Source organism: Lytechinus variegatus, chromosome 5 (assembly GCF_018143015.1).
Source record: "Lytechinus variegatus isolate NC3 chromosome 5, Lvar_3.0, whole genome shotgun sequence".
Classification (NCBI taxonomy): Eukaryota; Metazoa; Echinodermata; class Echinoidea; order Temnopleuroida; family Toxopneustidae; genus Lytechinus; species Lytechinus variegatus.
In genome coordinates, this window is record NC_054744.1 from 41,493,633 (window position 1) to 41,637,811 (window position 144,179).

General features: G+C 36.2%; 7 protein-coding genes across 7 annotated transcripts; 5 read left to right on the top strand and 2 right to left on the bottom strand.

Moving 5' to 3' along the window:
- The first annotated feature begins 13,265 nt into the window (after window positions 1-13,265).
- Window positions 13,266-20,884, top strand: LOC121416178 (cytochrome P450 2U1-like). Its single transcript, XM_041609663.1, has 3 exons — window positions 13,266-13,692; window positions 19,040-20,059; window positions 20,606-20,884. Exons 1-3 carry the CDS (start codon window positions 13,323-13,325, stop codon window positions 20,788-20,790), a joined length of 1,575 nt encoding a protein of 524 aa, XP_041465597.1. The 5' UTR covers window positions 13,266-13,322; the 3' UTR covers window positions 20,791-20,884.
- Window positions 20,885-34,830: 13,946 nt separating this feature from the next.
- Window positions 34,831-46,815, top strand: LOC121416179. The gene is made up of 4 exons (XM_041609664.1): window positions 34,831-35,094; window positions 37,266-37,481; window positions 43,478-43,639; window positions 44,946-46,815. Exons 1-4 carry the CDS (start codon window positions 34,855-34,857, stop codon window positions 45,243-45,245), a joined length of 918 nt encoding a protein of 305 aa, XP_041465598.1. The 5' UTR covers window positions 34,831-34,854; the 3' UTR covers window positions 45,246-46,815.
- Window positions 46,816-54,810: 7,995 nt separating this feature from the next.
- LOC121416180 (arrestin domain-containing protein 3-like) lies at window positions 54,811-84,516 on the top strand. The gene is made up of 8 exons (XM_041609665.1): window positions 54,811-54,985; window positions 58,157-58,898; window positions 76,227-76,361; window positions 76,647-76,885; window positions 78,756-78,938; window positions 79,868-80,068; window positions 81,041-81,206; window positions 81,823-84,516. The coding sequence occupies exons 2-8, from the start codon at window positions 58,781-58,783 to the stop codon at window positions 82,014-82,016; spliced, it is 1,236 nt and encodes a 411-aa protein (XP_041465599.1). The 5' UTR covers window positions 54,811-54,985; window positions 58,157-58,780; the 3' UTR covers window positions 82,017-84,516.
- Window positions 84,517-86,614: 2,098 nt separating this feature from the next.
- LOC121416181 (neuronal acetylcholine receptor subunit alpha-10-like) lies at window positions 86,615-92,387 on the top strand. Its single transcript, XM_041609666.1, has 8 exons — window positions 86,615-86,784; window positions 87,622-87,809; window positions 88,280-88,324; window positions 88,867-88,976; window positions 89,228-89,439; window positions 89,800-90,132; window positions 90,404-90,792; window positions 91,467-92,387. Exons 1-8 carry the CDS (start codon window positions 86,712-86,714, stop codon window positions 91,704-91,706), a joined length of 1,590 nt encoding a protein of 529 aa, XP_041465600.1. The 5' UTR covers window positions 86,615-86,711; the 3' UTR covers window positions 91,707-92,387.
- Window positions 92,388-96,232: 3,845 nt separating this feature from the next.
- On the bottom strand, window positions 96,233-111,678 carry LOC121416182 (neuronal acetylcholine receptor subunit alpha-10-like). Its single transcript, XM_041609667.1, has 6 exons — window positions 111,367-111,678; window positions 102,580-102,719; window positions 101,489-101,533; window positions 100,855-100,964; window positions 98,869-99,404; window positions 96,233-98,475 (listed from the first exon to the last, which is right to left on the bottom strand). Exons 1-6 carry the CDS (start codon window positions 111,410-111,412, stop codon window positions 97,934-97,936), a joined length of 1,419 nt encoding a protein of 472 aa, XP_041465601.1. The 5' UTR covers window positions 111,413-111,678; the 3' UTR covers window positions 96,233-97,933.
- Window positions 111,679-120,154: 8,476 nt separating this feature from the next.
- On the top strand, window positions 120,155-130,453 carry LOC121416184 (neuronal acetylcholine receptor subunit alpha-10-like). The gene is made up of 8 exons (XM_041609668.1): window positions 120,155-120,401; window positions 121,679-121,827; window positions 123,031-123,075; window positions 123,730-123,839; window positions 124,319-124,660; window positions 125,610-125,803; window positions 126,571-126,761; window positions 127,886-130,453. Exons 1-8 carry the CDS (start codon window positions 120,353-120,355, stop codon window positions 128,240-128,242), a joined length of 1,437 nt encoding a protein of 478 aa, XP_041465602.1. The 5' UTR covers window positions 120,155-120,352; the 3' UTR covers window positions 128,243-130,453.
- A 78-nt stretch (window positions 130,454-130,531) lies between these two features.
- On the bottom strand, window positions 130,532-142,214 carry LOC121415460. Its single transcript, XM_041608663.1, has 7 exons — window positions 142,052-142,214; window positions 138,667-140,841; window positions 136,967-137,272; window positions 134,501-136,056; window positions 133,510-134,015; window positions 132,123-132,219; window positions 130,532-131,038 (listed from the first exon to the last, which is right to left on the bottom strand). Exons 1-7 carry the CDS (start codon window positions 142,200-142,202, stop codon window positions 130,994-130,996), a joined length of 4,836 nt encoding a protein of 1,611 aa, XP_041464597.1. The 5' UTR covers window positions 142,203-142,214; the 3' UTR covers window positions 130,532-130,993.
- Between the last annotated feature and the right edge of the window lie 1,965 nt (window positions 142,215-144,179).

Below are 144,179 nucleotides of genomic sequence, written 5' to 3' on the forward strand. Positions count from 1 at the left end.
GGAATGGGGAATACAAATCATTGACGCAAAACCAACAAATCACACATAAACAAGCGTTTAATATTCGTCTGCGGTATACGCACTTTTAAATGTCAACACTTTGGTACTGACCGGGGGATGGGCACTTTCATCCTTGAAATAGAAAAAAATATATATATCATTTATTTCCTAATGTTGATGTTTTTACATGATTTTTTTCTAATTCATTCAGCCAAAGCTAACACGATTAACCTAATTTGTAGACTAATATCCTAAAAATTATTAATCTCAGCTTTTCACTTTCTTATCAAATTTCAATCATACCAACCAGTGTCATGGGGGCATGTGCCCCCCCCCCTTAATCGGCTGGCCAAAAAAAATGGGGAAAGGGAGAAAAAGCGGGAGAAAGGAAGAGAAACGTAGTGGGGAAAGAAGAAATTATGATCATTATAGATGTTGTATTATATTATAATTATGTTATATTACATAAGAAGCATTTTTCATAACTTTATGAAACATTATTTGCTCACAGGGCCTATGACTTTTTTGTTCCCGGTGCTCGCATAGACCGTTTAAAGAGATAAATAAATCCTGATGTACTAAAACCTCCCGTTTTCAAATCAATATACTGTACACCAAATACATTACCTCGCAATTCGAGTCATAATATTTTCATGTAGTGATATTTCCTTTTTTTCATGACTACTTAAACTGATTGCCCTATTTACACGATTTAAGGTCTAATATAAAACATTTCCTGTCCGTGCTAACGTTCGCATTAGTTGATTGGTGAGATGTCTACTCTTCAATGAATTCCTAAAATCAGTCCTTAAAATGTCAAGTTTTCTGATCTTGATATCAAAAATTTTCAGCTCGCGCTTCGGGCTCGCATCATTTGTTTAATGAAATACGTATACGGTCTTAGTGAATTCCTGCAAACAAACAAGTCTTGGAATGCCCCTCTTTAAATCTGAATTTCCTAAATTTTCAGCTCGCGCTTCTCGCTAGCAGTATTTGATTAGTGAGATGCGTATGATAATCATGACTACCATGTCTACAAAAATGCTAAATTTGTTTATATGTAATTCTAACAAAATCAGCAAAGGATGGTACTAGCATTAGATGACATGTATACTCTTAATGGATTCCTAAAATATATTCCCCGTTTTGGGTCAATATATACAACAAATTTAGCTCGCGCTTCGCATCATTTGTTTAGCGAGGCAGGTACATATCATGATTACAAAAACAATTGCTTATAATGTCCCTTTTTAGGTCTGAATATAAAAAATTTTCAGCTCGCGCTTCGCGCTCGCATTATTTAATCAGTGACATACATATCCGTTTAATAGCACTGCATGTCCTTAAAATGTTTCTATAAGTTCAGTACACCTAAAAACTGAGCGCGCTTCGCGCGCTCCCTAAATGACTCTAATTTTTTGCTGGCGCCCCCCCCAATACCGTGGCCCAAGGTACGCTACTGATACCAACACCTCGATGACAGTGGTTTCATGCTGTCGATTTCCTCCTGAACTCAACATTCTCAAATTGTTAGCACAAAATAATGACCAAAAAACTTTAAAGTTCCCCGGCCGCGGCACCTATGTCCGTAAGCAAGGCATTTAATTTACAATGCTCTTTTATCCTGCTTTCAAATAAATGGAAATGTTCTATGCATTATTGGTTACTAGGTGTGATCTTTTATTTTTTTAAATAATACTAATAATGATGATAATATGGACATCATGGAGCACATTCTAATTTCATGTAAATGATGAACATTGTAATTTTTCGTTTTGCTGTCTTGGTTTAAATGCATGTCAGATTACAAATTCATTCATTTACTCTAAAAGAAAAATACAGTGGATGTTGTAACATATTTTTTTTGTTTGACATACTATCATATTTGAATGCTATATTATGCATACCAATGATATTGTTTTTAACAAGTGCACCTCAAGTTACCGATAATGCATATAGCATTTCCATTTATTTGAAAGAAGGATAGAAGAGTATTGTACATTAAATTCCTTGCTCACGATTCAGGGGCGGATCCAGGAGGGGGCCGAGCCGGCCCCGGCCCCCCCTATTTTTTGACAACCTGCAGAAAAAGTGTACTCTTTACCTTGATAGAAACTACGAAAAACAGAAAGAAAAGTAAGAAAGAGGTATTTTACCCATGATCTGATGATGTGTAATTTACAGCCTCGTAAGGGCCGGCCCGACCCCGAAAGGAAACCAAAAAAAAAAGGTGAGGGGAAGAATTGGAAAATAGACTTTATATAAAATTTTTCGCTCGCGCTTCGCGCTCGCATTGCCTGTGTAATGAATCCCATTCAAGAGGGTTAAATGACACTAATATATAACCAATATATATATACATGTACAATATACAATATATCCAGTTCTGATATCAATTTGCACACATTTTTTTTTAGCTTGCACATCAAGCTTTCATTATTTTGTTTGATTTACACAAATTGTTGATGTGTATCAAAATGTTCAGCTCGCGCTGCGCGCTCGTATTGTTTGATTTGTGAAAAACCTATGCTCTTTGGAAATTCTTACCAAAATTTGTCAAAATGCTCCTTTATCTCGCATTTAATTGTTTGAGACACACAGCTTGTTTATTTAAATAAAAACGCGCTTAGACTGTTCATTTTTTTTCAGGTCGGAATATCAGAAATTTTGAACTCGCGCTTCGCACTCTCATTATTTAATTGGTGATACTTGTATCCTCTTCATTAATCACTAAAAACAGTCCTAATTGAGTCACTTTTCACGTTATACCATGATCACATTTGTTCTACGGCGGCCGTACGGCGACTCGAAAACGGCCGTTTTATCAATTTTGATTCAAACCACCTATTATGTAGTTGGACAAAAAATGTTAAAACGGCTGTTTTCGACTCGCCGTACGGCCGCCGTAGAACAAATGTGACCATGGCATTACTATATGATAAAATTTCGGCTCGCGCTTCGCGCTCGCATTGTTTAGTTGGATACTTATCTTTGTTCATGATTATAAAAACTGCTCTGAATATTCAGTTCTAAGGACATAAAATATCAAAGATTTTTTAGCTCGCGCTTCGCGCTCGCATTATATATTAAGACCACATGAAATACCGTATATTGTTTATAGCAATAAAAATTAACATATAATTAAAACTTCAGTCTTTAGTTAGGGCTACCCCCTGAAAAACCAACAAAAAAAGCCAGATTGTTGCGGCCAATCGAGAAATATGTTGATCAAAATATTTTTCGGCCCCCCCTATTGGCGAAAGCTGGATCCGCCCCTGCGGTTATTGGTGCCGCGGCCGGGGATCGAACCCCTGACTTTTAGCCAGGCGCCTTAGACCACTCGGCCACGGCACCTCCATTTATTAGGTGAAACATCGATTGAAAAACGTGGAACGTTTCTATGATTTAGAAACATTTCGTATCATGACCATTGTTATCTATTTATTAAGAGCATCCATGTTCATAAAGGCTTTATATTTAAATTATCAATGATGAATCGTTCTGACTGATATGGACGAAATAACAAGAATTCCTGGAAATTCATTAGTAATCACAAATTATACACGTTGTATGCAAAACATATCATCACCCACCTTTGTAGCAATGCCATCATCACATCGTCTGCTTGGTACAGGTAGGATAAGCTGTCACGCGATCGCCGATTGATTTCATAATCGCCATGGCTTTTAGATCTATTAGGACGTGTCGAGATGAGAGATTAAGAGAAGATGTGATCAGCATGTTCTACAAAGATGCATGCTGAGGACTAGAATACAAATGTAGAGATGCCACCGCTATATACATTGTCTAGTATTGTTGTTTTATCGAAGATAGTTCTTTGATGTACATTCATCATATTCGAAAGAAGATACTTTCGAAAATACAGTGCCTGACAATGTTATTATTTTTTGTTTATTAATGATATCAATGGCATAAAGGTGACCGGTAACATTGTCAAAAGCCTAAAATCTTTCTGAGCAGAGTTGGATGGAAAATAACAATATATCGAGCTAAAATTTCTAAATTTGCGGGGAACTCTTACACCATGTCGGTGATGATTTTTAATGGGATATCAAAAACGTGGAGATGTTAATTCTAATATCCTTTCTATTTATTTTTGTGAGGATATTTTAGATCTGAAACGTCTTTCGTGATAGATAATTTGATGTGGCATAGACTAATGAATAGAAGCACACTTTACAGTTGGGTCTCTTGTTCACATTTAAATTTAAGCGAGCGAAACAAGCAGGTAAATTTTTACCTTGGATATAAAGAATCGTCATTATTTAATATAATCAATATGATTCAATCAAGAGCATCATGGAAAAGCTTGTGTGTTTCATATAAATAAGATAGCATGGGACAGTAAGGGCTCTCCATTTACATACCATTAGCGTAGTCATCATGACTGCCATTTGATATGTATACCTCACTTCACAAAAATAATAATATTACTACTTAACATCTAATTTTAAAGTTAATATATACTTTAATTCTCGTTTTGCTTTATCTATTTAGATCGACTTTAATCCACCTGTAAATGAGCTATCTCATGTGTGGTTACGTCGTTGTAGTGATACCAAGTATGTACGTTTCAAACAATTATAAACGAATCTAATTATCTAAATACACTATCATTTTAATGGGTGAGTGGGGCTTGAGAATTCATTTTTTTTTCCTATCCAGAGACTATATTTCTGATTTTGACTTTTTTTTAGCTACAAATACATTTTGAGTGTGTTTTTCGTTTGTCGTCACCGCAGCAAACTGTGAATTTACAAACACAAATAAAACTAATCTTCTTAGTTCTCTCGTTAATTGTATTTTTTTCTACAAAACTGCTTTTTCGGTTTCTGTATTTTTACAATCTTAATATGATGATGACAATAGAAACAGTTTCATTTATTTGCGGAACCATGACTGCAACCTTGGGTATTGTATTCTGTTGATGCGCGCCCTCAAAAATAACCCCCCGAATCATATAGCCTTTCAACACGTGAAACATAAACCCCGCATATCTGGTTTCTAATTGAATGGAATTACCTAAATTGCTTTTGGAAAAGTGTTTGTAAAAGTATGATTTCAGGTTTGCAATGTGATATGAGAGTAATCATCTAAAGTTGAGTTTATTTTGTATTATATTTCTTTCTTTGAGCCATTCATATCTAAATGGTTGAAATCAGAGATCCTGAGGCATTATTGACAAACAAAAGTCGTTGTTTTCAGGAACAGTAGCTGTTATATTGAGCACTGTCCAACATGAAGGAAAATTGTGGAGAGGATATGGATCTCATATGAACCGAGCACGAAGCGCGAACTGATTTTTTTTTAATGTTTTGACCGTAAAGGTCATGTCCACCCCAGAAAAATGTTGATTTGAATAAATAGAGGAAAATCAAACTAGCTTAACAATGAAAATATCATCAAAATCAGATGTAAAATAAGAAAGTTATGATATTTTAAAGTTTTGTTTATTTTTCCAAAAAAAATTGATATGCACAACTCGGTGACATACAAATGATACAGTGATGATGTCCCTCACTCATATTTCTTTTTTTTATTGTGTGAATAATATAATATTTCATTTTTTACAGATTTGACCATAAGGACCGACTTGACGGAACCATATAGTATTAAACAATGTTTATTCCACATGTTCAGGGGGAATGCTTCACTTGACAATCTGGAAAAAAATAGAATATTTCAAGGGTGAAACAGTCTGTACGACTATAGCTTAGTTAAGCAATCCAACCAATATATATATAGAGAGAGTTGAAGCCAAAAGTTTACATACACCCATGGAATTCAGTGAAATTTGTTCGCGTGCCAAACATCATCGCACAACAATTTACTATATCTTCTGAAATAAAAATAACATTAGGATGAATTTGGAATCAAATGAAAGAGAATATTTAAGCTCTTTCACATGATTGGAATGCCGTTGGGATTAAAGTATATTTCAGGAGAAATTTTCTTTGAAGGAAAAAATAATATTCATGCCAAATGTATTCTATTGTTTTTTATTACATTTTCAAACATCGTTTCATAGAAATATATAAATTCAAATCTATGATTCATATTACATCTTCTATCATGATACGTCACCACTGGACAAAAAATATAATCTGAAATGTCTGTGTTGAGAAGTAACTAACACAATTATGTGAAAAGTTTTTGTCAAGTTTTTATTTTTTAATTTGTCTATTATAAGATTCTTGGGGAAAAAATGACACCTAAATATATTTCAGCTCCTGACAAGGAAATGTGATGAAGGAGCATAACATACTCTGTTTGGTATCAAATTTGTCATGATAGAACAAATATTTCACAAGATATAGTAAATTTTATGATGTTTGGCAATTGTCAACTTTGTTTGAATTTCCTCGGTGTATGTAAAATTATGTTTATGATCCTGAACAAGATGCATAACCAAATATATGCTTCGAGCGCGAAGTGCGAGCAAGAAGTTTTTGATTTTTTATTAATATACATTACGTTAATACGTCCTGGTCTGGAAAGGGATCTTTTAAGGACTGTTTAAAGTTGCCTATGAAGTCAATTCATATTTCAACAATCAAATGAGCCGATTTTTTTTTTGTCATTCCGACCTCTAAAAAAAATGAATATCGCGCTCTTATTTGGTTTATTTATCGGCATTTTTTGTAATTATGAACAGGATAGATATTTAACTATATAATTGATGCGAGCTCGAAAATGAATTTATATTTAGAGCTAAAAATGGTACACTCTATTCATGTTTTGTATAATTATCATGATTAGAATGGGTATAATTGAGTATCTTCCTACATTAATAATGGGAGCTACGCATCTCAATTTACACCTGGAATCTGGGTATTATAAATACTTTTATTTTATCATGAAAATCAATAATGGGAGCGCGAAGCGCGAGATGAAAAAATATATATTCCGATCTGAAAAGGGGTCAATTTAAGCACCATTTAAAACACTGTGTACATGGTGTAGGGATATTGTGAAGTGGATTTGGATTGCACTTAATAAATGGTGTGAGCGCGAAGCATGAGTTGATTTTTTAATCATTATTTTGACCCTATACCGGGTCATTTTAAAGATATTTTGTCATATGGAAATAATGACTCTCTTTCCCTTGGCGCGAGATAAAACTTGTAGATATTTTCCATTCTGGAAAGAGGACAATTTAATTATTTGGAGTCAATCGATATGTCATTATCTTATTAATCAATAAACCTAATAAGAGCGCGATATATGTTGATATTAAGGCCTAAAAGTGGACACTGTGAGTACTTGTGTAATCACGAATAGGATGCGAGGGTTAATATGTTTTTTTTTAACAATTTATTAATGCGAGCGCAAATCGCAAGTCGAAATATTTGATATAAAAGGCGATTTCTAAGTATGTAGTTTGTTAAAATCCATCTAGAGGTATACATAACTCACCTGGATCCGCTAATGAAAAAAGATTTGCCATTTTTTGTGCTTACTCATTGGCAGAACATTTTTGTGTGCATATATATTGAGACTCCTGCATAAATGTACCTTTACCAAAAAATGGAATCATTTGAACTTTTGATCAATTTTTTTTTTACTGTACTATAGATGTAAAAACCAACATTTTTATTGTGTGTGGTTCAATTGCCGTTTTCTGTGTAACAATACAATTATTTTTTGGTTTACACATTCTTGCCCCACCAATATTTGATTAGTGGGGCGATAGCCCCCTGCCCCCTGGATCGACACCTCTGTAGAGAAGCTGACAAAGTTTGATACAAACAAAATACAATTTAGCAATAACTACGTAATTTTACATTTATCGACAAAGACAAATAAAGAAATAAAATGGGGAAAAGAAGAGGAAAGGCAAAAAGGGGGAAAATAGGAGGAAGCAAATAAATAACATAAAAGGTGAGGGGGGAGACTTGGAAAATGAAAAAAAAATATTTCATGTCACTCGACAAAAATTTCGCTCGCGCTCGCAATGCCTGCTCGATCTTGCTTAATATGGAGCTCGCATTCTTCAATTGTCAAAATATGTATCGTCATCATGGCTAAATGTAAACAGTCCTTAACAGATCCCTTTTCGATCAGGCCATGACGTACATCAATAATTTCTGTTCACGCGCAATAATTACCTGTAGTTACAAACGCATCAGGTTCAAGTTCACAAACAGTCAAACATTGCCCAGAATGTTTATATTTCAGGACAAAATACATGAAATCCCCCCCCCCCCCAAAAAAAAAGATAGCTTGAGCTTTACGCTCGCACTATATAAATAATGTGTTTGACATTTTTACACATTCATGTTACTTACTCATAAGAATATATGAAAAAAATATGGGTGAAAAATAACCCCCCTCTTCCCATTAGCGAAAGCTGGATCGGCCCTGTGTCGACTTTACTTTTACTAACATTGGGTTTAAAGGATGCTTCGAGCTGAGAATATCATATCTGAATAAATAGAGAAAAATTCACAGAGCAAAATGCTGGAAATTTCATCAAAATCGGATGACAAATAACGAAGTTATTGAATTTTAAAGTTTTGCAATATTTTGTAAAAACAGTTATATGCGCGACGTCATGTATATCCTTAAGGTGGGCTGATGATGACACATCCCCATATTCGGTTACACTTCGTAATTCCGAAGGTTCTTTATTCCGAAGGTTCGTAATTCCGAAACACGTAAATTGCCTATACCTCGATGTTCGTTAATCCGAAAACGAAAAAGGGTTCGTTAATCCGAACATTTGTGGCGTAATTCCGACGATTCGTTATTCCGAAGGTTCGATAATCCGAAAACGAAATAAGGTTTGTTGTTCCGAAGGTTCGTTTATCCGAAAACGAAATGAGGTTCGTTGTTCCGAAGGTTCGTTAATCCGAAAACGAAAAAAGGTTCGTTATTCCGAAGGTTCGTTGATCCGAAAACGAAATAAGGTTCGTTTTTCCGAAGGTTCGTTAATCCGAAAACGAAATAAGGTTCGTTTTTCCGAAGGTTCGTTAATCCGAAAACGAAATAAGGTTCGTTAATCCGAAAACAACATAAGGTTCGTTAATCCGAAAACAAAATAAGGTTCGTTAATCCGAAAACAACATAAGGTTCGTTAATCCGAAAACAAAATAAGGTTCGTTAATCCGAAAAAATGAAAACCGGGAAAGCAGAGGCAGAGGCAAGGGGAGGGGGGCGGGGGACACTGTTGCCGTTTAATTATCATATGAGGATGGGAAGGCAAGGGCGGCCGAACGAATTTTCGTTAGGGGTAAAGCCACTGAACAAATGAAACTCATACGTCAAAATGGGCACTTTGGTCATATTTTCACCTTAAGACTATCATCTGCTTGAAGTCATTGTGTGTTTGATAGTGATTAAGTAGAGAAAAACTTTTTCGAAGTGACTTCTTATTATGGCAAAATGTATATTTAGGCTTTATTTTTCGGGAGAGATTATAATGAGCGAGCGGCTTGGTAAAACAAATTCAAAGGTGAAGTTGTATAACGTTTTTTGTGGTCAATTATTCTTTAAATGGCATTATTGCGAGGTGTTGCTAGCGTGAATCACAAGCTAAAACTTTAGGTTATTTCAATAAAAAATGAAAATTAGTTTTTTAAAATCCGAGCAGATTTCTGCTGTCATTAAAAAGATGTGCATCTAACTAAAGAATTAACACGAGCGCAAAACGCGAGCTTAAACATACTGACCAGAAAAGGAACCTGTTAAAGAAAGCATTTAGTGACCTCTTTAGGAAGCATATTTCACCAATCGAATGAGAGTGCGAAGCGCAAGCTGAAATTTTTCAAAATTCCAGCCTGAAAACTTAACTTAACTTGTATACTTTAAAAAGAGTATTTTATTTCGAAAAAAACATGAAAAACGGCATATTTATTTTTGAAAAAGGTACTTTCCCATTTTGGAAAATATTAATTCCCCAGTTTTTTTTTTATTTCATTTTGATGCCCCCTGCCTCCCTCCCGGCGGATCCAACTTTCGTCAAATAGAGGGGGGGGGGGCAATTTTTTTAGCCATATTTTCCTTGATCGGCAGTTTAAAGTTGATTTTTTTTGTTTCTTTGAAAGGGTAGTCCTACACTCTAAAAAATGAAGTGCTAATTTAGCTCTTAAAGAGCGTGTATAGTGACCGCACTTCGAAGTGCTGATTTGTCTAGTTCAAATTGAACTAGACAAATCAGCACTCCGAAGTGCAGTCACTATACATTTGTGATCTTCAAAGCGAGATGCCTATGTAACTAAATTTAGATAATAACTGCTAGCAAGAAGCGCGAACAGAATTTTTAAATATATAAGCTCTGACCTGATCTAAAGGGGACATTTTAAGAACTTTTTGCAGTTAGCCATGAAGACGATGCGTGTTTTAACCAATGGCGGCGGAACGTATTATTTTTTTTTTTTGGGGGGGGGCAAAGCAAAAAAAAGGGGGCCAATAGGGGCAATTTGGTGCAAACGGATATTTTCACCATTAGATTATCATCTGTGTAAAGAGGTTGTGTGTTTTGTAGTAACTAAATTGAGCACAATTTTTTAAGTGATCACTAAAGTTATATATTTACGTTTCATTTCTGCGAGCGTAGAGAGCAAGCGGTTTGGGGGAAAAGTCAAATCTGAAGATGTAAAATTCGCCTTTTGGTCAATTACTGTTAAAAGGGCATCCTTGTGAGATGTTGCGAGCGAATCACGTGCTCAAACTTTTGGAAATTTCATGTGGGCCTAGAATGATAATATTGATATAGATATCATTTGCCCAGGGAAGCCACTTCAGTTCTGAAAACTATTCTCCCAGCTATTATTATTTTTTTACAAGAATTCTTAGAACACGTAGAATGTCCAGTTTTCAGGTTTGAAAATCGGAAAAATTTGGCTCACGTTTCTCGCTCGCATCAAGTATTGTTTATTGAGGAACTCATTCTATTCCTGGTTACAAACAAAAAGAAGTACGAAATGTCCAGTTTTCAGGTTGGAATATCACAAATTTTAAGCTTGCGGTTCGCGCTCTCATTATTTAGTTCGTGAGATATCTATATTCTATTCATGAGTCACTAAATGCAGTCCTTAAAAGATTACTTTCTGAAGCCTGTTGCATAAAACTTTTTACCTGAGAAAACTCTGGTAAAAACTAAAAACTATAAGGTTAGTCTGATTTCCGCCATTGACTTTAGCACAGGGCAAAAACTTCTGTAAAAACAACCTGAGTTTTCTCAGGGAAAAGTTTCATGCAACGGGCCCCAGGTCAGTATTTCAACAAATTACAGCTCGCCCTCGCATTAATTCTTTAGAAAGATACACATCTTTCTCACGATTACAAAAAAAAATGCTCCGAATGCTCACTTCACGTCTTGTTACATGAAATGTCTACTAGTTTCAGCTTGCGATTCGCGCTTTCAACATCTCACAAGGATCATTATTAGCATTATTTTTATTACCAGCAGAAGCTGTTATTAAAAATGACATCCCCTCCAATACAAATCCTATTATCTAGAGGTTGCTCGCGCGCTTCCAACACACTTGATCCCCTGCATCTTTAATTAAACCATTTGCTTATAGGCAGCAATTGCTCAGATAAAATCGAAATTAGCCTATGCTTGATCAGGGCGCCATTCTTAATGAAATACATGCTTTGGCCCAAACACACGCATGTATCATCGATCATTATTACTATCATTGCATAATATCGTGTAATCTTGTAATGACAACATCGTTTGTGTTACCAAAATGAATTATTTTCATTTTCGGAAATACGAACCTTATTTAATTTTCGGATTAACGAACCTTATTTCGTTTTCGGATTAACGAACCTTATTCCGTTTTCGGATTAACGAACCTTCGGAATTACGAACCTTATTTCGTTTTCGGATTAACGAACCTTCGGAATTACGAACCTTATTTTGTTTTCGGATTAACGAACCTTCGGAATTACGAACCTTATTTCGTTTTCGGATTAACGAACCTTCGGAATTACGAACCTTATTTCGTTTTCGGATTGACGAACCTTCGGAATTACGAACCTTATTTCGTTTTCGGATTGACGAACCTTCGGAATTACGAACCTTCGGAATTACGAACCTTCGGAATTACGAACCTTCGGAAATACGAACCTTCGGAATAACCGAACCTTCGGAATTACGAAGCTTCGGAATTACGAATGTATGCGCCCCATATTCCCTTTTCATATGTTATTACATGAAATTATAATTGTTTCATGATGTGTGTCCATTATGATGAAGAAGTTGCACAATAAATAACTATTGCACTTAATAGTTATCAATCCAATCATTTAAGTTCTTGGGATAAATTTTTTGAATAAAAATTATTTTACTAAATAGGTTCATTATTGCGGATTGAAATAATCGCTAGAGGGTATTCATTTGTCTCGCAATCTACTATGGTCAACAAGGAAATTCGTCATCACTCTCGCAAAAAGTGTTCACTGGCTTTCTAGGAAATTCGTGATCACTCTCGCAAAAAGTGTTCACTAGCTTAATAAAATACAAAAGAACAAGTAGCGATATGACATTATCAGCCCCCATAATGAATATTCATAAAAACATGCCGATAATTGTTTCACCGGAATAATGCAAATAAAAAATGCAGTTTGTTATTTGTTATTAAATTTTGATCAAATTATCAGCAATTTGCTCTGTAAATTTTATTTTATTTATTGAAGCATAAATATCTTCAGCCTGGAGCATCCCTTAGTACCGCCTCATCTCCCACATTTCGCTCAAATCGGACCCTATTAAACAGTGTTGGGGCAAAACTAAAGTATATCCTCTAAAAAGTATTTTAGTCTTTTTTTCAAACCTTGGCCATTTTGACCGTAAACACGTAGCTAATTTCTTAGCGAAATTACCCTATTCAGTATTTTAGAGTTTTGACACCCTAATTATCTTGAAGAGATCCTTTTTATTTCACGCGTTTCTGTGGACGCGCGCCTGGTATTATTACATCGACTCGTCAATCAAGTACCGAGTTCAAATCATGGATCAAGGTTTAGAACATCTTGACCCGGCTGATTGGCAGGTCGAAAAAAAATGCACATTCATTAGGGGGTCACTACGCGTAACATGTATGTACAGGCCTATGCGAAATGCGCACAATTGGCACTGATACAGTCTGGATCTTGAGACTAGTTTATATCATGTCAGAATTGATTACGAAACCTGTGTGGTGATATGGGTCCTTACATAATAGCATTGTAGTGCATTATGTATAGTCCATGGTATAGCCATACATGTATGTGATGTAGTTCCATGGTACAGCTCAGGGTCCACACGAAGTTCGTAGACTCCCGGGTCTGACTACTTTGACCAGTAAAAAATGGAGACTCTTCTTAGCTTTATGGATACAACAACTTCCTTAGTAGCTCTTCTTGTTTTTCTGCTCAGTCTCTTCTTCACCCATCGTTTCTACCAAGGCAGAGATGAAAAAATAAAATCGCTTCTTCCGCGGGGCCCGCGAGAGTGGCCGATCATTGGAATCATCCCCAGTCTCGTCGGCGACGAACCCTACAAGCTTCTCGCTGGTCTGTCCTCCAAGTACGGCCCGGTGTTCTTGAGTCGAATCGGAATGATTCCCACACTCGTAATCAACGATTTCAACGCAATGAAAGAGGCTTTCGCAAAGTCTGGGGACGATTTCGCAGATCGACCTAGATTTGGGATGATGGAGTACATTACGAAAGGGAAGGGTAAGTAAATGAAATTGGAATAATTGACATGATCAATAGTAGTGTTATAAACACCACCGTCTTTCTTCCCGTGAGGTATTACGTAACACGTAGATATTGTCTGTTATTGTCTCTTTTCGTTTCCCTTAGTGGCCACATGAATAATTTTACGAAGATAACGTTTCGTTAACATGTTATTTAGATATTATGCTTACATCAAGACGAAACCTTGTTTTCGATATATCACACCATTAAAACATTTTCATTTATTAATGGATTAAAAATATTCAATGTTGTTATGGTTTTAATTCAAAATAAAAAAGATCTCCACTTTCCGTTTTCTTATGTTATTACATAAAATCATATTTTTTTCATTATTTCATACTTGTGTGAATAATATGTCTCCCTTATAATGAAATGAGTTGCAACAATAAATATCTAATCAATGCACTAAATCAGTTGTCAATCCAATTTTTCGAGTTCTTGGAGGAAAAAAATTGAATAAACCTAATTTCATATAATAAAATACGAAAGAACAAGTGGAGACGTGACATCATTGGCCCACCTAATGAATATTCATGACGACTGTTTTTACAAAATATTACTAAACTTTAAAATTCAATAACTTTGTTATTTGTTGTCCGATTTTGACAAAATTTTCGGCACCTTGCTCAGTGAGTTCTACTCTATGATATATTTTTTGTATACTATTGGTAGAAAATTGACACTGATGTCTATTTATTTTTGTGTCTTCTATATTATATCTGATAAATCATAATTAAGCCAAATTACCAAAATTTGCAGACTACCAAAAGTATTGTTTGAAAACAATATCATTGAAATTTGAAATTCTCAATCTTATCAGAAGAAGGGGGATGTTACGATATCAGTACACCTCCCGCAACATGGATACCATGCCTGTTGATTGACCTGCCTAGCTGGCCTGTATAATAGACCTGTATATAAGTTCACTACTAAAGTCTCCACCAGAGTCCTTTGTGTTGGATCATCCTACGTCTAGTTATTACTGTGAAGTTGTATTTTGATGATGTTTTATATTGTTTTGCCTAAGTGAGCAGAACTTAACTGAATTTTAAAAACTTTTTTGGGGGGTTAGAACATCATTGTCCCTCAAGATATTGCTATAATTAGGGCTAAAAGATAATGCTGATGTAAAATGTGAAAGAAATAACGCCTGAAATTCATCCTGCTACCCTCCCCAGCTAATTTCAAGAGCCGCGCCAGAACATTTTTAAAAGGGATGTGAGCTCTATAATGATAATATTCTGGTGCGGCACTTGAGACATGGGTCGCTGGGACATTGACTCACCATTATCAGAGAGATTCAAACATTGCTCTTGCAATAGTTTACAAAGTGAGATAATGAATGTCAACGCACTTCCGCATTGTCCCATTTTATTCGACATTGAATCAATGTCAAATTCATATTCACAATATAACGACACTGTTGTCTAGGAATATTTGAACATTGTGAAGGGTGCAACAAGCCGTGAATCAATGTGGGTACACTCTAAAAGATGAAAGGATGGAAAGGGGTAAATCAACCTTTTAAACCGAGAGCCGATGAGTGACCTGATACTATAGGGATGGAAAACGCTGTCACTCCTCGACCTTTTGCCACCCTTTCACCTTTTGTGTTTTTAGATTGAAATTATTCTTCTTTTGGTCCAACTTGTAGGCCTAATCATGTCCCCACTTTGCCCCTCCTTTGAATAAATAGGCTTATCGATTACGGGGATGGATGAGTTGTTAGTTTAAATGAAAATGTCTCAAATATATAAATATTGATGTCCCTCTCGTTCATAAATCCTGCACCCACCCCTCATATTTTTTTGCGGCCATTACGCGACTGACGTAGAGAGACATGGCAGGAAATTCCGATCTGGTAGTTCAGCCTCACTTCAGGTTCATATTGTTTCCTCATTGTGATAAAAACTTACAGGAAAACGATCTGACTGAAAACCAAAGAGGTAAACCAAAAAAGACAGTGGATGGACATGGTTAGTTATATTGATTATATAAGCCATACCGACATGACCGAATACCTCTTTTTCCAAGATACTTCAATGCATAAGATATTTGTAATATATAAATATGATGTGCGCTTTATAGCGGTAAAATGCTTCCCTGATTCTTCTTTGGCTATGACTATTTCATCATGTTTATTACAATGTTTTGTCGCGGGGGGGGCCTCCCATTCGAATTTTGAATCTTGTACATTAGCCAATGGGTTCGCCATCCTAGAGGGGACCCCCCCCCGAAAAAAAGTCACCGCGCATGTGTATCGAATGGCGCAATATGAATTCATAATTAAGCATGATTATTGCCATCACACGTAGGCTTACAAAATTCAAGATTGTGTGCATTCCGTGAATGTAGACATACAAAGATTTTTAGCTTTCAATTGCTTACAGTATCAAATTCCTTCTCAAGAATAGAATATACAATATGTCAAATTAGAAATCCATTGGTAGAAAAGTATACAAATAACATCAATTAAAAAATTGATAACTTCCTGCAATAACTTAATACACATTTCAAACTAATTAGACGTCTACATGCTATACACGCCCTTCTGCTTTGTGACTGTACATATTGTATGAGGTTCTTTTTTTGCTCATATTAAGCGTGACGGTTGCCTAAATGTAATACGTCACGGTCTTCTCAACATGAAAGGGAATATATACAGTGCGTATCAAAAAAAAGTTTACACTTAGAAAAAATCCTGTAAAATTATACATTTGCAATATCCTGATAATTTTTCAACATTTTAACATTGGTACAGATCCATTTAAGCAAATGACGATATAACTGTCGAAAAATATTTCCGCTTGAGTGAGCACCACTTACTTTTGAAAAGTTAGTGAAAAATGATTTGCGCAGAACTTTGAAATAGTTATGCGAATAAAATTAGACCTAAATCATGAAGAACGTGTGCAATTGAGCTAGTAAAATTGATTTGAATATATCTTTTACCTTTTTAACTTGTTTCCTTGCCCAAAACACTTCGAAGAGTGCATTGCGCCCCACCCCACTCCCCACACACCGAGGCCATCGTGACGATATTTGCTTTACACTGAGCTGCGATTTACATGAAATGGCTTAGGCTTGATTTTCATTTTGTTAATCATTGTCAAGCTTGGGAAAAGTGTGGAGAAACAAATATTAAATGAAAAATGACATGTAAACCCACTTTAAATGATAAAAACTTAATGAAAAAAGGTGAAAATGTTTGAGATAAACTTTTATTCAGAGTTAGTTATGTCCTCAGATCCAGCTGGCACAAAAGGGGTAAAGGAGGCAAAATTATTACAAAATGCTTGAATGTATCCCTTTTATTTCAATTGACCAAAAATCCGAGGGAAATTTATGAGTAATGTTTCGCAGGGTAAGTCTAATTACGCCCTTTCCCCTTGACACAGCGTGAAAACGAGCATTTCTGCGCAAACAGATTTCTGCGAGCTTACCAAAAATGGACAATGCTCATTCAAGTGTAACATTCTGTCAAAACTCCTACTGTAGAACGACCTTTTGTTATTCAAAATGTTGCTTTCAGGGTTCAACAAAGTTTGAGATGTTCAAGGTTTGAGTTAACGATGTGACGTTGGTCTATTGAGTTCATATCTGTAATTGTTTGCACAAAGATGACATTAATAATTGAACGTTGAACGTGGCAGGTGTATATGAACACCCATTAGTATTATCCTAAATTCTGCATTATCGGTTGATAAGGTTTGGGAGGTTCAAAGGTCGAGCTCAAGATGTTCAAAGTGACTGCCGATGATTTTCATGTATTCAATTCAATTTTTTTCAATTCAAATTTATTTTCATTCTTCAAAATGATACAAATAAGAACATGATAGATTGATTCAATTTAAATAAACAATAGCATGAACGAAATTCAATATTGGAAAAAAATGACATATTTTAAATTAATTTAAATTGTTTACATAAACAAAGATAACAATATTTCAAGAAATACGCGAACATATTATCATTGCTTTTTATTTCACACCATGAACACTGATATATGTATATATTGTTATTATACCTGTACATTTCTTGCATGTATGCCTATCTATTTTTCCCTGTGTACTATTTATGTATTTTATTTCATTCTGTTCATACACATTAAAAAAAAATAGCACGTTGTTTAAGCCTGTCACTCTAATAACAAGTTTTTGAAAAAACTTTTTGGAGCTGTTGTGCTATTCCCCAGACATGCTAGGTGCCGAGCAGTAATTTATTTATCATGGAAGCCTTGAGCCCCTGCGATATAGAGCTGGGGACGGGGCTGTCAACCCCCCGCCCCCTCACCCAGCTCTAGATCGCATCCTCGTGATAAGAAAAAAAGGCAAGAATTAAAAGCGAAGGAATTTTGTATAGAGACAGGATAAACGTGATGAGCTATACGTATTATTTTCGGTTTTCCATCTTTTACGAGTACGGTCTGGACGTTACTCTGGTTCTGGATCGAGTTGCGCTTAGAGAATCAAGAGCGCTTTTTAAAGAATATTTCTCAGCATTCATTCAAAAAATTCCGTAGACTGTGTCATTATTTATCAATCAATTTTGTTTAGTGGAGGTATATTCCCGTGACATGGGGGCATTTCGTTCATCCTGGCTGACGTGACGCACGAGACTATTTACCAATATAATTCATATGAACATGGACCTATCAATAGGTCCATGATAAGAAAAGAGCGCTCAGAAAAAAGAAACAACTTGTTACATGTCATCATGGACCTATTACGTCCATGATGTCATCAATCAATATATAAGAGTGAACTCGGCAAAATCTGATGAAGCAAAGTTGTAAAATCCAATGTTTTCATGATAAAATTACATAGGCCCATCTCAGCCCTATTGGCATATTACTTCACCATGATGGGAAAAGTTCTGGAGAACGCTAAGTAGTGCAATATCATGTAGGCAATAGAAAACACAATGCCCCCTTACCTTGGAGTTCAGGGACTGGTTACTTTTTCTTATGCTTTTTTTATACTGAACAGCGACATGAAAATGGAGAAGAAATGGAAGGAAGTCGATTCGGTTGATCTTATTTTTTCATTCAATTCTATTGTAGGTTTTAGCATTCTCTGGAACTTTTTGAATAACATATCTTGTCTATGAAATTGTATCAGGTATAGATCTACTAACAAAATATCTTCCCATGCGTGGTTCTTAGAAAGTTAAGGACGTAGGAGGTGCCTGTCGATTTTTTATGGCAACTTTTGCTTCTCCCGTTTTCGAAACATCTGATCCCGAAAATACGAATGCCTCTTTATTCAATTATTACGTCTTCTTTTACGTTTCATTAGCCATTTCTTCTTCTTTTTCTATGCAGGCATTATTTCAGCTCACGTAGGTGACAGTCAGCGAGAGAAACGTCGTTTTGGCCTTGCCGCCCTTCGAGAACTCGGCATGGGTAAATCTCGTCTCGTCGAGAACATAACGGACGAAATTGAAACATTGTCCGAAGTCTTTGTTGGCTACGAAGGCAAACCTTTTAATCCTGCCCACGATATTACTGTGTCCGTTTCCAACATCGTATCGTGGATTGTCTTTGGGAAGCGATTCAAGCACGATGATACTGCCTTCAAGCGTTTCCTGGAAATAATTCACGAAGGAATCGAGATTTGTGAGTCGACAGGCGCTACAGGATTTATCCCCATGCTGCAGTACTTACCATTGCCTGTCTGGAAGAAACTGGCTGACAACGAGGCAGAATGGAGGAAATTCGACAGTGCCATGATCAAAGATGCCCTGCAGAGGCCTTCCTCTGAAGAGCCATGTTTCGTTCAGATGTACCATGAGGAAATGAAGCGTATGCAACAACGAGTCAGCGCAGGCGGAGTAGGTTCAGACGTGCTCAGTGGTACGAATGGCACCAGCGACTCTGACGGTGGTGTGATTTTTAATGAAGAAGATATGCGTCAGACTCTTGGGGATTTGTTTGCAGCCGGAACGGATACAACTGCCACAACACTGAAATGGGCCATTCTCTTTCTCATACTGCATCCAGACGTTCAAAGTAAACTCCATGAAGAATTGGACAGTGTGTTTGGACGCACTCGAAAGCCAAGCTTGGAGGATCGTAAGCAAATCCCTTACACTGAAGCGGTGCTTCTGGAAGTCCAAAGGACGGCATCGGTTGTTCCCCTTGGTGTGCCACATTCAGCGAGTTGGGACACCACGCTTAATGGACACCATGTCCCAGCAAATACCCTGATCTTACCCAACATCTGGGCTGTCCACCATGATCCAAAGGTCTGGAAGAACCCTGATGAGTTTCGGCCGGAAAGGTTTTTAGATGACACGGGAACGACTGTTCTTCAGCGAGAAGAGCTCCTCCCATTTTGCATAGGTAAATACAATTTGAAAGCTTAAAAGATTCGACCCTATCTTTATACAAAGAAGGGTTATTGAATCTCTGAGGCCTGTTCTTAATTTAAAAAATTTATTTGACAATTTTGACTTGAAAGCAATTACCGCTTTTAATATACTCTTTAATCAAGCAATCCAGACGAAATCTAAACATGATAAAGAATAAGAACAGTTTGTTTTCCTTTCAGAATATTTTGCTGGTAAGCAATAATGTAGGTCCATAAGTCTCTCTTTTCATTCGTTTTTGCAACTTACTTTCTTGAGTATACTTGGATGTATAGACTGGTAGCACAACTTTGTCGTTCTTTACTGGTCTATCCCATCTGAAGTATAGGTCAAACTTTTTTTTTCAATACCTTTCTAGGGATGACTTAAATTGGTAAATGGTGGCAACATTGTCTATTGAGTATTTTATTTGGCAGAGAATTACAATCTGTAGACCTTACTGAAAGGTACATGTATACTGCCAGAGTCTAGTGTTGAAGCGTTATGATCACTATCGTTTATTCCTTCATTCTTTTTGAAGGCAGGAGAAAGTGTCTCGGAGAGCAACTCGCCAAGATGGAATTGTACTTCTTCTTCACCCATCTTCTCCACCGCTTCGAATTCCGTATCCCTGAGGGCGCCCTTCCACCCAGTACTGCAGGAAAAGTTGGTGCCACACGCAACCCAATGCCGTTCAGTGTGTGTGCAATACCGCGTTACTCATAGCAAGAGTCTAGGGAGAGGTTGGCTCGCAACAAGTCAGGGATCGCGGAACGGTTTTGAAAGTGGGGGGGGGGGGCTGACCATGCTAAGAATCACAATCAGATGGTCACTTTTACGTTTTTGTTCACGGTTTTGTAAAAAAAAAGTGGGGGCTGAAGCCCACACAGCCCCCCCCCCCCCGCCATTTTCGCGACCCCTGCAACTGTCTGACGTTGGTGGTAATTGGTCATTACTAATGGACAATGAAAAATTATTCTCTCGCAATCATAAAGAAACTATTGCGAATGTAAAACCTGATCGCCATTACTGATAATTATGCGTTATGAATTACGAGTTCTGGGGCCTGTTGTATAGTTACGATTATTAAAACGCAACTTTTAAAAAGTCATACACGTATTTTGGATCTTGTGGATTATTTGGTTGTTTGTTGCATTTAACTGCAACTTTTATTACAACGGGCCACATTTGATGAGGGAAGTTATTCTGTTACTTGCAATTGGACAGTTGGTTCCATAATATATGATCCGGCGACAATTGCTCCGATTAAAAATCTGCACATTGTGCCAACTGCCAAGCATAAAACCTAACCTCCAAAACTAAATAAACCTTCATTATAATCATAACATTCTAAACCAATACTCTATTACAATCCTAACCCTATCCCTTTACCCTCTGATATATTAACCCTAACTTAACTGGGCTATTTTGTGAGGTTAAAGTCCGGAGGGGGCCATTTAGATCTCGGCCGCAGATTTCTTGCAGTCGCGAAAATGTTGGTAAGCTAGGGTTAAGACTGGAGCAAATGTCACAGGATCGTTATGTCGTGTTCCCGGATAGTTGTCCGTTATGGCAGTCACTTTTATATCGAGCTTTTGTATTCGACTCCCTCGCCTTACAGTTCCTTTGATGTTTCTCATTCACTGTTAATTGTATTATTTAATGTAGGTCTACCTTTTGTGACGGAGAACCGTTACTGCATGTTTCATCAGGTTTCCTTTAACGGGGTCGCCTCTTCAGTTGGCGAGCTGATATCACTGAGTATTTACGATAATACCTTTCGTAGGAAGGTTAACAACTTCTTAACCTACACACAAATGCCACAAGCAGTATTGTTATTCCAACTTGAAATATTTGGCCTGAAATATTATATTATTTCCAACGAATTTCTCGAAGACGAGATTGGAGAGAGAGTTTGGTTCGTTTCATTTCACGTTTTCATGTACATTGATCTCGTTTCTTCTAACTTAAGCATGTTAAGAAATTATTTGTCAAAAGAACCGAAGCTAATTAAAAAGTTGAAGCTGGAAAACTAAGTTAGGATTTAGTGAGACACGACACTCAATGATAATATATGCATTATAAAAATCATGTATTTATTTATTACTTCGTTATTTTCTTTCAGATATATTAATGTGCATGGTTAGGTCCATGATCTTATATAGTATATATCCAATGTTGATACACGTAATGCAAACTTGTTCTGACATTGTAGGTCGAATGAGTTTAGATGCTGAAAACGTCATGAAATCAAGGCAGATAATGATTGTTCACTACTAGTATCTTTGAGTACAAATTGAGTGAAATTTCAATTAAAATGAGAAACATCAACATATTTGTAATCACACAAAACCCATAGCGTTCCCATTCCAAATATATCGAAAGCAAATGAAAAAAATATCACTTCCAATTGGTCGTATTTTCATCTATTCCTCCATTACATAAGTTTAATGATTGAAGAATGGAACGGGAAGGCACTACTACTTGTGAACAAAATGATTTGGTTTGGGTTGGAGTGGAGTGGATGACTTGTCCCTTCGGTCTTTCTCTGTCTCCTGAATCAGTGCCTTTATCAAGAAGGTTGAAATAATGTGTGAGATTTTTTTCGTTCTTAAAACACATCTCGTAGAGATATATTATCAGATAATAATTCCATGCATAAGTACATAAATTCACTATATACAATTCATTCGAAGTTCCTAAGTGTTTTCCATTGTGTTGTGTATACCTTGTATGATAAATTAAGTAAAATAGCAATCCTTGCGTAAAGTGCGCGAAACGTTACTTGCGTTTTGCATTCATTGCTGGAGTGAAAGAGTTATTTATCACTCTTAGGTTATGATTCTTGTAATCCTTGCAAGTGGTCTTCAAAAATACAGTATTTACGATTTTTTTCAAATTCACTCCAAATTTATTATCAAAATCCATTCATCATTGTGATACCTCTGGATGGTATATGTCCGGTTTTATCTTTGCATATGGGAACGCTATTGCTTGTCTGACATAGCAATATTCCAGGTAGGTCGGAAATGAGAGTTCATATGTGAAAAAAATAATTTATTTACATGCAATAAAAAGTTTCATCGCAAATCATTTGTGATTGTCTTTTTTTGTGGTTCGTGCTTGCATGATTAAAGGACAACATTTTTAAATGGAAATCTAGAAATATCAACTTAAAGGAAAAATACATGCATGTCACAATAAAGATTGTCGTTAAAGCTGCCAGTTAATAAGGAGTCAGAACCACTAGACCAAGACTCGAATAAATGTAATACATGTAATGTGGAACACATCGGCAGAATTCACAAAAAGACCTCGCTTCTGGTTTTTGGTGGTTTAAATTCCCTCCTGGTTTAAACCGTGGCGAGGGGGTTTAAATCGTGAATTAAAAACCCAGGAGGGGGTTTAAACCCAAAGAGGATTATATTCCTTTGTGAATTCGGGCCTTAACTTTGTGTGTGTTTACTCTATTCCCTTCATGTTATTGTATTTCATTTATTTTCTATATAATTCTGTGTGTATACAGGGCACTCCTGTAAAGTAGGACTTATGGCACTGGAAAGACTATAATGATAGAGTCAAACAAATGATATTGATTTTTGTAATAATGAAATTGTCAAGAATATAATAATGATGATGAATCATTCGATGCTTATGGTAATTTCAACATTAAAGGCCTAATAACATATTGAAATTATGATATTTAGTGCTTATCGCAAAAATCATTTTATCTTACTTCTCAGCGCTTAATATTAAAGCGTAAACCGTATACTATACTGTTCCTTTGCCACCTCCTTAATAGTTGACTGATGATGAGGTCTAAATCTCATTTTAAGCGGTATAGCTCAGCAAGTTGATCATTTTTTTTCCAAAGATTATCGAAAAATCTATAAAATATAGTTTGATATTTTAAATCGCGACTTTAGCACCGTGCATCGATGGGAAGCAACTTGAATGTGGGTTGTAGGGACCCTGGAAGTGTTGCACTATTTCACCTCGTTTCAATTTCATCTAATCGAAACCGGCTTAACATTGGCACCTTATATCATGTGTTTATAATATCTCTTTATCCTTCTCTCTTCCCTTTCCCCTCTCTCTCCATCTCCCCTTTACTTCAGTATCCATTTCTTTTCTGGTACCTTAGGGCTGAGCTTTCAGCCCTTTTCTCTTTTTGCTTGCACCATTCGGTAATTTTTCACATTCTTGGAAGCGCATTACCCGCATCCCGCTCTCTTTTCGGCTCCAAGAAGATCGGAGCATACTAGATTACATTATATTCTAATGTTAATCTCTTCATTTTCTTGCGTCTTGTTCTAAAATTTGACAACGTGGCGCCAGGATCTAGAAAAAAATACCCCAATTTTCAAATTTATAACCTTCATTTGGAAAATTCGTTATCGATGAACACTTCCTTGGAATCAAATTTGTAAATTTTGTTTTAAATTTAATTTAATTCGGAGAACTCAACATTCTAACAGAGCAAGATCGAAAATATATGCGAAGCTGACTGTCAATGGCAAAAACATTGAACACTGAATACTTGACTTAAAAAAGAGAATGGAATGGGTGGATGAATGAAAATGAGAACAAAATGGAACATGGTTTCATTCCCTATATGTATGCAATTTTGAAGGGAAGAAAATAAATAACACAAAACCTATTTTCACAGCCAGAAAATTACAAGTATTGTTTTTCTAGCATGTGTTGTGTTCAAAGAGTTGAGTTACCCATGCTATCCCAACGCATTAATAAAGTTAATCTCATTTAAAGAGCAATTTTGTCCAGTGCAATGCACCTCGAATTTCATAGCCCTTTTTCATTCATGTTTTGTCTTTGCTAACCTGTTTACCGAAATGCCGGTGAAATGTGAAATACAAGCTGAGCCCACCCCGGGGAAGGCGCGGAAGAACCCTATACCATTCCCTAAAATTAAATGTCGACCAATCTCGTCTGGGGGAATTACACCGAATGGGGCTTGGAGAATAGTCATAAAGCCAATTCCTCTCGACTAATCTGAACTAAAATGCACTTTCTATTTTCATCATGCTCGTCCTGCACGTCCGAAAGTCGAGAACACAGTAAACAATAGGGAAATAAGTCGAGTACGCAATCGGCCAAATTGCGTTGGTGAAATCGAATGACAATAATTATCTGAACATTTTGGGACAAGTTGTTTTGCATTATGCTGGTTGGGTTAAACTAGATGATGGCATCATGTTACGAACAACCACCTCATGATTTCATACTAAGCCCTAGCATGCACAATGTTTTAACACAACTATGAAAGCCCGTATAGACTTTGAAAAAGTTGATTAATTCCATACTTACAGAATACAGAATACAAAACACGTTTGCACCATCAAAAGTACATTCAGATCACAACAGCTTAGCCTAGGAAACGTAATACGGTTTAGTATAATGCGAAATGTTTCACCGGCGTCGATCTGTAATGCATGTGAATATGGATTAAAGAGAGAATTATGTATTCGTCATAATCGTCATTATATCGACAGGCTTTGTCACCACCATATTGTTTTACACCAGAGTAAACTTGATATTTTTCGATTGATACTGCTGATGTAATAGTTTGTTTAGGGCCTTTTCACACGTGAATCTTGAATCATCATTGTAATGATGATTGTAATTCGTTTTTAGATTCATCGGAAATTTCACACGGAAAATTTGTTCGGTAATTTGAGTGAACCTTAACTATAATACACATCCTTGGAAGAATTTGAATTCGTGATTGTGATTAGCGTTCGTGAGTCTTGTTTAAGGGGGTATCTCACTGGGCTTGAAACTAGTTCGCGACTACAAATTTTGCTAGTTGCAGAGACGTCTCCGCGACATCTCTGAGACGTCTCATGAAAATTACAGAGTCTCCGAGGAGTCGCAAGAAGATTAAACATGTTTAATATTTTTGGAGACTGTTTCTAGTCTCCGCGACGTCTCCGAGAAGTCTCCATCAGTTGCTGCGACGTCTCGGAGACTAATGATATCCGCGACTGCTGAGACGTCGCCGCGATGTCTCAGAGACATCGCGAAGACCTGCTGGAGACCAAAAAAAAAATTATAATACATTGCGGAGACGTCTCCGCGACACTTCTTCACACTGTTTGACCCACTTCAGAAACCACGTGACTGAACGCGTGCTGATATCCCTCCTCCTGCTCCAAGTCAGGTGTATGATCTTTCAAACGTTCCATCGAGACGTCTCCTTGGTGAGAGCGCAAGCCATTTTTGTCTCCGAGACGTCTCCGCGACTGCAGCGACTGATAAGTTGGAGACTGTCGCGGCGACGTCTCCGTTGGTGAGATAGGGCCTTTAACATGTTTAAGGGGGTATCTCACTGGGCTTGAAACTAGTTCGCGACTAGTTCGCGACTACAAATTTTGCTAGTTGCAGAGACGTCTCCGCGACATCTCTGAGACGTCTCATGAAAATTACAGAGTCTCCGAGGAGTCGCAAGAAGATTAAACATGTTTAATATTTTGGAGACTGTTTCTAGTCTCCGCGACGTCTCCGAGAAGTCTCCATCAGTTGCTGCGACGTCTCGGAGACTAATGATATCCGCGACTGCTGAGACGTCGCCGCGATGTCTCGACGTCTCAGAGACATCGCGAAGACCTGCTGGAGACCAAAAAAACTTCTTCACACTGTTTGACCCACTTCAGAAACCACGTGACTGAACGCGTGCTGATATCCCTCCTCCTGCTCCAAGTCAGGTGTATGATCTTTCAAACGTTCCATCGAGACGTCTCCTTGGTGAGAGCGCAAGCCATTTTTGTCTCCGAGACGTCTCCGCGACTGCAGCGACTGATAAGTTGGAGACTGTCGCGGCGACGTCTCCGTTGGTGAGATAGGGCCTTTAGTTCACACGTGCTAAAACTTCGTCATGAGCCTTATTGTTCACTGCAGTCATCATTCATATTACGTTTTTTTACCGTGTGAAAGGGCGGAAAGTCTTGATGCTTCCATAAATCGATTTTGTTGAAATGTTTCTTTTGCAGGCTCATTTAAGTCTGGATTTTCTTCGTATCAAAATTCATTACACTTTCACAGTTAAAGCATTTGCCATATTTTTCAAAGGGAGTCGATTAGTCCAACACGACCTTATCTGGTGCTCTCAAAGTATGTTGCCTTTAAAGACAATGCCATGATTGCTGTTTCATTATCTGTTACTGCCCCTGAGGCACCTATCAAAGCCACATGGCCGCCCCGAGTCTGAATTAGACCTATAAATATGGCAAAGGTATAAAATCTAAAGAAATGATGACATCAAAACTATGATTACCAATATCCATAAATTTTAGCACATTCAAAACAGAATGAAGATTTAAAAAAAATGATATGTTGACTATGGAAGAAGTGCATTTGAGAGTGCATTTGTATGTAATAGTACGGTTTTGAAGTGATGCTACTTAGTGGGATTTAAATTGATATTTTCTGGTGGGGAATTAATATGGATAAACCCAATTACTGGTGAGTAAAAAGAATACAACTTAGACACGTATGTGAGTTAATGGAAAGGCGATGACTAAAAAGTATACATACCTGCTAGTTCGTGTCACTTCTAATTTTCGCTTTGAATACGTTGTACTAATTTGTATCCATTGATGTGTCTGGTTCTGACTATCGTCTCTCCATCTCACGAGACTTGTATTGGTCAGTTTTCATTTTTGTTACAGAAATATAACGTTATGGAAGTATGTTTGAAACCATTTACGTCTTCTCCATGTTCTTGGTACCCTCTCTCAGTGTTTTTTTTAAATCGACAATTGTTTTTATAGACAAAACTTTTTGCATAAAGAATTCCGAGCTTTCTCCATTATCCTATCCTTACATGCAACATGTCCTATTCTTAGCTTCCTTTCCTCCTCCCCTTCTCCTCCTCCTCTCCCTAATGCTCTCTCCTCTTCATCATTATCATCATCATATTCTTCTACTTTCTCTTCCTCTTCTTCTCCTTCTTCTTCGCCTCCTCCTCCTCCTTCTTCTTCTTCTCCTCCTCCTCCTTCTTCTCCTTCTTCTTCTCCTTCTTCCTTTTCTTTCTTCTACTTCTTCTTGACTTTCTTCTCCACCTTTTTTCGATCTCTTTCCTTATTCTTCATGGAAAACACAAATCACGTGATCCAGCCAACGATGTTCTAATCGATGATAGTAGCTTCGGGAAACACCATACCACTGACGTAAATGCAAAATAAAGCTGATCGCCGCGATAATACAGTAACTTAAAGGACAAGTCCACCCCAACAAAGACTTGATTTGAATAAAAAGAGAAAAATACAACACGCATAACACTGAAAATTTCATCAAAATCGGATGTAAAATAAGAAAGTTATGGCATTTTAAAGTTTCGCTCAATTTCACAAAACAGTTATATGTACATCCAGGTCGGTATGCAAATGAGGAACTGATTACATCACTCACTCACTATTTCTTTTTTATTTTATTATATGAAATATTTCTATTTTCTCGTCATTGTCATGTGAAATGAAGTTTCATTCCTCCCTGAACACGTGGAATTCCATTATTTTAACGTTTTGTGCTTCAGGGAAGGAGGTCCTAATCGTCAAATTCGTAAAAAATGAAATATTGTATAATTCAAACAATAAAAAACAAAAGAAATAGTGAGTGAGTGACATCATCGACTCTCTCATTTGTACGTAACTGGCTCGTTCATATTCCTATTTTGTTAAAAATAAGCGAAACTTTGAAATGTCCTAACTTTCTTATTTTAAATCCGATTTTGATGAAATTTGCAGCATTGTGCTTGTCTGATTTTTCTCTATTGATTCAAATCAACATTTTCTGAGGTGGACTTGACCTTTAAGAAATGCGCGTTTTACTTCCATCAGGGCTATGTAGCTAGGCTGAGAAAACAAATACTATAGTCTGATATAATGATTCACGAAATACAATTCTTTATGATACGAGAAAATAATGTTGCTTTCACATCAAAGTATGGTCGCTGGGTAGGGTCGCAGCGACAGAGCCAGCGACCGATGAAATCAATATGTGAAAGCATTTCATCGTACTCAGCGACCGATCGTTTTTGTCAAAAACGATCGGTCACTGAGTAGGGGAAGGCGGGGTAAGTTGAGCATAAGGGAAAGTTGAGCCCCCACCCCAGGCCAATAATGATTGAGTCAGACATTGTGGTGGTGTCATGTATTGACGACCCATTGCATAACCCTTAACCCCACCACATTGTTTTCAACTTTGAAACAAAAATTATTTTTTACAGGGAAAAAAACAAATTTCAGGCTAAAAAGTAAAGAAAGGGAGTGAAAAAGATGAGTGCTTTTTACACACACACGCGTCTTTAAATATAATAAAGACATAAGAACAATATTGTTAGTCCAGGTATGGATTCTCATTCTTGTCATAGTCTTTTACATGATGGATGCATAAGAAATGCGTGGATTCGAAATGATCGCATGAAGTTCGGACTGGGGTAAGTTGAGCAGGCCAGCATGGGGCAAGTTGAGCCATGGTAATTCTTATGGTAATGTATATTAAAAAAAAAAAAAAATCTTTAAAAAGCCATCAATATGCAGGTAGAAAGCAGCAGATTTACATGACTTTTTTTTCTTTAAAAGGATGTTAGTATTTATAGAGAATTAGCAAGTGAAAAGACTTTAAATAAAAAATTGACATGCTGGTTCTTCCCCCATACATTTTGTACATAGTTTTTGTGGCTCAACTTGCCCCATCTGTGGGTTAAGTTGAGCCATTTGACATCTCTTTTTTCAAAGGTGACGATGACTTTCATGTGGGGGTAGAAAGTTATGTATAGGTGAAAAACATTCCAGAAGAATTAAATTTTAAGGCAAGGGACTTATTTCTACAAGATTATTAATCATACCAATTACAACATACAAAAAGCAAAAACTGTCACAACTTACCCCGCCTTCCCCTACGGTCGGAGAGGTACTTCAGCGACCGATGCAAGCTTGATGAGATGGTACCTTGATGTGAAATTCGAATCGCAAGGGATATTTTTGACGGAAACGCATTCTTGCACAATGCTTGCTTTTCTTTCAAAGAACCCTTAAACATTCCCCCAGCGGTGTAAGCTAACGCTATCTTGAATACGCGCAAAACGAACGTTTGTAGCACTGCGTACTATCTTTGGTAAAAGTTCATTCACTGTGGACTATCCTACTCAAAACCGACCTTAGATAAGTTTAAATATTCACATGTTAACTTGAAATTTAGATCGCGATCCAAATTTCGAAAGAAAAAAAATTATATCTTAGGAATGTAGGCCTTCATAATAATTCAATGCCGACATTTTGTTTGTTGTGGGATAGACCAACCCGATTTTCGATTCGCGAAAGGATTCACATCGCTTGAGAAATTCTGACAAAAAATCGCAAGTAATGCAAATAGGGTCGCGATCATTTTGTTTTTTTACCTGCATCGCGATGAAAAAAAAAATCAAAATTCAACCCTTTCCTTGTGTGTGAACGCCAGACTCCAAGCAAACACTTGGACGCACGAAAAACAAACATGGGTGCGCACGCGTAGTAGAAGAAATTATATTTGCTTGAAAATGCCTTATTTCTTCATTTAAGGTGTTATTAAACAACTTTATATGTGCTCCCAAAACTTTCTTTACATACATCGATTAGTTCGATGTGAAATTTGATACTGAACTGGAATGTGTAGCCCCCAAATTGCCGTTGACATCCAAATCGGTGTGATTGTTTTGTCCTACCATATAGTGATAATTATTCGCTTAGTGTTACTATTGTAATGTTGACATTAACACTAAACCGTTTATATTCCGCTTCATTTGACCTTAACTAACCTGTTGATATCGAATTAGTTTCCTTTTTTTAAATAACGGAAATGTTGATTTCGGATTAAAGGTCAGACTGAAGACTGATTAGAGATTGGTATTTTCATTCATTTTAGGAGCGTTTTGATTATTGATTTAGGCCTTGGGAGGGTCATGAAACTTAAAATACTCATCATTTTTGTTTGAGCTTCCCGTCCTTTCCTTGGCACATTTGTGCGGTCGTCGAATGTTTTCTTGCATATATAAGATGAAATACATGTATTAGCCCAGTGGTCTTCATCATGGTAGTTCCTGACACTCCTGACTCAAAACGATTCATTGCAATTTGATGCCCCCAATTGCGAAAAAAGAAAACTCTCAAACTTCTACAATTTTTTTTTTGCCTAGATTCGATTTTCTTAATATCACCTAAGTATCACCAAACCTACATGTAGGATGTACATTTAAGCTGAAAGGAAATACTTCGGCATGTCTCAATGCCACGAGGCTCTCTTGGCTTCCCCTTACATGCCTTCCCATAGAAATGATAGAACAAGTACCTAGCCTAGATAGAGTGCGTCCATACTGAGCTTCTTTAATTCTAATCTACGCTAATATTTTGTTCGTATCTTTATACCCCTTTCATAAACCCAATTATGCGGCTAATAGCAGCATAATTTGGTCGTAAAATTGGAGGAGGACCAGAGTTATCCGCATAATTTTGATGCTGCTATTATACGCATAATAGCAGCATCGGGACAAGATTTTGAGTTTATGAACGCATTTCCAAATAATGCGGATAATTGCCATGGTGCGGTCACAAGGTCACCCTTTTCCAACACAACCGCATCGGAGGGGGCGTGTCCAGTTGTCATGACGATTATCCGCCTTTTTCAGGACGGGCGCTCGTAAAAATAATGCGGCTTATTTTCGGAGTTTGTGAACGCAATTTTTATTGAATTATCCGCATTACTCTTAGGCGGCTAACTGGAGGATAAGTTTATGAAAAGGGAGTCGGTCCGTGTTAGAGCCTTGGCGTCAGGAAGAACGGAGTGGGATGGGTTTGAGGATGTTTTGGAGTAGATAATATACACCCGACATTATCAGATGGAGCGTTGTGGCCCAGTGGATTAGTCTCCGGATTTTGAAACAGAGGGTCGTGGGTTCGAATCCCAGCCATGGCGTAATTTCCTTCATCAAGAAACTGATCCACAATGTGCTGCACTCAACCCAGGTGAGGTAAATGGGTCCCGGTAGGAAGAAATTCCTCAAGAAGCTGTGTGCGCTGTGAACGCCTAACTTAGCTGGGTAATATAGGAGCACCTTGAGCACCTAACAAGGTGGATATGTGCGCAATATAAATACCCTATATTATTACTATATACACCTCGTCCCTGCGTGGGTCCTTCTAGTTGGGAAATTAAAAAATGCGATGGGTCATAATACATATTTCTTCGTTTTTTTATGTTTGAAAGTAAAGACCGTTGTCATTTTTCTCTGAGATTTGTCCTCACTGAAGTAGGAAATACATCATATTCGTCAATTTTCCATGGTTAATTTGAGTGAAACATACGGTTAAGAAAACCACCCTATTTCAGCTTGTCATTACACTCTAAAAACTCTGAGTAAGATTATACCCAATATTTGGTAGAAAAGAAACATGCATGCTTGCTAGGTATTTTTTCTTTACCCTATATTGGTCAAAATGAATGTTTAAAGGGTAAATTTCAACGCAACATTGCGTACAATTTAGCAAATATTTGGTATCTTTTACCCAACCAACATGCATGTTCTAATTTTACCCAATATTGGGTAAACCCTTTTTAGAGTGTACGTATTCCAACCATTAACCAAGTAAAGCTGCCCTGCAAGCCCTGTGACCAATCCAAGTTCAATTAATAAATTTAACAATGTCGATAGACATTAACAACCATCAATGACGAGAAATGGTATGGACATCTCTGTTATAAACTAGTGAACCCGAACTTGGCTCATTTTCAAACGGACTGTCATTATCATTACCCAAAATCACTCAGACCCGGTTAAATTACAAAGCGATCGTTGTGATGGGGGAGATAACATTACCGTAGATGCACCGACTTTCAGTTCGTTCCCAAACTTTCGACGAGTTCATTTTCAAGGCTTCTCCACTCGACAAGATCCTGTCAGATTGGCCACTCAAAGAAGCATGTTGTCCTTTAAGACTTTCCTTTAAATGAGATCCTCTACTTTATTGGCAGCTCGTTTAAACAATGGATCTGGCGTGAGTGTTATATTGAGGTTATGTGTTTGTTCAATATTATATCCAAGGATTTGGGAGGCCTCACATCTGAGTCCGGCGTTTAGGGAATCCAAACACAATTTACATGCGTCGTTTTTTTTTTGGAACATAATCGCATGTGCTCAATTGATACAATCAATAGGAAATTACTCACTCTCTGGCAAACTTCACCTCAGAAGAATGACCTGATTACGGGGAGCGGTTAATTGTCATTTTCCATGGTATTCTTTAACTATCTTGAGGCGTTTGTTCATGCCATCGCAACCTATATGGAAACACACAACGATTTACGACGGTTAAGTGTTTACCCTAGTTTCTCATTACGATAAGTTCTTCGTTCGACAGTTATTCAACCTCGAGATCATGAATGAAAAATACAGTTTCGAGTATGAATAAATTCATCTCTTCGGTCACTTGTTGGTGCCGGTGTCTGTAGATATAGGTTGGTATCGTTGATTACATTAAAAGAAGGATTTTGTCTGTGCATTGAATGAAATTAAGCAAGGAGGCTTCTTTATTTCCTGCTCCTGTTTTGGATACGACCTTACATTACCAGGTCAGAGCAAATTGAATCTGCCCACGCGTAATACATCGGAGCTAGAGATGTAAGGGGGATAGCAAAGACCTTCATGTGCGTCCATGTTTCTAATGAAATCGGTCATCACATTTCCGCATCGCATCAGCTATAGCATCCAGTTTGCTGCTGGATACTTATTAGAGGTAATTAAAGAACTGAAAAATACATCGAACAGGGATCGTGTAAATTCATGTGATGGAAATTTAGTTTTCTTTGCAAAAGTTATGTAAACTATACATGTATAAAGACAATTCGTGATCATTCAAGAGTTTACTCACTAAACCCTATATGAGAGATTCTAAATGTTTCGGTTGAATTGAGTGCCAAGACATGCAGACAGATATGGGTTTTATGGGACTGCGCAGCAGGCACGCATGTCGTATATTCATTCCTTTTTTTGTATTTTATCCATACATGTAGCCTGTCACAGTTACTTATTTTGAACCGAGAGTGATACCTTCATTGAAACATCGATTTTGCATTATTTTGCATTATACATAGTCGTTGATAAGGATGGGGAATTATGATGTTTTTTAACATTTACTTGCTTACACGCTGCATGCAACAGGAAAGTAAACTTTTAGTATAATTATTTCATATCAATTTTTGGCAATTAAAAACCATCAAAGTACATTTTCAATTTATTTTAATTTCTGCTTATTACATTGTATGGTTAATAACGTACAGGTAAATGGGTTATACAATTCAAATTGTTTCAAACGATACAGGCCTAAGTACTACAGTTTGCATAGTTTTATTGTATAAGTGCGATCATTGTAATTACTTATGTCATTGATCTCCGTTTAAAAAGTTTCTGTGAGGAAGAAAACTAGAAAGAATTCTAGAAATCTCGATTATGGATTAATTCCTGTATAAAGAATAAGATTGAAATGAACCTTTCTTTAAAGTTGAAAGTTGTAGTTCAAATGTTCGTCATGTTCTGTTTTCTATTCGTACTTGTTACACAGTAAAAAAAACTTTTTGAACAACTTGTTTAAAAAGTTTAAACAATTGTTTTAAAAATTTAAACAGTAGTTTTTAGAGTGACTGGCTTAAACAACGTGCTTGAAATTTTAAACAGCGTTTTTACAGTGTATACATTATACCCCATTATCAAGGTGGACTGTCTCTTTAAAATACGTTATAATGACGCGTCGTGGAGGACCGATTTCCGATTTAATATGGGATTCGTACTCGATGAGGGGACCTGAGGTTAAGTCGATCACCGGGGCATTAACCAAACTCCAGTATAACAGCGTGGTCGTCGTCCTCTTCACGATCATCGCTATCCTGGGGTTGTTTCTTATTCTCCTCATGATGTCGAATTCTGGATGGACAGCAGCAGACTTCCAGGTGCAGAGTTCATATGAGCATCGCATGTTGAAGGTAAATTAATATGGCAATCTTAATTATACGAAAATGAGAAGATTATAATCTCTCCCACAGCCATCGGCATTGAGAATGTCGTATACATTTGTTTTCGGGGTGCACAGCAATTTTCTGAAAACTGCCCTTGACTTCGTTCATTTGTTATTATTATTATCAAAGGTCTAAATCGTTCAATATCTATCATTTTCATATTAATCACTTGTTGTTATCGGGATGTGCTGATTCCTCTCGCATGATCATCATGTACATGGTATTTTCTATTAGTAACTTGGAACACAATTTCCATTCACTGTTTGTATTTTTCAGGGAATTGGAACATTCGTTGCGTGTTGCCGAATGAGCTGAGCTGATTTTTCTTGATGAAAACTAAATGAGATAGGGTTCTTCAAAATATGAACAAATCATATAGACATGTCTTTAGAAAGAGAGAATTGTAGTTTTCATTTTTATTATTATTTTTTAAAATATGCATGTTCAGTCGTTAATCTGTAATAATGGTGTGTCTTAGATTGCTCCAACGTGGTTAAAGTGTTTGACTACCAATTCACTGTAAACTAAAATCATTGTAATTTTAACTCTCTTTCCAGGGAGTGGAAGCTAACTCTTGGGGAGAGATGAAATGATCGTTTAAAATATCACCAGCTCATGGATCATTTTATAAGATAATAATAATGATAATAAGAACAGTTTTTGTATAGCACATTTCACCTTACAAAAGTCTCAATGCGCGTTCGGAAAAATAATGACAAATGAAGGAAAGCTGCTGGTAATGCTATTATGATATCATTATAAGAAACATAAATAAGGTGTTAAATGCAGATTTGAATTGCCCAATTATTGTATAGACTTGACTTCAATTGTGCATGTTGTGTGGGGTACTATTCCAGTATTCTGGCGCTGCGTGCGCAAACGCCCGTTAAAGGTATTGTTTAACTTTGTGAGCAGCCGATTTAAAAAAAATCTCAAACCAAGATGAAACATGTGTACAAATGCATGTATTAGAACTAATAAACCCTGAAAACAACCATTATTGAGAATGAAAAGCTAAAACTACAAGGCAAACCCCGATTTTGTAAATAGGCGTCTTATAGACGCCTAAATAGTACACATAACTGTATGGGATGAAATTAAGATGGTGTTTCCGGTCACTTTATATTTCAATTTTTGAAGCACTAAATAATGATTTTCGAACGCAATTTTTTCAGGGCTTCATTTTTGTAACATATCACAGACACAGGTGACAAGTGTGACCTTCTAGCTCAGATTTTTTAAAAGTCAAACCAATGTTAACCAATCACTTTAACCATAAAACAGTACCTTAACAACAGGTACAATATATAAATCCTTATGAAGATTCCAAACAGGTTCATATTTACAAGTAGCTCAGACAGATAAGACGGAGCCATTTTTCGAAAACACTGAAATGAGAACATTAAGATCTTGAACTTAACACTTACGATCTCTGGGGTAACTCAGAAATGTTGTTCACTCTAAATCCACCTTAAATTTTAATCATTCTTGTCATAATTATAGTAATGGACCTGAACAAGTACATGATTTGCCGTCAACATGCCTCATAGCAGACGACAAAATCATCATTCCTAGTACTAGTCGGTACTTTTTCACACGTGTTTCCTATAAGGTCAGGTCCCCAGTTTATCGTGAATGTTCACGCGGGTGGGTTGCCCGCTCAGGAAATGAGGGCGTGAGTCAGCATAGCAAGTCAACAAAAAGCACCTGTGTCACCTTAACTTTGACCGACATTTCAGAGTTTGACACACTATTAAATCACTTCGAGCCTAATAGTTCACGTGCTTAGGAGATTCGCTTAATGATTGATAATGTATAGGCATACTCAATATTTAATTTTGGATTACGATGAAAACGTAATGAACAGTGATGAACTGCTAACCCGAGTCCTCATAATGACACCGAATGCAAAAGCGTGGGCTGAGCCGAAGTATTTTTTATAGGGAGGAGGGGATACGACCTATTTTTTTTCTTCCTTGTTGAATAATGGTCTACTACAAATTCCCTCAACCAATAACTCTATTAGTATTCTTCTTCATTTCTCTCTTCACTTTTCTCCTAGTATGAAGGGTCTAAGCTTTATTTCATGCTTAATTGCTTAATACTGTGTGGTATTTGTACAAACTTGTGACTTTCAGATCGAGAATTTACGTCTTTCACTTGAAGCTAGTGAGAAAAAGGTAAAGAAGTTAGAAGATGAAAAGAAGAGTCTCTCGAACAAGCTTGAGCTAGTCTCCAAGAAGTTCCTTGACACGAGGATCGAGTTTGATAAAGCGAACAAGAATGCAAAACGTACCAAGACAGAGATGGACGATCGACTGCATCAAGCCCTGACAGAAGGATCCAAAGCGCTCGTAAGTACATTGGTCATAAAAAAATGCAATTTTAGAAGCAAGTACAGTATTTTGACAAATTTTCGAGAGACTCACCGTCATTATTTCTGTCATCATCACTACTATTTCCATCACCATCATCATGTTCATTCTGTGATAATAACGTTGAAAACTAAACATGTTGCTCCTGAGCAATGAAGATAATGGAAATACAAATCTTAGCTTTTCTTGGAGTTTGTTGATAGCTTGAAAATAAAAGCGAATTCCCTTTTTAATCGTTTCATTCATAATAGGCAAATAAGTACCTGTGAAATAATTTCCCCAACCCGAAAACAAATGATATGCAATCGATTTATTATATTCGCAAGGTTGGATTAGACAGGGTCATGTTGTGGGTGTTGTGGTAGTCATTAAGACTTAACTTGCATATCTTGCCATGCTTGCTTGCGGTGAATTGGAAATTTGAAGCAAACGCCCCCTAATCAAGTTGTGGTACGAGTGGTTTTTTATTCGTTTATGTTAGGCACAGGTATGTATACGCCTGAAAAGACATTGAAGAAGTTTGATCTTTATTCATACGCCTAATGTAAGTTTGGTTACGTATAATTAAATGATAGGTATAAAACTTGCTTTTTGTACATTTTCTGTTCAATCGGGAAATTTTTGAAGTGGAAAATCTCTTAAATATATATTTTTTTCTGAGAGTGCTAGGAATTTGTTATTTTCATGATAAACCATTCGCAAAAGTCTTTTGGATATTATGAAAGTTAAATGTTTATATCTCAACACTTTTCTATTATTTAGAAAAAAAAAGTGATTCAATTTACCATCAGCTTACAGTTCATAGAAATTGTGTTATAAGGGACTAAAATTCATAGAGAACAGTCATGTTGGCAGATATATGAGTGATGATGAAACATACGTCGGCATAGCAACCATAAAAAAGGAATATGCGTACATGTGGGTGCTATTATAGCCCTATAATTTCAAAACTATAGCACTTGGCATACCTGAAAACCTGAGAATGGTTCGTATACTTGTAGATAAAAGGTACAAAGGGTTATGAACTTCGCCTCAAGAATGGCGCTACGTTATTTTCTTCATCGTTCCATCGACTTTTTTATATTTTGTTTATATTCAATGAGACCAAACACATAGGTAAGTCGATCACCTAAGTCAATAACTTTGAGTGTGTCGATTCACAACTCGTTCAGGTTCATACAGTGCATTGAAGGGACCAGGGGGCATCACACCAGATATAACTATTTTTATAAGCTACAGAAATCTTGCTTCTGATTGGGACAGAGCAACGTGTCTATGAAAATTACAGCTTAATTTTTCCATAAAATACTCCCACGGGTAAGCCTTTACTAACATTTTTCGTCCGACAAGTTGTCCGAGCTTACATTTTCCCTTGATATTGATGGGATGTTGCTATGGTAACTGTCGAATGAAACAAAAAAGTCCTTTCATGAAACGTTCCAAAGAATTCATTTCATCCCCAGTCCAACCATATTTTTTTTCTATTCCAAGAAGCCTCAGTGATTATTTTTTTAATGTAACAGGCTCTATTACATTTTCTCCGGCGACATTTGCTCCGATGGAAAATCTGCACACTTAGCCAAACATAAATATCTAACCCCCAGCAGTAAATAAACTCAAATCCTTATATTTGAATTATTCTAAACCAACACTGGGCGTTGTGGCGTGTGCCTATAATCCAAGCTAAGTGGGGAAGTTACAAATTGATGCAGAGGTTCGAACCCTGGTCACATCTTTTGGATGGTGACGTTAAAGGTCGGTCCCAGATGGAAATAACCATATCTGATTGACACATGTCTGACAAAACTCAAATACACACACCAAAAATTAATTTACAATCTTTACCTCAACTCTATGTCGTGTTACTTCTCCGGTAACTACCATTGTCGTTCTTTTCGACTCGTCTCGTCGTCTATTCTACAGACTTTACATTATACCCGTCACAAGCTCATCAAAGGAAGACACCAAGCAGTAAGAAGCCTAAACCTTTACCAAGCGGAAATCAGATATGTTACATACATGGACCCCGCGGCGTAAGGCTCCCTTTTCTTCTAATCCCTTGCTTTCTATCGTTTTTAATGTCTGTTGCTCTTAATTAGCGATGTTCTAGCTTTGCCATTTGCATGTTTGTGGCGCATCCTCTTTTCCATAGCTTCGGGTTAGCCGATATCCAAATGTCACCGATATCCTCTTCAAATTGCAATGTTTCTGGAATTGACGGTGGGGAATCTTGTAAGAAGCTGTACATAACACGAAAAGACAGCAGGGTCTCCGAAAGAAAAGTATTTCAATCTTTTATATCTTAGCTATTTCAAAAATGGTTGTCTCCATTTTTGTAAAATGTCGAATTGGATACTTGATATACGTAATCATTGGAAATGTAAGGGCAATGCGTCAGCACTGACTTTTCAAGAAACAAACAGAGATGTTGATATTTAGAAAGGACAGGTATATCATGAGCATGATGAGAAAGAAAAGAACTTGAAACCAAAAGCATCATAATGTGCAATCGAGATCATAAAAACTTTCACTATTGTTAGAGGATTGGATGTTCACGCGTGGCTCAAAGCGTGATTTTAAGGAGACAACCTACATGCCATAGAGTAATCAAATTTAATCCATGTTCCTACGTTATTGCTTTGCATCAATAACATCCACATGATTTTGCACGATTCGCGAAGGTATGCTAAAATTATAAAGTTGAGATTTTAAACATAATGAGGTTTGACGTGAGTGCGGCCGATCAATGCAGTAACCATTCCCACCATTAGTTCCTCAAGAAAGTGCAAATCTTTTGGTTAATTATCGAACATTTCACTGAAGAATATATTTGGTCATATAAAACAATTAATCATAATTATAACTCTTCAAAAAGCACACACACACTCCGCATACTTTAATATGACCCATACACTCTTAAAAAAAATTAAGTGCAAATTTAGCAATATCCTTGTATAATGTCTGCTCTTTGAGGGCTGATTTAGTCATTCAAATTTGAACTAGAAAATCAGCACTCAAAGTGCAGTCACTATACAAGGACAATAAGTGCAAAATTAGCACTTCAGTTTTTAGAGTCATATCCCTACGCATACGTACACTAGCACCTCGATCCTGACTACCAGAGTTTCTGGACCCCCTTCAGAGGACCTGAACAACACTACTTACTTAACAACATCACTCAAAACCAAGGCTGTTTTTCAATAATACAAAACTTTAGCGGATGATACGATGTAGATGATTACATTGAATCAAGGGGGGGGGGGGGTATGGTTAAAGAATAGGAGCATTAAGCCTCCCACGAATCAGAGATCTTGGTATTAACATTTCATACTCGTTTCACCTTTTTTATTTTCTCGTTCATGTCCAACGTCCCGAATGCATTTCTGTGTGTATCCGATTGTATCTTTGAAAGTATCTTTTTGGCCTTGAAATGGGATGCCTTAAATAAAAATGATAACTGAAATTCGACGGAATCCTTCGCCGCAAGGTGTAATACAGCCATGGCATAAACGGAAATCTGACTTTTCGAATCAGAGGCGTAGTCTTATTTTTTAGAAGGAAATGAGCCAAAAAGACCGGTCGAATACAGTGGTCAGGTTCAAGTATGGACCTGTTAATGGATATTTCCTGAAAAATTAATTATGATTACACCTGAACCCGTATTCATGAGAACTTACTATTTATGGGAATAGCAAAGAAGAAACTACAAGGGGAACACGGATCAACAGCCAATCTTAAGGTTCCCATTATAATTACCAATAACTCCAGAGATCCCAGATCAAGCTGACCTACACATAATTGCATAAAATGCATGCACCGGGGCAGTTTGTTGGATATTGCCCCCATTTTTACGCATCAAAAATGAAAGTTGCTTGACGTTTGAGTATGTAAGTCAATCTATTCCAAGCGTTATGAATATTATCGATAATGAAATGAAATTATATAGGAAAATCTGCCCGATATCTAAAGGTTTGCAGTTGTTTGACATATAAAATGCTCCTACTGCACAACTTCCTGCATTTGAAATATTTGGTCAATATATACATGACAAAGCAACATTAAAATACAAAGATGTTGATGTAAAATCATCCTACAGCATCAAAAAGTAGAAAATACAGAATGTGTAAGCCACATCTTTATGTTTTATATTGTCCATCGAGGGGCTATCTAGATCTCTTTCCTCTGATCTCCACCTCATTCCTCAAATCCAACATGACATTACCACAAGCGAATGTCAGTGTAATATAGACAAGTTATACTAGCAACAAGGGGCGCGTGGTTTGGCATTATAGATTTCTGTGAGAGATAAATGGATTTATTGGGCATATCCCGTGTCATTTTCAACCTATCATATTTGGTATAGATGGGGGTTTGGGGGAAGGAAAAGTGATAGGACACTTCCGCTTGAGTGAAGTATTCCAAAAAATACGATCTGCGTATGGGATTAAACCGTATTCGAGGGGATTATTCGTTCGCTTTGATTTGGGAATTGCTATTGCTAATTGTAGAGTAATTGACTCATGCAAATATTGTATTGGTTTGATTAGAGGCCCTTGTATATCTATAACCGAATTACATTATTAATAGAGGGTGATGTAATAAGTATTAGATTAATTACCTCACCATCTATTAATAATGTCACTTGCCTGTTTTTCTATCGCGCTCTCACTTCCATTCCTCTTTTTTTTTTTTTCACACTACTTTCCGAAATACGTTGAAAGGGTTCGATTTTACAAGAATCAGAGACTGTAACTGCGTTACAATATGAAACACGTATGCAAGGAGTTCACAACGGATATATAACGTTTTCCAACGGATGGCAAGATTCTTTTCCGTTCTGCATCCTCTCTGCACCCGTAAGTGCTGTGGGACCGAACCTTTTATAGGAAACGCCAGTACTTACAAGATCTAGATTTTCGATGATATGGTAACAGATAGCGATGATTGTTTTTTTTCTTACAGTGACTACTATGGTTTTTACGATTTTATTTTTGCTTTTTGGAAACCATCGCTCGTTTTCATTTATCCCGCTCTTTCGCTCTCTCATCCATGTTTATACTCCCATCTCTCTATAAGCAAATCTCCTTTTTCTTTCCTTCTTTTTTGTGCTCTAGTGATCTCTCTTTCTCTCTCTCTCTTTCTTTCCTTTTATCCCCCTTCCTGCTTTTACTATATGCTTTTGGCACATAGCCCTTCGTACTAGCCCGTATGTTGCATAGGAAATGGAGTCCACCACTGGTCGATATAAATGAGTCCTTAGAATTAAATTACATGCAGGGAATGTGATTATGTGAAAATGCATCTAACTCGGCGACACAAACATGGCTATAACTTAACGATCCTACTCATGTCTTCTACTTCTTTCTCTCTCGTCGGGGAGAAATCCGAGAGAGCATACTGATCCGAGGGATTTCTGACACGACTTCGTAATTCAACACAACATTCTCAAGTGCCCCTGGACAGCTTTCGACGAGAAATTGATGGGCCGAAATCAGTCGTTTGCCTGTTCATAATAACCCACAACGGCTCTGTAAAACGTATCCAAGTACAGAAATAGGTTAAGCAGTATAATGTTGCCTCCTTTGACGCACTTGCTGTTCAAATAACACCTTTTACGGGATTATCCAGGGTTGAAGGAAATATACTGATTCCAAAATGATTATTACCCATTATTTTCTTGAAATGTCTAAAAGGAAACATTTTTTTTCGCTTTCTCTCATTATCTATCCATGTTCATCAACATTGGACGTTCCGAAGGGTCTGTACGATATCGGTACCACCCTTTCCGCGGCCCGTTATAATCAGAGCATTCGAGCAATTTCAACAATTATTGTTAAAATATTAGATTCAGTCATTTTATCAATGCGAATCACTAAAGCGACGCTGCATTATTTTTTTTACCAGGGCCAGGAACGTATATTCATTTTCATAATTTCATCGTGTCATTCTTTTATTTCCTTTAATGCCAAAACAAGACAAGCTACCAAAACACCAAGGCGAGGGCAGATGAATTAGAAGAGATTCTACGAGAGGTAAGAGCGGAGAGAAGACTCGTTCAAACGGAGAACGAAGCTCTGGCAGTTAAGCTTGGAAGAGCGATTGAAAAGGGCGAGGCTGCTGAAGATGAGATTAACAAGGTAAATTTTCTGGAAGAATTGGGACCCATTTCCCTAAGATTCAGAATAGTAGGCAGGAGTGAAGAATAATTCTTTCATTTTTTTCGGGGAGGGAAGGAGGGGGGGGGGGAAGATCTCGAGACAGACGTAGATTTCAACCTGTAAGTTTATCACCCGTGATCACCTCATCTCAAAGATTCACTTATTGATTTTCTCTGTTCTTTGTCCGTTATTCCTGTTACACTTATACTAAGTCACACCAATAGTTATTTCCATCATCACCTGCATTTGCTTTTCTTTATGTTTAACATGCATTTTCTTGCACCTTCTTCTCTACCGCCGGGCAGATCAATGTCCCATTTTCATACATCCGTTTATCATATCCGGGTGACGCACCTACATAGCAGCCTATAGCTAATCCTTCCAGTGCATAAATATGATACTGGAACGCGTAAACATGCCATTCTTGTTTGATATGAAATTGAGAACCTGAAAGAAATAAATCAATGTTCTTATCATAAAAAATATCCTTATCTCGTTTAAATAGGCTCACATTCTTAAATTACATAAAACTTTAAACATGCCGTTGTTTAATCCGACGGGTCACATGATGCGACATATCCTACTCGGGTTTTTTAATTCATAATGTACAGCAAGTGTATGTTTCTTTTATACTTATAATGAATAATTACCCTTTTCAAAGTAAATACAATGGTGTATGTGCTGCAGGTAATATGGCGGGACCTCCTCGAGCACGGTCGCGGATAGCCATTAAACAAGGCCCTGTGTCTGTTGTGATATTTATATCACATATTATATCACCGAATGGAAAAAAGACTCTCAACAAAAAGCCGAGTGAGCATGGTGAGTGCGAGGATTTCGAGTCGCTCCCTCTCGCGCTCACTCTTTTGTCGCCAGTTCTCTTCGTCGGCTGCTAGTCTCGTCTCAGTCACCGTTTGACGAGGAATAGAGCCAAGTCGCGAGGCCTTGTCATAAGGCTTGATCGTGGATGATTTAAGATACTTTCGTTTTATATTCTTATTTTAATCAACGCAAAACCTTTTAAGGTAAGATTTGAGATGAAATGACCTCGAAATCTTCCCCACGTTTATCATGTTTATTGGCGGCTCGAAATACAGAGCTGCTGCTCCATAGAAATATACATCTGGGTCATTGTACTGAATACAATCAATTTTGGTAAGGATATATTTGTAGTTTGTAATTTACAGAAAACACGAACTGGGTAAACAAAAAAACTATCTGAAGTTGAGGTAGAAATTATAATTGTCATATTTTTAGTTAAATAGTGTGCCTATCTCTTTTACAGCTCAAGGCGTATTATGGCATGAAGGCTGACACACCCAGAGCAATCTTAGTACCTCAGGTCAACACTGATCCATTGCCACAGACGGGTATAAAAAAGAAAAAGATAGATCCTATACAAATCATTCCTGAAGATGTAGCGAGGACACTAGACGAAGAGATACATCAGGGACATAGCCATCGGAGATTGCCTTCGAAAGTAGTACCGAAGCCAAGGACCAATGGTGTCTTTGTCGAAACTGTCCTCGACCTACCACCCACTCATAAGAAAAATGCTCAAGCTACGATGCGTGATGAAGTCTGACAAAGTTTTGACCATAACTGCAGATGCAGTTGGGACATTGTGAACGTTTTCTTTGGCGAAGAACTTGCTTGTCTTTCAGTGTATCATTTTTTTGTCCTTCTTTTGATGTCGCTACTTTCTCACGAGAAAGATGTAAAATCTACGAAATGTGGTGAAGTTCTTACGTTTCCTTACGAAAGAAAGTTTAACATCGAGAGTGACAAGCATAGAACAATGGTTATCGATATCATAAATGAAAGACTGACGAATTTGAAACTACACTTTTGTTACACGTGCCTTGTGGACTGAGATCCGTAGTGGTGCCAAGCTAAGACTGCAAGGAAATGATGGAAGTATCTTTTGATAATCTTACACTTCCATTGCATCCAAGACGCTTCATTAACTATATCTATTCTAAAATGAGGACTTGGTTAAGAATATCTATCTGGTGCATTTTATCCCCAAAGTTTCCTGGCAATGCTAAGAAGAGCTGCAAAAGTCAATTTCGAGAGAACAAAGATGGCGCTTTTCATGTTAGAAATGTGGAATGATTGAACTTGAAGCCATAGTAATTTATCTATCAAATACCTAATATCTTTTAAGAAATTATCGTTCTAATTACTATGATCATCGATGTAATACCCACAGGATAGAGCTCGCTGCATGCTGCCGCTACATGAAAAGTACTCCATGATTCAAATAACAGTTCTATATGAAGAAACAAAACGCTCATTATGGAACTTTTTGTACGCGCTTGTCCTTTTGGAGAACTTCTATAGTCCACCGCACACCTTACGACCACGATCGGATTTTGGAACAAATCGCATTTTGCTAATTTTCTAAATATTTGAATGAAAAGTTCCTTTTATTTGAGGTTAGAATTAACTAAAAGAATGCTTATATAACAATTTTGGGTGATTACCAGCCATTATTTTGGACTAAAGGTTAAATTGGTATTAAATCGTAGCCAGTCGTGCGATTGCTATCGCGTCATTACGACTAGATATTACATTATTTTATTCTAATAAGGATGATAGCGTAGTCACAGATTTGAGCATAAGTATTCGTATGATGACTTAGAACATTACACAGTAAGATACTCCATGTCTCAATATTATTAAATTCTACTACGTTTTCTTCCAAAATCGGGTCGCAGAGCAATCGTAAGGTGTGCGGTGTCCTTAAGTATTTCCGAAATAGAAATAGCACATTGTTGGCATGGTTGGACATGATCGATGACTATGATGAGCCTCCCATCTGCTGCTCCCCAAAACAATAGATGGCGGTGTTTCTATTGAATCTTAGGAAAAGTTGATAATTTTAAGCTGCAATAATTTGTGTTCTAAATCTTTGCATATTTATTTTGAAGTGATGAATTATGATGCATCATGCCCATAAACGCTGATCGTTTTTTCTTTCTAATTGATAGTTTCCCGTTAATTTACTTGATTAATAGACCGGCTACAGGTTTTAACTTATTTTTCCAGTCATTGGCAATGAAACAGCAAATTTTAATGTGTTATTTTACGAAGCTATTAGTTGAAAATAATATATGGACCAAATTTTGAAACACCTCTACCTCTAGAAAACTTTACTCTGCAGATCGCGAAGTATGACGAATATGACCTTCATTTTGATTAAATGGGAGAGTAGTGTAGAAATTTCCCTTATATAGATTTTTTTTTAAAGCACATTTACTGTGTAAAAATGCTGATAGTTTGGAAACAAACATATGAACCCCTGATGACATGGGTTTTGAATAAAGTACATTTATTTTACTTCTTAAATTTGTTACATAAATTTAGAATTTTTAAATTTGTTTTTGTCCATTTTCACACCTAATTCTTTCAACTCCTTTCAATCTGTTGCCCCCCGTCTTTGGAACAAACTCCCTCCATCTCTTCGAAACCTCTCTTCTCTTAACCTCTTCAAAAAACATCTCAAAACACACTTATATACCATAAACCTTAACTTGTCTTATGCAATTAACAGCGCTTTGTATCCTCTGGAAAAAGCGCTATATAAATCCAATTATTATCAATTTTCAAAATTGAAGGTGCTGCTACTCTTTAAAGAGCATACAAATAGCAGTATGAGCGGGTTTCTTATATTAAGTGTATAAGTCTGAACTATAATGTAAAATTTTGTGAAATTTAGATGGATTTTGACAGGGTAATAGTAATATGAACTCATGGATGTGATCTCGAGGAGTCTAAAAAGCAAACTCATTTTTATTGCGTATTTCTCGAGACTTCTGGATGAAATTTAATGCTCGGAAATACATTAAGCACATGAACCTATATTAATTTTTGTATATTTGGAATATTTAAGTGCCAAAGTAAACCAAGTGTGGAAAATTTGGTCAAAATGACATGAACTTTATTTTAACTATGGAAATTCCTTAAAAGGATGGCCCAGGCTCAAGATATTCATATTTATATAAATAGAGTAAAATTCACAAAGCAAAATGCTAAAAAAATGATCAAAATCGGATGACAAATAACCGAGTTATTGAATTTTAAAAATTTGCATGATTCCGGTGAAACAGCTCAAGGCATGTCTTTATGAATATTCATTAGGTGGGCTGATGATGTTATATCCCCCCATGTTCTTTTGTATTTCATTATATGAAATTAGGTTTATTCCAACTCTTTCTACCAAGAACTAAAACACTTGAATTGAGAACTGATTAAGTGCATTAGTAATTCATTGCCTCAACTTATTTCATCATAATGGAGACACATTAAACACATGTATGAAAAAATGAAACACTTAAGATTTCATGTAATAACTTAAGAAAAAGGAAAGTGGAGATGTGACATCATCAGCCCACCTCATGAAAATTCATGACAATGTGCATACAACTGTATTCACAAAATATTGATAAACTTTAAAATTCAATAACTTTTTTATTTGTTTTCCGATTAGACATGTCGAGATCCAAGATCTTGTCATCTGATCATCTCTCCCACAGGATGTAGAAACGACGAGATGATTATATGATCATCTGGGTGACACTTTTAAGCTTCCATACCCAGAAATTTATCCCACATTTTATAGATTACTAGCTGTCTTGATATGCATTGTAGTGGAGTTCTGTGTGTGAAAAGTTATAGTATGCATGGATTTTAAGGACTTACATGTTTGTGCGTGAGGAAGGGTGTGCGAGCGCGAGTGAATGTCTGTCAAGTCAAATACAGTACATCTTAATGATTTGTGTACGAGAATGAATATATAAAGTGCAATTGGGTGTTTTCGAATGCAATGGTCATGCAGTCTTCAGCAAGGCATTTTAATCATGTATAGATTTTTTTTCCATTCAAATAAATATCTATTTTCTTTCATTTCACAAAAATTATTTTGAATACAGATTCAATTTGTCTTAGAGACTGTTACTGTATACAAGTTATGTTTTATACTGAAGAAGGCGAAAGTGCCTAGAAGGAAAGTCTTTTGGCGGGACACGCCTGTAAACACATAATATACCAAGAAAGGAAGAAGTGTTAGAGACGGATGTGAGAAGAAGGGAACCAAGAGAAGGAGAGAGCGAGAAAGCAGACATGAATTGCTGAGCAAATAAAGAGTATGATGCACATAATTCATAATAACATGTTTACTCATAGTTACAAAGAGTATAGATATCGAGATATTGCTAAAAAAAGGGTCATCTATGTCTGTACTTTATCATAAGTTTACATAAGATGATAATGTAAACTGGCAAGAGTTTTTGCTTATTTGTATAGAATCTTGAATTTTCGAGTGATGTACCTTTAAAGATATATTTTCATGAGTAAATTGTTAACTATTTTTAAGCTTCACCCAACCTTAATTATTATTTGGGATGAGTTTTCGTCCATTCCTGTGGACTTTCTCAAGCCAAATGATAAGTCACAACGTTTTCAGCATGTGGTCTACATAGGCGGATCCAGCTTTTGGCGAAAGGGGGGGCGCACTGCCGAGCGGCGCACATATTTTTGCATTTCACCGGCGCCATAAAAGAAAATGTTGAAAAAGAAAAGGGGTAATGCCTGACCCTGTCAAAACACGCACACGCACACGCATATATATATGACTCATGAGATAGAGACACATATTTCACCGACAAATTAATGCGAGCGCGAAGCGCGAGCTGAAATTTTTAAAGTATACTGACCTGAAAACAGGAAAAAGGTGCCTGTTTAGGACTGTTTGTAGTAACTCATGAGGAGGATACATATCTCACTACACAGATAATGCGAGTGCCGAGGGAGAGCTGAAATTTACTTATATTCTGACCAGAAAGCTTGATATTCTAAGCATTCTTGATACCAATGATTAAGATGGGTATCTAAAAAAAATGCGAGCGCGAAGCATGAAAAGTATGGGGTTTTGCTACAGAAATGATGCGAGCGCGAAGCGCGAGCTGAAAGGTTTTATGTTCCAATCTGGAGAGCGGATAATTTGAGCACGATTTTTAATAAAGAACGAGTTGTGTAGCTCAATCTCGTTTGCTGATTTCTGTGTAACATTACCATCTTATTGTTTTTGCACATGCGGAATTATTGGGGGAGGGCAAAACGATCATTCTTGACCGCGGCGCCGATCTAGATTTGGTTAGCAATAGGCCCTTCTTCATTATTCTACCGGCGCTTATTTATTGAAATCAGGGGACGCTGATCATTCTTGACCGGCGCCGATTTAAATTTAGGTGGCGCCGGTTAAGACAAAGGCAGCGCCGATTTGTCTTGACCGACGCCGATTTAAACAAGTAGTACTGATTATTTTTAACGACGTTACGAAATATTCAGGCAGCGGCAATCCATAATCGACTGGCGCAGATCTAGAACCAGGAGGCGCCGATTATTCTTGACTGGCGCCGATTTTAACCAGGTGGTGCTGATTATTCTTGACCATGCAGCCCCGATTTAGATATAGGTGGCGCTGATTATCCTTGATAAGCGCCGGTTAAGAATTCAGGCAGCGCCGATTTTTCTTTACCGGCGCCGATTTATAACCAGATGACGCCGATTGTTCTTGTCCAGCGTCGATTTAGATTTAGGTGGCGCTAATTATCCTTGATCGGCGCCGGTTAAGACTCTGGCAGTGCCGATTTTTCTTGACTGGCGCCGATATATAACTAAATAGCGCTGATTATTCTTGTCCGGCGCCGATTTAGATTAAGGTGGCGCTGATTATTCTTGATTGGCGCCAGTTATATGCAGGCAGCGCACAGCTACCGGCGAAGTTGTAGGGAAAAGGGTAGTTAAAAGAAACAATAAGGAAGATGATATTACACTTTGCTGGGGATAGTCTTTCCTTTACTGTTGCTAATGTTATATCAGTGTATAATTTTTTTAAGCAGCGCCTTTTCCCTTTCTTTCCTTTATTTTTAATTTTTCAAGCGGCGCCTTTTCTTTCTTTTACTTTTTTTTACTTTTTTTATTTTGAGCGGAGCCTTCGGCGCCGCTCAAATATTAGGGGGGGCGCGCGCACCCTGCGCACCCCCCCTGGATCCGCCGATGGTCTATACCTCCGTGTTTCTTGATCACTGGACCAAAGATTGGCGACAATGTTTATCAAGAGTATACCAGTACTAGATTAATCCTTTTTTTTCCACACTGATTCTGTCACATTTCTTTTCGAAAGGTTATTTTCAATTACTTCAAAATCATCCCATCCACGGGTTAATATAATGGCTCGACCCTTACAAAGTTGCAGCAAATGGTTTTCAACTGTTTCTGGCAGGATTTGACCACAAGAATTACATACTAAAAATCTGCCGAAATCCGCACCCGGGAAAGTAGTTATTTTCAGGAGGGCGTCCAAGATTGCGGCCGTTCACTGAAAATGGATATAACTCACTCATTATCCACTCTAGAATCCTATCTCGATTCAAATTCCATGGTCCAGGTGGTAAAAGAATTTTCTTGATACAAGTTAGAGTGAATATAAGCACTCAAGGATACCTGGAAAATCCAAGATGGCGCCCAAAATGGCTGTCGTTGGCTAAAAATCCTCAATACATTTATTACTTACTAAAGTAGATCTAATTTGGTTTCTATTCAATGGTTAAAGGGTGAAGTAGTACATTGGAACAAGTTACAATGACAGCCAGTGGTCTGGTGGGTCAAAAATTCCAAGATGGCTTCCAAAAATGGGATTTGAATATAGCTTATTTTGTATTCACCTGGGAAATATGATTTTGGTGTCAAGACTTAGGTTTCAATGGTCAAAATAATAATACATTGGGACAAGTCAGTGGTCCGGTATGTTAAAAAATCCAATATGGCTTCCAAAATATAATTATGATTATGTATTCAAAAATACATAATTATAATACACGTCAAAAGGATCTTATTCGTCAGCCATTTGCGAGAACAAATGTCACTCTGACCTCCTTTCATATATCATGTATTAAAGAGTGGAACAATTTACCTGTTGATATAAAAAATAGTAAAACTCTTTTCATGTTCAAAAGATTATCCAAAAATTATTTTCTTGACAGATTTTGATTATTTTCCTTCAATATGTGTTTAAGTTAATGTATTTGCATTTAGGTTGATGACCTACTCAGAATCTATGTTTAGCATGTATAGGCCCTATGCGTGGGTGGATGTGGTTGTGTGTGTGGGTTTGTGTATATATGTGTGTTTGTAATAGTTTTTTTTTCCATTCTATTTTTAGCATCTTAACCTTATTATACACTTTTTTTCTCTCTCTCCTTTGTATCTTGTAGATTAGTATATCCTATGTTTTATGTTAATAATCTTAAGTATTACTGGGCCCTACTCACAAGCTTTGCTTTTAAAGGGGTCCTAAAACTAATTCGTATATGCTATAGTCTGATTGATGTATGTTCATGTACTCATTTACGTTGTATGTACATCTATTTTGATTATGATGTGATGTTTTTGGTTTTGAATAAATAAACTTGAACTTGAACTTGAAAAATGGAGTCTTAAATTGCTGCTGCTACTTAAATATCCGTGACAGTGTAAATAAAATATCGTGTGGGACTTATGTGTAGGAAACTTTGAGGGTGGGGTTGCGAATTTGAATAGAGCTCTACATAATTGAGTCTATGTATGAGTGTATGTGCATGGATATGTAACACACATGGGCGCCTAGATTTTGGGTGCAAGACGATCTAAAGGTGATGCCATATGTTAGGGGTATTATATTATACTAAATGAAATCGTAGGGTTGGCTGCCCCTGCCCCTCTTTTTGGCACCACCCATGGTGACAAAACTACAAGAGTAAAAAAAAAGGTACATGTACTTCAAAAGTGCATACCCCATTCGCCATTCACATAAGGATTCACATATTTTATATTTTTACTGCTTTAATGTGGTATTCGAGAAATGTATATCCGGTCAAAAATACAATCAAGCGCATGTGCGGTAATAAGTGTGATTTTTTTGGCCAAACAACTGCTTTGCAGATTACGTCGCACAAATAATCTTAAGCTGCGGAGCCCAGGGCTGACAGAAATTCTTGAAAATAATCAATAGTTTTGTATACATCAATGTGAATGCGCCACCTTGTGTTCTTAATGTGCTAATGCAACGTGCGGAAAAATAAAATGAACACAGAAATACCAACGCCCAATTTGTTTCATTAAAAAGGACATGTAATTATCGTTTACATTTTGTTCTTCTTTTTCCTCACCGTCTTCTCCTCCTCCTTCGTCTTTTTCTTCAAAGATAGACAGACCAGAGACCAAAAAAGTCTTTGTATACGAACAAATAATACAAATCATATTTCATATAGCATAAATCAAAAAAGAATAAATTCATACCTCCCCTTCCCGCTACAAATGCTTAAAAAGTACATTGCTGAAAATTTCATAAAAATCGGATGTAAAAAAATGTAAAAAGTCCTTTCATTTTATAGTTTCGTTTATTTTCACAAAAAATACATGTATTTCTTTTTTAATAATTTAATGAGATATTCCAGGAGTATTCCAATTTGGTCCTCATTATAATGTTAAACAAAGTTTATCTTAATATTTATGAGGCGCCGATTTATCTTGTTTCCTATTGAAGGGCATACTATTACCTGAACATGTTGAATCGCATTGCTGTAGCCAGTTTTTACCCAATGATGAGTCATAATCGTCAAATCCGCTCTCTGAATGTGTCTCACAGTTCTTTTACTTCTACTCTCTATTGATCCTTTTCTATCCGTATTATATCCATATCTTCCGTTAGTTTACCCTCTCGTTTTGTCTCCTTTCATAATGCTATAGTCACAAATACCTTAAAGAACACCTTACATTTTTTTCATACCATTATTGCTATGTATAAAAATCGTTTGCATCGTTTGGTGATGATTATTTTAAATGCTCCTACAGGCGACATATACATGAATCTGCAAAAGACAATTTAATTTAGAAAATGCATGCTCCACACATCTCTCACTGGAAGAACAAATTAACTTGTCAAAGTTTACTAGTATCTGAATTTGGCCATCCCTGGTATTTACAAGGATTAAAAAGAACATAGGCCTACCAATAACGATTTTTAATTTCATTTATAATCACTTAACTTCACTGTAACCATGTGTGAAATATTAGAGTAGGTGTGTATTTAGAAAATGAATTAGTGTTACTCAAAAAGCAAAACAATGTAATGTTTTGCAATCCACACTCAAACCTTACATATTAATATGATTTGGTTTAAAAAGGAAAAATGTGAGTAAGATGCTAGTTCTAACTGGACTTCTATGTGCGGCAACATTTTTCCAAGAATAATTCATAAAAATAAAATCCAGTATATGTACCTTCAATTCAGCTTTTGGAAAATCACTTCCCCGTTCAATCCTTTTATCAAAAGCCAACTCAACATTAGGGTAGACTTTCCCTTAATGGAAATTTACTCGGATATTTATATGACGAAATGAATCGAGCTACGATGTCCAGAGCTCAACTTATGTTAAATTGAACAGACAAACCATCGAGAAAACTGGCTTGCAAATCAATTTATTGCCGAGGAAAGATGTGTAATTCTGAAAACTCATACATGTCACAAAGGATTGATTGAATGGGTTCTTACTAGTTTATTGAATGGGTTCTTACATAGAACTATGTTTGACATGGAGATGCACTTTCCTAGAAATATCAAATGGACTTTATGGACTCCTATAAGGCAGGTGGGGGTCTTTTTTGTTCTAATTGGTCGTATTATTTGTCATATTCAACATTCTGTGCTGCCGCAGCGTTATCATGGTTACATCAAAACAAGTTTCAAAGTTTCAAGATTGATCATAATAGTAGGCCTATCAGTAATTGTAATAAGAGAAGGATGGATATTCATTATGATAACCCCCAAAAAAGAGAATCATAAAAAGATTACCCTTCATGCCCCAGTATCCTTTTTCATAAACTCTACACCAATTTCATATGGCTTAACCCTTGTCTCGAGCAAGACTAGTGATATATAATGAGTTCATATCTTATGGAGACGCAAATGACATGTTAAAACCGCTGGCGCCGCGCCCGTAGCCAAACAACTTATAAACACACGTACTACATATCTCCAGTGCCTTGAGTACGTGCGCTCATGCACATCAATACGAATTCCCGCTCTTTTGATAATGCATCTTTACACGAACGCTTACACTTCATCATCACGCACGCATAAACACACACCCACATATGTACGGAGAGTGAAAATATACACACCGCTTATAACACGCTGAAAGTGAAGGAAGGGCAATAGACCTTAAAGGTTTTCTGCGTTGTTCCTGAACGGGACGGAGAGTAGGAGTATTGGAGAGTAGGGTAAGTATAAGATAGTTCAGGTTGTATCAGACTGTTCGTAATGTATATTTGAGTGGGGGATATTTCAGCTTCAGCGTTCTAATGCTTTCCCAGGGGGTGAATGGTTTGAAGTGCATTGATGCATAGTAGCAAGTCAATGGTGTATCATTCAGCCAATATCTGATGGAATTTCATAAATCCGCAAAAGGTTTACTATTTCTTAGCTTGCTTTTTATGGTGATTATTATTCGATTGATGTACATGTATTTATTATCATTTGTGGATCAACGCCTTTCTTATTGCAGAATTAACGATGTTTATAATATGTATAATGTATAATGGTTATGTTTGTTATATGTATATGAAGTTATGAATAATAAAAAAAATCATTGAAAGAGAAAAAGAAGAATTAGCGCTGTTTGATAACCAGACTTCTATTTCATTCTCAATCATTGCCACGAAAATGATTACCTACTAGGGGACGAGTGGTATCTGGGCTATAACCTTTTCATTTTAAAAACATATTTGAAAATATCAAAATGTAGCATATTAAAAAGTAAAGAGTTTTTCTGTATATATAGGCTGATATTAGTTAAAAGGAGTGGCTCACCCAATTTCTCTCTCTCTTTCTCTCTGATGTGAGCCTTGACAGTTAGTTTCGTGGATATGATGAATGGAAATGGTCAAAAAGTACATTCAAGGGGTGAACTTTGAAATAAATGTCGGAGACCATATTTATAAATCATTCATTTAAAGTACATCATCCAGATCTTCATATAGCATTCATAACATAATGGTATGATGAAAGAAAAAGTATCAAACAGATATTTAAGATATTTGGAAACACATATTTTGACAGATATTGATGGCTTTTTATTTCCTTTTTTTTTTAAATATGACTGTGATCATGTTTGTAACTGCGAGAAGTATATTTATATCGCAAAACTATTGATCACCCGTCATAATAAAGAATGATGAAAATATGAAAGATACGATTTACCTATTCATGTCAAATACTTAGCAGGTGTTGAAAATGCTCTATACAACCAACCACACTATTTTAGTTTGACTAGGGCCAAGGAAGAATGAATAATGTATTACCACGTCAAACGAGGTGGTAGGAAATGAGAGGGAAATGTCACTTTTAAAGCAAATAAATACGCACTGAAAAGATATTTCCATTGGTTACAAAACTAATACAACTGTTGAAGTATTATCGATCAGTATTAGACGTTGAATCTAGTATTTACGTTAAACGTGTATTGGAAGCATTTTTTTACTGTCACATGATTTTGGCGATTAAAAGAGAAACTTTCTATAAATTTATACACATATACTATGTAAAGTTTGCGTTTGTATTACTTTGCATATTTCTTGATCACAATATAACAAACCCATAAAGGGCATCTGTGTAGTCCGAGATCAGATATTTAACGGATTTACGTGAAGTAAATAACCCCTCCTTCGTTCGAATGTCTCTTTTAAGCATAACAAATTTATAGGCAATCAACAACTCATTACATCTTATGCGATAATACTTATTTAAAGATATATCGCCTACCATTAACCACAGGCAACCTAGATTTCTCAGTGCAGTTCACCAAATAATGGAAGATGATAAATGTTTCTAATTGGTGAGAAGGGGGTCAAAGATCTCACCCAATTCCAGGCCATTAAGGAGTATTAAAGACTTCGTCCATTATCATTCTGATTGATGGTTTCGTTCCATCTAGAGATTTTCTGCTCCCTCCAGTCTCATATCACAGATGTTAAAGCTCAATGAATAACTCGTTCCATCTGATAACGTCATTATCATTTGCATGGCTACTTACAAAATGTAGGCCAAAGTGGATGTACATTGCTTTCCTTTTTTTAATTTTTTTAATTGGGTCTGTTTCTGATTTTTTTTTCTGTCCGCCTTAGCTGTCACATCTTCTTCCTCTTTGTGACCATTAGACTGAAATTAGGATACTGCTACTCTCTTTATTACTAGTATATAGCATCATAATTATTATTGTTGTTATTATTATTATTTTATAATTATGTGTGCCAAAGATGTTAAAATATTTTGGCAAAAAGATATAAATACCCAAAGATAAACAAACACTAATATATTTCCTGTACATTCTTAGGGGAAATTGTTGAATATATATTATGTACAAGTTTCGACACGACGTTTACTCCGGCGACAAATGCTCCTGGCTCTATTTGGTCTAAGATAAAGAGAGTCTTAGGGATGCGATATGGTTTTATTTTAGTAGCTTAAGGGTTGGGTTTACAATAGGTTATGGAGTTAGATCCAGGATTGAAGTTGGTCATTTCAGTATTGTGGCATTTCCACCGGAGCAAATTTCGTGGAACCTGCACAAGTACCTGTAGAGGGGATTTACAGTTAAGCTAGTAAGACGGTAATCTTTTTGGCATGACAGGGTTTTTTGTACGGAACATATTGTTAAACATAATTTTATTGCATTTTATAACATCGCGACTTTGACGCGAACAGAAAATTTAAAGGAATTTAACAAATCTAAGTACCAAAATAATATCAAACGTCTTTATACTGATAACGACAGTGATTTTTACTATTGAAACGTGCACAGTCCATGGTTATATCCAGGCAGTTTGAAAGGGTAATTCATATACGCATGCATATGTATCAATGGCTCACCTTCATCGTCACTGTATATCCAATTCCCTTTAATTAATTCGCTTAGACTTGATTATTTGGCAATGATCTCGGTTCATTAAACTGCCGTTAATGTATGCAGGTGAAGTCATGGTGAAATAGGCGAGACTAATGCACTTTCTGTAGACCCTTTTCATTTGTATGTTACGTGTATCCATATAGGCCGTGTAAGAAAAAGCGATTCCATGAATATATGTAATTGAATATTACTGTATGTAATTTTTTTCCTTTTTTTTTGCTTTTCAAATAAACATAATAAAAGAGTGATTTTTAGTTTTGAAGTGAGAAGCCTCTTTATGGTGTCCTTTTCTTTATGAGGACCCGTCCAGCAAATTTGTTAAACGCTTAAAATAAAAGCGTTTACACTGTAATTCATAATGGCTTTCACAAAACGTAAATGAGTGCTTTTTTGATACACCCTATACTTTCCACTTCAATTATTGTCGTGTAAACTGTTTTTGTTTCATGTACATCTCTAACACTCTTCTATTGTTAATGTTTTACAGGGAATTCTGCTTATGGTGTGTAACTTGCTGACCTCGGAAATCTGTTAGATAAATCTAATGTCAGAGTGGGAGAAATCTCTAGCCGATTCTCGTCAACGGGCTACCCACTCACAGCTTGCTAGCTCAACAAACTTTGGAAATATCAATCATTAAATGAATTCCGATCTGCACGAAAACTAGGTCGCCATCGCAGTGTATCTAAACCGAGACAAACAAGGAATACAAAACCAGAGTAAGGGGTATCGGGGGTAGAAAATGAGATAGAGCTGCGGGGATACATACACTGACGCAGGAAAAGTACAAACATTGAGAATAAGTCGACCCTAAAGAGAGACGTGAAGGTGTTTTGGTAGAGTGTACTCTATTAAAGGCAACCATCAGAGACATACAAGAATTTCTACATGAATATGTTACGAGATCACCCGATGCCATTTACGACAGAGAGATTGTATTCTTCGCACACACCAGTATAAGCGTACCCATCCCATTAAGCGAAACACAACTTCGATATCTTTAGTAGATAACTTCCAGACGACACAGAAGTCAACATCATTTTATCTTTCGTCACGTTTCCCTCCAATACACATTGTGATATAGCATACAGGGACGTAAGAGAACTGCACCATGGGGAAACTAGTTGCATTTCAGATACATTTTGATCGGCAACATGCCGTGTACTCAGCCGGGGATCTCATTACAGGATACGTTCAAGTCGATTTACAAGATACCAAATTTCTACGAGGTAAGTGCGAACCTATCCAGTCTCCATCGAGTCAGTTTTGTCATAGATTTTGTCTGATGTTCCCTTTTGTGAACTGATTTTGATTGAATGTAAATGACAAAAAAATAATTGTCATTATTTTGATTAAGAAATTTAGACAGTGCTAAACTCCAGCCAGATGCAACTGTTTTCTACCATTTCTATCTCTCCCCCATATCAGTATTACTTTACAACATACCCGCTTAATAGAGCATGAATTATTCGTCGTCCATTCAATCCTAATACATCGGAATTACAGAACAGAAAGAGGGGGCCTCTCACTGCCGCTTTAATTATCCTATCACGGCTTCATCGTTTACTTTTCATCAGTTAATGATGGAAGGTGACAGAAACAATATTATTGTAAGACCGAGTTATTATCATAAGGTGCGTCTAAAACGGATGGTCCCCAGTTAATTTGAGGGATTAGCAAGAATTTAATTAAGATCCCTCATCGACTGCTTTATCTCGTTTTTATCATTATTAAATGTTATTGAATAGTGGCGATGATAGAATAGTTAATGACGATGTGAAGGAGAGGAAGGGGGCAAAGCTAGGTCCCTGTTTTGTCTTTTTTTAAGAAGTCTATGGCATGTTTATGAACTGTATCATCCCGTTCAAGAATATAATGAAAATAATAAAAGGCAACTTAAAAAAGTCATATCCAAAATTGGTCTGATTCAACGTGTTGCAATATTTACGATGTTGGGTTTAGTAGCGACTCGTTATATGATTGGTCCAAGATCAGCATTGAACAATGTGATCTTTCGCTGTTTCATTAAACTATTATGATATGAAAAACGTGGGCGAAATGGGGTTTTATTTAGCTGTCTATTTCAACCTTTCGCTATTTCAACCTTTCGCTATACTGTATTGTGCTTTATCAAAGTACATTTCATCCCGACAATTTTTATTACTAAATTGTATCAATCCTCGCGTGACACAACCCTCGGAAGGTGACAATAGTGTTCTAGGTCCCTTATAGAGCTTAGAGACTTATTTTTAACGATTGATTGCATCGATCAGTGTTTATGATCAATAGTAAGAATCATATGATATCCCGTGGAGTAGAACATCACTTTTGAGAAAAAGAATTGGATTTGGAAAGGGCAACTCTTGATATACATATTTCATTTTATCCCCTCAGATTTGAAATAAGCAAACAAAGTTTTATCAACCTCAGCATGATTGATTCAAAACAGTATTTTCATTGCGCTCATTAACATGATTAAAATTGATGGTAGAACTGTTAGACATACGAAGAGTACGAGCATTGCTTATTTCTAAAAACGACTCCATTCACGCTAACACAGAAGTAGTATTCATTACATGGGGGTTGCCGTATGGAATATTACAATTTAAGGATGTTGAATGAATGCGATTTGTTAGAACGACTGGTATTGTTTTTAAATGACAGACTACTATATTCACTGCCATATAAAGACTACCTTTACGATTTTGTTTTTATCTGAGCCATTTTGGTATTTTGGTGTATATAGAGCCGAAGTAATATAGTATAGTAGTGGTAGTAGTAGTAGTAGTAGTAGTAGTGGTAGTAGTGGTAGAATTAGTATAGTAGTTTCAGTTTCAGTTTCAGTTTGGTTTATTTCATTTCAACTCAAATCAATTTTAACAGCAAAAGAAATCATTACAAAGATATAAATGAATATGCAAGTATATACAGTATGACAATGTGGCATATATAAGTAAATATATACAATAGACACAAAACAATATAATCATAATAATAATGATATTTACGATGCACTAGATAATCATAATAGCTGCAGACTATTCATGTTAAAGAGTTTTGCATATGATTTATTTTATTCATCTTTACTATTTAAATAAATGTTGAGGAAATGGAGGGATCCACTAAAAAGCAGGGCTTGTTGAGTGTGGATTCCTCAAAGAATAAGTTAAAAGACAGGTTTGTAGGTATAAGTATAAATGCAAGAACGAGAAAAAAAATCGTAAGAAAGCTATTGTGATGGATGGAGTACGGAAATGATGGATGAAAGTGAAAAGATAGATAACCGAGAAGAAAGACTGGTGCACCTGTGTGGATGAAAGAGAATGAAGGGGGGGGGAATAAGGGTGATGGCAGATGAAAGGGAAGGACATAGAGGAAAGAAGAGAGAGAGAAAGAGAGAAGTTGGGTCCTGAGCGCTCAATTTGGACTTACTCTATAAGATTCGAGAATGTGCTTTTTTAGCTTGATTTTAAAACAGTTCAGACTAACGGAGTTAATGATGTCGTGACTGAGTGTATTCCAGTATTTAGGACCGTAAAAGGAAATTGTTTTTTGTGCGAGTTGAGTGCGGGTACGGGGAAGGTGAAAACGGAGTGATTGTCTTGTTGGGTAATTGTGAATGGCGTTATTTTTTGTAAACATGTTAATTAATATGTTTGGGAGTTCGTTTGAATTCAATTTGTACATAAATTGCCCTGTTTGAAAAAGAAATAGATCTGGAAGTTTTAAAATATTGGACTTGTAAAATAAATTGTTAGTATGAGAACGAGGAGGAGCATTATGTATAATTCTTATAATGTTCTTTTGTAAGATGAGAATTTTGTCTGTAAGATATTTGTTGGCGTTACCCCATGTCATTATTCCATAATTCAGATAGGGAAGTATTAGGGAGGAATATAGTGTAAAAAGTGTTGATTTTGGAAAAAAGTGTCTTATTTTATTCATTATACCAATGTTCCTTGATATACTTTTGGATATATTTTGAATATGAATGTTCCATTTCAATTTATCGTCAATCATGAGACCTAAAAATTTAGTAGAAGAGACCCTATTTAGAGCAGTATCGTCCAAAAGGATGTCTCCAAGTAGTGGTAGAATTAGTAGTAGTATAGCAGTGGTAGTAGAAGTAGTGGTAGTAGTAGTAGTAGCAGCAGCAGCAGCACTAGTAGTAGTAGTAGTAGTAGTAGTAGTGGTAGTAGTGGTGGTAGAATTAGTAGTAGTATAGTAGTGGTAGTAGTAGTAGTGGTAGTAGTAGTAGTAGCAGCAGTAGAAGTAGTAGTAGTAGTAGTAGTAGTAGTAGTAGTAGTAGTAGCAGTAGTAGTAGTAGTAGTAGTAGTAGTAGTAGTAGTAGTAGTAGTAGTAGTAGTAGTAGTAGTAGAAGTAGTAGAAGTAATAGGGCCTAGTAGTTGTAGTAGTATAGCTATAGCAATAGTAGAAGTAGCAGGATTTGTAGGAGTAATATTAGAAGTAGAATTGATAGTATTAAAATCATTAATTATCAGTATTGTTTTTGTCGTAATTATAATGTTGGTCCGGGAGAATTTTAGCAGTTCACAGTTCATGTATATTGAGAGGTGTATGCGATGCTCTGTTACCGCAATTTTTCTTCTTGTGTTGGATTATTTCATTTCATAATTACTTTATACTTTTATTCTTTCTCATTTGTATATCTGTCGGTAGGAATACCATGTATGATAGCTCTATTCATTTCACCCTCTCCACCCTACCGTCGGAACTGATAATATTTCTAAAAACAAAAACAAAAACAATTAAATTGCTTCAGATGTTCACTGGAAACACCAAAGAGCCTCTAGAAATTCTGAAATATGAATTATATTTCACTTGTCTCTTTTATTTCATTTCAAACAATGCAGACGATAAATTATGAACAGAGAAGCGCGCGGTTTTGGCATGTATTCCCGGGGCGTCAAAGGATCTTGCTTTCGGACCCGTTTAAATGTCATATTTGCAATTCAGCGGGTCTTAACGGCAAGTATCATGGTTCTGAATTCATGAGTGCATCGGGCACCCTCGCCAATCGCAAAATCCCTTGCATATTTGATAATATCATATGCAGTTCCTTGTCAAAATAATTCAGTGTAGCTGCTTTTTGCGTGATGACATCCATACCCCATATTCTGTGATGAGCAATCAATGAAAAAAAAATAAGGCGATCTCGTTCCTTAAAACGTTTCAATACACAACACAAGATCAGAGCAGAAGACGATGATCAGTTGAGTTTCTATGGCCAAAGGGGCGCATGCCTATAGGGCACTTCTTTCATTGTAAGAAAAAAACAGGAAGAAAAGTCAGGTTTTTGGCGAATACGAGTTAAAAGCGTCAAAAATTTTAAGAAACTGCAATATCAGCGCTTACCATACCGTCTGATGCCAAAAGTTGTATATGTTTTTTTTTGGGGGGGGGCGGCCATCAGGACAAAAAATAATTAAAATTGAAAAACTGTTAAACGAACAAAGAACAAAAAAAAAGAAATTACATGTAAAACAATTTAACTACGTTGGTAAACTTCTTTATTCGCCAGTTAAAACTGATATAGATAATAAAACCAAAAGACAAGAAAAAAAGTACTAATAAGCACATTACAACTGCAATAACGATGATATTAACTTCTTCTTCTATTGGTTTGAGTGGCGATTTGTCATATTTAACTATTGTCGCCATTGACTTCATTTAAAGAGTTCTCCCTTCTCCTCACATAATGATACTATTACCAATATATTTTCATCTTTTTCTTTTATCCTTTGCATCATTTCAATGTGAAAAAGAATACAATTTCAAAATTAGGTTAGTTGTGATAATTATTGTCTAAATTGGCATTACAAACATCTCACCAAAACAAACCACTATCTTCAGCCTAGTTCCAAACTAGTTGCACTTGCCCTGCCCTTTCAAGATGCAATCATACCAACGATGACAATTAAAAAAACAAATTATGGCATTGATAGGAAACCAAATGACAAGAAAAACAATCAGCAAAAGAAATTGAAATTTATTAGAATAATTACAATAATAATGATGGTGATTACCATTATAATAAAAAAAACAGATGTTCACAATATTAATAGTAGAAATCATAATAACGCTATCATTTTTTCCGTTTTATCATTATCAAAGATAATGATGGTGAAAATAAAAACAATAGCAATAATAACATTGGTAATAATGATGATGATCATCATCATGATGGTGGTGATGATGATGATACAAATGATGACAAAAATAGAGATAATTTCAAAAAAATCATCTGAGGCTTAATCATCACAATGCAAAGATAATAAAGCATTTCCTTCCCATATCCCCCACATTTTATGGGATACTATCTATTCCTGATTTAGATTTGTGGAATATCACTAACCCAGGTAAGCTAGCTGAAGGCATTTAATCTTTCAACTCAACAGACATGATGCGTGTCCACCAATGAGCTATACATCTTGGTTACTATGACAATAAATGGGTAGATTGATGGAAAGCAGTGGAGAAAGGAATTAAAACGGATTTTGCGAATAAAGATGTAGAGTCTACTATCGGGTAATATTACTTTGCAAGGACAAAGTATGTCGAGAATTATAAGTAGCAAGAGAACTCTTTATTATTTTTTTTTTCATCCCATCGTACCTCTTTCTTTCTTTTTGCTTAATTAATACGATGGTGTTATCATGGTTATAAACAGGAAGGAAAGGAATAATGTTCTCTCCTACCTTGAAATCAGAAAATGATACAATCTCCTCATACATGCCTACATCCTAATTTAAATATATAAACCACCACTATACCCCTCCTCTCACCACTCACTCTCACATTCTAACACACCCTCACCCGCCCCCACACACTGATAGTGTATTGCATTGTATTGCATTTTCCCAAAACGAACATAATGGTAAAATAGACATGATAAGAATCGCCTCGTCGTTTTCACTTTGAAAATTTCCGATGTCCTTAGATCATTGACGATTTATCTCGCCCTTACACTTTTTTACTTACTAATCTGCTTACTTACTTACTCACCTGCTTAATCCAAACGATGCATGCATGAGTATGTCTGTTCATCGATCAATGGCATTAAACGAAATGCTCCAAGATATCAGTTTTATGTCGTTACATGGTACAAGTGAGGATGTGGTTTTGAAAAAAAAAAATCTGAAATAATTATGCAAACATGTAATAATGCTTTCTGATGTAAGTGCTTATTAATCTCCTGAGGAGTCTGGCGTTTAAATCTAATTTTGATATATTCATTATACATTTTAATATTCAGTGAAAACGAATTGTCTGAATTATATTAATGTTAAAAACATATTTGTATTGGATAAAAAAAGCCTGAATTGAACATCTTATATCATCGTTTTTTAAATTAAACTTTGAAGAGGAATCGATTGGTTGGAGAGACTGACATTTATTTCACTATTCATTATCAGGAAATCGTTTTGGGATGCCCTGCATATTACACGGAAGAATTCAGGAAAACTCAATGCTATAGTTGAAGTGTCCCTTTGAGCTATGCATGACGTCACGTTCTCTTCGATCCGATGTAAACAAGTCAATCTCCCCCGAACAGGTCGACTTCTCTTCAAAGTTTTTTTTTGCTTTTCTCCCTTTTTGCCTAGTCTTTAGAGAGAGGGGATGATGTGCCAAGACGAGACCTACTATAATGCGTCGTGGAAAAATAAGATGAAATCATAATTTCAGATACATGTAATTGTGATATACTATTCTAGTCAAATTTTCTATTAGGATTTAAATCATCGAAGTTTTTAATTGATTTTTTTCTGATTGCTAGTATCTATCCAATGCATGATTATCAGTAAGTGAAGTGGCCAGTTATAGTTTATTTGACATAATGCCTGTTGTATTAGAAAAGATACATGTTACGTAATGATGGTTATGCTTTCTTTTCATTTTTAGGTGTTAGGTTGATGTTTTTATTATTATATGTTTTACTTACATTTCATTATGTTAGAAAACCCATCACTATATATGTAAATATGTATAAATATATATATATATATATATATATATATATATATGTAGATAGATATTATGGTTTCACGTATTGGCTTCTCTAATAGTAACAAAATATGCTGAAGATAAATGGTAATGCTTTCAATGCCAATATAGTTTTTATTCTTTATTCTTTTATAGATATAGGTATAGATATAGATATATATTATGTTCAATTTATATCCTGTATTTAGTCATGAGTATTGGATTGATAGTCAAATGCTATAGAACTTCAATTTATTATATAGATTAATAGTTGATTATTCACATTCATTATTATTCATTCAACGACAATGCAAAGAAAAGTGGAAAGACCACTCCGAAGTAATATCCGTTATACGGCAAAAGGTGAGTTAATGCAGACGATTAACTTATCTTAGTCTTATGACCCCCCTTAGGCTCATCCGGTGTGAAAATATGGACAGACAGAAAATGCAAATGTAATGACCCCAGAGCTTCAGGCTGAAAGAGAATGACCTACCGCTGCTCTCATAGTTCTGAAAATAAATCGACTGCTTCGTTGCTATGAGAGACGGAAAGTGGATTGCAGAAACAAAAAATGGAAGAATATTACAGAGTTAATGGAAGTTTTGTTGGGATGACATCGATGAATAAAACTAGTGAACCAGTCTAGGTGGAAAGTTTGCATTATTTATATTTCTTTGTTCATGTATAGAAGTGTTGATGAATAGGCCTCATTTTCATTAGTAATAAAAGAGCCTTTAAAATACGAAAAAAAAATTATGAATGTATAGAAAGGAGAATAGCAATAGGCCTTAGTAAAGGGCTTGTAAATCATGAACAATGGGAGAGGATGATGCAAAATACATGCAGGGAGAAAGGAGAAGTCATAATGAAGAGTGATTAGATGACATAGGCCCTAATGATAAACAAGGAGAGAAAGAGATAACAAAATGAAGGAAGATTAAGATAGAAGGAAGGAAATTGTGACCACGCATAAAATGAATTCGGCCATTTGATGATTAGGTACGTTTGGGATAGGTAGGGTGTCTCTCGTGCAAGGTTCATTTAAAAGGTTAAGAGAATTATTCAAAACCCATGACGGCCTCGAAAAAAAGAAAACGGCCATGAACGAGGTAATGGTATGCGTGATTAGATATAAACGGATTACTAAATGCTAGATCATCAGAAGTAGTGTAACGGGAAAAGAAGAAAATCTTTTAATCCCCTTTTAAATGCATTCAATAATATCATAAAGGATATTCAATTAATTAATTATATATTTAGGGTTTGAAACATATGGTATTTAGTTGCACTTAATGGAATTTTTACTATTATCTTGATTATTGTATAGATTTGAAAACAACGATTGTTTTCCATGCATCACAATTTTATGAGAATTTGTTTTCATTAAATACACTGAAGTATTTCACCTAATGCCGAAACTGTTATTACACGTCGCATGCAAATTAATTATGAAGAAACTAAGAAAATGTGTTTTTTCTGTTGGATGAGCGATTTTGATTTTAAAATGGCATTATCTTATAACGCTGATTTTTTTATATGAATTTCTTTGAATGATATACCATTGTACCTTTAAAATGTATGAATAAAGAAATGGAGAATGATTTTTCTTAAGACAGGAGAATAGACCCGAGATTCAGACATCGCAGGGATTTAATTAATCTGTTGGCGTCATCCAATGCCTTCATATTCATGCCGACTCAAGAGAGGATTAATAGTTGCCGATGTCGGATTAATCAGGGTGAAAAGCTTTCAGTAATCATACCCTGACAGCCAATGAATCAAAGAGCTTGGAAAGGTAGACGAAGGAGGCAAAATGGATAGTGAAGAGAAGGATGATATTGCAAGCAAAATCTCGATAGTCTAACGAATCTTGTTCTGCTGCAGGCAAGTTAGGTTTTTAACATCATCCGAGAAGGATTATTATCATGGAAGTTGTTTACTGCTGTCTGAATACTATGGATGGCTGCTTTGGGGGCTCCTTTCGAGTTCATTTTGTGGGTTATCTTGTTTATTGATTAACCATGAGTTCAAAAGTTAGAGTTTCGAATTTAAAAAAGTACACTATCACTGTTAGAATAATTTTACATAAAAAAGACAAAATCCTGCAGCAGAGTCTCGAGAACACCTGTAATTTTATTACACAGTGTAAATTTTATATGAATTTGTGTAAAAAAAATGATTTTGGTGTATGTAACCTCACAAATTTATTGTAATAAAACTGATTCCTCTTTTTTGAAATCAGATCTGTTCTGTAAAATTGTAGAAAATCTTTCCTGTTATAAAAAAATTACAGAATGATTTGGTTATTTATTTCTATAAAATTTGGGGGAAGGGGTATTTTTCTCATGTAAAATCTTGTTTTTTCTAACTGTGTACTTTTACTGCTGTTGCGGCGCTCCGCTGGTGCTACTGCTACAACAACAACAACAACAACAACTACTACTACTACTACTACTACTACTACTACTACTACTACTATACTACTACTACTACTACTACTACTACTACTACTACTACTACTACTACTATAACTGCTACTACTACCACTGTTGTTACTTCTACTACTACTACCACCACTTCTACTACTACTACTACTATTACTACTACTACTACTACTATTGTTTATACTACTTACTACTACTACTACTTCCACTACTACAACTACTGTTACTACCACCACCACCACTGCTGTACTATACTACTTCTACTACCACTATTGACTACTTATACTACGACTACTTCCACTACGACGACTTCTACTAATGCTACAAGCGACTAATATCGTAAAATGATTATAACGATATGATATTCCTCTATACACAGATCTCATTTTGGTCGAAAAAAGGAAATCGAAATATTAATATTTTTAATATTAGAATGATTGAGACAGAGTACGACTGCTGCCGGCGTACCTCTTTGTATTTCCTCCATTTGTTGAAATGTCACGTCCCATGTTGATCATAAAAATAGCTTTATATTTCATGTGTACGTGCTCAAATTAAGCACACACACATACACCCTCGTCATCTCACATAGTCAAACACAAACAAAATTACACAGATCTCGTCCTTTTGGTCCCTTTTCAATTTGTTTTCATATGAAACAAGTCTGTACTTCCGAAAATGTATCTTGATCAAATTTGATTAATCGATTGACACCAATTTACACTTTCTTTTTAAAGTCCCAACTCCCGACTTTACAGGAAAAAAAAGATTTTGCAGAAAGCAATAACAGAATCATTCTGTAAATTCATAAAACAGGATTTTTTCTGCATTTTAACAGAACATGTATGTTTAAAAAGGGGGGAAAGGGTGTTTTATTAAAGGAAATTTGTACGGTTCCATACACCAAATACCAATTTCCTGTAATTTTACATGATATAATGTAAGATTACGCAATCTGGTAAGATTACAGATGTTTTCGAGACTCTGCTGCAGGAACTTTGTTATTTTAAGGATAAATTTTACAACAATGTAGTCATAAATTGGTCATGTCTAGCAATACATTTTCTGCCTTTTCTCATACCATTGTATAGAACATTGGCTGTTCAGATTCTCCCTCGCCCCACCCCCATCTCCCCGTTTTAACTTTTCATCCAACCGTCTCATTCTCTCACTATCTTTCATTTTGACTTTTTCTTCTCGCTTTTGTCTCTCCATGCATGCACTATATCTTACCCGAATACCCGAGTACTCGCATATTTCTTATACTGCACTTTATCATTTCCATGGTGCAATGCATTATGGTATCCTTCAAGAAATACAATACTAAAAGAAAAAAGAGGAAGAAGAAGAATAAAATGTTTCATCTGACTGACTAAACTCCAGCCACCAGCAAACTCGGTGCATGGATATATGTCACAATCATGTTCAGTGAGGAGTGAGTGTTATTGTACTTAAATTCATCTCAAACTTCCATGACATTAGCACATGGATGTACATGCTGGTATGCCTGGAAAACGTATCTCACATTTTGTTATAACATTAGCATGCAGGAGTTTCTGTTTTGTTATTCTTGATTGATAGCTAAGGTGAAGAACTTTCATCCTATTATAGCACATGCTCGATATTTTCCTTTATGCTGTGTATATAATTACGATACATGATTGAATTGTTTTTTTTACGATTATACTTCCATAAATGCAGTGGATATGCATTGCATACATTCAATGAATGTCCGACTGCTATTGGTATCAATGCTATCCCGCTTCTGTTCATTCTCTTGTTAAGCGTCACCAAGAGCTATATGAATATCTTGTGCACAAACGCAAATTTCTAATTATTCCATTCCTTTCTCTTGCCCCGTTTCTCCATCTTCCTTATTTTAACTCCCAAATTTCCTTGTTCCTCACCTGTCTTGATCCCTTTATTTTTTATTTTATTATTATTATTTATTTATTTTTTTTTTTTTTGGGGGGGGTAAATGCAATCCATGCACCTCTCTCCCCCTCCTTCTCACTTACACTATCTTTCTATCATTCACCTCACACACACCCACCATCACACACTCACACACACAATTTCTCTCCATCCCCTCCTTTCTCTCTCTCCCACCCCCTCCCCCTCTATCTCCCTCTCTCCCCTTTCTTTCTTTAGCTTTATCCTTTCTCTCCCTCCCTCTCACTCACTCATTTTTTCTCTCTCTTTCATTGTGTAACTCTCCTAAATCTTCCTCTCCTATCTCTTGGGAGTATCCTGTGACAGACCCTGCATGTTTCATTAGCGTCGGCATACACAGTGCACCTGTTTTCATCTATGCTAATGATGGGTGTCGGTGAAAGAGCTATGTAAAGGGGGTTAGTATTTCACACCCAACACCGGCAAAAAAGGTTATAATATGAATCTTCTTCTGATCTCACCCACCCCTAAAACATACAAGACACAGCTTACATCTACACTGTCACTTAATAAACATTATACATCAAGAGAGGAAAATAATTTACTAACACGGTACAAAATTGTAAATTATAAAAAAAATAACTACCGAGTCACGTGTGCGCTCTTGGTCAATCACTTGAATAAGGGCCATTTTATCACTGTTATCATCGCACAACTCATGTAAAATGAAACAATTTCAAATCTCGTTTTAGGGTATGATCAAAAGGCAGTGTTCTTCAAATTTCCCCTTTTATGCATTTCAAACATACATTCTATCTTCTTCACCCATATAAAAGTTGATCTTGATACTTAATTTTTAAACTTGCAGCATCCGATATACAGGAATTTATAATAATATTTCTGATTATCGTCCTCTTTGCAAAATATATATATTAAAAAGTAAGATAGTTCAGGACGAGCAGGGGAGAATAATGAATAAGATATTTTGAGATGTGCCCAGAAGGCAACGAAAATTATTGTGCATTTATTATTTATCTCTTTCTTGGGCATAATCTTGATAAAATTCAGATGAAGCCCGCTGTTATTGAGGTGTGCGATGGTGAGGTCGCCGTGTGACATCATAAGAAAGAGAGACAGAGATAGATATGAACTCTTTGTGACGTCATTCAGTCGAGTGTCTTGCGGTTGAAATCTAAAGAGAGTGTATGTGTCCCTGGCCTCATGATGAGGGGCAATGACAATGGCATGCAGTGGCATAATGAGAAAATAAAGGTTTGAGGAGGGAAGTTAACTGTCAAACGGACGAAGCGAGCTAGTAAACAAAAATGACATTTCTTTTATCAATAATAATTATTCGCTCGTATAAAAAGTAATGTAAAAATGACATTGGAAATGTTTTAACCAAAATTTAATAAAACAGAAAAACATCAATACACAAATATGAGAAGATACAAGATATGTTACCGTGCTCCTTTATAGAGACGATCTTGATTATGAAACAGAAAAATGGAGAGGGAACATTTTTCAATTCAAATTTTATGACACTTATATGTATATGCATTCCAGTTCACTCAATCTTGGCACGCATGCGTGCAAATGTTTTGTTTAAATGTGAATGTTCATTCTTATTCTACCCGGCAGTCAACCAACTTTCACCTCTGGAAAACAAAAACCAATAATCTCTCAAAGTCAGTCCGTCATCTTGGCCCTATTATTTGGAATTCCTCCTGAAATTCAACGCACACAATTCAATTCACTTTTTAAAAAAACGATTGAAAAAATTCTCCCTCTCCAACCTAAATAACCGTTAAACAATTTTCTACTCGGCATTTTAAAGGGCCGGAGTGTGGCGTCGCAACAGTATTTTGTTCTTTATCCCTCTCAGGCTGGTTGCTTGCATTTATCAAATGCAGCCCTATTTTCTTGTTTGTGTTTTTTTTTTCATGGTTCACTTAGCGACCGGCTGGCATGTCGTCAGTGTTTTGGTTTGAAAGAAAGTACTGACGACGTGCCCGCCGATCATCGCAATCAAACTATACTGTTTGGGCGACACATTCCGGTGTTCTATTTGTTAGCTATTTTCTATAATCTTTCTTATGTTTTATTCTTGGTTTCCCTTTTTTCAAGCCTTTGAGGCTTTTTGGGATAGCTTTTTCTTTCATTATTTTTTTAAAATCTCAATGTTTCATGATTATATTTGTATATTTATGTTCAAAATAATGTATGATATCTGTATGTTTTACTTTTATATAATATTGAAAGATATAAATGAGAGTATTTCCGCTCTCCCACAATCAAAAAATGTATGCTATCGGCGGTAGATATGAAAACACTCTGCTAATATATACATCTAATGATATTGGTATATCATTGATCATAAAGACCCTACAGTAATTTGATTATCTTGAACAATATCAACAAGCAAAAAAGATAATGTACGAGGGATGAGAGTGCAGACAGACCACTACTCTCTCCGCCATCTCTCCTGAATCATCGGAAAAGGCGCCGGACCTTCGTTTACACTTTACACGTAATCACTTAGGCTTTTATCAATATTTAAGAATAAACGGATCGTGTTTCGTAAAATCGGTGATCGAACTACATAGGCCTTTAAAGGTAAATATTAGGTCTATATGTTCGTTCTATGGAGCTGGAGCAAAACAGTGGCATTATTTTTGTTACTGTTGTTGCTTTAATTGTCGTTATTTTATGGAATTTTAAGTCGGTCATTCTCTCGAGTAATTTCTAAACATCCGTGTAACAAGACGAATGGCCTGGGCTAATCCATTCAGTCGAAAACAGGAAGGACGTGTATACAACGTGATGATAACGTTGATATCAGTAGTTAGGTCTCGACTCGGAGGACACAGTTCTCAACACTGCATCAGCTCTTTCCTCATCGAGATGTTTGTCTAACTGAGATTAGTTCATTCTCGACGTGATTGCGAGTATGTTTGCTCACCAGATGTAGTATCTCAATCCAATCTAGAGTCCGGCTAAAAAATGCACCCTTGCCTGCGCCCCCTTTCCTGATCAATATCTCCAAACTTTCGCTTGAGAAATGGAATTGAAAATATTGTCTTTGCCTTGACGATTGCATGTTATGGCTAAAATGCATGAATATACTATTTCATCTCTTTTCAGTGTGTATTGTTTTTACATCTTGCTTAGAGTAGGTGACTGGTATGTTCTGTCAAGCTTGTCTCCTTCTTATCACTCTGCTCAACGTGAAGAATAAAATATTTTTCGAATCAGAAAACAAAATCGTTCGTTTAAATCAATTTTTTCATATTCTGTTAAAAGACAGACCTTAATAAATCGATAAGACATCTCTTCTTGTTATGATTCGCAATATTTGAATACGCAGGTGAACAGTAGCTCTATACACTTACCAATAAATGCAATATGAGCGGGGGAACAAAGGTTTTTCTCCGTTTCAAGACCAAACTCACAATTTCAGGTCAAATATTAAGATAAATATGAACTGCAAGTTAATTTTTTTCCAGCTGGCTGCTTAAGCTAGTATTTTCGTTAGAGGTCTACCAGACAAGCCCATTCAGTTGAAGGATTGATGGTATTCGTCCATGACTAAAGAGACAAAGCTTATCTGGACAGTAAGAGTTTTATAAACTCCCTCAAGGTCCAGACTCATGCTTATCTTCTTATTCCTTTCTCATCCCACCGATCCTCCATCCCCTATACACACAAATACACACGCCCCCCTCCCTCCCCCTCTCTCTCTCTCTCTGTCCTCCTCTCTGTTTTTCCGTAATCAACTTCAGCAGCCAGATCCTTTTTTTCAGAAATCATTGGATATGAATGTTACTAAAAAATAAAAATATGGCACCATACGAATTTTGTGTCAACCTCCTACTCTCTTTCCTCCTTCCCTCCCTCTCTCTCCTACCATTTTCTGTGTTACCTTTTTGTATTTCTTTTGACTCCCCCCCCCCGGAACCCTTTGTTTAAAATAGTCTTCCACATTCCAAACCCAACGTCAAATCACTGCACTTGTCCGAGAAAGACTATAATCGTGTGCTGATAACCATCATATCGTTGCTATCGTTGCTAGTGTAGACGCCACCACAAGCAGGAAATGCTAATGGATGCCTTTTGAAAAATATAGCCCGGGGAGGGAAACTGACAATGCCTGCATACACCTGCGTAGAAAAGTGGCAGTTTGAAGTCTAATGTAGTCATATATCTATGAATAGATATATTTGACCGATGTGACAGCGATGGAACTATTATGTGTGGATTCTGGCGCCATCTTGAAATAGACCCTTCAGCTCAATTATTTTTACTTACTTTATGAAATGTTTATTGGGGAAAGTCTATCTATCCTATTTAGTAACAATTTAATTGTAATGGGATATAATATGAGTATCGAACATGAAACGGTCATTGTACATCTACCATAGATTTAGGAAACTTTTCTAGTCCGCCATGATTGCAAGTTTATATCCGTTGATGAGCGTCAACATAACATTTTAAAAAAGAATCATGCCATAATATGTTGAAACTGTGATATATAAGAGATGCGCTTTTGTAATAAACTAGTTCTACATCTACTCTAGATAGTTAGAAAAATATGTTGGTATCTTGTATATGTACTGTGTATTACAAAGACAAAGTAAGAAGGGGTTTTAAAATTATTGGGTTTCGACTATGAATTGAACTATATCCCCTTGGTGGCGAAGTTCACATCAAAATGGAGAGTAATGAACAAATACTTCATTCCCTCTTCTATCGCACTACGTATTTAGCAACTTTTTTCATATATTCAGAGAATCCTCAACAAATATCAAGATGACTAACGTTAGGTTTAATATTAAATCTGGAAATCTTCTGTGGAAGCATACATTCCAAATGTTTAAAAAGTTGCTCCAAATTCTTTTTATCATCAAACTATGCTTTAAAAAATGCTGTAAGAAGGTGGTTGCATTACAGTTCACCTAACGCGTGAAAATTATAACCAAATAACGAATGACACGATTTTTAAACGATGTATACAGCTCCTTTAAATTCACTGAATGACAAGATGTTCACCTTTTCTGAAATCCTCAAAAGCCTCTGTTATGCATGGCACGCTTGAAATAGATAACTCCTGTTACTCGTACCTCGTGGTGACCTAATACTTATCATACTGGGCAGGGGATCTAAGACAGAGATGGCCACGCGCGTAGATTCTTAACTCCCCGGGATCCAACGCGTCCAGCCCTGAGTCCGGGGCCTTTCTTAAAGCATTTGGAATTCCAACTGTGCCAAAATTAAACAAAAATGTCGGTATTCGTTCAAGCTTATGCGATTATACAACATTGCTAGCCGCCAGATTTACGAAATTAGAAAAAGCTGTAAAATGATTCATTATTTTATCCTCTCTGATGGAGTTAAAGCAATGAATATGCAATGTGATATGCAATATGAATTTTGCCTAATCTTGATTGCATTTGACATCTTGGAGAAAGGTTGAACGTGATGAAACTAACTAGAAATCCATCTATTCCATTGTTACATATCACACGCTAGACAAGTTTCGAAGAAATATCAATCTTTGCCTTCTTTGTGGCAAAGAAGACAAATTGATGATCTATGATATCTATTATACATCTTTAAAAAGATAAAAGTGAGTTTGGTTGTGAGGTGCACGATCCCTGTCAACGCGTCTATCAACCGGCAGTGTGAACATGGTTAATTTATGGTGTGAAGTGATCGTGACTCTCTCATTTGGCAACAGTCGCGTGGAGGATCACGATGCCGTACCACCGACTTAATCAACGCCAAATTGACCGATATGCCATCATCGGAAATAACGTACTAGGTTTGATCGGTCTGGAACAAGTTTCGTCGATGTCACCGTAGCATTTACCCATCAATATATACATGTCACAGTGAGACCCTGGGAACACGCTCCATGTACTCTGATATCATCCGAGTTAATCTTTGCATGAACTCACACACATTCGATTCTAATGCATTTCCTTCTCGGAAAGTATATAGGTTGAACAGCTGAAGATGTTATCGAATTTGAATGTCATCAGTTGAAGTCAAATACGCCATTACTCGGACTCTTTTCCAATCTGCACAAATTTAGTTACCTGATCATTTTTTTTTGTCTCAGTGATGGTCAATTATTTGGTAACTGATGTAATAATTTATATTTAAAGGCTGCTCACATTAAAACATATATATATATTCTTCCTCTTTGTCCAGGTATATACATGCATTTTGTTGGTCGTGCTATGGTCAACTGGACAGAGATCGAGTCACGTGGCAAATCAAAGGTCACCATCCCATACATGGCGGGAGAATGCTACTTCGACCAAAATATTCAAATATTTGGAAAAGGTAGATTATGAGTTTCTTTGCCTGTATTTCTTTTAAATCTGCACTGTCGTTTTCGAAGTGCATTATTGAAATAACATATTGAGTGTGAATATAATTATACAGGATCGTCGCTCAACGACTAAATAACCAGTTCATTACGTCCTAATGCTTAAAACAAAAACATCGGAAAGAACAAGACTTGTTTTCTAAAATATCTATTGTAAAATTGAATTATTAGATCTTTTTGTCTTTCTGTTTTATTGATAGCATCTTAAGTTTCCATATTTTGCTATGATTTTAACCCAGAACCTAGTGAAGACAATGACGACCACCAGATTCCACTCGAAGCCGGTGAACATCGCTTTCCTTTCCAGTTCCAGCTACCTGCCCGCGTCTTACCTTGTTCATTTGAAGGAACCCTCGGGTACTCGCGGTTCTTTGCCCGTGCAGTCATAGACAGACCTTGGAAGTTTGACCACGTTACGAAGAGGGCGTTCACCATATCTGGCGTAACGGTAGACTTGAATAAGATCCCCAGCGGCATGGTAAGATCAATGGCCCTGCTTTGTTAAGGCTTACCATTATTGGTACTTGGTCATGATTAATGGAATAAATGGTTATTTACTGCTCAGTCATGTTACTATGGTTCCTTTCAAATAAATAGTAAACCTACCATAATATATAGTTTTAGGTATCCAAGGCAAGGCACTGCAATGGCTGAACTTGAATCTTCTCCTTTCTCCCATTAGCAGTCAGTGGTTCTGACGGGTGTTAAATACCTCCTTTTTTCTATTTTATGGGTATGCGTTGTACCCAGGGGTCTGGTGGAGGGCCCATTTATTTCCATTTCATTAATAGAGCACCTACAGAAGATTTCCCATTGAAACTACAGATGCTACAAAATGCAGATGTGCGCATTGTTACTTCGTCCAGTAAGCGCAGTCGCATCACCCGTATATTTAAAAGTTGAGAGTTGGCACCGAAGAAGGCATAGTCTTCAAATCTTTGTTTTTGTCTTTCATATTGTCATTGAATTTGATAACAGCTACCACCTTCAGGGTAGCTAACTGGGCTTCTTAAAGACTTACCTGTATAAAAGTGATATTGACAGACATCCAATTATTCATTCATTGGTAAGGTTTTTATTTTGTAGTTTAAAATGCTCTATCATGTCATAAAGAAAGAAAGTGCACTATACTAATTATTATTATTATCATTATTAGTATTGATGTTTTCATTAATGCAAGTAGAATGCTATATAAACTTCAGGTCCAAAGGACATGAGTAGAAAATGAATAACGAAAAAGAGAAAAAAAATGTATTTAGGGTTAAATGTTATTCAAAGGATTTATAATGTCAATAATACATGTACTTGCAAAAAATATCGTACGAATTATTATCAACTCATTTTACAATGAAAATTACGTTAAGGAGGAAAAAAGGAAAAGAAGAAGGTTGTGACGATAATGATGATTATGATGATGATGGGAACAAAGGGAACAAAGAAGAAGAACAAGAAGGGGGAGGAGAAGGATAGAAATAATCATCAACGAAAATTATCTTGTTATAATACAATGATTTTATATAGGAATTCGAGTATGAATTTAGGCCTACAGATAATATTTAGATGAAATATTATTTTTTAAAACATTTTATTATGTACATTTAAATGCTAATTTAAAGGATTTTTTAAACAGTATTTCTCGTGTTCCATTTTCAATCTCTACCTGGGGCCGTTTCATAAAGCTGTTCGTAAGTTAAGAGCGACTTTAAGAACGACTAGTGATCCTTCCTTATGTGCCAAACCATCGCCAATGAATATATTATTTACCACAAGAAAGGATCACCAGTCGTTCTTAAAGTCGCTCTTAACATACGAATAGCTTTATGAAACACCCACCTGGAGATAATTTCCTTTAGAACCGGTGACATATCAAATTATCCTGAAAGTAATTGCTGGCTTTAGAAGTCTTATCCAAAATCATTACAGATTCAATCTAATTCCGATAGGGATAAGTTTTCCTCATGAATAAATATTGATACTAGTATCAACATGTATGTATGGGACCTGGGAGTCTTAGAAATTTAATCGGATTTTAGAGAATATGAATTAATATCACAGAGATATAAAATGTATAATGGGGCCTTCCACCTGTACGCATTCTAATACAGGAAAGAGGAAAAGGTGCGATAAAAGGAGAAACATATCGGACCAACTAATCTTATAGCACTATATTTTTGTGCGCCTTCTGTTGGTAGCCCTGATAGGTTTTCTTCCTATATTATTATTTTTTTTCTTTCAATTTTAAATTTTATTTCTCACTTTTTCCTCCCCCTCCCCCCCCCCCCCCTCTCTTTCTTTCTCTCTCAATCCGTTTCTCCCTCACCATCCTTCTTCACCTTTCTCTCCTGCAGAGCCCAGTATACGCGGAAGATGAGAAAATAGTATGTTGTTTGTGCTGCGCAACAGGGCCAATCAGCGTTTCTGCGCATACGGATAAGAAATGCTACGTCCCTGGAGAAGTTGTGTACATTTCGGCGAACCTGGAAAACAAAAGTCGACGCAGTGTATGCACGTTAGAAGCCGAATTAATTCAGGTGATTAAAGTGTTATGTTTTTTTTCCGAAAGTATTATAGAATAGAACTACTACATCTAAAAATCTTAGGAACTGTAGATATCCAAACACAGGCTGGGGTTTATTTATAAAGCTTGTCGAAACGTAATGAAAGACTGGATAAACGAAAACGGAATTGAATGCAGAAATGATACTAAGTAATCGTTAAGGAAAAATTGTATTCAACATTTCCTGTGATACTAATTATTCAGAGGAGAATGTTGATGATGTATTTTCTCTGCATGGGAAATACGGAAGGAAAACATGTGCTTGTAGTCTTTCAGTTTGATTCTTCCTTTTCAAGATTATCCTTGTTTGATCTCTTTCTGTTCATTCCTTTCTGCTCATGTCTTGTTCCTACACTGCTAGGAAATTTGAACAGAAGTTCCTGCAGCAGGGTATTGAGAACACCTGTAATCTTACTGCACTCTGCGATCCTACACGCATCGCGTAAAATCACTGAAAATGTGTATTTGATGTATGGAACCTTCCAAATTTATTGTAAAAAACTTTTCCCCCTTTTTTAACGGACCCGTTCTTTTTAATTGCAGAAAAATTCCTGTTAAAACAATTTACATAATACTTCTGTTATTTTTTGTTGTAAAATCATCTGGGCGCCCGACGAAACGTAATGGGCAAAATTTTACAACAGCTCCAAAAGTTTTGACGTTATTTCATTTTATTTAAATAATAATCTTTTTTTTTTTATTTCAACCCTGTTTTAATTTTCTTTCTTTTTCTCAATAATATTGGTCATGATTTTTTTTTTGGGGGGGGGGGGCCAGGCCCTCCCCCCTCTGTACGCTAGTATCCCATCTAAACGTTGCCAAATTATTTTTGAAAGTAAGTACTGATTCCTTTTAAATTTATGGTTCCAAATCTATTTATTTTCATTATTTTACTATATTTAGTCCGTGAACTACGGTGCAAGGAGAGAAGGAGTGGGTGCACCTGGTTTCCGTACCACATCACACGTAGTCAAAGCTATACGGTCTGAGGGGTGTGGTTCCTATTCAAGAGCCACATGGGTGCAGAAACCACTCGTGATACCACCTGTACCAGCCACGGGTTTAGAGGGGTGCAGCTTTATCGATATCAAGTATTATATTAAGGTATGAAAATCAAGTTGTCAAGTATGATTTATGTTGCAGCCACACGGGCAAAGGGGACTCCAGGGGCCCCTGTCTTACAAAGAGTTATGATTTAAAATGATCAACCGCAACTATGGATGAACAGCAATGCCAACATCTAAAATGCATGTTTGTCAAATATTTTCAAGATATAATGTATTTTCATACATTCATCGTTCTTTGGAAGATTCAGTGTGATTCTCTTTGTTTACTAAGAAGATTTCTTGTTTAAAAAAATATGGTACGGATGGATTTCCATACAGCTGAGATTGATTGGATCAATCGTAACTCTTTGTAAGAACGTGGCAATGACCAACGAATGCTAGTATGTTTTCACCGTCGATGAATTCAAAGTCGGTTTCGTTGGTGTTACCGTAGTAGTCGAGTGGTAGATAATTATGAATCGACTCCATGGGGTTGGGAGTCACTATACGCCAATTCCAGATCTATATGAAGTCACTTATCCATCTTTTGTGTCAAAGTCAGGGTTCGAGTTTCCAACCACCATTGATTTAATGTATAAACTCGTATGCATAATATTTGATTTGCAATCTATTGGTATATGCTTTATTTGATCTATTGCAGTGACGTCCTTGTATGCTTTTGTTTTCAATTAATTTTGCGGTTGTCATTTGAATTATTTCTTAAGGGAATGTATTGGAGTATTTCCGTTTCTTTATTTCTCATAATTTCGGCAAATATTGTTCAAGATATTACTGGAAGTTTCCGAATGATGAAGCAAGCTGTCTTTTCTTGTATAGATTTGTTACTAGGATTTAATAAAATGAATAATGTCATTAACAAAAGCGAGCATTACTTCAAAAGTACTTTCGAAGCCTCAAGGTGCAAAGGCCCATACGACCATGAATGCAAGTCATGTCATTTTTTGTTTTGCCGTTTTCATGAACTTATTCTATAATATAAATGCATCCCAATTACTTCTCTTAATTTTAGTTTACAGCCGACGTAGCTACCACGCCCTTCGATGTTGATCTAATGTTGGAGATCACTGTGGGTACTGAACCGCTAGAGGGCAGCTTCTTCGGTCGGTCAATGGACAACCAAAATGAGACAGCCATCGCAGATATTCATATTGACTTGGGAAAATCAGTTGAAGACCGTAAGTGCATCTTTATATGGGGTTTTATCATAAATGAAATATTATAGTTGGATGAACCTTTGTATAAATCAATTCAATTGAAGCAGATTATACCAATTACAGTATTGTTATGACTTTAATCTGATGTTAACACATACAATCGTTTAAATTACTTTATACCTTTAAACGTTAGCTGCAGAGGGAAGAAAATGGATATAGATAATAGAGGGAAATTGCAATAATAATGATAATAATAATGATATAATAATCCGCTTTTTATATAGCGTTTAATACATCGGAACGACGTGTCTAAGCGATTTACAGATATATTATTACCCCGGTCATCGGATTCAATCAGTCATTCCCGCACACATCCTTCACTCCATGGGGAGTATTCCAGTCAGTCGCCTGTGAGGCGCACACAGTACTGGACAAGCTACAATGACTTTCACATCCTACCGGGTACCTATTTAGCAATATATATATTATAAAGAAATTTAGAAAGAATATTACAGGAAGAGTAATAGACGCAAGATTTTAATATAATATTGAAAATAATGACAACTCACGAAAATTTGATGAAAATGTTTTTAAAACAAGATTTATTTTTCTAACTTGGTTATTATTGTCATTTCAGTTCACACATACGAGCAATGTGCTCATGGCGCCCATGAAATAAGAGATGAAGAGGACAATGAGTACGTGTACGGCGGACTGGGATTCACCCCACTTTACAACTTCTACAAGACACCGACATCGACACCAATGCCTCCTCGACATCAGTATCTCGACGTCGTGACGTCATCGCCAGATAAATCGACATCCGTTTGACATATCGCATGTATTACGTCAAAGAGGACTTAATTACTATATGCGTTCGGTGTGACTATTTGAATTTCTGATTGTGGAGACAGGGCTAATAAAACGTCATCACTTACGTCATGATACTGACATAACAGGATGATGTGAAGTGTATGGTAATTGATAAAGATCATCGTGCGAGTGACCATATTTCCAGTATGGGTATGATACTGAGGACCTGATGAGGTCCTGTGGTTGAACAATAATATTGATGAGTATAAACACGGTAAAAAGACCAATGCAAGGGTATAAACAAAGTTGCAGGAGAGCGTTTGGGTTTCAGTGATAACTGTACGATAAGCTACTGAATTGCTTACACCAGCTTTACTGGGAGAAAATTTGTCTTTAAAACTAATTGGCAAGACGTTTCATGAAACATCACTGAGGGAGGTATTTCATGGTGTATTTTGATGACTGTTATAAGCTACTGAAACCATTGCATCTGATTGGTGGACCTCCTTGAATTTTTACCTAATTCTTACTCTTAGTACTTGAAGAGTTGGAACGCAATTTCAGTGATATAGCAAACGTCACATACATATATACATGTCAGACCAAAGAATGATATTTCAATTATAAAAAACACTCATATCTTTGACAATTATAGAAATGCGTGTTGTCAATTAGCATGCGTTTCATGATCGTTAAAGAAGTTGACTTAGTGGGTCAAGAAACTTTGATAAACGGGTATTATTTTCAGAGTTCATGAAAAGTCAACAAAGGCTATTATAAATTCATTGATTCAAAGCCGCGCTATATAAATGGGTGTTGTTTCCATTGTAAATTACCTTGAAACTTAAGGAGCCTTTAAAGTGCCATCGACTTGACGACTTGGCGAGATAGGTTATCTTTCCATGTCGACATAATAACCTTATTATGTTGACATGGCGAGATACGTTATCTCGCCAAGTCGACTTATAAAAGGTTATATGTCAGTTTGGCTAGATTCTTGGACTCTCGCCGGGCCTTGGACACTTCATATCTTGCCATGTCGACATATGTTATAAGTCGACTTGGCAAGATGAAATATCTCGCTATGTTGACATATAATGTTTTATAAGTCAACGTGGCGAGATAACGTATCTCGCCACGTCGACATAATAAGATTATTATGTCGGCATGGCAAGATAAAGTATCTCGTCGTCAAGTCGATGGCACTTTAAAGGCTCTGTAGAAACTACCTTAGAAGGGTATTATGATAATACGGGGGCCATGCAACATTAAGGGATACACTCTATTTCCACACTGAAAATGTTAAGTGCTTATAGTATTCCATAATGCTTGCAGTAAAATTCAATAACTTTTATGTATGAATACATTCACCTCATTTCCTGATAACTAGACGCGAATTTGAATTCGTGATTGAAAGATACAACTTTCTCTGACAAGTCAAACAATGTGTTCATTTTTATCTTCTTAAAATAATTCAGATCTTAGTTTGCGAGAATGCAACATACTACCCCTCCCCCTCCTTAAAAAGGGGGATTGTTAAGTGATGAGGAATCGGATACAAGACTAAATCTATAACTTGATGAATCCCTTGGCAAATTAATAAAGTGATTTATATCAGTTTGATGTACAAATTTATAAATAAGAGAAAAAAAAATCAAATATTTATCGATGTATATGTGACTTAATTTTGTAACTTTGAAATAATTCATTACACTTTAAAACCAATGATAGTTACACTAGAATGTGTAAGAGAAAATTATAAAACCAAATCCACCTTGAAATATCAGTGTAGCTAGTTTAATACTTGTCGAGTATGACTTGACGAAAAAAAGTGGTATAGGAAGAGCATCAAATCAGGCTGATACGATTAAGCTGTGGAGATGAAGATTTTTGTTTTCCATAGGTATTCTCGCCCTTGTTAAAGTCATTAAGAAAACTGAAAATTACTGCTTATTAAAATGATTGTCTACTCCGAAATCTATGAACCATCAAATTCCTTAACATTACATTAAACTGCGAAATATTGATCAACCTTTTCATGCTCGATTTATTTCATCCCCATTTTTACTATTGAAAATTCAAAAGCTTGCCACTATTATGTAGTACAGTGACAAAATTAAGTATATTTCCGATTGTGATTTTGAAAAATATATACATGTACATGTATTTGTAAAACTGTTGTAAATACACTTGATATAATATTCGATATGTTATGTATCCATATTTTTACGTTTCACCTTATTGAAGATATATTCAAATTGTTTTGATATATATATTTATCCTTTATTAATCGTATCTTGATGGGGATTGTAAATTATTTACTTCTTGGCCTAAATAACATCAACATTTTATGCACATTTTGGGTAACTTGCCGAATTAATGCAGAACCCCTGTTCATGATCACACAAATGGAGTTTTAGTGTTCGTATATTCATTCATGGTTATATGAAAATATGAATTCATGTCCATTTTTAAATGAATGTGCATTCATAAAACAAAGAAACAGTAAGACAGGGGTAAAAAAAGAAAAGAAAGTTAAAAGGACAAAAAACGGGATATGCACTTAACTGTATTATGCCTACTGAGAGGGGAATAATGGTATAATCACAGGTCACGAAATTGATTTTTTTACTGTGTCATTTCCTTCTGATTTATAACCAATTCTGCCGTATAACCACATCATTTTATAAAACAAATAATGCACAGGTTAAAGTTCGTGATGTTAGTGGCGATGCAGGCATTTCTGGAATCTACGTTGTTGTGCAAGTTTCCAGCTTTTGTCATTGAAAAATACACTCAAATGTAATACATCACCATTAGCAAACCCGACCTGTGCATTATTTGTATGATTTTTAAGGTTTACACACCAGTTGCATAGCTTCCAAGTAATCATTAGAATGTCATCTTGGCGTACTTTCAGCACCTTGACGCAAAGTTGACGTAGAATTTTATCGTAACAAATACCTTCTATCGTGATAATAATGGTACCTTGTAGAGTGAACTTTTTAGGTGGTTAAAAGTGCATGGTTCCCCGAATAACCCACACTTTTTATGAAGCAATAAAGATATGATCATGCTTAATGAATTTTCTTGTGTTTCCTTGATTGTGTTATTCTTTAATTTGTTTTTTTTATCGGATTTCAATGATTATTTCTGGGCCCTAATTGATAACAAGGTAAAAACGTAATGAATAGATCCGTATCATGAATTTATTTCAAACTTCCCCAAAGTATCTGCTGCCATCTCTCGGTCAGACCAATATCAACAGCCAAATCCAAATCTTTTCCGAAACCAACTGAGACACAGGCCTCGAGTTATTCTCAATATGCTTATGTATTAAGTGTGCTAAATGTTAGATTTGATTAAAGCCTCCAAAGGGTATTGATAATGATACAAGCCATGTCATTATCATTTAGTACATCATGCAATATCATCATGATATGAACATATTTTTGCACCGATTTTTCTCTGCGTCCCGGTGGGTGTTTCATAAAGCTGTTCGTATGCACAAATTTACGCACGATTGGATAATGATCTTGGGTCGAAAGTCAAATACATAGTGATATATCACTTGCCTTATGAAAGGATCACCAGTCATACGTAAAGTCATTCGTATCTTACGAACAGCTTTATGAAACACCCAACCGGAGTTACCCATCAAATCCCAAAATAACCCCCAAAACCGACTCCTTTGTGATTGTTGTCTGATGTAATAAGAGTAAATTCATGTTCATGTGAAAACAAAGTTTTCAAATTCCATTGTCATACTGATGTTACGTAATTTGACGGATCAGTCAGCATTTCAGACCTCATTCAAATAAAGATTTTAATCACAATCAAAATACATTTGAGCTGGATTTGTGTATCATTTAAACATGCAGGTTTAAACTTTAAACGGCCGTGGCAAAGTGGTCTAAGGCGCTGTACTAGAGATCCGAAGATCGGTGGTTCGATTCCCGGTTCGGCACTTTTGCCCTTGAGCAAGGCATTTTATCCACTTTGCTGTTTTATCGTATGTTAAAAAAAATGAAAATGATATATGCATTATGAATACCAATGTGTGGTCTTGTTTAAAAAAAATGTTCAATTACTATAACAAGTTTCCATTTCAGAATGAGAACAAACTTTTCAAAGGATCTAACAAGAACACGATAAATTCATTTTGAAAAATCAATGTACATCATGATTTGTTTTTCATTCAATTATGAAGATGAAGATTTGGGTTTAGGACTGAGATCGAGATTTATGTTTATGCAGATTTCCATCAAAGGTATAACTGCGTCGAAGGCTCGGGGTGAATGTAACGAATCACCGCACGAAGGCGCTTTTAAGGGCTTTAAAAGAGAACACGAATCTCGAGTAGTTGATTAATTGCTAAGTATATCCGTTCAATGCAATCGAAGATATGTAATGCGCTAAAAGCATCGCATTGATTGGCGTTACGTAACTATCGAGCCTACAATATTGGTCATAAAAATGATTGTTATAATGACACCCGTTCGTATGCATTCCAAACCGATCGAAAATCAAAATCTGTGCTATGGTTTTCCCTTCATGGTCTCTTTGAGCTTGTTTGGCGACAGCAACACGACACGAATAAACTTTTTGGTGTTTACTTTTTTTCTGGAATGAACTACATGTAAGCAACTCATTCTAACGGGGAGTGAAGAAATTAACACTGAATTCATGAGAATTTAATAGAAGCAAAATAATATGAAGATGGATGTTTTTAGATCAAGGTGTGTTCTTTTGATATCTGCAATCATATTCGGCTTCACGTTAAAGGGTAAGTTTCATTTTGAATTACCTACTGTTGATGCTGTCACCTTTAAAATTTTGATCAGTCACAGTGTTGGACGTTCTTATCTTTATGAAAAAATTGTATGCTACAATATATATTTAATGTCTTTTTAATTACATGAATGAAGAGGTACGATGGTAACATTTCGAACGCAGATTTTTTTTTCTTTTTCACTCCTGGCAATAGACGCATTTAGTACAAGAAAGCTTATTTTCGAAAGAAAATGACTATTCTCAGCTAGTAAAATTGCGTAAAACTTACATTTCTGTGTTTAGTAGTATTCAAGCTTTCTATTGATATATGAATAATTTTTGTCAATATTTCACTTTTGGCCCGGTCTGCGTCTTTAAAGTGCCATCTATTTCAGGGGCCGCGGAACGGTTTTAAAAGTGTGGGGGGCTGACCATGCTAAAAATCACAATCAAAGAAGTGGAGGCTCCAGCCCCCCCCCCCCCCCCGTTCCGCGGCCCCTGTATTTTACGTGATGGTGAGATAGGTTATGCTGCCAAGTTCTCTTATAAAAAGCCATGTCGACATGATAACTTATCGAATTTGTATGTATATCTCAATATCTCCATATCTCATCAAGACAGTAGATGGCATTTTAAAGCTTCCGTATGGTTGCTGTTATGGAACGATTGATTAAAGTTATTAGCATGCTCCTTTGTCTATGTTACAGGGAAAAAAATTACAAACTTCTGCCGTGAACACGGTATATGTTTAGAAAGGATTTTCAGTTAAATCAAGGTCAAGTCGTGATTATACTTCTAATTTGCAGAGATAGTAACTTTCCGTTTATATCCATACCTGTTGTTCAAATAGTTAGTGATGCCGAGATGATGATGACGATGTCGAATTCGACCAGGACGACGAGGCCGTCTTTCAACACGGAAACCCGTCTGGTCAGAAACCTCCTGTCACAATACAGCCGTTACGTGCGACCAGTCTTCAATGAATCCACTATCATCTATGTATATTATCATATGAGATTGTCCAGAATTCTTCAAATGGTAATTAATGTTTGTTTGTTTATTTGTTTATGTGGATAAATCGTGCGACATCTACAACATCATAATAAAGGTCATAAGATAAGAATAGCATACAATAAATTCAGAGACACAGATTATTTGTAATATTAATGCCATGACCGTGATGCTTAAGAATTATTAAAGTTATCTTGTAACCCTGGATAATTAAGTTTTAATAAACGAATAAATACTTCATTATGTTGGGCACTATCGTTTATTATTTTCGGTTATTATCAGTAGAATTTTCCTCTTAACTTGGATCTTTGGTGAACGAGTAGTTAATCGACTGCCAAACGTGGCTTGGCGAATGATTGTAAGATTTTACTTATATCTATCTTATTATTTTGCTCTCTGTTCTCCTGCACTCCATATCCATGCCCCTTTCACTTCTTTCTTTCTTCATCTCTCACTCTTTTGTCCTTTATAAATTCATTTCTCTTTTAATTGAACAGGACGAACGAAACCAGATTTTGATCACAGCGATGTGGCTCGAACAGGTAACCATTTTTTTTTTCGTAAAACAAGATGTGAAAACTACATGAATTTCTAACCATAAGCCCAGCCATAGAAAGAAGTCCTTACTTTCTGTACACGGAGAAAATGATGTCAGGAAGTATATTATGTATGCAAATAATCAGTGTTATCTATAGTGGCTTCATAATGTGAATGACTTTTCCTTACTTTTCGTTACACGAATGATCAGTTTAATTGCGTTGGTGACATTCTAACCTTTTCCTTACTTTTAGTATTGAACTCCACGGAGTTTCCCAGAATTTGAACTCCCCCCCCCCTTTCATGTATTACACAACCACTATCATGCGGGGGGTTTAAAATAATATTAAGGGTGAGGGAATGTTTGAATGAACATTGTATCTTGACATTGAAAAAAGGGGAAGATGTATATAATACGGAATAGTGTGTGCCTGCATCCTTTCAAAATCGAATAAATTGTTACGCGGTAATAGTGTATTCTATTATTCTTTGTTGTCTGAGTTGTTTTGTTTCCTGATTCCTTCTCTTATTATTATGTGTTTCATAGAGCTGGATAGATGAATATCTAACATGGGATCCTGCTGAATACGACAACATAACCGCCGTTCATATTCCTACCACAATGATCTGGATACCGGATACAGTGCTCTACGAAAGGTAACATATTTTAGTTAGTCTTCAGTCATTTTTTGTTTGATATGAATGCTTGACTTTTAGATATCAATTTAGATTATCGTCCTCTTTGTCTTCTTTTTTGCTCTAATATGCCCTTTCCTCTATCCCCCCATCTCCTTTTCCACCCCCCCCCCTTTCTCTCTCACACCAGCGATCTTTCCCTTTTAGGTTCATTCCCTTTCTGCAACATATTCAATCCCCTCTTTTTGCTTTCATACATTTCTTATGTCCAGTGCGGACGTCGAAAAGGAGCTTGGGAATGACGTCATGCTCACCAATGCCAAGATCTTCTACAATGGAACCGTTTTCTGGCAAGCCCCTGCTATCTTCAAGAGCTCCTGTAGTCTAAGCGTCGAATACTTCCCCTTTGATCAACACAGCTGTAAACTCAAATTTGGCCCTTGGGCCTATCTCGGCAACGAGGTTATCATGAAGAAACAATCAGGTAAGTTATCGAATATAAGTATACAAAATAATGTGATGCAATTTGAGCAGTACCGTGTAAACTGAGCTCAGGGCTAACTCACAACATCCCTTTAAATCAAGGCGTATTATTACCTCTCTTCATATACCGGTATATTTTCACCATTGATACCCGATTGATGCTCCTAGAACGTTTGGTTTTAAGACTTCGTTCTCATCATAATGCTGATAGGACACCCCACCCCCTGCACAGAAGGCTTTTTTAAAACAACACGGGTTTCGTTAAGTGTGTCAAGACTGTTTCATGATCATTTATGCTATGTCAAAAAACAAATATACTCATTAATAATAATTAAGTACTAATGCATCAAACTACTTCCAGACTCTGGTGACTTCTCACAGCTGAGTCCGAACGGCCAGTGGCAACTTCAGGGGATGCCCGTTGTAGAGAATCTCATCAAGTACGGTTGTTGCCCGATCCCATACTCGGACGTCACCTACTATATCAACCTGAAACGGAAGTCACTCTTTTACGTCTTCAACCTTCTCTTCCCATCGGTCTTCATGTCTCTGGTATCGTTGTTGAGTTTCTACCTCCCTCCAGACTCGGGAGAGAAAGTGGGTCTCAACATCACCAGCCTGCTGTCTCTTGTCTTCTTTCTCCTCCTGGGAGCACAGCTCCTGCCGCCAACCTCGGAATCGATTTCCTACCTTGGTGAGTAATTGAGGAACTTTGTCTTTGATCCCACCTTAAAACAATTTTTTTTCTTAAGGACATTTCTTAGTTCTGATATGCCCTGATAACTGAACATATATAAACCTTTTCCTCTGACAAAAAGCTAAATAGTTTACTTATATTTGCAAGGATCGTTTTTTTCCTTTTACATTTGAAGATTAAAAATCATCAAAATGGGTCTATAAATATACCACAATTGTTGTTTTTCACCTATTCTTTAATTCCCACTCATTTCCATCTATTCCCGCAGGTAAGCTGTTTTCAACCATCATCGCAATAATGGGGATCGAGACGGCCATCTCCGTAATCATTCTCCGTCTTTACCATCTCCACTTACCCTATCCTCCGCCTGCATGGGCCCGGTGGCTCATCCTCGACAAAGCCGCTCAACTCCTTCGGCTCAGTGGTTGGCGTCACGAGTACAGCGATGACGAGGGTTCCATGGTGGAAGTCATCGACCACGACGCACAAGACTACAAGACGAGTGACCCATTCGAGTTCGACAATCGAAAGGCATCGATGGAGACCAAGGCGATTGGAGAGAGCCTTCTGCAGAAGCTTGATATGAGCCCCGAAGACGTTTCCGTGCCAGAAATCAAAGAGAAGCATTCCAGTGAGGATTCCGACTATGGTAGTGAGGTAAGTCACAAGTTGGGTCACGTGACTGAGCATCTTCATCCTCTGTCATAAAACTTAGAATAGATGTATCATAATGGCCATATCATAGATACCTTTCACCATGTTCACGATACCGAAAGCCATACAAAGATATTCGTTACCATTATAACCATCAATAATCGGAGGTTTTATGACGGATGAATAGATGAACTTAATGGAGCAATTTTCAGTGATTGAATCTGATCTTCTCACTTGTTTAAAAGACAGATTAAACTTCTCTCAGACCTTCGGTTAAATTATGTTGCATGTTCATTATATCTAAACAATTATCAATGGTGTGTTTCTTTTTATGCAAAATGAAAATGTTTTGTTGATTGTACTATAATATATGTTTTATTTATTTTGGAGAGAAACAAAACATTACTAAAAAAAATAAACAAGAAAATTGGTAGGAATATTAAAATAACATGTTGAAAATTGTGTCTACATGTTAATCAAAACAAACTCATTTAGACCGTGATTGAATTAGGGTTAGGGTAACATTTTAGACCAAAGTTTTAGCATTATAAGTGGTGCACTTCCAGCAGTGGATGTAAGATAAATGACCCCTTTTTTGGGGGGGGACATGTTCTGTATTTTCTGTATTATTTATTTTGTTTTAATTTCTGTCAACTTTTTTTTTCTCATTCCTGCAGACCAATGACGACAGCATGGGGTCATCGATCATGCGCATTAGCAACTACATTCGCAGACTGGTAAACATTTCTCGGAAGAAAGAAGCAATGTCTGCTATCCAGCAGCAATGGATAGATCTTTGTCTCATTCTTGATCGGGTTTTACTCATTCTCATGATGACAGCCCTGATCCTTGGATGTATCAGTATTCTTTCTATCATGTCAAATCCTGCATCCCAAGAAGAATTTCAAATTTGGTGAAGATGAGAATCAAATAATATAGTTTTCATGGTCACTGTGTATGTATATGTTTATCCATATCAATATAATTCCATTCAAATATTTATTTTGTTCCATTTCACATCTTCCATTTTCAATCATCATAACTAAGGCATCAAATTATGCTTCATTTCGGGTGTTTTTTTTAAACAAAACTGTACTTTAAGGTCCCGTACAAATGCGATAGCTTCTGTCGTGTCAGTTAATATAGATTCGGTGAAATCGTGTTTCATTTTTCGTTACTTTACTTTCCATTTGAGTGCGTATACGCATATATTGCATATACTGTATACAATATTTTGTTGATCTAACCAACTTTCTGTATTCAATCTTTCACATTTGAAGCAAAAGACAAATTGATACCAAAGATTTGCATGATTTTAATTGTCTAGGGCACGGGAATAAACGATCAAGTGTTTTTTGTATATCATAACACATTTCTACTATTAAATATTAGACAATGATGATTTGTATAAAAGTGATTTGAAGTATTAAGTGAAAAGTGCGATCATACATTCTTTTTGTAAATAGACATAATGTACTATATTACCTCTTGAAATTAACATGCCGACATTGATTTGTGTCTGTAACACTTACGCCTTTAGTGCTGGGCGACTGTAAGTAGAATTGATTGGTATTGGTAATAAAATAACTCCCAGAGCAAACTTGCCTTGTTGAAATTTTTATCATTATATGTTAATCCATGATGGTCGATATATGGAGATGGATATAATACAATATAATCATACGTGTGGGGCTAATTAAGATTGGCCCAACGCTATTAATCTAATAGTTAAAAAGAAAAGATATTCTTGAGTTCTGATGTATACAAAATAGCTCCTTTTTTCTTATTACCATAAGTTTCAAAAAGAAAGTTAGATACATTTCCGCAGTGCATTATATCTTTAATATAGGAGACCTATCATATCATAAGTTCATGTCCTCAAAAAACTTTCCTAGTAATCAATTATGTTCAAGGTTCAAATGAAGATAGACGAGCCAATACAAATTCTTTTTTATCTCCACTAACTCACCAATTGAAGAGAGAGAAGAAAAAGAGGTAGACGAATAGATTCGGTGAGACCAAGGACGAGAGTGGGATAATGAGGTTGGAAGCATTGATGAAGTGAGACTTATGGAAAGGTAGAGTGATAGATAGATAAATAGATAGATAGATAGATAGCCGATAGATAGATAGATAGATATATAGATAGATAGATAGAGATATAGAGTGAAAGTTGAATATTGGGGCATGTGAGAAAAGGTGGAATACGGAGATATGACTGAATCAGGAGAAAGAAAGTAGATGAAAGATTGAATGATGGACAAATGAGAACAATAATCAAACAGATACTGGCGTACTGGTTGGGATTCAATGGCCCGATAAAAGTGTATTTGTATTGTGTTGTTGAATATCAAGATTTATTTTCTGAATACCTAGCCATTTTTACTTTTCAACACTCAAAATGTCATAATCTAATTCCAAAATCATCTGATTTTCTCTATTAAAGAATCATCTGCTGAGGGAATTTTTGGTAAGCCACTGCAACTGCAAATAGGGAAAGAGAAATTAATAGATATTGTCTGAGATATGAGGGAGCATAGTTTCGCCCCTATATATGATTCTTCAAATAGTGCAGAAAAAAGTAGAAAAGGGAAGAAAGGAGAAAAAGAGGAAGGTACAAAAAGTGAGTTTTGGTCGTTTTACAGAAGAGGTACCTTTTATTTAAAGGACAAGTCCACCCCAACAAAAACTTGATTTAGAGAAAAATTCAACAAGCATAACACTAAAAATTTCATCAAAAATCGGATGTAAAATAAGAAAGTTATGGCATTTTAAAGTTTCGCTTCATTTCACAAAACAGTTATATGCACATCTCGGTCGGTATGTAAATGAGGAACTGATGACATCACTCACTATTTCTTTTGTATTTCATTACATGAAATATGAAATATTTTTATTTTCTCGTCATTGTCATGTGAAATGATGATTCATTCCTCCCTGAACACGTGGAATTCCATTATTTTAAAATTTTGTGCTTCAGGCAAGGAGGTCCTAATCTTTAAATTCGTAAAATTTGAAATAATTTATAATTCAAACAATAAAAAACAAAAGAAATATTGAGTGAGTGACATCATCGACTCTCTCATTTGGATGTAACTGGCTCGTTCATATAACTATTTTGTGAAAAATAAGCGAAACTTTGAAATGTCATAACTTTCTTATTTTACATCCGATTTTGATGAAATTTTCAGCATTGTGCTTGTCTGATTTTTCTCTATTGATTCAAATCAACATTTTTCTGAGGTGGACTTTACCTTTATCAAATGAAAAATATGACGTCACACCCCCACCCCCTCAAACCTTCCGGGGGCCCCTCGTATGTACACGCGTCAGATAAGCCGTTTTGAATACACTGAAGCAGGGAGGTGTCAGAGGGAAAACAAAATCAATGATCCCAACTGGCTCTGTAAAGTCTAAAGTCACAATGAGAGTCACAAAACTCAATATTACAGTTGTTTTAAAAAAATCAATCGTTCTTTTAAAATAGAATTGAACACCATGTCCCATATCCGCCCGACAGATGGTGAATGGGAGGTCCATATTAAAAACCCAGATCAATCTTCATTAATCAATCTGTTAATGAATTAAAGTTGTGTGAAAGTTTGAGAAATTCTAATGATGTATATATTCATAATCAATAAGAGGTTCTAATGACTTTAGACGTTACGGAACCAGTTGGGATCATTGATTTTGCTTTTCCCTCTGACACCCCCCCCCCCCCCCCCTGCTTCAGGGTATTCAAAACGGCTTATCTGTCGCGTGTACATATGAGGGGGCTCCCGGAAGTTTTGAGAGGGTGAAGTAATTTTTCAGTTAAAGAAAAGATAACTCTACACTAAAACGACCAAAACTCACTTTTTGTACCTTCCTCTTTTTCACCGTTCTTCCCTTTTCCACATCAGCCAATATCTTTCCATTTCTCTTTCCGAATTTGCAGTTGGGGCCAAAAGACGGGGTTACACTAGCCAAACTTTTTCCAATGTGATTATCCATTTTCAGCTCCCATAGAATCAGAACATGAAAAGTATTGTCATGAATCTAGATTGCCTTGCCAGCTACAAGTAACAACTTCTAAATGATTTTCCCATTTTGAAAGGGAAACCAGTTATTTGATCTATCTTGTCTACCAAACCTGTTTTCTATTTTGTAAAATAAATCCAAATAACTTTCCCCTCCCTCCATTCCTACCCACCCCCCCCCCCCCCTCCCCCCACTCTCTCTCTCTTTATCTCTTTCTCTATCCTTTGGTCATTCTAAAATTTGAGGATGATTACTGGGTCTCTTCCTTTTCTTTTTATACTCATTTGAGACACAATATATCTTATTATCGATACAAGTCCCTTATTTTATGGTTACTCATTTAATTCTTCACTCAATTTTGGACGATTAATGTCACATAGAAATATATAGGCGTTCATGGTATAATTTCATTCTACAATATTTTCGGCACAATGGACATTTTGTATTACATATCATAATGGTATGAATATTAAAACTTTATTTTTCCATCGTCATGGCTGTTTTTTTTTTTTTCGAGATATTGATTTTGCTCACATGGCATGTATGGAACGATGATATACAAGCAACTCGAAAATTAATCATATAGACTATACAAACATACAATTATAAGTACTGTTTACATTGCTTCATTTGACAGATACTACCACATTAGAAGAACCATTTCCATGATTTCTGTCTCAATAAATACAAATTATTGCAACTTCTTAAAGCATTTATGATATTTACACTCAACTGAACATAAGCAAGAGAAAATGGAAAGTATGTGATTAAAATTTAGGATTATTCGTTCTTAATGAAGTGAAGGGAGTCCTGATTCGTCGATAGCAGACTCTATCAGATAAAAAATCAAATATATCGTATTAAAATCTAATATAAGCCAAACCCACATGGTCCTCTTTCATATAAACTTGTTATGATAGCAAAATAATGTATACACTGTTAACATAGTTGGGCAAAAAATGCCCAGCTTTTTACCAACCCTAGGAAACGTACTGTCCACATATATAACTTTTGCTTAAAATCTGCCCAAATTTGGTAATAAAACAAATAATTTTGTAATGAATTTGCTAAATTGGATAATAACTGCCGAGAATATATATATATATATATATATATATATATATATTACCCACATACATTACTCAACATAGTGGACAGTATACAGCCCAACATTTTAAATTTGTAATTTATATAATAAATTTGCTATCATCCAATTGAATTGATAGATTTCAGTAGATTTAATCTGTTATTGCAAACTTGGTAAAATATCTGAGGTTTTTCATGAAACCGGGCCCCATTAGATCAAACGTTCAAGTCAACAGATTCAATCACAGAAGTTAAATCTATGGTAAGATTATGCACTAAATCAAAACGAAATCGGAACTTGAACAGCTGAATTCAACTTTCATTTTTCACATAGAACAAAAAAATTGGGGCGAAATAAAAAGGTAAAAAGACTTTCTAAAATCGAATTGATAAGGCAAGACATTTGCAAAAATGCCATTCCATTCAAAAAGATTGAAATATAAAGTTTAAATATACTGTAACTCTAACCATTATCAACATAACAGTACGTTTCGACATAAGAATGAAACCACCCTAAAATTGATTTTATGAACTGACACTCGCAGTTCAGTGAGATGCATAATTGGTATCATTGTTTCATGTACATTTCAACAGTGTAAACGAATACACAATGAGGAAATATTTTTTTATATCAACAAATTTAAAACCGATACTTTGAGAAATACAATTAACGAAAAAAAAAGTTAAGCCTTTTAGTTTTCTTGAAATCATTCTGAATATTCCTCATGACTCGCCGTATTTTGCTGAAATTATTTTCTTTTTAATTTACAAAAAAAAGCGTCTTAAAATTTTCATTCCAAACATTTGCGTACTGATGACATGTCAGAGCAAAATAGACGGTTGGAATATGACATAAAATCTCCCTAAGAATATTATAAGCTACCAGAAATTTTCCTACACATGTTCTTGACAATTTTTATAATTCGTATCTTGTATGTGCAAGAAATGAATTACTAAAATATTATTCTGAGGTAATTTTAAGACATTAAACAAACATCTATTTATATATATACATATCATTCATCTTTATTTGCCATTTGCCGTTAAATATAACGTTAATAATACATCAAAATAGGCTTAATAAAGAAATAACATGTAAACATTTAAATCGAAAAATATGATTAAAGCCTGGGTCCCTGGCAGGAAAAGTGTGAAACTAAATGCCAATTGCAGGGCAAAGAAATTGTAGTGTATAAAAAGAACAACATAGGTAACTTAAACAAACATAGCATATTTATATACACGAGTTGACTTTAAGAACAACATTCCAGTCTGATCAAACTTACCAAATTATACACATGACAAGGGAATATTCTTTTTATTTTGACCGATTTATAACTAATGCTATTACGCATGAAACACATTTTTACTGATGCGTGTCTGTGTTAATAATCTACGGTCTTGTCTCAGAAAATTCACTTTACAAGAAAGGAAAACAAAATACACAATTCAAATTTTGTCTTATAGTAACAATAGAATGTTTCAAATGAATTCGACGGACTGATAAGTGCTCAAAAGGTAAATAAAGACGCAGTAATTATGCAGCTGGGTCAATCTTGGCTCAGACGAGCTTACGCTTTTCATTTTGAACAATCATCGAAACATCCATTTTGAACACTAGCGCATGCGCTAATTGTCATCGTTAAATGAAGCAAATAAATGAATATCATCACTGATTTTTACAACTGTGTCAATATTGGCTCACAAAGAGCCAAAAGACATATGCATTAACTATGCATCCGGATCCGTCACTATTACGTGTTGTTGCGTCAATGGTTGCCCCATGCAGCCATGTTCAATCATAGAAATGTCCATTTGGATCACTAAGGCATGCGCCATTTAGCACGTTTAGCATTCTTGTTCTTAACCAATTGGATGATTTCCCTGCGTGTGTCGAGAGTGGTACGAGTGTAGGTAGCCGTGTTGACAAGACGGTCTCAGAAAATACAACACCACACACCATCATGCTGATCTCAGTGAGCACTGTCATTTCTGCCTTACTAGAACATTATGCAGCAGATAGCGCCGTAAATGGTCTTTAGATTTCGTTGGATGTTGTAAAAGGTTTTGGCTGGCATAAGATGGCAACGGTGCAGATAACGGTGGCAAGCGTAAACACCCACATAAAAAGACGATCAAACACGACTGCGACATACTTCCACTCGGTCATGACATCTTCCTCGGCGTCCTCTTCCTTCTTCTTCTTGACGATGTACTTCAGATTGGTCATTATATCATGGGTCATCGATTCGAACCTCTTGGACACTACCGACGAATCCTCTGACGATTTCTTCTCCGAGTCATCCATGATGGCTACCCCATTCAGGTTGGTAAGAAAGGTATTCTCATAGACGCCAGCGTGTGGCTTGTTCTGCCGTATCTCGTCATCGTTGTCGTCATCACCCATGTTGACAATGAAGCTTCCCATGCACAACATGCGCGCTAAGAAACTGAAGGTGAATTTCTTCATACCTCGTGGCACCCGATGAGTTCCCGGAAGTCGATAATGGAGACTCAGAACGTACACTGTCATCACAGTAGAAAGGGATACCAACACGATGGTACATGCGTAATATTGAGCTGAAAATCAAACAAAAAATATGATACCGTTGGAAGTGGTAGACACTGATAAAACAGTTTGTTTTTATAACAGCATTAACATTTGAAAATTTACTATTAGACATGCTTATTATTTCTTCGTAGATTAACAGTTCTTTCACGAACTCCAGGAATGCCTTTCTTTCCCTTATACATCCAACATTACTAAGCAATATAAGCATAATGTTCACAAAACAAATTCTAAAGGTATGATTCTTTGTTTCTCTTCCGGGAACACGCATTTTATCCAATGACAGCTCCTTCTTACGGGACTACCTACAAGTCACCAAGGAGTTGTCCAGAAAAGACTTAGACGTTTATGTCTCCGAGACCTAAGGTTGTCTTGCATAACGATAATTGTTTTTTTTCTCTTACCTATCAACGGGACAACCTCTGACGTGGGCGGCATCGTTTCAGCTACCAGCAACAAGAAGACGGTGAGTGCCAGGAGAATGGTGATCCCGAGGGTGACCTTTTCTCCCGCGTCGGCAGGCATGAAGAAATCCAACACGGTGATCAATGAGATCAGAACACAAGGTCCGAGAAGGTTGATGAAATAGAAAAGGGCCCTTCTGCGAATAATGACGGTGAACTCAACATCAGGAAAAGGTTCTGGACAGCAACCGTAGAAGAAGAGGTTCCTCTTGACGGGCATACCGACGAGTGTCCACTCGCCATTGTCGATGTAGGCAGAGATGTCGCCGCTGTCGGACCGATTCTTAAGATCAATCTGAAACCCATGATAAGCCCAGGATCCAAACTTTAATCGGCAGTGCTGCTCATCGAAAGGGAAGTAGGTGATGTCTATTTTGCAGGTGCTTTGGTAGATGGCTGGGGCGTTCCAACGGACGATGCCATCGTGAGAAATGGAGGCACTGGTTTGCATCATCCCGCTGAAGCCACTGTCGGCACTGTCATTCAAAGAAGCAAACAGGACGTGACTTTAGTTTGAAAAACTTGGACCACAGTATTAATGTCACAAAAATAATTACATTACGTGGTTAAACTGTTAATATTTCAATTGGGGATTGGGCCTCTGTTCATCTACATGATCAATAAATGTGTACATGTAGGTAAAAGATACATCAAGGCAAAGGATTATTTGTCACCCGAATTTATCCGAATGTCAAACGTAAGTAGAGAGTCGTAAGCTACTAGTATTCTTACTTTAAATTACTTACTTCTTAATTGCGACGAAGGCCTGTAGTTGGTATTTGCTTAATACATAAAGTTATCTTGAATTAACTTAGTAAGGCTATAAATGTATCCAGGGTTTAAAGGACAAGTCCACCCCAACAAACACTTGATTTGAATAAAAAGAGAAAAATTCAACAAGCATAACACTTAAAATTTCATCAAAATCGGATGTAAAATAAGAAAGTTATGACATTTCAAAGTTTCGCGTGATTTCACAAAACAGTTATATGCACATCTCGGTTGGTATGCAAATGAGGGAACAGATGACATCACTCACTCACTATTTCTTTTGTATTTTATTATATTTTCATTTTCTCGTCATTGCCATGTGAAATGAAGTTTCATTCCTCCCTGAACACGTGGAATTCCATTATTTTAACTGTTTGTGCTTCATGCAATGAGGTCCTAATCATCAAATTCGTAAAAATTGAAATATTGTATAATTCAAACAATAAAAAACAAAAGAAATAGTGAGTGAGTGACATCATCGACTCTCTCATTTGTATGTAACTGGCTCGTTCATATAACTATTTTGTTAAGAATAAGCGAAACTTTGAAATGTCATAACTTTCTTATTTTACATCCGATTTTGATGAAATTTTCAGCGTTATGCTAGTTTGATTTTTCTCTATTGATTCAAATCAACATTTTTCTGAGGTGGACTTGACCTTTAATACTTGTTAAATTTTAAAGGAACTTAAAAGTGAGAGGTAAATACTTGACCCAACCATCATTCCTTATAATCATAACGTTGGTTATCCCTGCTGGAAAGAACACATTGCCACACATTGTGATCAGTGTGTTCACATAGTAGACTATGTGAAATATTATTCACACTGTTAAAATGTTCAAATTGTGTGAATACATTTTCACACTGTGGACACCTCGACAGTGTGCATGGTGTGACTGTTCACAGCGTGCTCACATGGTGGACGCTGTTACTCAACTTTAACAGTGTGAATGTGATTTCACATTGTGTTCCACACTGTGACACACTGTTGCACCCTCTCTGGGACAATGTGTTCTTTCCAGTATAGATGGTCTTGTAAAGACCAAACCGATTGAACAACAGAAATGCAACATATTCAACGTATTCAATAAACAACGTCATGACTTTACTCCAACCAGAGGTGAAATAAGACAGAGAATTAAAATGATACGTACTTGGAGAATAGAACAATATCTGGTCTCCATATAGTACCAATAGGTACTATCAATACAGATGTGTTACCATAGTCGGCGGGATCCCATACCAGATTACTATCTGACCATTGCTGTATTAAAAATAATAAAAAAATATTTTATGAATATTATGTGTTTAATGGTAGACATCAATCTCAAATATCACTTTCTGCAGATATCAAGTGATTTAACTTATACCTATTGAAATGTTGGTGTAGAGTGAAAAATATTTAGGCGTGCTTTTTCTTCTTTAGTATATTTCTAATTTATCAAAATTTCTTGCGGTCTTGCTATTTCTTCTTTTTCCTTTTTTCTTAATCTTCGGTCTCGTGATCAGAGGACATCAGACACAATTATCTGTTAATACACAGATCAGTGATTAGACATATCAGCAACATATGATTTTTTGTTACTTCAAAGGCTGCAGAGGAGTGGGCGAAAGTTTTAGGTTTGCTAAGTGCTTGTGCAGAATAGTCACTCCTTGTCTATTGCATGCATACCACCCCCTCACCCTCCTCATTCATCTTTTCTTCCTTATCTTCTTCTCCTCCTTCTCCTTCTCCTCCTTTTCATTCTTCTTCTTGATTATAATGTAAATTAATCTGTAGTTACTTACCATGCGCATCCATAGGTTAAGAGTGATGACTTGATTTTTCTCATCCTATAAATGGAGAAAACAGAAGCCAACGTATTTTGGTGATTTTCATACCGTTTTTTCTGTACTCTAATTGAAAGATGACCAATTATAAAACCTCGTTTTCATGTCATTTTGATTGCTTAATTTTTATTCTTCTTTTTCTCCAACGTTCTCCTTTATTTTTTTTTTATTTTGTGCATCTATTTTGTTTTTTTTTCCTAAGAATTGTTTCCCCTTCTTGTCTTGTAAAGGTCTTTCTCTTCCTTTTTTTCGTTTTATTCTTCATCATTATTTACCTATTTCCATTGCAACTCGGACTGTAACTTCCCTATACCGGCCCGTTCATTCGACAACCCCCTCCCCCAAAAAAATAACGAAGAATAATAAAACAAAAATACTCAAAGTAAATGCATTTGCAAAACGACCATATAGAAGGGAGAAATGTATAATTGCTTTATGATTTCAGCCTCTTTACACTTGCAACCAAATTCAATATCTGATTTAAGTGTATTGCATTGACCCCCCCCCCCCCTCCTTACGAAGGCATCAATAAACACTAGATAGATCAGCAGATTGAGGCTTGAATTCTAGTCAACTGGCAACTATAATTGTATAACAAGCAATGAAAACTACTGTCACTTCTGGAGTGCCACAAGGCTCTGTGATTGGCCCGACTCTCTTTCTATTATTCATTAAGGACATCCAAGATCAGATAAAGTATGAGGATATTTGTTGATGACTGTGTTATTCAAAGAGATATTTTCTAAAGTACAGACCATTACATTCTTCAACATGATCTCCAGCAACTATCCAATTGATCTTCAACCTGGTTAAGGAATTTTAATGTGAAGAAGTGTGCAGTTCCATCAATAACTCGAAAACGTGTGCCTGGCTTTTATGATTACTCTCTCTGCAATGATCTTATACCAAGAGCAAGTGAATACAAATACATATTTGTGACGATCACTGCTGATTTACGTTGGAGTAAGCATTGCCAGAACATCAGACACAAAGCAAGTCGTACTTTATACAACACATGCCATTATTCCTAATGAGTCTCTAACCCTTACCATATCAATGATCTGTTGTATGGCTGCTCCGATTAAAACATCTATGGGGTCTGATGATTTAGCTACAGGTCTGATGATGTTGCTGTAGTTGGAAAATTTGTCGTTTAATAATCTGTACTCATCTTGAGTTCCGTACACACCTGTAAAATGATATATTGGCAGAAAAGGAATTTAGAAAAGACTGAGAATCATTCACTCATAAAAGTTAATCTGTGTTGAGAATCCCTCATGTTGAATTAGAATAACTGAATTTATAGCATGAATGGTTCCGAGTAATTTAAGTTACACATTGTCACAAAGAATGGCATGTCAGTGGTACATTTTTCTGTCGGTGGTTATTTACCTGAATCAAGAAGAAGCATGAATGCCCAATAACAACCAGAGGACCAACAGTTTTCTATGAGGATTAAAAGCCTTACCAAAGGGTTGGATCACTGGTTAAACGCATATCGTATGACCTACGCTCTTCCAAATGATCTATCGTGCATCAATAAGTTTCTTTTTGGGGTTACTATTACTATTACAATTATTATTATCATATCTCAGGTCATTCTCTCTCTTTTTCTTAATTTAGAAAATATTCATAACATTGGTCCATTTATTGTCAGATTTTGATTCCATGCAAAACAATGTATTGTATTGGAATCCCACCACAAACCTGGCAATATGATAGTGACAATGGAAATAGAGTATTTAATGTTTATTATCATTATTATTATACCATTTTTTAATCCATTAACAGCTCAAAAATATATTTTGGCAAAATATTTGCTTTGAAAAAGCTCTGGAAGTCAATTATTTCCATTTTCATTTTGATTTTGTAGACTAGTCCTGATTGAATGATAAGTATATAACATTTTGAGCAATTGTGCTCTCTTATGCCTTTTGCGACCATTCCCATTCGATCTACGTTGATTACCGTGGTTGCTCGAAATAGCTAATAGTAGGCTATGAAAGCAAAGCTTAAATTATGGCAATAATAACTTTCCCGACTATGGCGCCGAACTAATGTATGAGACTGATCTGTTTACACACACCTTGACCAACAGTAACAACGAGCCATGTAGATATCATTCTTATGGGCCCATTTACATTTGGTTTGATAACTAGGTTAACTATTTGAACAAAGCACACCATAATACATCTATGGTTCACACGTACCATGCGTACTAAGACAAGCGCGCTCTAGAGAACAAAACGGCGCCGGTCAAATGAATTCGTTTAAGAGTTATCTGTAAATATATCAAATGCAAATCGAAATCATTCCAATTGCTTTTTCATCTCTTTGAAATCTCCCTTTTTGTTCACCCAAAATGTTTTTCAATTTTGTTTAGAGGCTTTCTTTTTCATTTTGGGTCGTAGGTCTCTAGTCTGAACTTCATTTCCACATGGTTCATAATTTATGGAGCGTTGTGGCCCAGTGGATAGTCTTCTGATTTTGAAGCGAAGAGTCGTGGGTTCGAATCCCAGCCGTGGCGTAATATCCTCCAGCAAGAAATTCATCCACATCGTGCTGCACTCAACCCAGGTGAGGTGAATGGGTACCCGGCAGGATTACTTCATTGAATGCATGAGCACTAAAAGGCAGCTCGAGCTAAAGCCGGGGTAAATATAGTAATAATAATACGCCTCGGAATAGAATATTTCTAGATAGATGGCGCTTTATAAAATTAATGCCTATTATTAATATTGTTATTATTATTATTATCATCATCATTATTATTTTTATTATTTTTATTATTATTATCATTATCATATTATTGAGACAGTTTGTTTTGAGACAATGCGCTGCTTTTACTATCCAGTGAGAAAGTGGCCACACCCTCTCCGTCACGGAAACAATCTGATATTGATTACCTTGTTGGAAAGAAGTGATGAGATTAATGTACTTTCGACATGATAGTGCATCGATTTTAATAATCACATCGTTATGCAACGCCTGTGTAATTAGATTAATGCAACTTGTCCATCGAGACTAATGGAATATAGTCTGCCACTCGAAACCATGCAGGCAAGCATATAAATATTGAATGTGGTGATGGAGGGCGATACCCGTGAATTAAAATGCAAAAAGCCGCGCAAAATGTATTAATTAAGATAGGAGTCTAACAATGACGCTTTATCATATTCAGGCTAAATGACATCATTATGGTTGTCATGGTGCTAGGCTATGCTTAATTTTTATGATTAAAATTGGGGACGATGACAAACGTCTAATACAAAAACGCCTTGAACAAAAACTTGTTGAAACGGTATTATTACTGTCTACTGAAATCTAGTTACTGCGGTATTTTCTCCAACGAAAGTCTAATTTTTATTTGCTCTGTTTTCTGTTTAGTTTTTACTGTTAAGATTGTATTTTGTTGCAAAATTTTTGCCTATTGGAATAAGTCTTTCATCCAAATTTCATATGTATCCTTTTGAGTATCAAACATGGGTCACGGACAATAATTTTGGAAATTGATATTCGGGTTTGGAAATGTCTCCACATATTCAAACAAGGTAAATTACATTTCCATATAACATACATACAAAAAAGGAATAGTTTCTACCTTTGACAGGAACCATAGAATTGGTAGAGGCACGTTTGATTTATTGGTCATGAATGTGGTTTTACCAGCGATTCATAATTATCAAACGGACCGAGGGAGAAAGAATATCAAAATGGAAAGCCGGAATGGGGAGTAACGAAGATACACGAGATTATTTTATGCCAAAGGAATGTCAATGCAAACTGACAGTATCACCACAAAAGCGCCAAAATGACCATGTAATTGGGCTTCTATCTATTGCATTGGCCAATATATTTTATTAATAGGCCAATTTTAACCGTATTTATTCAGTGTAGCTATTCTATCATGCTTTTGTAACCGTGGTAACAACTCCATTAGTGAAATCAACTATAATGCTTAACACGGCGATAATTTGGACGCAATAATTTTTCTGATATATTTCGTTTAATTTGGATCGTATGATCCAAAGCGGTCTTGATTATCAGTGTATATTAAGTGGGGTTAATACCGGTGGTCCGGATACCAGTAAAAATGCGGAAGTTTGTTTTGAGTACACTGCTTTGATTAATAAGATTTTTTCTACGTTAATGAGTGAATGCCGTAAAACTTCAATCTGCGATTTTTTTTAAACGTTTAGCGATGCATTTCGGTCTGCATGATTTACCTGTGCAATAGCGGAGCAAGTTTATAACGGTCCGATGAATGATAAACATTAAAGATAATATTGATTATATTAAACGGCTTTTTCATGGGATACTAAAAATATTCCACTTGTTAGGGCCATAATTCATAATACATCCATAATTCATTAATTGTTACCTAACTCGTAGAATATTTCTACTATCTATTTCTGAGCCATAATGTAGTATAATATGATATAGTTTCATATCGTCCACATTGATTAATCGTTTGCCTGTACCGTAAAATAAATAATAATTTGTTTGGCACATGAAATAATAATCATGTTGCAATGTCACTGTTAACTGTCATTGTGAATTTATGTATCGCCTATATTATCAAGGTCTATTACATTACAGTTTTCTATCGCTTTCTTGCATACAGTAAGAGAACATTTTCAGTCGACGGGATGATGCCCATGATTGATAATGATTATGTCTGAAAAGGGAGAGTAGGGATGAGGAGGAGAGTCTGAAAGGAATTGGGGCCGGATACTGTGCATGCATCATGTGTGCATGCTGTTTGTCAACAGTGAGAGCCAATAGTCAAAATTGTAAATCCGAAGAATTTCAAGAGCAATCGATCCGGATCTTGGCAAGAGTAGATCTATTAAGCCAACATAACAATACATGACACGGAGAACGACGTATGAAGGAGATATTTCACATTTGGAGATATAGCAATGAGGGAATAAAAATACTTCGTCAAACGTGCCAAACTTTTTTTCTTAATCATTTTTTCTTAATAGAAATGGTTTATTGAGAAACAAAAAAAAATCATTCGCGGCCCAAAGGCCGAATTACAGATTTTCAGACATAACATGATAAAAGCAAATACATAATTATACATAAAAATTACAACATAATGAAAAACGGAAATTAGAAACACAATCCAAAATACATTAAAAAATTAATAATCACATGCCTGAGGTAAATGATACATACATACGTTATTGCCAAATCAATCATCATTGTAATACAATCATCCTTTATTATTCAATTCATTCTCAATTAATCTAAGAGTTCATTATTGTCATTTTTATCATTACTATTAATATCATATTACTATCACTTTCATTATTCACATTATTATCGTAAAAATTTAAGTGTTACACATAGAGAATCATTGACGCTTTGTAAAATGTTTGTTCATAATTTACCATTGGTTTACATATTATTACGATAGGTTATACATTGTGTAGGACGGCTAACAAATGTATTTAAATTCTGTAAGGCTTGGTAATTAGAAAGAAATCATGTGACTCATACATTTATTGACATATAAGAACAAGAAGCAAACGTGCGTTAATGTAGTTGTTATGAACATGAGAAAGATTTAAACGAAAAAGAGAGAAAAATCTAACCTCAGTTGGTACTTGAAAAGTAATTATCTGAAAGCAAAGTAATCAAAATCTTGACAAAAATTAGGAGAATTTTCAGTTACATAGAATTCAATAACTTGAAGTCAATAAGGTAAGGGATGGCACTTTGTCGAAGTCTTTGAGTCCTCATCTTCAGTTGTTGTCTGACCCTACTCGAGTTTCTAAGGGTTCTTATGTGCTTTAATTGCAGGAGTCATCCAGGGTTTACCACTTATCTTTACAACTCGTGTCGGTGAGAAACGATCAATCATACCATTCATCATTTTGTAGAACAGGTCAGTCTTTTCATTGACAGATTATGTCTCGTGGACCGGAGACCAATCACAGCCCGAATTCTTGCAGTCTTAAATCTGGCAATGGTCTTGTGACTCTACTTTATTATGATGGTTACATGGTGTGGTAGGAGTCCAGATAACAGCTTTGTGATCACATGCACCAAGAGGGCATGTGATCAGCGGCTCTTGGTATTGGACAGAAAAGTTCGTTATAATTTCGTCCAAGGTTCTGTCTTCTCTTATTGGTTTATTCACCACCTGCTTGAATCTTCTATCCCGCAGGAGTGGGGACAAGTCTAGTTGGTTAAAGTTCCCCATCACAGCAACACCAGCATCATAGTAACTGCTTCTTATACTTCTTCTTCTTCTCATGTTGGTTTTAGTGTCGAATAGTCATAAGGATCTGGTCTATGGTATCTTGAAGATGATCAACCATAATCAAAGGGCTAGGTTGTAGACAACAGCTACAACAATTTGCGAGATCAAGCGTGGGAGCCGTTCTTGTCTGATTTTCACCCAAATTACTTCATGATCATGAGGCACATCAACCAAAAATCGTTCTGGTTTTAGGTAATTTTTCATGTAGAGTCCTACTCCACCTCCCTATCTGTCACGCCTTGAATTCGTAAAACGCACGAAGTTCGGTAGAGACACTAGATTTGGTGGCATGTCTGTATGAAACCATGGATCCATGATGAAACCAAGTTTTAGAAATTGCTGCCACTCCTATATTCTCCTGGGTCGTAACCTCTTCCAATTCATCTAGCTTGTTGTTTAGAGATCTGGCATTGCACAGATAAGAATTTAGGTAGATTCTGTGTCCTGCGTTCAGAATTCCTACATGTGCCATTCTTCTCAATGCTACTGAAGTGGCGTCGTGTTCTAGTGGTTCTTACTCAAACAGAGGGACGTGGGTTCGAATCTTAGCCATGCGTGTTTTCCTTCAGTAAGAAATTTATCCACACTGTGCTGCACTCGACCCAGGTGAGGGGAATGGGTACCCGGCAGGATTAATTCCTTGAATGCTTGAGCGCCTAGGCAGCCCAACTAAGGCCGGGGTAATAATAGCAGGGCCCGCTGGGAGAACAGTTTTCGGAACTGAAGTGGCTACCCTGGGTAAATCTACCGCTATTATCATTATTATCATTATCATTATTATTGTTTTATAGCTGAAAGTCCTTGGTCGGATAAATAGAGGAGGATCGATCTGCTTTCTATTCGAGGATACGAGGTAGCAGTCCATATTGACCGGTGAGTCTTTCTTCCTGCGCGACGACCTCGTTTGCGGGCACATCCAAGAATCTGTATGGTGGAAAACAAGTCTTGGTCCAAACGAGGTCTTGGTTGGGGTAGGTTTCGAAACATTAATGAATAGCATTAGTAAATAGCAAATCGATCTATTGTCCCGAGGGTGGTTATTGTCCATTATACATGGCCATGGCATTCCCGGAGACAACAATGCCGGCTAAACAATCAATATCATGGGTCCGAACCGTCCGAACTGGGCGTTGTGGCGTGCGCCTGTAATCCAAGCAATGTGGGGAAGTTACAAATTGATGCAGAGGTTCGAGGTTCGAGCCCTGGTCACGTCTTTCGGATGGTGACGTTATATGTCGGTCCCAGACGTAGATAATCATATCTGATTGATACACGTCTGACAAAACCCAAATACAAACACACACACACGCACACCCTCACAAACGATGTGTTATATACATAGTTACAGTGCTAACGAATGTTTATTAAAGGACAAGTCCACCCCAACAAAAACTTGATTTGAATAAAAAGAGAAAAATTCAACAAGCATAACACTGAAAATTTCATCAAAATCGGATGTAAAATAAGAAAGTTATGGCATTTTAAAGTTTCGCTTCATTTCACAAAACAGTTATATGCACATCTCGGTCGGTATGCAAATAAGGAACTGATGACATCACTCATTCAATATTTCTTTTGTATTTTATTATATGAAATATGAAATATTTTTATTTTCTCGTCATTGTCATGTAAAATGAAGTTCCATTCCTCCCTGAACACATGGAATTCCATTATTTTAACATTTTGTGCTTCAGGCAAGGAGGTCCTAATCGACAAATTCGTAACTGAATTGAAATATTGTATAATTCAAACAATAAAAAAACAAAAGAAATAGTGAGTGACGTCATCGACTCTCATTTTGATGTATCTGGCTCGTTTATATAACTATTTTGTTAAGAATAAGCGAAACCTTGAAAAGTCATAGCTTTCTTATTTTACATCCGATTTTGATGACATTTTCAGCATTGTGCTTGTCTGATTTTTCTTTATTGATTCAAAACAACATTTTTCTGAGGTGGACTTGACCTTTAAATATGTCACTGTACATTCTGGGTACACTCACAACACCGACTCAGCAGAAAATGGATATAAATTCACAAAAATTTCACAAATAGGATAGTTAGTATCCATAAAGTCCAATGTACATCAATGTATGATCCGAAATTAAAAGTCCAAACAAAATAGACAAAAACGCAGGAAAAATATAACGAAGTCAAGAGAATCTACAAAAAAGCAATGCTAGCTTCTAAACAGCGCCGACTTGACGATAAAGGAAAGCAAACAGCATAATTGTACAAACATACTAGAAATATTAATAAAATGTTGGAGTTAACGGTGTATCTCATAAAATTGCACATTTGGGAACGAGATTATTGAAAGTGTGAGATAGTAGAAACTGGTCACCCTATACTCCCCCATATATAAGTAATACACCGAGATGTTTTGAAAGAGGTTATTTACTCCATAGGATTTGAGCCATGAATCCATTGAAAGGATTTCCAAAAAAAGTTCGCTCATGGGCATCAAACGGGTTGTATGGACCATTATTCTTCTTTTTTGTATCTATACAAGGATTCTGTTTGTTGTTGTCTTTTTATTTTACTGGGTTATTGTAGGTATTCCGTAATTCGATCCGACTGGTTTCACTTTCATCTGTCCAAGACTGCATAATACACAGCAAAACGCTCTTTAATTTTTTTTTACAACGCTCTTTACTATATGAGCCTTGCAGAATTTGTTTAGCAGGTCCAAATTTCCAGTTCGGTTAAGTCGATATTGAATTATGGTAATCAGGATTTATTAGTAACTAACACTATAAGAAATGATGAATCACCTAGTTACTATTAAAATAATCTGTATGAGCCTTGCAGAATTTGTTTACCAGGTCCAAATTTCCAGTTCGGTTTAGTCGATATTAAATTATGGTAATCAGGATTTATTAGCAACTAACAATCTATAAGAAATGATGAATCACCTATAGTAATCATTAAAATATTTTTTTACAATTAATGAATAAGTAGTAGTCTATTACCAGAGTATTAATTCATATAAATCTAATATAATATGAATAATAAAACAGTTAGAGAACATTGTTTTAAATATCATGTCCAGTTCCTTTAATCAATTTTTCAAATTGTAGTCGAAATATAGCAAAATTCCGGCCTAAAAATAATTCCCTCTATGGCAAAAGCCCAAGATCAATTATTTATATTTTTTCTGATATAGAAATAAGACCAATGCTATCTGAGAATAATAAAAATCAAATAAAATGTAAAAATAGTCTATAAGCCAAAATAAAAAGTAAATACAGAAAAAAAATCACGTTGCTATTTTACTTCGATAGATCTCAAGGGGAAAAAAATGATACTTCTTAAAAATACTTTAAGTTGCAATTCAACTATTTATTCTGAATGTCATTAAAACGGATATCTTTTATCCGTTCTTGAGTAAATCAAACAAAGTTGATTACATCTATTGTACATGATCTATAGCATATTTTCATAATATCTGCTATTTCGAATTCAAGGAACATTAACTAATAACATAGTTTGATTTATCAGAGTAATAAGAAATTGATGGGATAAGAGTTACGATCAGACAAACTGCATCAAACTATACTTACCGGCTAAACACGCTAACATGCATAGAATAATCCCCACCGACGCCATTTCTGTTGATTTCTGTTCCTTTACACTCTCTTTCCCGCAGAAGTCTTTGTATCATCAAATTCCACTTTCTCACAAAATAGTAAAACTCTCGTTCTTTGTAGAATCCCAGATGTTGATGAATGTCAAGTAGAAATTAATTCAATAAAGAAAATTTCGTGATAACAGTTGTTAGAAAGTTAGAATTTTGTGTATAACCTAAATCGCTGGATGCATGCTAAGCTGACAAATTTTCGACTCGAACTCGTAGCGATCGATCATTTTCACTTTGGTTGTCAGCGCGTGCCGAGTTAGTAAGTGCGCATGCGTGTATCAATGAACAGCAAAATGGTAGAAGTACTAGTTCTATAGTACTCGACTTGGAGAATGAGAGAATACATTGTCGGGTGTGTACTTTACAAAAATCGATATTATTAGATGTAACGCACAAGGGGATTGGAATGTATTATGCCCAAGATTATTTAATTCAAGCGTACAAGGGCGTAGGATTTTCTTTACACGTGACTAATCTTATGATACAATAAGATTAGATAACACGAAAATAAATCAAATGAACTAAAACTTTAAAAATGACGTAATGAAATAGGGCGAGCGACAGTGATGGTTAGCTAGTTTCCCAGTGAATAATGAAATAAAATTGAAAATTTTCATTGCTTTCTTTTATATCTGGGATACATATTTCTATGCAATGTTTATTTGAATGTGTCATTTATTTAGTAGAATACTCACTGTAAGAAGGAAAAATACAATTAATTTTACATTTATTGGTTGATTAACAAAGCAGAATATGATTAGCAGAAATGAAAAAAACACTGCAAAGCATCGTTTTTTTTCAAGCACCTTGAATTGAAAAAAACTGATAAAAATGTATGAAATGCAAATTCTAATTAATGTAGCATAGAATATTCAATAATACTAATGGAGTAAAGCTTTGAGCTACACTGTATGCGAAAAAAAATCAATCTGGACTCTATGATAACGGATTTCAATCTACAGTAAACTTTATTCGGTTTCGGGTTTGAACCCCCCCCCCCCCCATATCCCACCATTTTAATTCGTTTAAATAGCATCAGTACATACTTTTGGGGGCTCTTTTTACTGACCAGTGGCCCACCTCTCTATTCTCCCAGTCACAGGCAAATAATCCTGTAACCTCTTCTTAAGAATAACCAAAGTGTCAGTGATTTATTCGCGGCGCCCTGTTTGTACTCATTCCCCAACCAACTTTAGAATTTCGTCCTTGGTATCATCATCTGAGAAATCTACTGCCCTCCCCCGTGTAATTTTGTTTACTTTCAATTTCAGCACACATTCAAACGACATCAGACACAAGTATATTTACTGAAAGGAACCACGCAGGGGTGACTATACCCGATCAATTATTAGTCATGTAGGATGGAGAAGGGGAGGTTTAATAATCAATACAGGCGCAGATTAAGAACCATACATATGATTTAACAGCTTGCCCTGTTTATCGACTGATTTTCTGTGTAAAATTGACGTTCCTATATATACATAATATAAGGGTCCAGTATGAAGTCACCACATACCACTAAGTGATGAATGGGTGTGTATTTCTCATCCAGATGAGTGGAGGCAATGGTCATGAGGGTGTTACGTAACAAAACGAATATAGTTAATTGATCACTGTAGAGGGCCAGATGTAGATTTTGAAATATTTCAAGTAGAATTTTCATTTCTAACAATGTCTCAGGAATGCCAAAATCTTCTAGTACATCCTTTGTTCATTGAACATTGAAATGATCTGCCGGCGGGGCTGATGTTCCGCATGGACATACTGTAAATACCTAACACCTTCGGTCCATGCATCGTACTTGTGATTTATCTCTACAAATACAAATTTATTATTCAAATTTCTTATGTTTTTGTGTAATACATCGCGGGGTTAAGATATGAGGTTTGCAATATACAATTTATATCCATAGATATACATTACTCTTTATTATTTTGATATAATCTTATCATTTACGGCAATTATTGTTGGTGAAGCTAAAAGGTATTGATGTCATTTTTGCATTACGCCTATTTTGATTAAAAGCGACATACAAAGAAGAGCGAATTTAGTTGTGGTTTAGGAGAAACCAACTGATATTAGAACTATATAGTTCACAACAAATATGCTGGAAATTAGTGCATTTTTCTCTTATTGAAGAAGCAACTTCGTTTTATTGTCGGTTTTAACGAAATATTTCAATATCTGAGTATGTATTGAGTAATGACAGCGTTGCTCAAAAAAATATCACAAATGCAGCCAGCTAATGGGTTTTAAAATCGAATTGTTCAAATCATGTTGGGCGTGTTATTGTGTGGCATATTTGGTGATATTAAATGGACTCAATTCAGCGTGTTTAAAAGCAATAAGATGGTGCAATGATTTCGATTATCATCTGATGAAATAAAAACAAACATCGTAGTTGTTACCAAAAAAATATTCGACAACTTAATATATTATTGTCATGTTTCCGTGATCTAATATAAAATTCCACAAACTACGAAATATGATACTGGTGATGATGATGATGATGATGACGATGATGATGATGATGGTGGTGGTGGTGGTGATGACGGTGATGATAATAATGATGATGAGGAGGAGGAGGATGAGGATGTAGATGATGATGATGATGTTGGTGGTGGTGGTGGTGTTCATTATCATGATGATTGTTATGATAATAATGATAATGGTGGTGATGATGACGATGGTGGTGGTAATGATGATGACGACGACGATGACGATGATGATAAAATGTTAATGAGGAGGTGAAAGGTATATATGGCATTAATTATAATGACAATATAATAGTGATAATATCGATTACAAAGATTATAATCATAATAATGACGATTTTATTAACATTTATTACTCATACTCGTAACAATAATAATGATAGTAATGTTACTGATGAAGAGACTATTTAATAAATAAAATAAACTTATAACTAAAGTATGATTTTGAAGATGGTATAAAGATCATATTTATGCACATAAAGATCACACATTAAACCTTTTTTCTATCTTGTATACACATCCCCTATATACTGAGTATACGTGAGCGCCCCCTGCTCACGTTTGAGAGACATAGGGAATACAATTTTTTTGTACTCCTGAGACGCCCTCGAAATGCACCTCGAGCGGGCTTGTCAGGATAACGTACTAATTCAGGGCAGGAGAGGTGGTCTTGCGCAATTTCCTGAGAAATTTTCTTTCCTTTCTTTCTTTTACTTTTCGAACTGACATAATTTGAACAAAGAAATTATCATATTTTGGGAAAAAAAGAAAAGCATATTTATAAGGCAACAATAGTCAAAACTGACTAGTTTGCCTATTCAAAATAACAACAACAACAACCCCTCCCTAGTCTGCTGTGCAAACCCTTCACTCGAGATAAGGGTGTGAATGTGCCTGCAGACTACTTCCTCCCCTGCCACCTTGCATCATGCAAGGTAGTCTATACTTTAAGAAAGAACAGAGACGATAAGATGTGGTAGAATTGGAGAAAAGTTTTTAAGGCTTGATCGAGCATACTGAAAGATGTCAAATCATACAGCAGTAAATTTCGCGACTGAAATACCATACACAGAGACAAAATGAAAGGTAAAATCACACTGGTGCCCGTGATGTGACAAAAAAAAATAATTCGGAGATTCACCATTGTCATCTTGCAGTCAAGGCAACGAATCTTTTACAGTGCGCTTCCTCCATCTTCAGCGCATTGATTTCTTTGAAAGGTGAGTTTCACAATCTGTATGCCCATGAACAGACGTGTTTTTTCTCACGACTGTTTCAGACATGAATTTTGAATTTTCTTCTTTTTTGTTACTTCATGGGCACTGACGAGAGTGTAACTATACCTTTAATTTTTTAGAGCTACGCTACTTTTAAATCTACGATTTTTTTATTTTACGGCATTTACAAAACTATTTGTGATTTTTTTTCATTCCTTAGGGCCTATACCGAAGCAGACTATTTCTATTTCTTTTATTGCTAAACCTCGACTGTTGGTGGTGAGGCTCTTTTCAGATTTTCCTGTTTTGGAACCGGAGATTCGCCATTGTCATCTTGCAGTCACGGCAACACGTCTTTTAGATGCATCTTTTACATAGCGCTTCCTCCATCTTCAGCGCATTGATTTTCTTCCAATGAAAGTTGAGTTTCACAATCTGTCTGCCCAGGGGCGTAGCTAGGACTTTTCCAGTGGGGGATGTAGAGGCCCTCATTACCGACAAATATCGGTACCGAATACCGACGTCTGGAGAACATGTGTCATGCTAAAGTAACTCATTCACATTTTATTTCGTCATACACAGGGGCAGGTCCAGCTTTAATCATAGAGGGAGGGGCGAAAATATTGTTATTCACATTTTCCAAAATTACGGCCGCCAAATTTTTTTTTTAGGGGTCAGTCCTAACTAAATTTTTATTCTTAGAAACATAAATATTTAGACCTGAAAATTTAGTATTTTGAGCATTCGCATCTAACTAGAGGATCCAGGCGAGCACGAAGCGCGAGCTGAAATTTTCGATATAGCCTGCAAAATGACATGTCAAAGACAGTTCGCAGTGATCCCTAAACAGAATACATATCTCACCAGTCCCAGCATGCGAGCGCGAAGAGTGAGCTGGAAATGGTTATATTTTGACCTGAAAATTCTATTGTAGCCATAAAGAGGATAGGTATATCGACCAAACAATCGATGCGAGCGCGAAGCACGAGCTGACATTTACACATGTTTTGATAAAAAAAGATAAAACTGAGATACTGCATATGTAGGCCTAGATGAGCCAATTACTATGTAGCCTATCTTAAGTAATGAACATAATGCGAGCGCGAATCGCGAGGTGAAATTTTTATATACTGACCAGAAAGGGAAATAAAATTAAGCACTGTCCAATATGAATGAAAACTGTGGATAGGATATTTTCATTTCATTTCATTTCATTTATTTATTTAATCACGGCATACCCACTTCAGCCTACTGGCTGTTCTTCTGTGAGTCCGTGCAAAGGTAAAAATCATATGAAACAACATATATAAACAAATTATTTGATGATAAACAAAAGTAGAGAAAATGCATAAAAATAACATAACAATAAAAAACAACAATAACAATGAAGATTCAGTTACAATATGAATAGCACAAAAATAAGGCAAATGACTTATAAAATCAAAGAAGTACGATAAACGAAATTTTGCAATGAAAATAAATCACATAGAGGTGAAGTAATAACGAAAATCATATATATGAAAAAAAATAATAATAACCGATCTCACTAAATATATGATGCGAGCGCGAAGCGCGAGCTGGAATATCTTTTAGATTTAGACCTCAAACCGGGACATTCTAATCACTGTCGGTAGCAAAGCTAACAACTTTTGATATTGTAATCACGGTCGGTACAGAGAGCTCCCCACGTTCGCATTGCGGGGAAAAAATATATAATTTAACGATGAAAGTATGCAATTTGACATATATCGATCGACAAATATAAAAACAGAGAGTCAAAAGGGGTCGAAGCTTTCGATCGTAGCAGAATTTTAGGCCCCTTTTGACTCTCTTATTTACTCCATTGGCTCTGTTTTTAGATAAGCAGTTTTCAGCAGCTTATTTTTGCCAAATATAAAAACAGAGCGAGAACAGACCTCAGTCCAACAGTCCTGCGCTTGAGTACTTGACAGTTTATCATATTTTCGACATCTCAGACTCCGCATATCTAATTACCTTATCAAAACCTTGTCTACCCTATCCCCTTTCTCTTGTTTTCCTTTTATTTTTATTTTTTTTTTCTTTTCCTCTTTACCTCCTTTCTTTCCTTCCTTTTTTTTCTTTCATCCTTTTCTTTTCCTTTTTTTTCTTTTTCTCTGTCTCTTCTTTCCCTTTTTCTTTCCTCTTTCTCCCTTCTCCTCCCAACTCTCGTCCCTTTTCTTTAGTATTTCCCGACGGCAGCTCAGATTTACCGACGATAGTAGTGGGGGTGTCTCACCATCCCCCCCCCCCGCAACCGCCCTACGTATGCCTCTGAACACACGTATTTTACGACTGTTTCAGAAACGGATTTCGAATTTTCTTTTTCTTTTTGTTCACATCAAGGGTACTGACGGAGAGTGTGATTTTACCTTTCATTTTTGAGAGCTACGTCTCTTTTATTTCTACGAATTTTTTATTCTACGGCATTTACTAAACCAATTGTGATTATACATGTACATAATTATGCTAGTAAGCTGCAGAATAAGAGTTATAATGATTTTTGGAAAGAAATTAGATCACAATAGTAAATCACCCTCATCAACAAACACTGAATGTGTCACAGGAGAGGTTGAAATATGTGAGTTGAGGACCTTTTTTTTCATTTTTTTTGCGGACGATTTTGCCCCCCCCCCCTTGGAAAATCCTAGGTACGCTATACTGGCTCTTATCATACATTTTGGGAAGAGTTTGACTTAATCAAATGCCTTGAACATGTTGAAAGCATCAAGAAATCTTGAAAACACAGAGGAATTTCTTTTTCGATAGCTTGCAATGATTTGATTTAAAGCAACAATACACACAACAGCTCCGTGCTTCGCTTTAAAGTCGAACTAGTTATCACAAATTAATAAATATTTCTCTAACCTACAAAAAAAAAATATATTTCAACCTCTCCTTCGACACCTGTTTGTTGGTAAAATAGCCTTTAAAAAACGTACATAATGTAGCTTTTCGACATTCACTCATCGGAGTAAAAAAAAGCATGAGAATGCCCGTTTTAATGCTGTTTTACGATTCTGCCGTACCTAACTCTTATCAATACACATTTCTTTGACAATTTATATTCACAAAGGAAATAGTAATACCAAACAGAATCTTCTAGTAATATATGCAACACATTGATTATATATTAGGTAAATCTTATATTGAAAATTGTTTTCATCTACATTACGATTGAATCAAAATAATTTGAAGAAGTTATGAAAAAACACAAAAACAAAATCACACACTCAGCCACGCTCCACACATCCACCCCCTCCCCAACCCTCATTAACGAACGTATAAGAAGAAGAAAGAAGATACAGAAGGAGAGAAATTGGGGGGGGCAAGCAAAAAAAATGAAGGGACTTATTCCATCGGTTGGTCTGCCGGGAGTTGATTTCATCGGTGTAGCCATAGCATAACAGATTGTCTCGGAGTCACACCCTATCGATTGACATTGATTTGAAAATAAAAAAGTGACCAGATGATAATTACTAAGCTCTAAAAGCTCAAATCGCGTCTATTCAGTTTGCCGAAATTTCCGTACTCGATTAAGGGTGAGAGCGTGTGCGGTTTCTGACAGCTAATGGCGAATGGAAATATCCGATATATCACCTCATGTTCATTTTAAGTCCTACCCTTAATAAAAAAAACAATAGATTATAATCATAATGAGAGTGCACACCCTCAAATGATAAATCATGAGTGAATCTCGTTTGACCATAACTCAGTAATATGTACATTGACAACAACTTTGCATAAGGACATATTTTGGGGAGGGGCTCCAAGCGCGTGTCTGCAAATTTCGTTTAAAATACTTAATATTTCGTCATAGCGCTGTGCTTTAATATTTTTTATCATCATGACGATGTTATCCTTTTCAGTAAAAAACCTTGATAGAAAAAATACATACAGGGCAAAATATCAAGTTTTAAAGCATCCACAGTCCCTTATACATGTAAATACTTGATTTCTTATTCAGAGTTATATTTACTTCCGCCAATCATATCTCTTTGACGGTGGTTTATATAAGATTAGACATGATTACTTTGTACATAGACTCTCTCGTCAATGATTAATGCCAATGCCCGCCGAATGAGAGAGATAGAATCCAGATTCATTATTACAAGTAGCTTTTAATTCTGATCGATAGTTGTTTGGAAAAAATGATGGAATCTTTGAGAACTTTAATTAAATCAGCAGGACCAGATGAGTGGTATTGATCGCTGTGTTTCATTACCAGTTGTTTAAATTTGATCATTAATGTTTCTCGGGCGTTGTGTCCATTTCTCGAGGTCATTAAAAAGGTCGACTATAAACAATTAAAGTCAGAATTGCAGACTGCTTATTTATTCTGTAACCATGGCCATAAAATCATGATAACCGAGTCATGAATGTGTAATATTTTGAGTTTGCGACGTCACATATTTTTTCACAATTTAAATATACATGATTAAAATTACACAAAAAAATTATTGACTATTTTTTGGGGGGAGGGGCGCAAAATAATCATTAATCCGATCATCGCCCCTCCCTTTTTAAGGAATGTAATCTGAAGTCTTTTTTGTTCTAAAATTTTCAGGGGGTATCCAATGGATCCGCCATTTCAGCAGTGATGCAAAAATTGTACTATTTTAGTTTTTCGTTAATTTATCCGTTAATTCCTTTATGAACTTAGCCATTCATTAATTCATTTAAGTAAAATCTTATCAACTCGCCAAAATTTTGTTAGTATAGTGTTTCCGCAATTAAAACTATGAAATACATATTTTTCAGATTCTCAAGTGATCACACTCATTCTTATCTCTCTTCCCTAAAATCAAATATGATGTGTGTCAACAATATGAAATATACCATTCAAGGAAACTCATATCATATCTGTGCATATTATGTGAGCGGTTTTAAGTATGCGAATATGATTGATTACGTAACAATCGATGAATACCCTCTGGCTAATTGAGCAACCAGTAATGACCATATCCATGCAGAATTATCTCCTTTGCAACTTTGGCGGCGTAGGTAGGCAGAGAAATCGAAGAATATTTCCCAGGCAGTCAATTCACAAGAGCATTTACTGAACGGAAGGAGAAAATATCCTCAGTTTTATGTAATTTATTGCATTGAATTGTTCATTTTGGTCCAAAATTTGATGTTGTTGGCCGCCTAAACGTCACGATCAGTAAAATCCCTGACCATGAGGAGTGTGATATTTTGCGCGGTGTCGTTCTTTATTTGTGGAGTTGGTAAGTGTATATTTTTTAAATCATTATCGATACATCTCTCATCGTCTTTTAGTTCTAATTGGTTAATGAACCACACTACATCCAAGAAAATATTTAGGTCAATGTGCCGATATTAATTAGATTGAAAATATCAGTCTCAGTACCAATATTACATATTCATGCTTCGCTGCCGAGAGTCCGATGGAGGCATACCAAACTGAATGCTCCATTTTTTTCCGGAATATTTTCCAATAAGACGGGCATGAATGTTTTGCACTTTCTTCATTTTATCTATGAATTTTACTCATGAACAAAAATAGTTTTGGGATAGGATCCCTCACTGAAACAGGCGACATTATGACAATTAAGGACGCTTTAGAAAGCAAATAAATTCAGAGAATGAGGTGATCAGACACTGGTGTGCCTGGTGTGTTTTGATGACGAATTATCAAGTTTATAAGCATAACATTCATATCTATTATTTATTTATTTATGTTTTCTTTATAAAAGTAGGGTAGTCCCATTCAAGCCAGAGGCCTGCTTTACAAGGGAGCCCTGCTGTCAATCACAATTTGAACATTATACAATAACAATTATAACACACAAGATTAAAATATATACAATACAAAAATAATATATATACATAATAAATAACAATAAGAGGGGGGTAAGGCCTATACATTCTATGACAAACAGTAGAAAAATTAGCTTGCTTCGAATTTACGGACGTTTTACGGACGTTTCCCTGTATGCTAGCTCTGATTTCATGTAGGTGGCATATTCATGACAGATCGGCACATCCCCAACAAAAAATAGGTATTATCGTCATCTTCATCATTATAATTGTATTCAGCAATTCGTTATCATCATTATCAATATCAATCGTATTATAATCTTTACTGCGATCACTGATTTTGTCATTATCTACCTATGTCCTAATCCATTATATAATTACATGAACCACCACTATATCCTTTCTCCTCCTTCCATTTTCAAATTTTTTGCTCTCCTCATTTTCCCTATTTTGCTTGCTCGAAAAAGAAAATGTGTGGACGATCCCCCCCCCCCCTTCCTGGCGGCGTTCATATTTATAATGTATGTTTTTTATACTAAACTTTACAAAAATAATATTTTGGAATCCAAGGAACTACCCCTATATTTCTCTTTTTTTATTGGAGGGGTGGGGGTAAAGTGTGCCCCTTTATAGATCCTGGATCACCCCTCCCCAGGCATTTGCCTTATCAATCCTTTTTTCAGCAATGTATGTAAATTTTGTTCCTTATTTTATTGAATTCCAGGGGTATCAGGGGAGACCAAAACCACGGATACATTTCGTCTCTTCACGAACCTGTTCGCCAATTACTCTAAAGATATTCGACCCGTGGAGAGATCAAGCCAGAGCATCAATGTTCTATATGGAATGGCCATCAGACAAATCATTGACATGGTAATCCCTTTCATTTTCACTCCCATTGCATATCAGAGGGTAGCCCATGTCGTAGGTTTATGCGATTTTTCTTAAAATGAGGGTTGACAGGAGCATTATTGCAGTCCAGTGAAAAGTCGATCGAATGCATTAGTTGCAAATGACAGATCAGTTTCAAATACAATTTTCATCTTTTTATTCAAGGAGCAGACAAGCAGTCAGTTGCAAATTTGCATATTTCTAAAGAAGTTAAAAAAAATTAAAACTATTTTTTAATTAAACTTTTTTTTTTAATTATTTATTTTGTTGAACAGAAATAAATCAATCTAACAAGGTTTGTATACCCTCCCCTCGTTCTAAGGATGTGTGTCATCAAACTTACGAACATCATGGACTATTCTGCAACAGTTCTGCCGACTCGGCCAATCAAACGTCAGCATTTTGATAGATTATAACATTAGCTTTCACCTTAAGATTGCGGATTGTTATGTGAAGAATGGCCCAGAACTCAATTTTATTTGTCAGAAACTGCAATGTCGTAAATACACATACGTCATTTTGGTGTGATGGTGAACACTGAATGAATAAAAATAATTTTAATTGAATTCCATGGACTTTCTAATTTCAAATTACTGTTGTCTTGTGTCTGACGAGTTTGCCCTCAATTATGTATTGGCGAAAAAGTCACCAGGAAATTTTCAATATATTTTTCATTATCGAATCATCATCAGTTGAATTCATCTGACAATGAAACCATGGCCCCTAGCCCTGCATCTGTGCGCCAGCTGGAGAGGAGTGTAGTCCTTATGACTGGAGTTATTATGTTAGCTTTATTTTTACAACAAAATTATGAATTTTGTATTTTTAACGACTAGTCAATAATGTGAAAGCAAAGCGCGAGTTGATTTTTCTGAAGAAAATGACCTAAAAATGAGCCATTGTCAGGATTCTTGTCGGTTTTCTTGGTTATTTCCCTTTCATATCAATTTTTTTTTCGAATTCTGTTGCATGTTTCCACTTATATCATAAACCTGAATCAAGAATACTAACAAAATTGAAGTGAAATTTGGTGATGATAACACGGGTCATTCCCCCTACCTGAAATATTGAAGGGAACTATTCCCCACCCCCTCGTGATCGACACCAATAAGCGGAGACCTCATTTGAAAATGAACTGGAATGGTAAGACTTAATTTTCATGAAAATTTTGTTTTTCTTTTTCAGGATGAACGCAATCAGATTATAACAACAAATGTGTGGTTACGACAGGTAAATAACATTTGTATGTATGTGATATGATTTTCTCATATTTGTGCGAGAGTTTTCTCTTTTTTTCTTGCCCTCCTCCTTTTATCACATCAATACATTTCTTCTGCTCGTTCTCTCAACTCTATATTATTTCTGACATAGATTTTTTTTCAATTCTTTCCCTGAATATACACTTTGATCTAAGAGCTGTTTTCATCTCATTGTCATCGACATATTTACAACAATTTCAGTAGAAAAAAATCTTATGGTCGTGTGAAGATACACAGAAATGTGAGCCGTTATACTGTCACAATTTATTATTTAGCTGCGATAACCAAAGTGCAATCTTGTATTTTCAGTGGGGCAATGATGCATTACATTGACCAAATGAAACAATTGAGAATGACATCATTGTATTTTCTTACCTAATGTGGTATATTCCTTTGGGTCAAATGTCATAAGTAGTGGACAATGGAACAACTGTTTGAAGATTTTTAAGACACCATGACATTGCATTGATATAATTATGTGTCGATGAAGTTAACACATTGTGCAATTTTACAGGAAAATTCCCCTTGTCTCTTAATTTCTGTTAAATGTGAAAAAGGAATACATCCTTGTCTTATATGTATCAATTTTCTGAATGTCAACGCCATCAAACACTTTGTATAACAGGGCTGGAGTGATGCCAATCTAAAATGGAACCCGGATGATTACGGCGGGATAACAAAGATCACAATTCCTTCTTCAGAAATCTGGAAACCCGACATCATTCTCTACAACAAGTGAGTACTATATTCATCCTTGATAAATTATGTCAGATTATAATCATTCATGCAGTGGCAGATCAATTAAGGATTTCATAATTGCGGAGGCTCGAGTGCGGGTCCACAAAATTAATCCACATTGCTTAACAAATTGTTGCGGAAGAAAAGATTTCTCGTTGGTATTAGATACGTCATTGTCGTTGACCGCAAAGTAAATGACATGTCCTTACCCGCACCGTAATGAGAATTATGATCTAATATAATCTGACTATTGAAAGTAGGCCTAATAATAAAGAGTCTCGTAAAAAAATAGCTTTTTCAAAATGTTTTCGGTTACCAATTTAGTAAATTAAAAAATAAAATAATTCATTCAGTTAAAAAATAGATGGGCGCCTACGTCTAAGCAAAACTAATAAACTAATAACTATAACATCTAATATAATTTTCTTCAACTCATGCATGATAACATTTCTGTTATTATTATGAAATAATTGCAGTGCGGACAGCTCTTTCAAGGGCGCCATGAAGACCAATGCTGCCGTCTCATTCGATGGTAGTGTCACTTGGCTAGCTCCGGCCATCTTCCGGAGTTCCTGTAAGATCAACATCAACTACTTCCCCTTCGACAAGCAGGAGTGCACCCTGCAGTTTGGATCATGGGCCTACACCACTGAGCATCTGAACCTCCTGAACCGCTCGGCCTCGGGAGACACCGGAAGCTTTCTAGTCAATGGTGAATGGAGGCTGGAAGATTTCCCAGTCATCAGGACATTGCCAAAGTATGGCTGTTGCAAGTACCCATTCTCCATTCTCGACTTCGTACTCATCATCAGAAGAAGGTAATTGGTATAGAGGTTTGTTTCGTAGATCAGAGCAAGATCATGGATACAATCCAAACACGTGACTAGGTCCTTCACGATCAACAATGAAACAGATCATTATTATGTGCCCAAACCACAAATCGATCTTTCTTCTTTTTGTTCATATCATCTGCATTTTCTTATCATTATAGTTTAAAGTACTTTTTTTAATTAAAAAATGTAAATCAGTTTGAGACTTAACTATTTTTTAAAGACCGGACATGATATCATTATAAAGACCAGAAATTTCTTTTAGAGAATCTTTCATTCTCTTCTGGACAAGTTCATGAATCACGACCGGGAGCGAAACACACCTCTTAATTCGTAGGGTACGTTAGCATATAGTTCCGGGGCCGTTTCATTAAGCTGTTCGTAAGTTAAAAGTGACTTTAAGGACTGATCCTTTCCTGTGGTAAATGGTATTCACCATTTATTGTTCATTGATGATTATTTCGTGAGGAAAATGTTAATAGCAAAATCACATTATGGATCAATTTCTTGCTGAAGGAAATTACGTCATGGCTGGGATTCGAACCCTCGACCCTCTGTTTCAAAGTCCGGAGACCAAATCCACTGGGCCACATCGCCCCATCCATTGGGCCACATCGCCCCATCCATTGGGCCACATCGCACCATCCATTGGGCCACATCGCACCATCCACTGGGCCATATCGCCCCCATCCATTAGGCCACATCGCCCAATCCACTGGGCCATAACCCCGAAATGAATAGAATAAATTAAAATTATACTGGATTTTTTATTACAAGAAACTATTGATTTCTTAAACGAATTTTATCGGGTGCTACCTCATTTCTGATGAGGTAGCTCTTACATTCTACTAGATTTGTCTGTGAGTGTAACATACTTGGTTACCTTTTAAAAGCAAAATTAATCTCAGAACATGTTCTGTTTAATTTCCCCTTTCAGACCATTGTTCTACGTCATCAACATGCTTGTCCCATGTATCTTGGTATCTGCCCTCACTCTCCTTACCTTCTATCTACCCGCTGATACCGGAGAGAAGTTCACCCTCTGCATCACTATACTTCTCTCACTTACTGTCTTCCTCCTGCTTGCTGCCGAGACCATGCCCCCAACGTCAGAGGTGGTGCCCCTTATTGGTAAGTTAGCCACTTTCGAGTCATTGCTTGAATGATATATTGATTTAATAATGTATTCATTCATTCATCTCTTGTCTCATTCATTCATTTAACCTCCAAATTTGAAAAAATCCCTTTTCCGAGGGGTTCGAATAGAATTTATTCACAATAGTCACTCCTTGTCAAAATGAATATAAGCTTTTCCTAATCATCTATGTATTGATTTTATGAAATATACTATGATTGATGGTTTGTAGAATGTTGCATGATGTGGGATTTTTTCGGGGGGGGGGGTGACGAAAGCATGATTGCTGTATTGAATCAATATCATAGTGTTTGATTGTTGGTTTAATAATGATAAATATATTTTATTGCTAATTCATTTATTTAAATGTTGAATAAACTGGGCACCTTCAAAGATTCTTTGCATCTTTTTTGGAAGCTTTCATTAATGGACTTGTATATTTTTCCATCCGAAATTTCCTGTTTCATCCGACAATTACCACGGCAACAGTGCTTCTTAGCCAATCAAACGCAAGGAATATCAGACAACATGGAACACCTGCATTGTTCCTACTTAGCACTTTTCAGACCAAAAATGTTGTGCTTAATTAACCTGTGAAATATGGTCCGAGTCTGGCGTTTCTAATGAACTGTTTTTGTTCATCGATTGATTAAGTTCAATTGATCAATTGTTCATCTGAGTAACGGTTAGCAGATGTTGATTTATCGGTTGAGTGATAACTTTTGTCATGATTTTTTTCTGATTACCCTTTATCATTCATCAGCCCAGTACTACATCACCACAATGGTTTTGGTGTCTGGTTCTACGGTGTTAACAGCCATCGTTCTCTATATCCACCACCGTGGCACGTACGTGGGTAGGGCGCCCTCTTGGTTTCGACGATTCACGCTCGATTACCTGGCAAAGTTTATGTGCATGAAAGAATGTAATACCACAGACGATGTCACAGACAAGGTACAACTTATTGTGGTTTTTATATTTGCTGGTCTTGTAACACGAAAAAAAAATATCTCGAAAAGATTCATAAGCCAATCAGATTTGTAGTTGCTTCCGTCATTGGTCAACATGACGACGGTCTCCTGCGTTCTGAAATTGAGTTAAATAATATTTTCATATGCTTTTTTTATATTCAGAAAGAGATTGTAAATGATACGTGTGTCTAAAATGTATATATATGTAAAATCTATGTAATAATTGATTATGTTGTATTATGTTGAACATGTTGAACGCAGAAATAAATTTCAAGCAAACAAACAAACAAACATATCGACAAACATATAACCAATGAAATTGGACGTTTGCCAATGAAACCCTGTAGACACTGGACGTCACAGAAGAAGTAAAACTATAATAAGAATAAGATATGAACGCACTAGATTGTTATTACCGACATTATAAAGGAACGGTGGAAGGAAATTTGTGCAAACGTCATCAATGAAATAAATCCCTCATTTGGAAATCATCTTCTCAATGTTATCCTCATTCAGCCAACGGTGTTTCCTTTATTATTTTTTATTACTGTTGTGAACGTGTTACATCGTGGGGAGGGACGCTTTTTAGGTAATTCTTTATTTGAGGAAATGTGTCAATGTTTTTTCTCAAACTCCTCATCACAGATTTGTATTAACATTTATGAATACCTTGTTTGCATTCGGAACATTGTGCTCAAAGTTCACAACTTTTCCGCTTACAGCGTTATTGACTCAGATTTGTACTTATACAGAACAAAGCTATATCTGATTTCTCTTGAAAAATTAGCCCCCGAAAAATAATTATGGCGACAATACTTTAACCAAGAGAGTAAAGCTACAGCCGGTGGCTGCACCGGGATTTTTCATCATGGGGGGGGGCATAAGAACATTATGGGGGCAAAAGTGCATTTGATATACATTTTTGTCTCACTTGTCAACATTGGCTACAACACTGACATTCAGCATAGTGCTTTGTGAATGACATACTCGAAGTACTAGTATTCGTTTTTATCTTATTATGCCATTTTCATTAGCCCTCCTGCCCTAAGCCCCTAATCATTATTTCATGCCAAACTCCTTCAAAATTTCTCTCTCACACACTTTCAGATACCCCAAATCAGCTTTGAGAACGCTTCAGGAAGCAGCGGCTCATCCACTGGGGTAGTTGAGGCTGGTCGTCATAGCAATGAGATGCCTCTCGAACTCGATGTAGCCAACCTACCGACGTCACAGTCCAGCACGTGCGTCCAGCTTGATCGCCGGGGTCGTATACGCTTCATCATGTCCCAAATCGCATCCTATCTCAGGAAAGTCATGGAGACGACTGAAGACGGAGTTGTCGATGACGAGATCAAGGGTGAATGGATGAGGATCGCCTTCGTGGTCGATCGCTTCTTCATGTGGTTGTTTGGACTCAGCACCGCCGTGGCTACGTGCGGAGTATTACTTCAGGTTAAGGAATAATTTCCTCCATCCCTTCTCTCTCATATCACCCCCCCCCCCTCTCTCTCATACACTCCCTCACTTCTTTTTTTTCCCCCTCACTCTGTCTCTCTTACAGAGTAGCAATGTAATTTGAAAAAAAAACGAGCTCTTGTCTTTCGACATGTTAAGCAATGTACAATTTTCAATGAAAATTAAGTCTGAAAGGTCTCATGTAAATTTTATATCAAACTATTAAACATGTGTTAGATATAAATTGATTTGAAAAGGTAAGATTAAAATTGATTAATGATCATTTGGTAATTGCCATATCAAGTTTCAAATTAACGCATTTATTGTTATTCAAAAGTACAGAATGACAAGTGTTCAAAGGCGTCGGTAGCCTTTGTCGAGGCCCATGTCCTCACACACCACTGTTCTCATTAACATACGAACAAAGCAGAAAAGACTAACAGATTAATAGTCGACCTCTGGGTGGGTATAAACTTAACTTTTTATTTGAATGGTCAACACAATTTTGTCCAATTCGTGTTCATGATTAATACATATGCAACTGTCTACATGTTCATTACTACGATTTTTAAGTTAATATCCACTTTTGCATGGTGTTTAAAAAAGGGTCAACTCAATCAAGCAAAATAAGAATTAAAATTATAAATGACAGTCATGAACCGCAAATAAATAAAGTGCTTTTTAAAGTAAATCCGCGGATAAGAGTAAAGATTTCATTGGAAAAGTTCACGTAAATTGTGATGAATTATTGTTTTTATTCAATACCTGTGGGAAGTTATATTAGTATGGCCAAATCATTGAGCCAATAAAATAGTATTAGATTCATGATAATACATAAACCAAGACCTATAACATTTTGTTATAAATAGCATGTAAATATATGATATCATATATAGATGTATAATTCTACATATCTTAATGTGTAAATTGATAAATGTATGCATTTAATTTTTTATTGGAAATGAGAAAAAATAAAAACTGAACTGAATGTAAAAGCATTGTCGCGAAGCTGTCTCCCTCCTTATAAGGTTCACTTTAACATTGTAAATTCATTATATGATAACTTTTCTTCTTTTATTTCGTTTGATAACCGACTGGACTATGGTCAAAATCTTTGGTATTTCACTTAATGTGCCTTTATTGTTTTTTATCTAAATGATTTGTTGTTTAAGGCAAATAAAATTGTGATAAGACTACTTTTTGTATTGTGTCGATTAGGATTATGGTGCAAGAAGACTTCAACGAAGCTAGTTCACATTTCTGTGGGGTTGAAAATAATTTCATAGCAAGCAAACGTACATGTTCTGTATGACATTATTACCAGAAAAGGCCAATATACCACACCTGGGTCATGAATATACCAAGGGTGTAACATGATGTCGTCTTTTCAAATGTATACGTAACAGAAAATGAATATTTTACGCTACCCTTTATAACAATTGTTACAACATTTGCCAAGTAATATGTAGATATTTACAATATGCATCCGGAAATTCTCTTTTTATATAAAGATCGAATAAGAAACATAACGAAATTTGCAACACATTTCTGATTATTTATAAAAGGGCGATGCGAGTCAAGACTAAATGAATGCGCGTAATGTGGTTCGAGATCCATTGTGTGTAATGTATACAGTTCGTCGGATTTCAGTTCCCCTGAGAACGTAATTGACGTAAGAGAAAAAAATCGGAAGAATTATTCGTTTTAACTTTTAAAGACTACCCGATCAATTAGAACCAGGTTGTATAATTTGTTTTTACTGTGTAATTGAGTTACTCGGATTGGCGATGAAATGAAGGTGTTGATTTCTTATTCTATATTTTTACAAAAACTTTGAATGTATTCATATTTTGCAATATTTTGAGGAATGATGTTTCTACTGAAATTCAAAAATTTCAGTCTTTTTTCTACCTTCCCTGTAACTGAATTACCATGATTACTGCAGCATTCTTTCATTGAGTTTTTATTTGTATATAATTGGTAATAAATTATGTTCTACATGTACATTAAATCCATTTTCAGTCAATCTCCTTCGTACTTATTTTGTCTAATATCCTTTAAACTGTATCTTTCTTGGTTGTGTGACTATACTTCTATCTAAATAGAATAAAAAGGATAAGCCTAGCAAGCTTACATGCAACCTTTGGTGAGTGTCAATTGGATGTTCTGTCGAACAACCATTAGTGTAATAACGAAAGGTTTATTAAAAACATTTTGTGAAGTGATGCATTTTGATAAAATTTTGCAATTTTTCCAATATCTTGATTTCTTGACAAAGTTATGTATCATGTATTTTTATAAAGTACACTCAACAATTTCAATATTGGATGGTTAAAAATAAACCGTACTACGTTGAAAATTGAACTCCTGTTTCTAAATGGTAATTTTAGAAATATCATGAACTAGTATTACGGGTTTAGATTGATAACAATACACCAATACAAGTGCACATAAACTTTTGATTGGGCGTAAAATAGGGTTAGCTATATAGCTGTTAGTTGTTAAAGTCCATTGCCAATATATCATATTAAAGATTGAAAAAGTTCTAACAAATGAAAAGTGATAAGAAAGCAATCATGGTAATGGATGAACATTCATAAACATTTAATTTCTCTTTACTAACTCTACCCAAATGCAGAGCAATACGAATTGCTCCGAATCGTATCCGAGAATACACATGATGAATAGGACGAAATCTTCAGCCTCCTTATTTGACCGCACTTCTCTAAGGTACAGGTCTATACGATGTCTTTGTGATAGCTACGGAAGAGGATGAATTCTGTAGATCTTGCTTCTTTGGTAAGCCTGCATAGGATTGATAAGTACTTATTGTATTTCTGGAATAAAAACTGCTTTAGATTTACAACCAAAAAGGAGCAATGTTGCAAGACGTGAAATATTAACATAAGCCAGAGAGTCTGTCGGTCTACACATTTTTTAAATCTTCAATTCGTTTATCAATTATCTAATTCATTGACTCATTCATTCATTTATAACAAATTCAAAATCAATTAACTCATTTTACTCACCGTATTACTGAATTCTATAATTCCCGAAGACTACAAAAAGGGGTGTTCTGATGAGCGTTTCATAAAAGGACTTGTCTGACGTTTTATTCGACAAGTCCCGTTTTATCCGACAGTTACAGGGGTTCTCAGTTAATCAAACTCCAAGACTCCCATGGTTCCTCTTAAAGGGACGGCCCGGGATGCAAATATTTATATCTTAATACATAGAGTAGAATTCACTGAGCAAAATGCCGAAAAATTCATCAAAATCGGTTAACAAATAATAAAGTTATTGAAGTTTAAAATTTAGCAATGTTTTGTGAAAACAGTCGTCATGAATATTCATTAGGTGGGCTGATGATGTCACATCTCCACTTTCCGTTTTCTTATGTTTTACATAAAATCATATTTTTTCATTATTTCATACTTGTGTGAATAATATGTCTCCCTTATAATGAAACAAGTTGAAGCAATAAATATCTAATGCACTAAATCAGTTGCCAATCCAATATTTCTAGTTCTTGGAGGGGAAAAAATGAATAAACCTGATTTCATTCAACAAAATTAAAAAAAACAAGTGGGGATGTGACATCAGCATCAGCCCACCTAATGAATATTCATGATGACTGTTTTCACAAAATATTGCTAAATTTTAAAATTCAATAACTGTGGTATTTGTTATCCGATTTTGATGAAATTTTCGGCATTTTGCTCTATTCATTAAGCTATAAATACTTTGAGCCCGGACCATCCTTTTAATTGCTCTCCATTTCTGTTATTCATTTACCCAATACATTAGATCGTTTATACAGTCATTTATTCTTTCTAACATTCACACATTCTTTTGCATGATATTCAAAAAAACAATAAATTGTACATACATGACGTAATGTCACCTTAATCTCGCCATCAGCTGAAGCGATGTCTCGAAGACTCTTTTCAAAGTATCCGTCTTCTGTGGTTCTACAGTACTCAATTCTATACCGAGAAGAAAATTTCATCATAGATCACCGTCAGCAAGGCAAGTGTGAGATAGATCTGTTCATCGTGTTATATCATGTTTTTGTAAGTTTTAAACAATAGCATCAATAGCATTCTTTTCAGATTTGAAAGAAAAAAAAACACTCGATTGAATACTGACAGCAGTCTCATGTTGTGTTGCTGACTAATGAGACAAATCTTATTCTTTACCGTGGACTTAATTTAAATTATGATAATACATTACAAATTAACAATATATCTCAATAATGTTACGAAGGGGGGGCAAAGAAAAACATTAATCACTTAATCGAAATAAAATGAGGAAAACATGAAACATAAAAGTCGCCACGTTTCGATATCGTCTATTTAATAATAATATTAATTTTTGCAGAAATTATACAGTAACATATTAATAGAGAAAAGAAATACAAATCGAATCTTCATTGCTTCTGACGACAAATGGCGTGGTTTCTTTTTTTCCTTTTTTTGTTATACGGTAATGGTTTGTTGTAATTGTAGTCCAGTATTTTGACCCATCTTGCGTTCGCCCTATTGGACTTGGGGTTGAATCAGGAACCCCCCCGTTATGCTCGTCATTTTTCGTAATAAATGTAACGCGAAAAACTTGCACCATGCCATATGCCGTGCCGTGACTTTTTTTCAAGTGTTGCGCTACTTTTGACACCATTTTTTTTTTACATCCCTGGGTACGCGGTTCCAAAATTATGCAACGTTTCGTAAGTGCACCTCAGACGCAAAGTTACTTTAAAAAAACATGAATTCGTGTCTATATTCAATGCAATTGTGTTGTTAGCCAAAATTTATAAATGTATCAACATTTCTAGTTTTACTGATTAAACTCAATCAATGGTCAAAATAAAATCGGGCAATATGTTACTCATACATTACAATACAGGTATTTTATGGTCAATATATGCGAACTTTGGTGTCTTTTCCCATTTATATTGTGCATAATACAGGAAGGGGCATATGATATTCGTTTTAAATTTCAATCATGAAAATAGAGCATTAACCATAAGAGACTTTAGACTTGATTGAAAATCATGACAGACATTATTTCAAATATCATAATGCGTGCAGTTTTGTTATTTCTCCGAGCAAATAGACTCATTGTTGGTGGTCTTGGATTTTGTCATTTGCGGGAAACTCCCAAGGTTAGACGAATGGCATCATTCAGATTTAGAATCACCACCCTCGAATTGAAAAGAAAAAAAAATCATCATACTAAAAATAAAGTATAGTTAAATTTTAGAACACCGAACTTACCCAATCTCCCTCAGACTTGTCATTCGTCTCATTCTCGTAATAGATATTCGCAGATCCTTCCAATCAAAATTGACGTTGAACAGCACCAGCTTTTCCAAAAGTGGCGCTTCTAACATTAGACAGTCGATAAGCTCCTTGGCACACAACGAAGACAGTTCCCCTCGACATCCAGACACCAGAAGACTGCGAAGCTGACGATTGCACTTTTTGAGTCCTTTCATGAATGATTGAAGGACATGTTGAAGGGTGTCAAAGTTTGGACAACTCTCCAAGCTGAGAGTTTGCACGTTTGGAACTGCTGCGATGAGTGAGGAATATTCCTGAGAATCGTCGAGGTGTCCAATAAGGATACGCCTGACTGCAGGAAGCTGGAGTATTGGAGGATTTTTTAGACTGCACTCCCACACCTTCATCTCTTCCAGATTGTCACAAGATTGTAGACCATGTAAAATGATCCGTGTAAGATTGGACGGCAGATTGCAATACATGAGATCTGCTGACGTGATCTATACGATAAAAACAATAGAATATCACGGTAATTTCAATATAGGCCTACAGGTGCCGTATCAAGGGAAATGAAACCTGGTAAGTGGAACTTGCATGCAGTTTTATGTCTATCACTGACTTGACAAATCACCCTCCCAACATTTGGCGATGGCACGGCTGCCTTGTGTCTTCTTTGTTTCATATATCTTTTATTTTCTCCTTTTTTGGCTTTGCCCTTGCGTCTGCCCCCTGAATGGCACCCATGAACGTGTCCCTTACATAATAACTCTATAACTAAGAAAATCGGTCAACGATTTCAACAGATAATCAGATCCAAATGATACAACTATTAGCAATAATGGTATTACATACTGCATAATTATGCAAAACAAATATTCGATCTAAGTTTATCAACGTTTGTTTACGATTTCTTACTTTTGCACATATTTTTATTAAATGAAATAAATATCAATTATTCAGAATAGTCTAGCGGATGAATAATTACCTGTCTTCTAACAGTTGGTGGTAGTCTTGTCAGGCCTATTACGGCACTAGGAGATAATGACTGCAAACATATTTTGCCATTGTCAAAGAGAGTTGGAAAGTTAGACGTTGAATTCGAAATATCCCCTCTGGCTTCACAAATACAATCCAGGAGGAGCCTGTGCTTGATTTCTTTGCTCATTACTCTCTCTTCAAGTTGTAAAATGTGTTGAATGGAGGATATCAGAATATCGTCGTCACCTGAGCCTGCGAGGAAGCGAAGGATATTGGCATACATGAGGGGTGTTCTACTTTTACATACAACTTTCAGGAAGGAGTCGAGGTCATCTTCAGAACTAGCCAAGAATTTGCTTCCACAATACTCTTGTGCCATTTTGTGGAAGAACTCGACGTATGTCCTAGAGGTTTTCCCGTTCGTAATATTCCTGGCTGGATTTGTCTGCTTTGACAACAGACCGAGTGTGATACCAATGCCCTCGCTCTCTTCTATCCCTTCAAGATCAGCACCTTCGAAGACCACTTTCTGTGCTTCCTTCAAGAGTCCAGACATTGCTAACTTTCCGAGACCCTGAAGGAGACCTTGAATGTCACATTCAAACGTATCATCCTTGGCTTTTGAATGTGTTAGTAGAAACTGAATGATGGTATCAAACAATCCTGTCAAAGAAGAAATCTGAGTAAGAAGACCTTCTTCCCAGAGATGACAAATCATCATACAGAAGAGTGGAGTGTTCATGATGGTTTGACTAAATGCGTTCTCCAGCAGGAATCCTGTTAATCTGCGAAACTCTTCCGGTTTTGACTTCAACATGAAATATTTCTTGATGAATGACTGCACCTGGGATTGTGTGAATCCATTGATCTCCATCTTTGTGTAGATTCTGGCCAGTCCTGGAATTGCAAACTCATTTTCAAGATATGGCCGACTGGTGACAATAATGCGACAGGACCTGTAAATTCTGTTTCCAATCGCCTGTGTGATACTGCTCTTTGGGTTCCTCAAAGACAACTTTCCCTTGTACTCATCATATCCATCCAATGCCATTGCACAGTCCTCTTCATGTCTTCCAATGAAATCTTCTAGTGATTCTGGGGTCACTCCATGTATGTTTCCAAGTGTTTCGGAGAGGATAGCTTCACCAAGTGACATGTCTTCGTCAGCCGCCCTAAGCTTTAGAGCAAAGAAGAGAGGAATATCGTTAAGTGGAGAGTTCTCTTCCTGATACGCCCAGTCATATGCCATCTTTGCCACAGCACAGGTCTTGCCCATTCCGGCTGCTGCAATCAAGAGGATCCTGTTTGGAAGACGTCCGTTGACCTTCACCCGGAACACATCATTGATACACCCAGGAAGAAACTCTTTCATTGCCCCACCCGTCATCTTGTTTACGAAGTAGACGATAATATTGGTAAAGAGGTTCTTCAAATCAGCAAAATCTTCCGGGTCCCAAGGTTTTCTCTGAATCTGACATGTTACCATCGTGTAATAGTCAACCATATGTTTCCTTAGGTAGGCTATTGCCGTAGTTTTTGCGCTCAAGGTGTCCAAAGAAGGCTCTGTTAAACGGTCAGAAAATAATATAATGGAATGATTGCATCAGCAATATATTATTGTTTTTTATATCAGGTACATCGTTACATTGCTATAGTGACTCATGTGTGGACTTTAACAGTTTGGGAGATTATTTCCCTTTCAAAGCACATAAATTGCATATAACATTTATACTCGATCTGTAGGGCTAATCTGACGTTTGGATTAAAATCTATCTTTAGTTTTTGTTAACACCCTCGAAAGTGCATGTGTAACTTTTTCAATTCATTAGTAGATTGATATTAATACATGTGCCCCCAAAATGGTTATGAAGAGAGGATATAAACTAAAAATGTGTTTTCTTGGATGAATATACCAATTTTACATCGAAATTCAATTCTTTCGGGTGCCAGATCAATATAAAAGTATTTATGTATTGTTTGAATAAAAGCTTTCTCATGTGGGAATAGGAAAAAACGTTCAGGATATATTCTTTGTCAATAGCTTTCTAATGTCCAATTACTAAATCCGTCAACTAAGTGCTGAAATTGCTATTTTCTTAAAGATAAAAATAAAATGAGAGGGCACGAGATGCCATATTCAATCTTTAACGGACAAAAAATGCCAAATTTGAATTCTAACGGACGAAAATACATTCAATGACTGTTACACTTTGTACTATCGGAATGTTAGATGAGGTCTAATTTACATGACCCATCCTTTGCCAAAGCATTACACAGGCGTGAATTATGTCATGTTCTAAAGTATGTGAAATGCACCTACATTATATATCCATTCCCATGTCAATCACCCGATCACTTTTTCAAAAAAATTCTTTAAACGATATGTCTCCCACACAATGGGGCCAAGATACTTGAATTATTTTGAGTTGTATACCCTTTTCTCTAAATAAATATTTTATTGACAAGAATTTACCTTCGGGTTGCAAAATGTCTGGAAAATACTTCTCAGCTAGGAACACTAGACCGGATTGGCGTAACGCTTTCTTAAGTCTAGTGGGTATCTCCGAAGGGATCACTCTTTGGCGCCATTCATAAAGCATGTCAGTATTTCCTTTACACGTAACTGTCCCTTCTGTCATGTTCGACGCAGAAAACCTATCCAGTTCAACCTTCCTAAAACCGAGCTCTCGACCAAGGGCATGCAGTTGTGCATCGTTTTCGATGGCTCTCGCCAGATTTCTCAAAGTACTCCCGTGTTCATCAAAGTTTTCCTTGCTTGCTATGTAAATGACAGAAAAGCGGAATTGAGAGACTATTTACTCATTTTGATGCTTCATTGTTTCATTCTCCATCAAACATTTCAGTGTCAGGGTTTCAAAAAAAAAACATCCAAACATCCTGACTCACTTCCATATTATATATATGTATACACAGTAAGGATGCACGTTACTTTAGATCGTGGCTACTGCCATTTTCATTCTGTCTTTTATAGATTAATCGTCAGGCCAATGTTGAAGATGCAAAGAGAGATCATCAAAAAAATAATAATTCACATAGAAGTTACTGCTTTGATACTAAGGCAATGGAGGTATCGATAACTGGTTGTCGATCAATAATTACAGATCATTACAGATTTGAATTTTTATTATTACATTATTTACAAATCGATATATATATATATATATAACAGATTCAAAGTTATGTTGAGATAGAATAAAGCTATGATGAGATCGGTTGAATAGAAGTACTACAAAACAAAAGTACAAAAGGTGGATTAATTGATTACAAAAGAACAAAGAAAATCTGGGTATTGATTGTGCAGGCCCTACAAACGAAGGAAATACCTTTTGCGGCCTTCATCACCTCAAAAGACCATCAAGAAAACTTCGACAAGCCCAAATGCTGACTACTTAACCCTACAAAAAACTTAAATTGGGACTGTCAGTAAACGCATACTCGCCCAAGCCAACCTGAAAGTTGTACACTTTCTTGATACCACATTGTCTCTCACTGATGTTTCTTTCAGGCTATGCAAGAAACCTAATGAATCTAGCTCCAATCACCCTCTACACGTCATCAAACATCTTCCAATTGTCTTCCAAACGAATCTGCGATCCCGAAAGCCACATTCGACTCTGCTTACACAGTATACGGAGAAGCCCTCACTGGTAGGGGTCATAAACCTACGTAAAAAAAAACGTAGACGACAAAGAAACATAATCTGTATCAACCCATCCTACTGTAAAAACGTCACTATACAAATATCGGCAAGACCTTCCTGATCCTACTTAACCAGCATTTTCACAAGCAATCATCCACCCGCAAGATCTTCAACAGGAACACCGTAAAACTCAGCTACTAGCTCGCGCATGCTGAACATGGGATCTATATCTCAGTAATGACAAGAAAATCCTCACATCCATCTCTGAAACACTTGCCACAAAATGTAACTGCCGACGTAAACCTGAGTGCCCCCTCAACGGCCAATGCTGTCCACATCAATCATCAATGTTCTTAATGGGTAAAACCATCAAGATACATCGGACTCACAGAAGGTAAATTTCAAGATTAGACTCAATATCAATGTTCATAAAATAAGTCATGAAAACGCACGGGTCCTGTAGAGAAAAACTTATTTCTGATGTTGTGTGTATATTACAATTGTTTACTCACAAGTTTCTGTCATTCCTTGAACGTCTGGAAAGTACTGATCTGCAATCATGACCAGTCCTGCTCGAACCAGAGCTCCTTTGAAAGAAGGGCGTTGATCCCGAAGTCTCATCGTCTGACGCCAATCGAACAGCATTGTACGGCTTCCTTGGCTCGTTTTTCGTCCTAGTACCTGGTTTGTAGCCAGGTATCGGTTGATGTCGGCTCTCGAAAACATTAGAGCAGCACCAAGAGCTTCGATCTGGGCGTCTGATTCGATATCCTCAGCAACGTTAAAGACCTCGTCATCAGATAGTGGTTTGTATGTATCAAGAACAAAGTCAATACCATTTTCAGAAAATGATTTTTTCACCTTTTGTTCCGCCGTCAAGGGGTTTGACTCCAACTCATTTCCACTAGTACTATTCTTCACAGAGGTTTCTGAATCCGACCATAGATTCCTAACATCTTGACATTGGTTCGAGAATAGTGATTCTCTACTAGGTCTCTTTTTGCCTGGTCCCGTATTAGATTCCGAACTTATTGCTTCAGATGACGTGACTGAATCTCTCATTTCAAAATGTTTCATTGACGGAATCAATTCATTTTCCCTTCCACCGGCAGTGTTCATCACAAAGGATCCTGAATCCACAGTAACACTTACACTTTCTCGACATGGCGATGGGGATAGCGATGCAGCACCACCTTCCATATCTTGTTTTAGTTTTCTATCAGAATCTTCGGAAAAGAGTTCGCTGGACTCTGAGCAAGGCATGCAAGGAGAAACTTCAATATATATTTGTTCTCTACTCGGTCTCTTTTTGCCTGGTCCCTTATTAGATTCCGAACTTATTGCTTCAGATATCGTGACTGATTCTCTCATTTCAAAATCTTTCATTGACGAAATCACTTCATTTTCCCTTTCATCGATAGGGTTCATCACAAAGGAACCTGAATCCACAGTAACACTTACAATTTCTTGACATGGGGATAGCGGTGCAGCACCTCCTTCCATATCTTGTTTTAGTTTTCTATTAGAATCTTCGGAAAAGAGTTCGCTGGACTCTGAGCAAGGCATGCAAGGAGAAACTTCAATATATATTTGTTCTCTACTCGGTCTCTTTTTGCCTGGTCCCTTATTAGATTCCGAACTTATTGCTTCAGATATCGTGACTGATTCTCTCATTTCAAAATCTTTCATTGACGAAATCACTTCATTTTCCCTTTCATCGATAGGGTTCATCACAAAGGAACCTGAATCCACAGTAACACTTACAATTTCTTGACATGGCGATGGGGATAGCGATGCAGCACCACCTTCCATATCTTGTTTTAGTTTTCTATTAGAATCTTCGGAAAAGAGTTCGCTGGACTCTGAGCAAGGCATGCAAGGAGAAACTTCAATATATATTTGTTCTCTACTCGGTCTCTTTTTGCCTGGTCCCTTATTAGATTCCGAACTTATTGCTTCAGATATCGTGACTGATTCTCTCATTTCAAAATCTTTCATTGACGAAATCACTTCATTTTCCCTTTCATCGATAGGGTTCATCACAAAGGAACCTGAATCCACAGTAACACTTACAATTTCTTGACATGGGGATAGCGGTGCAGCACCTCCTTCCATATCTTGTTTTAGTTTTCTATTAGAATCTTCGGAAAAGAGTTCGCTGGACTCTGAGCAAGGCATGCAAGGAGAAACTTCAATATATATTTGTTCTCTACTCGGTCTCTTGTTGCTAGGTCCCTTTTCAGATGCCGAGCTTACTGTTTTAGATGACTTGATTGATTCTTTCATCGGCATGATCTTAGATAAAGGATTCAGACCATTTTCTTTTCCCTCTGCATGGTTATTAACAAAGGCTCCTGAACCCGGAGTAATGTCATCACCTTCTTGGTGAGCACTTAAGGATGGTGAAGGTGCCTCTTCTACAGAACCTTCCTGCATGCCTTGCTTTATATCTTGGTTTGAATTCATGCTTGATACTCTTTTATATCTCTCTCTATTGTGTTCGTTATTAGAAGCAGAGACCGCTGTTAGAGCTGAGTGTTCGCTGTTCAGTTGGCTGATCCAATCAATGCTAGCTTCGTCGTCACCGTTGAATGGTTTCTTCACACCACTGTTGATGTTCCCTGTCACATTGTCTATACCCTCACCAAGACAGACGTACAGATCTTGATCAGTTCCTTGAATTACATCTATAGGAATCAGACAATGATGACTATGTTAATTATCAACGGGTTTATATTTTGGGGGGTTACGGGGCGGAGAATTCATTGTAAAATCTGGCTGGCCTGGTGGCAAAGGCACAGGTATTATAGATCCAACATTTCCCTCTTTTTCAGATTTCCCAGGCCCTTAATTGTCTACTATTTCAGTTTTGAACCCTACGTGAAATAAGGCATTATTCAATTAAAAGTCGCTACACAAAAAAGAAATCATATTGGGGCTACCATTCATGCTAATGCTTCGTGCTTTCATATTCTTTCATACTTATGAAATAAAAGAAAAAGGTTGTAGTACAGGTTTTGGGGGTGTATTTCCTAAATACAAGTGTTAAATTACTATAACGCCCCGAAAAGACAGCAATGAAACTTTGTTATTGAGCAAACAATGCGCTAACAGGAGACTTGTTACAACCGGTAACGTGGTAGTGACGCCTGATGCCAAAACAATGCGTTATTTACTTTTTGGATTAACGTTCGACATCGCAATTCGAAACATTGTCATGTGTGGTCTAGTGGTTGATATAGCATTGGACTCGTAATTGTAAGGTTGCAAGTTCAGATCCCCACTCTGCCATTGTCTCCACTTTGGTAATAAGACCGGGGCAATTTCTGACTTCTAGAAGGTCAGCCACTATGTCCGATTAACTTATACGTATTTTTTTTCTGTGAAATTGATTAATTACCTTCTTGGCGTTATACCAGCTAAAAGCTGTCCTGCCTAGTTCTTTAGGGAGTTACCATAAAAGAAACAGAAAGAATGTGACTGGGCACATTGTTATTGCTATGTTGGCGATATGGGCGTCACTGCATGCCTATAGGTCGGTAAGAACGGCTTGTGTCGGGTCATCACGTCGGTTTTTTGCATCGGGTCGGGCAATCGTGAATCTCGACCATTCGAGAAAGGACTCCCTCAGTTCTCGATACGTCCAGTCCAATTTACCCACCATTCAAGGAAAGGGTCCTCAAATTCTCGAAAGGTCGATGTTTACCCGATGTTTTGTCATACAGTGAAAAGCAAAAATTATAGCACAATTATCGAATGGTCGATTAAACTGGACCCGACGCGTCGGGTCCAGTTTATTCGACGGTGTACGAGATTGCCCAAACCGACTCGATAACCCAATGTGATGACACAAGCCGGAAATTCCAGCCACTTCGAGAAAATACAAAAAAGAGTCACCTGAGATATGCTGTCGAAAGATTTTATCTGAAGGATCTACTTTCATGACATGTATGAGTCTCTCATAAAGGTCTTTTCTGGTATCTTCATCTGGAGGTTGTGTGCTTCGCCATCTTCTTAGCAGTCTGACAGAAGCCCTCTGTGCATCCATACGGCAACCAGTCAAGGCCTTTTCAGATAAAACAAAAATAAAACCTATGTTGATTGTAATCAATGAAGATGTATTCTATAGTAAACAATTATTGATTGCCGGTGGTGAAAATAATAAGGATGAAACTATCAATTTCTGAGGAGATATAGTTCTCTCCGAAGCGGAGCTTATAGGAACGACAATAGCTCCACTTTTATTTCCGATGAATTGACGGTTTTTGTCATGCACTGAAACCAAACCAAACATTTTATTTTGAAGTTATTAATTTATTTTTCTTCTGCATAACAATATAATATGGTATCATAAATATAACAATGACATTTGACAATAAATGAGAAATATATCACTTGCGGCAGATGGATTGTAACTATAAGCAAAAAAATGCTTGATGATCATCATCATCATCCTCGTGACAAATCGAAACAAATTACATAATCATAGTGAATGAGCAGAATAAATAAAATTTGAAACAAAATATTAACTTAGAAAAAAGAAACATTTGCTATAATGTATAGTCATGATAAAAACGACGATGGTGAAAGCGGTGATGATGATGATGATGATGAAGATGATGAAAATGATGATGATGATGATGATGATGGAGGTGGAAAGGGAATAGGAAAAGTTTATGACGGAGAAAGTTTAACTTGCATATTCCGATAGTAACATGACCTTAACTTTCGTTTAAATGAATACAGAGAGAACATAACAGGATTTGATTAAGTCTGGGAGAGGATTCCAAAGGTCAGAACCATGGTGTCTTATGGATCTCTGGGCAACGAGTAGTTTGGGCGGGGTAATCATGAATGAATCTAAAGTATAAACATATTGAAATGAGAGTGATAGCACCTCATTTGAAAGTACTTAAATTGGTAAAATAGTGGTATGGTGTGAGATAAATATCGTGAACTAGCACATTCTTCTGCAATAAGAATAGAATAGAATAGAATAGAGTATAATGTATTTTTGTGTTGTTCGTGGTAGCCATCACTGGATTGCTATACCATACGTCATATACGGTAAACTCAATGAATCATAAAGCATAAAATGTTTTACAAGGAATACATATCTTGAATTTATAGAGTATAGGCCTACCAACATTCATAGAAATAGAAGTTGTGATATGACGTATTATGTTCCTTTCAATATTCACATTTCCGTCAATATAGACGCCCAGAAACTTTGTTTGTTGCTTTCTTTCAAATGATACATTATCTATAAGCATGTTATAATGTAAGTCATTTTTATGAGATTTTATGTGTTTTGAATATTACGGATGAGGGACAATATAATTATTGCATTTGAACAATGAAGATAATTTTGGTAACTCATTAACTGCATCAGCTAAGGTTTTTGAGTTGTTAGTGTCATTTACAAATAATATAGCTAAAAAGGGACAAGTTTCATTGTTTAAGTCATCGATATACATATATTAAAAAGTAACGGGCCTAATATTGATCCCTGTGGGACACTGCATCGGATCGGTAGAAAAGTTGAAAAAATATTATATCATTATACACATATGGTTGGTTAACAGGAAAGAGCACCTCCACTAATCAAATATGAGAAAAGTTTTTAAGGTAAAATTTTGTGGTCTAGCGTATCAAAGTCCATCGATATAACCATAAATAGACCTTCTCCTATTACATGCTATGGCATCAGCGATGATTTGCTTTATATGTCATGTCAGAAACGATGAAAATCGAGAATATTTCTCGACAAGTGACAGCACCAAACTTGATTTTAAAGAATGATAATATACCGGGCAGAGTTATGAGTGGACATGGTGGGAATGTGATATATTCAAATCACGGCCAAGAAGCCCCGGAAGAAGCCGTGTACCGGATAACCGGTCGCGTTGTTAAAGGAAAGTCCATCCCAACAGAAAGTTGATTTGAATAAAAAGAGAAAAATCCAAAAAGCATAACACTGAAAATTTCATCGACATTTGTAACAAACTCTTTTTAAATGCTGATA

What these genes read in the sequence shown, in the direction of transcription:
- LOC121415460 (XM_041608663.1), bottom strand. Translation starts at nt 142,202, where the DNA reads ATGGATGCACAGAGGGCTTCTGTCAGACTGCTAAGAAGATGGCGAAGC. An exon ending in TCAAGGAATGACAGAAACTT is followed by an intron (nt 137,273 to 138,666) that starts GTGAGTAAACAA and finishes TCATTTACATAG; the next exon opens with CAAGCAAGGAAAACTTTGAT. An exon ending in CACCAACTGTTAGAAGACAG is followed by an intron (nt 134,016 to 134,500) that starts GTAATTATTCAT and finishes TTTATCGTATAG; the next exon opens with ATCACGTCAGCAGATCTCAT.
- LOC121416180 (XM_041609665.1), top strand. Translation starts at nt 58,781, where the DNA reads ATGGGGAAACTAGTTGCATTTCAGATACATTTTGATCGGCAACATGCC. An exon ending in TATTCAAATATTTGGAAAAG is followed by an intron (nt 76,362 to 76,646) that starts GTAGATTATGAG and finishes ATTTTAACCCAG; the next exon opens with AACCTAGTGAAGACAATGAC. An exon ending in ATATCAAGTATTATATTAAG is followed by an intron (nt 80,069 to 81,040) that starts GTATGAAAATCA and finishes TCTTAATTTTAG; the next exon opens with TTTACAGCCGACGTAGCTAC.
- LOC121416179 (XM_041609664.1), top strand. Translation starts at nt 34,855, where the DNA reads ATGACGCGTCGTGGAGGACCGATTTCCGATTTAATATGGGATTCGTAC. An exon ending in ATGAGCATCGCATGTTGAAG is followed by an intron (nt 35,095 to 37,265) that starts GTAAATTAATAT and finishes TGTGACTTTCAG; the next exon opens with ATCGAGAATTTACGTCTTTC. An exon ending in CTGAAGATGAGATTAACAAG is followed by an intron (nt 43,640 to 44,945) that starts GTAAATTTTCTG and finishes TCTCTTTTACAG; the next exon opens with CTCAAGGCGTATTATGGCAT.
- LOC121416182 (XM_041609667.1), bottom strand. Translation starts at nt 111,412, where the DNA reads ATGGCGTCGGTGGGGATTATTCTATGCATGTTAGCGTGTTTAGCCG. An exon ending in TACAACAGATCATTGATATG is followed by an intron (nt 101,534 to 102,579) that starts GTAAGGGTTAGA and finishes CTCCATTTATAG; the next exon opens with GATGAGAAAAATCAAGTCAT. An exon ending in AGAGGTTGTCCCGTTGATAG is followed by an intron (nt 98,476 to 98,868) that starts GTAAGAGAAAAA and finishes TTTGATTTTCAG; the next exon opens with CTCAATATTACGCATGTACC.
- LOC121416181 (XM_041609666.1), top strand. Translation starts at nt 86,712, where the DNA reads ATGAAGATGGATGTTTTTAGATCAAGGTGTGTTCTTTTGATATCTGCA. An exon ending in TATCATGAAGAAACAATCAG is followed by an intron (nt 89,440 to 89,799) that starts GTAAGTTATCGA and finishes AACTACTTCCAG; the next exon opens with ACTCTGGTGACTTCTCACAG. An exon ending in ATTCCGACTATGGTAGTGAG is followed by an intron (nt 90,793 to 91,466) that starts GTAAGTCACAAG and finishes TCATTCCTGCAG; the next exon opens with ACCAATGACGACAGCATGGG.
- LOC121416184 (XM_041609668.1), top strand. Translation starts at nt 120,353, where the DNA reads ATGAGGAGTGTGATATTTTGCGCGGTGTCGTTCTTTATTTGTGGAGTT. An exon ending in GACATCATTCTCTACAACAA is followed by an intron (nt 123,840 to 124,318) that starts GTGAGTACTATA and finishes AAATAATTGCAG; the next exon opens with TGCGGACAGCTCTTTCAAGG. An exon ending in CAGACGATGTCACAGACAAG is followed by an intron (nt 126,762 to 127,885) that starts GTACAACTTATT and finishes ACACACTTTCAG; the next exon opens with ATACCCCAAATCAGCTTTGA.
- LOC121416178 (XM_041609663.1), top strand. Translation starts at nt 13,323, where the DNA reads ATGGAGACTCTTCTTAGCTTTATGGATACAACAACTTCCTTAGTAGCT. An exon ending in GTACATTACGAAAGGGAAGG is followed by an intron (nt 13,693 to 19,039) that starts GTAAGTAAATGA and finishes TTTTCTATGCAG; the next exon opens with GCATTATTTCAGCTCACGTA. An exon ending in GCTCCTCCCATTTTGCATAG is followed by an intron (nt 20,060 to 20,605) that starts GTAAATACAATT and finishes TTCTTTTTGAAG; the next exon opens with GCAGGAGAAAGTGTCTCGGA.